A 102,879-nucleotide genomic window follows, 5' to 3' on the forward strand; every position below is an offset into this window, starting at 1 on the left:
GACTAGTGGGGCTGCATAGATATATATTATTATTATTATATATTATAATACATATTATTGTCATTATTATACTTATATATAAATACTTTAAAATGCAAGATAAGATATCTCGACTTTTTTGTGAATTGAGTCAAATTAGTTTCTTTAAGTTTCTAAAAACATAACGTTTATTGAAAAAATCTTTTAACTCAACCCAACCTTTAATTCATATAGTAAAGAAGTGTTTGATGTGATTTTACCACAAAACCAGACAACTCTAAGAAATCCAAAATTTGCACATTAATTAAATGTCAAATTGCCCTGAAATGATCAAGTAATCTGTGATCGTCCTGGCCGACTTTACATCATCTGCTCATCCTAATAACCGCACCTTGCGCACTTCAAACTTCTGCAGCGAGTCTTTTTTTTTTTCTTCCGCAATGTCAAAGAGTGTGCGTGCCTCGGCACCTCAAGGGAATGAGCAGAGCTGCTTTAATTGGCCAGGAAGTCACTGTTCACTCCCACAACAGCAGTAATGTCTTTTCTTACAGTGTTATAGAGTTATGTAGTTGTTTTAGTGATAGGGATGGACGGATCTTTGACTAATTTTCCCAGGTTTGGAACTCGTTTGGAACTCGTAAATCAAGAACCTGCTTTATTTTTTGGCCTTGAGGAGATATTACCATCATTATGTTGTTGACTGCCAAACTCCCTCAAGACATCATTATCAGCAACGTAGACTTACTGGCATGTCTTTCCTCATGCCAAGCCAGTCAAGCCTAGGGACTGTAAATAAAATAAAATCGGCTTGCTAAAACTTGACTGGTGCAAAACCTGACATCTTCAAAATTTCACATCTGAGTTCGATTTGACGACGTATTTATTCAAGTAAAAGCTTTTCCCTTTCTCACCTTAAGTTTCCTAGAAAATCTGCTGGACCCTTTTACTTGGAAAGCCAGACAATCCATGTGACCTGAGCGCTTTAAACTCTGGCCAGGATTGGACCTTTTGGCATACCAGAACTGCCCAGGTGGGCGCTCGGAGGTTATCGCAACAGGCCGGAGTTTCCACTGCGTCTGTTGTCACGTTATTAACTATTTGGGGAAGCGGCTCCTCACCTACATGGATGACTTCCATCAATATGTGCATCACTTTTGGCATCATGTGACCCAGGCGGGAGCTCGTGAGATACTCAAACGTGCCAATATCTGCCTAGCATGTGCAGCTGCTATAGTAACAGCTAATAGGCCTAAAGGAAGTCTATTGAAAGGATATTAAACATACATTACCCGACCGATATGCATCTTTTTGGCAGAAAAAAATACAGTTTACCGATGGATCTGCCGACTATTTAATGATATGTATTTAATGCATAAAATTCATGCCCCGAATTCTTTTACAATAAGTGTCACTTACGCACAAACTTTCGCTACTAAGATTTTTATATTGTGTTATTTTCACAAGTGTTGGGACTTGCTGGGCTAACCTGGGACCTCGGGATTGTATTTGGTGCCATGTGATGTGGAAATGTGTGTTAAGACAAAAAAAATCCTTGGATGTTTGCATCCTTGAATTTGGAGAGAAAAAAAGGTCTTTTAATCCTTGAAATATTAACTTAAAATATAAAATATATAAAATATAAATATACACACTTAAAGTAAGTACAGAAGAAAGTTACCATTGAATTCTATTAAAATAACTTGTTCTTCACACATTCGGAAGAATTTGTGCCTTTGCGTAGTGTTATCTTACCTGTGGGTACGTGTTCCCACGGCAGTTGTGTGTGAAGATTCGTTATTTGAAGGAAAAACACTCCAAAGTCGATGCTAACTTCCTGTTAGCATTTGAATGGGATCCTTCCTTTGCTTTTAGCATTAGCGCTAGGCTAGCAATGTTTTAAAAAAAAACGTTTTGTATTTAAACATACAGTGGATGTAATTCTTATCGTCGTGTGTTTAGTTTTACAGTTAACTCCAACTGGGGTGTCATTAAACAGCTTAAAAGACGCTTAGGGACAACATAATAATCAGAATAACATACGCTACACACTTGCTATTTGCTAATATTACGCAAGCAAAATAGTGCATTCAGGGTACTTTCACAGCGTTGGAAACTTTGGCTTTCTTCGATAAGGTTTTAAAGGGAAAGTAATAGGCCAATTGGCGGATAGTTTTGGTTGATGTTTGATTATAAATGTGCAAATCTTGTGTAAATCAGGCGTATGTGAATTTGTGAGTAAATTATTTCAGTAGAAATTCTTATAATATATTTTTTTAAATGTGTCTTCTGTGCTGTGAGATTTTTTTGAATATACAGTACGATATGTACTTTGGCTCAATTGGGAATAAAAGTTCAGTGAATGAGCTAAGCACTCTGTAGTTTAGCCTTGTCAGTCTGCACAATGACGTGCCCCTGCTATCTGTGTAAAGACATGTTTGGATACATCCTATCTTTTCCACTGCTTCTGAATAGATAGCTTAGCTGTACCTTACATTATATCCAGTAAGTGTTGTTCTGAAAACTACATTATCTCATTTCAACTATGCAAAAGAACTTCGGGATTTGTGATACTCGGTCCAAAATCACGCCGGATCATCTGCTGTTTTTTTTTTTCGCTTGAGGGGCTTTGTGGTAACAGTATGGATGCACCGCCTCTTCCCAGTTGAGTAGGAAAATTATCAAGAGAACTGTAACATGATATCAGGAATACTTTGTTCCTTTGTGTCAGAGTGTGTGTTGACAAAAAGGCAAAATTGGGGCATTCACAGTTCAGGAGCTGTGGGTGAGCCTTCATGTTCCGTTCTTGCGGTGACTGAACCTTTTGATATCAAGCTGACTGTGTACACTTCCACCCATGTCCAACCCGACATTCTCATGCAGTGTCACCAAATAAACCCACACTCAACTCAAATTGATTATGCAGTATTTGCTGTCTGCAGGGTTTAGACAAGAAACACACTCGTGCTTGAGGTCACTAGAGTTGTAGTAGAAAAGTAGGCCAAAGAGCTGCATGGCAATGAAGTTGGATATTATGGAAAATGGCATTTATTTCAGTAGTTCAATTCAAAAACGTAAATTTGTATATTTATTTCCAATCGTTGCTGTCCTGTGAAAAACAGTTATGTGCATTTATGTCTTTTTTTTATATTTATTATTATTTTTAATTTTTTGGGATGAAATGGAATGCAGAATCTGACATCAGACATCTCAAAATGTGTTTTTCACAGGACATCGACAATATGGTAATTTTGTACAATTTTGATGATTATACTTTAGAGCTAATAAGCCACCCACATTTACTGTATTGCTAAATAAATTACAATAACATATAATAAACAAGCAGCACGGTGGCTGACTGGTTAGCACGTCCGCCTCCCAGTGCAGAGGACGTGAGATCAAGTCCAGGCTTCGGCCTTCCTGGGTGGAGTTTGCATGTTCTCCCCGTGCTTGCGTGGGTTTTCACCGAGTACTCCGGTTTCCTCCCACATTCCAAAGACATGCATGGCAGGTTAATTGAACACTCCAAATTGTCCATCGGTGTGATTGTGAGTATGGTTGTTTGTCTCTGTGTGCCCTGCGATTGGCTGGCAACCAGTTCAGGGTGTACCCCGCCTACTGCCCGAAGCCAGCTGGGATAGGCTCCAGCACCCCCCGTGACCCTTGTGAGGAAAAGCGGTCAAGAAAATGGATGGATGGATGGATGGATATAATAAACAATTGAAAAGGGTCAGATATATTAAATGACCCTCTTTATTAAATATGAGTTTAACTACTGAAATAAATGCACTTTTTGACAATATTGAAATGGCTATTCAACTGATACAAAGACAAAAACTGTTTCGTTATTTTAGATTGTATTTAATGATGTCATTACGCGATATTTTTTGTCATATAAATGACAATATTAAACAGTGTTATCTTTCTAAAAAAAAATAAAAACATTTTTTTTACAAATGTCCTTCTTTTTGGGGGAAACTGGAACAAGATTATTTGAATTCCTGTTCATTTCAATGGGGAAAGAGGATTTGCATGATGTTTGCATGGAGATGCACGTTATTTAAGATACGAGCACAGAACGATTTGGACTCGTATCTCAAGGAATGAAGCGACTGAAGAAGTGAAGAGAGTTGGTCTGCTCCCAACACCACAACATAATGAAAATAAATAAATATATAAATAAATATGTTAATTAAATAATGTGTGTTGACCTAGCTTGACACAGTGAAACTGCTTCAGAAAACCACAACAATGCACACGCCACGTTGCAATGGACACATACTTTACATCCAAGTGGGTCAAACAGGCACTTGTGTGTATGTCTGTCCAAAAAAGCGTGACGCATTTGAAAGTTCCATTTAAAATGCAGTCAGTGACTAAAGAGTCTGTGCGGTGTGGCACATGCGAGAGGCAGATGGACCGTGAGATCACCAAAGCAACGAGGCACAACATCAAACCTTCTTGTCCTCGCTTACACGGTTTGAGGTTGCTCCAGCTTGTCCCGCTTGCTGAAAATGGGTCACATGCTGCAGTGAGTGGTGAGGATAAAGACAGCCTTAATAATAGCCATTGTGGTCTATGTACGGGGTGTCCCTTTAACTCTGGACACGAGGGAAGAGCAATGTGGAGTTAGTGCATTGAGTTTGTGTTCATCTCGCAAAGCTCATCAACCTTTGCATCACAAATGTTGGAAATCATATTGAAGTTATATTCCATTTGAATGAACTGTTTTTTTCCCCCTTGAAAATATAGTGGCAGTGAAACCCTACTATTCACAAAGGGATAACGACTGGCCCGGCTCGCAAATAGTGATTTTAATCTCAACGGGATCAACCTAGTTTTTTTTTTTGTTTTTTTTAGCTCTATCACTAAAAATGTTTAAGAAAAAAAACAAGGATAAACCTCTAATAAGTTTTTTATGAACAATGAAAAAAAGAAAACAAAAACATACAAAAAATATTTTAGAAAATTTTTGAAAAAAAAGGGTGCTGATTGCTGAACTGTAAATATAAATTAAAAAAATACAAAAAATAAATGTATGTATATGTAGCGATAATTGATGTCTTTTGGACAAATTAGTAATTTGATTGGCGCTTGTGGAAGTCGTAATTCCCTCAATCACCTATAGGGGCACCACGTTCTGTTTACTTTCTGTTTTGGAGAAACACAACAAATAACATCTAAATCCTCATTTATTTATTCATAATCTGAAGTCGCCACATTCAATGTTCGTGGTTCTTTGTATTAATAAAATAATTACTAATCTACTTGGACACAAGCACGATTGAGACTAAACTAGATTTTTTTAAAAACATGCATTTATTAATTTACTTTATTTAGAAAGGAAAGGTTTGACTTGCCAAATCTGTGAGATATTTGAAATGGAAGTTGTACCAGCGATATGTCAAATCGGCTATGAGACGTGCAACTTACTGGAGTGAGTTGAATCGAGCTAGCGGAGGGAAGGTCGATTGAAGAAAAAAATTGCTCCCAAAAAGGCAAGGCAAAAATAAAAAATGATGAATTTCTTATGTGAAATGTGTAAAATTGCTTTGTGGATTATAGGTGTTTCAAGTGAGGGCAGTTCCGATCGTAACCACTTGAAGGCGCTCTGGTCACGTGTAACCTCCAAGAAGGCTGGAATGTACTGACCATTTTTGCTTCAATTGATAGATGTTCAAGGAATCATAATGATCCACTCCAGTCTGTCTCGCTAATGCTAATTAGTGCGCTACTCGCGACACTTTTATCATTCAAAAGAACGTCTCCACGCTGCAAAAAAACAACTTTGAATAACTTGCTCGTGACTTTTTCCTTCTACTCTCTAATGTGGCTACAACTTAACAGTGTACCAGACCGCGTGGAACCACACTGCCCCTAAGTGGCCAAATCGGGGACAACATGAACAGCGCTCCCAATAAAGGCACACACAAACAAAGGGAAGACAGTATAAAACAATCAAAATGTATATATATTTTATAAAGTGTAATTACTGTACGGTCCTTCAATTAACATGACCGTGCTCATAGCTCAAAACACTCGGATCTCAAATCCTCTTTCCTTATTGAAATGAATGGAAATTTCATTAATCTGTTTCTGCCCCTGCAAATAAAACGAGAATTTTGTTTGTGTTTTTTTTAATAAGCAAAATGACACTCTATGATAATGTACTTCTTAAAAACAAGAATAATAACACAATACAATGTAGGGTTCAAATTCTTCATAACCATGACTTGCATGGGCCTATAATCAAAATAATAGAAGTTGTTATCATTATTGTACTAGTGCTGCTGTAATAGTTCCTCACACATTCAAATGAGTCCAGAACAGAGAAACTATCATGCAAAAAAAAAAAGAGGTCGTTTTGGTATATTCAATATTTGCACAAGACAAATAGAAGCAGAAATGGACACCTGTTGACACACATTGTGTTGCATAATGTAAAACATCACGTCATTCATCTTCTCGGTATTTCAGTACAATTTGACAGGTCAACTTGATCGAGTTCTTATGGTACCGGAAAAATGTGTTCCAACTTACAAGCACGCAGGAATGTTGTTAATTACTATGCAAAGACTGACAAGTCCATCACAACGCTCTCTATATGTATGTTTGTGTGTGCGTGTTGTGTGCTGAATTACGATCGTGGCTACTACACAAGAGCAGACTTGCAAGGCCACAAAAATCGCTTCAAAGTCAAGACGGTGGGAGTTGGTACAAAGGGATTTGTTGTAAAACTTGTAACTAGGGATGTTTGATACTACGCAACTCTTGCATGTTCTCCTGTGCTTGTCTGCAGGAACTCCAGCTTCATCCCACATTACAAAAATATGCATGTTGGATTTATTCAATGCTAAAATATCAGTAGGTGTGACGTGTCAATGGCGACCACTCAAGTGCCCCCCGGCCAACAGCCAGGATAGGCTCCAGTACATCTACAACCATGTCAGATGTTTGTCATCATTAGCACAGCAGCTGGCTAAATATTTCTGTACCTTGCTTGGCCAGTTTTTGAAAAAAAAATGTAAATCTAAAATCTGCCAGGAGGAAAAATATATCTCACAGTAAGATGTAAAGGAGTGGAAACTTTCTAGTAAATTAGAGGTTATGATGGGGAATTGTGGAACTATTTCAAATTATTTCCTTTAACTTGGCATTGAGGGTAATTTAATGGAAACATTTATTCAACGATAAATATAATCATAAGCAGACATCTATGCAAAACGTATATAGCTTTCCTTGCCTACATGCAAGCCTATTGATTGTTCCATTATTATTTTTTTCTTCACCTGAGCAGCTGCATTTCTGAAGCTTGCATTCATACATCTGATTTTGGCTCAACAGAAACAAAGAAAAAACTATATGTGCAGTGGATAGTGGCCAACCTGCCGAAATTTGCATAATTAGCGCTCATTCAAATACATGGGGGGGTGTAATAAAATAACATGTAAGACCCCCATAAATACTAACACCTATGTCCCTCACAAAAAAAAAAAAAACATATATATATATGGATTTGATCATTTCCATAGAAAAATCCAGGAATTTTCCCAACCATATTCACACAAAAAGAAGCTCAGAAGGAGGCAAACTAATAGAAATAACAGGCAAATTCATTTTATTTCCAAAAGGTTATTTACATATGTACATAAACACACAGTAACACTCTGCACAAAAACAGTCATGTGCAATGAGATCGGGATCTCTTCCAATGTACAGTGTATCAGTAATCTCATTCAGCAGCAGAAAGGCACACTTGTTGGTCACAAACACACCACACATACAAATTACTGCATCTAGGAAGCCACTCAACACTAACATGGGATGTGCTATGATAAATAACATTGGTCTTGCAGTGCTTCATTTTTGTTTTCCATAAATTAAAAAAAAACAAATGCATTTAAAATATACAGTACAGAGACTACAATAGCTGGTCTATTTCCACTGACAGATATTCTACCTCACTTAAAAAGAACATTCCGTAGTTTGAGTGATCTTTTAAAGACCGCCTTGACCTAAGCCCCTGCCCCCACCCCCCACCCCCCGGGCCTCTCAAAACAGGAGCAACCGCTCCAACTTTCCAGGAACCAACCATTCAGGTGCACTTTAAAATGTCCGACACCTCAAACCCCTCCCACTGTGCGCTGATCCTTCCTCCTCCTTTTTGAAAAAGTGCTCAGGTAAAGCGAAGGCTGTGCTTCTCGCTTTAGCCATGTTGGGTCCCCGTGGTCGTGGTGCATCAAATTGTCTGAAGTGTCAGGGCTTTACATGGGCACCCTGGGGATGAAGACAAAAAAACAATTGAGTGGAATAGGCCAATGCATTTCAGGGTTAGTCACTATGCTATTAAAAGGAGTAGCCAAATTACACTTCAATATTTTTTGCACAATATATGTTAAGATGTACAAGTTGGCAAGTGAAATTAGAAGCTATGATGGTATTAAAAAAAATAAAATAAAAAAATTTAAAAAAAGAGAAAAAAAACATTTATTTATTTTATTTTTTTTAAAGGAGAGCAATGATGAAGTCAAATCGAATGAACAATACTGAGCTCTCCTTAGAAAGAAGAAAAAAAAAAAGGAAGCTATGATGGTAAAATTAAAAGTTAAGCTAAAAAACGATGGAGGTAGAACCATCAATTTTTTGTGGGCTAGCAAAGGAGGAATAAGAAGCAATGCTATAGCAAAAAACAAAGCAAAATAATAATAATAAAAAAATAAAAAATAAAGGGTTCTCGAGCTGACAAAGAAATAGAAGCAATGCTGGCTAAAGAGGTCAAAGCCATGATGACAAAAAAAATAAATAAATAATAAAATAAGGTGAATATGCTGACAAAAAAAGAGAAAGAAGCAGAAGCTAAACTATAGAAGCGGGTTTTAAAAGTTCGGGAAGGCGCCTCATTGGTTTCTTACCTTTTTCTTGGTTTCACTTCCCAGCCGTCGCGACACTTGACAAACGTTAGCGAATCACCGGGAGAGATTTCTGTTTTTGACGGGTCTTGGGCACAGAAGGTAAACCTGGAAAACAACAACTCATTAGCAAACATAATTAAAAACAACAACAACAACAACAACAACAACAACAACAGTGTGTTCACCACTCACTTCTTCTGCGTTTCTCCAGCTTTCACGCGAATCCGTCTGATTGCCAGCACAGGTTTTGAAGGCTTGGCATTCCAGGCAAAGAATCTCTTCTTGATGTTGTTCCACACCGAGTGCAAAGACTCGCCGTCAGCTTCCCAGCTCAGGTGGATCTTCAGCAAGTCGCCGATGTCTTGCTCGGTGAACACCAAGAAGGTGTTGGTCATGTTCAGGCTAATGGCGTCGTCGTGCCTATATGTGCAAAACCAGTTAGACCAATTCGGCCCCCGGGCATCGTGGTTTTGAGGTACTTTCAACTTGCTACTCACACGTCAACAAAGATGTCTTCCGTGTCATCGTGTGCTCCGATCAACTTGACGTGGAAGGTTGGGTCTGCGTTGTCCGCCTGCTTTCTGTTGAACACGTGCATCTTCATCTGGTAGTGGTAACCTTTAGGATAACGCGTGGGTTAATGATTTAACAAGTCATTCATGTGCAATCACGAGACTTTAGGTTAATAATAACAAGACGCAATAAAGTGGGGGTGCGCCTTCTCTCTCAGGATGTTGATGGAAATGTGTTTAAAACATTTTTAGAAAGCTTCAACTCATTTTTAGCCAGCCGGTTCGGGTAAAATGGGAAGTTTCTCTTACCAGTAGCTTTACTGGTAAGAGAAAAATAAGTAATCTAAGTTAGGGAAATGGCGGCAAAACAAGCCGAAGCAAATCTGGTAATTGAATTAAAAGCAAAGCTGGCAAAAGAAGTCAAAGTCAAGTTGCCAAAAGAAAAAAGAAAATTGTAACAATGCTGACAAAGGAAGATGATGCTAAATTGGCGGCTAAGTTAGTTTGGCAAAATTAAGTCTAAAATAACCTGGCTATAGAAAGATTATGCAAAGAAGAAAAAAAAAGAAGAAGAAAAATCTGGCAATTATATGCTGGCAAAAGAAGACCAATATATGATGGCAGGAAAAAAAAATGAAGCAATGGTGGCAAAATACATGTATCCTGGGAAAAGTGCTAGCTAAAAGGCTAAATGCTAGCCAAAGAAGTCAAAGCTGAAAAAAAGAAAATTGAAGCAATGTTGGCAAAATTTGTCAAATCAATGCTTGCAAAATGAGAGTACTAAAATAAGGTGGAATTAGAAGCAATGCTGGTGAAAGAAGTAAAAGGTAACTTGCCAAAAGAAAAGTATCCTGGAAAAAGTGCTAGCCAAAATGCTAAATGCTAGCCAAAGAAAGTCAACGCTAAGCTGAAAAAAGCAAATTGAAGCAAAACTGGAAAAATTTGTCAAATCAATGACGTCAAAAGAAGTAGATGATGTGATGGCTAAAAATAAAAATAAAAGATAATTGAAGCTATGTTGGCAACAGTAATCAAAGCAAATTAGCCGAAAGAAAAGAAAGTTGAAACCTTGCTGGCAGAAGAAGTAGAATTACAAGCATGCTTCCAATTGTTGCTTCTCCTTATTTATAGCTTTAAGGGCAAGAGAAGTCAAAGCGATGTCATCTTCCCGTTTGAACAAGATGCAATAAAGTTACAAATACCCAAAGTTGGTGACTCACCTCCAAAGGGAGAGTCCGCACGCGTCTTCAGGTACATTTTGCTGTTGCGCCTCTTGCGCATTTTACGGGCCTCGTATCCAATGTTGTTGCAGCGGTTCTTGCGGCAGCTCAGGCAGATGCCCTTCTTGAAGCGGACCGGGTCGGTGCACTGGTACGCGAAGCTCACGTGGTCCCGGTTCATCAGCGAGTCGACAAAAAGGTGCACTGCTCGCTCGTGTTCGCATTTCAGCATCTCCATGAAGTCTGGAGAAGTTCGGCGTTATTGAAAGCGGATCGACTAGGGGTGGGGTCAAAATGGTCGAGTCGGACGACTTACTTCCAGCCAAGGACAGCACGTCGCCCAGCAAGCACCCGGGTTGGACTTCGCCTCCGTTGGGGTAGATGTCCAGGTCCCCGATCGGCTGTTGGATCCCGATGCTCACTCCTAAGGCTTCCCGGTTGTACGTGTGGAGGACGTCCACAAAGTCAGCATCGTCCGGAGAAAGCCGCTTCTCCTCCTCCACGCCCTCAAACATCGGCCCTGCTGGGTCTAAACCTAATCAAAATAACACATCGAACTGATTAGTTTGTCATTCACATTTGATAAATGTTTTGGGAACATCAATTGATAACATACCCGTGATTCTCCCGACGGATCCTCGCACATGCGTTCCCGCGTAGCCCGCTACGTGAGCCCCTAAGCTGTAGCCAATCAGGTGCACCTTCTCCAGAGGCAAATGCAGCTCATCCTGTTAAGAAAAAAAAAAATGACGACATTAGCAGCTGCTACAATGAACAAATGCTGGTTGTTAGCCAGCCACGCTCAGTTAACTTGGACAAGGCCTTCTTCCACGCTACGCCGCCTTTGCCATCTGTCTCGGCAGAAGACTCTTTGTCAGCATGGAAACAGCCCAAAATCTCTTTCTGGCTTGGCATTTTGGGGACTGATCCTATTTTAATATGGTACCAGAGCAGCATTTTACTCAACTCTAATTTCGTGGTAGTGATGTGATGGAACTTCAAAACAGGGTACAGTCATCTGTCTGTTTTCTATACATTTCTTTCGTTAGGGTCACAGGACACCTGGATGTTATCCCAGCTGATTTTGTGCGAGATACACGCTACACCCTAGACCAGGGGTCAGCAACCTTTACTGTCAAAAGATTCATTTGAGGTCAAATAACAGAAAAAAAAATCTGTCTGGAGCTGCAAAACATTTGAACATTGTGATGAATAAAAACAGTGTTTTTGTGAGCTAATTAGTTAATTAAAGAGAATAAAGAGCTAATGAGTGCTGCACCATAACACAAAAATATGCAGCATTCAATACTTGGAGATTCATTTTCTTCTACCTTTCATCTTCAATTTTTGGATTTTTTCTTCTAATTTTTGTCCAATTTTTTGAAATTTTTCGCAATTTAATGGACCTATGGTAATTTTCTGCCTCTCGTCATTACTTTTGTGACATTTTATGGCTATTTTTGGACCCCCCCCTTGCCTTGCCTTTCTGCTAGCAATTTTCTGACATTTTTGACTTTTTTCCGGTAGATTTTTGGACTTATTTTGTTTTTGGACATTTTATAGTTACTTTAACATTTTTTTCCTGATTAAAAAAAAAATCTATTTTCTCGCTTTTGGCAATATTTCATGGAACTTTTCAGGTTTTCTTTTGGACCTTTTATGATTAATTTTTGAATGTTTTCTTTTCTGCCTCTTTTGTTCAATTCTCTGCCATTTTTGAAAATTTTTGGGAAATTTAAGGTGAATTTATGCTTTTCTTAATTTGTGGACATTTTATGGTCACTTTTTTGGACATTTTCATGTTTTGTTTTGTTTTTTTACTTTTTTTGACAACTTAAAAATTTGGACTCTGACATTTAAATCGTAAATTGATTTGAAAAATATTTGATCTAAAAAATGGAATCCAATTTCAGTGCGTCAGGTGACTGTTTGCCAGCTTTCAGATCCACGTATTTAGCGTTTCATTAATTTACAAGCCTCACTTTTGTGCAGGTCTGTGTGAGGCCTTCAGGGGCATTCCACTTTCAGTTCATCGGGTGAGATATTGCGAGCTTTCAGTTCCACACATTTGGGAATTTCTCTTTGGACCAAGTACCTGAAGCCAGTCGAGCATGACGGCGATGTCCCTGCCAACGCTGAGCGTGTAGTTGACGGCGTCTGGATACAGCTGCTGGGCCATGGAGAACCAGTCCACCACGACCACATTGGCATCGCTCTCACGCTTCATGACAGCGGCCACCAGCTTGTGCATCCAGCTCTCGAACATACCACTCATCTAGACGAGAAATCGCGCTCCACCGTTAATTCACCGCTCTTAAAAATCAGCCAGACACATTCCGACAAAAAAGTGTTTTCAACGTACTGTCCAGCCGTGGATGATGAAGATTGTTTTGGCTGTGGCGTTGAAACCGCACTGCTGCAGACAGTCCTTGTTTCCGGCATTCAGGTAGCAGCCCTCCTGGTCCAGATCCAAACTCTTCCTCATGTTGTACTTGACGGTGACGTCCAAGGGGACATCCGCTGACTCATCTCCACCTAAGAGGAAGCGCAAAGTTAATGAGTGTACAGCTTCTCAAAATTCAGCCAGTAACACTCCTTGGAAAGTAACCTACACCCTGATGGGAAATACACTAAATCTACACAAAAATGTGGACAACTTTTACTTTTGGGGAAGTTGCAAGACAATCGTTTTACGGACTCTAAGAAAGTTAGGGGGGAAAAAGCCTTAAGCACCAGTTTCAACAATGGACATAAAAAAATGGTGGACATCTCTATCATGACAGGATGTATGAAACGTCTCACATGTTTTAAGTTAAAAAGTAATTCAACAATTTTGGGCAACATTTCAAAACTCCTACGAGGGAAATCGCCCAAATGAGCCCGAAGTGGAATTTGGTTTACTAGACAGAAATGGACAAAGATGGTGTCCAAAGTTGGACGATCATTTCAAGGATTCTCAGAAACAACAGTTTCACCAATTGACATGGAATACCATCCACATAATGTGTCTGTCATCACAGGACGCACAAAAAAAAGTTCCCTAGGACCCATGCCTACGTGCCCCTCAGCTCATTAAGTTGGCTGCTTCACCACATCTGAATCTACAAGCATCAGATGAGTTTGCAGTCAAACACAGTGAAAACTATGTTCAAAAACTGTGCCCCATTCTATGTGACATCAACTTGAAAGAAGTTCCTAATGCATATTAGGGGTTCCCAATCTCAATATACCAAAATTGAACATAAAGTCAAATCTTTAAAAAACTTATTTGGGTGGGGAAAAGGTGAGGGCCCATTTTTGTGGCATTCATTTGGCCGGCTGGATCAAATGCTCCATGAGCCGGTTGTGTATGTTTCTCACCCATTGCTCTAAAGCCACTTGGATGAAATAAAACCATATTTCTCGGAGTTGATGTCTAACACACAGCTGTGGTAGCCATATTTTTTTGCATAATTACACATCATTATGTCGCTCACAAATCTATGGGAATACAAACACTGTGACTCTCCGTGCAAATGCATTGACATAACGGTGGTGCTAATAGAACTATTAGAGCGTTATCTTGACTATAACATTTTATGTGTAGGCCCTACCTGTACTTGTTAGGTAAACTGCTTTGAATTGGACCAATGAACTCGACAGCCCCACCGTTGAAAACGAACCACAAAAAAAAAAAAAAAGCCGAAATGAGTTTGGCGTAAAACGTGGATTCAGCAGGACATCTCATTTCCTCCTCAGTGTGTCAAACGTGGCGTGTCCCCATTGCACTTGTCCCAAAAAAGGACACGTCGCTTTTTGAGCGTGAGAGAGAATCCATTCCCGTTTTTCTGCATCACTCAGCCCGCTACACTTGCTCCGTTTCTAATTAACTATTCTATTCGCTTGGAATAAAACAAAGGCGGAAACGAGCTGTTTGACACACTTACTGGTTATACTGGAAATATAAAATCCACGCACAATCATTGATAAATGAATGGAGGCGCGCGCAAACCATAAAAAATAAATAATAAAAATGAATGAATGATAGAAAAGGCGCATTGCTTACCATTTTGTCCGTGCGTAAAAGCAGCAGCGGACAGAAGAAGAATCCACAGCAAATGGGTTTTCATATTCATTTGAAAACCGATTGTTTTGGTTTGTTTTAAAAGCGTCTTTGTATGGTGGCGGCGTTCCTGCGTGACAAAAGAGCACGTAAAGCCGGCCGTGCTGCGTCTTGGTCGGTCAGTCGGTGGTGGCTCGGTGGTGGCTCGGTACGGTTCGGTGCGCCCTCGATTCCGTGACCAGCACAAAAATTGTATGAACTAGCATCTGGGCGATCATTAGAGTTTTAAATAGTTTCCTCCAGGCTTCAGTCATCTGATCATGGGCTGATATCCCGCGCGTCTGATTGGTCAAGCCCCCGTTCGGTTACGTCGGGGGCGTGGCCTACGTGAATGAAGACGTAGTAAGACGTGTTTCTAAGAGGTAGGTGTGTGCAACCATAAAACACACACGCACACACATACGCACACAAATAAACACAGAAGGGGGAAAACGTGCTATACTACAATGAAGGTCATCTATTTGTTACCTTATTTAAACAATGTGTAAAATGAGCACATGGCTGGAGGGGAAAAGTGGGTGTGGCAACATGCTTTTAACATGAAATCCCATTGCTAACTACTACAATAGCAGCCTGCACTTTCACTGGAATGTCTTAAAAGGCTCATACAGAGGGAAGGAGATTGGGTGGTGGTGGTAGTGCTGGGGTGTTGGGGGGCACCCTGGGGCACCATCCCCCATGAAAGACCCCCCCACACAACCCTCCACCCACCCCATCCACCATCCTTCTCCTTTCTTTGCTTGGCTGTCCTCCAAACCATCAGCTTAGTTCACTCTCAATTGATGAGGCCGAGAATGGGCGCTACAATAACAATAGAACTGTGTGTGTGTGTGTGTGTGTGTGTGTGTATGCAGGCATGATCGGTCACCAGCAAGGCAAGTGTCAACTGCCACCCTGGCGGTCCACTACTCTTAATACGGCCTAATTGTTAGTCCAATTGTAGAGGGCCAATTGAAAATGATCACTTTGGCTACGTGATTTGGCACAAAACCATTGAACAGTTATCTCTACATCGTTGGAGTGGCTCGTGGTTGACTTTGATAGTCAGGATGTTCAAGTTTTAATATCCATGCAATTCTACTGTAATTTGAATAAACAAAGGGGGGGGGGGGGTAAACAGCTGTGTGTGTTAATGTTTATATTAACATCCCATATGGTTGTTCCTGCACCTCACCTTTTTGCCAGACCTGGTTCCAAAAATGTGGTTGTGGTTGTGATTAAAAAAAAAATGTGTTTTTTTTATTTGGGATACATTTTGACCAACACCAGAGAGAAAATACTACCAATGTATGTAGGCAAAAGAAGAGGCTGTAAAAGTGCCGCTGGTAAAAGAAGAGGTCAAAGCTATGCTGCCAGTAAAATAAGAGGAAGAAGAAAATGAAGAACACATACTGTAGAGGTTATGCTGGTAAAAGAAGTGGTAGATGACATAATAAATAGAGGATATGATACTGGCAAATAAGGAGGGAATAGAAGCTAAACTAGCAACAACAAAAAGTGGTAGAAATTAAACTGGATGAAAAGCAAAGTAGTAGAAGCCAAGCTGGTAAAATAAGAAAGGACGCTGGCAAAAGAAAAAGTAGAAGCTGTGCTAGCAAAAGAAGCAATTGAGGGATGATGGCAAAAGAAGTAGAAGCGATACTGGCGAAAGAAGTACAATTTGACACTGTGCTGGCAAAAGAAGAGGACACGGAGAGGCTCTGCTGGCGAAAGACAGAAGCGATGCTGGCTGAGAAGAAGTACTGTAGAAGTGATGCTGGCAAAAGAAGTGGAAGAGGAAGTTGTGCTGGCAAAAGAAGTAGAAGATAACAATCCATCATTTTGTCGGTTGACATCATTCTGTTATCAACTTTGCTCATTTGTGACTTGATAGGATGCATTGTAATGAAATTAAACATCTCTTGTTTCCAGATATGAGACAGTGGATTCCAAAATAATATGCCCTAATTAGACAAGGGTCATGTGTGGATGTATTAATAGAATTTACAGCTTGTGAAATGATAGCAGAATGAGCCCGCTACTGTATCTCTGCAGAAAGTTGACATGGGGGATGAGGTTATGCAATATAATGTGGCGTGACATTAGACCCACTCAACACTCCTACAGTGAAAACAAATTTCTTTCGCTTCTACGTCATGTCACTTAATTGGAAACATCCCACAATGTTCAATAGAAAACTCCTATGGGGTCCGATGAGCTGATGTCAGACTTGCATTTGCGTCAAGTTGAAATGCTTTTGGGGGGTTTTCCGTCCGCCAACTGGCTATTCTGAGTCCTTACTGTGTTCAATGACGAGGTCCAGTGAGTCGTCGTTAAGACTCAGACTAGGGAAAAAGTGAACCAAAGCAAAAGTAAAGCACCTTTGTCGCCACTTGTGCATGCTACGAGAAATATGACAAAAAGCCATAGACATACAGTAAATGAAATACATTTATATATGGAAAGGATACTTCAACAGCATACAGTCAGAGCCTGGATTTGAACCACTGACCCTTCAGTCACTGGAAGATCTGTTTGTGCACAGTTAGCATTTTACTCTATAGCAGAGGCCTAGTGGCAAGGTCAGACCCACCACATCACCAAAGCAAAGCAAATTATGTGTGTCAATGTCAATGATTCTTACTAAAATCTGTACCAAAAATTTTAATTGTCATACAGTATGTAATAAATGTTTCATTTTCTTGTTACCAACCACCGTGATACAGTAACCTGAACAATAGCTGCCTTCTGATTCCAAAACTAGTTATCCATCAATTTGTTGTGTACTGTACATGCAACAATACGACAAGGTGATTAAACATTTCTATAGGTTCACAGACATAACATTCATAACAGCCGTCTGAGTGAAACCACAACAACAACGAGGCCTGTGGCAAAAAAAATTGACACCCCTGCTCTTCAGATAAGCGATTCTTGAATTGTGGGACACGGACTCCCTCTAGTGGTATAATAAAAAAATACTGCCTAAGTGTCATCCATCCATTTTCTGCGAATGAGCTGGAGCTTTTTTTCAGCTGACTTTAGGTGAAAGGCAGGGCTGATATTATATTATGTCATATGTTATATTTAAGTTATCATTCTTATTATTAAATTGCTATTTTTCTATTTGAACCTTTTTTAGTGTGTATTCTGTTTTTTTTATGAACCATACGTCTGCTAAATAAAGCTGATGATTATATTATTTATATTATATGATACATTATGTCATGTCATTATATTTAAGTAATTGTTATTTTTTAAATTACTATTCTTTATCTCTTTTCTATTTTAACCTTCTTTTTTTACAGTGTATTCTGTGTTTTTACTAACCATACGTCTGCTGAATAAAGATGATTATATTATATTATATTATATTATATTATATTATATTATATTATATTATATTATATTATATTCCGAATATGGATGTATTACATTACATTACAATAGGCTTTCACAATTTTGTCCATCCCATGTTGACGACAGCCGGCTGCTTGTGGCTCCATAGCAATGACAACACCGCCATCTTGTGTCCGGATGAGCGATGAGCCGAGCGGTGACACAGCAGGAGGCGGACAGAGGGAGTGCAGCAGCAGCACCAGCAGCACACCGGATCCTTCATGAGGGAAGAGGCCAGGGACAGCCAGGCAGCCCCGGCTTCTCCTTCTCTTCTCTAATATATTCCCTGTTTCACTTTTACGAGCCAGGCCCGAGCTAGGGGCCGCTTTGGGCTTCGTAGGATGTCCCGTCATGAAGGTAAGAAACACGGCGCCGATTTAGCGAGCAAGGTCGGCGTTTGTCAGAAACGTTGACGGGAGGCGGGGGGGGGGGGGACCGCCGCCACCGGCTAAGCGAAGCTAACCCAGAATGTCTTACTAGTAGTCGCTGGGGCTAATATTAGCATCGTGGACCCTTGATGACTAACTAGTAAACATGAATGTTGACAAGTTTGATGGTTAAATAATGGCTTACGTGCGTGTTTTAATCATTACTGCAGTCGGAGACGACGCTGTCAAATAGGCGGAAGAAGCCCAGAGAACGTCTGCTAAGTAGAGCTAACGCGCTATAGTTAGCATGGCGGCTAACAGAAGCCAGGCTGCGGGTTGGTTATGGTTACCAAACTGGGCTGAGGTGGGGCGGAGAGTGCCGAGAACAGGCAGCTGTGAGTGGGGGGCGAGGCTGCTCTCGCACGTCGGCGCTTTCGCTGTAGAGCCGAGCCGCCTTCTTGCTCTTAAAGTTGGCCCTTTAATACCTTCAGCTTGAAGAGCTAACGTGTGACAAATAATCAGCAGAAGCATGTCCTTGCGGCCAACCTTGTCCGGGCTTCAAAAAGTCCGCCGTTAATGTTTAGACCAGGCCGCCTGACACGATGAAGGGACTCGTTTTATATGATAAAAAGTTGAATTGCATTTGCATCACACGACTTGGCTAATAGCAGCCCGTTCGTTGAAAAGCTGCTTAATCAGGCCATAAAATGACGTGTAAACTGTTTTCATTCATCTAGAAGGACATTGACAGTTCAGGTAAACTTAAGTTACAATTACAGTACTGTGCATTATTATAACTACTGTGAAGTAGTATACTGCAACAAGGGTGCATTCAAGACTGAAAGTGAATGGTTGTTTGTCTATACAGTATGAAGCGACCAGTCCAGGGTGCACCTCACCTCTTGCCCAGTCAGATGGGATAGGCTCAAGTTTAAATGCTACTCTAATGATGACATCCTGTTGAAAATGGATGGATGGAACGAATGATGTTCATAACAGTGAGAATGTGTGGGCTAAACACAAGACTGTTACTCTGCTTTAATCATCATCTGCTTTAATCATCAAGTGTCGAGTTAGTTTTATTTATCTCATGAATCAACATGAAAAAGCACGTGAATAGAAAGCAGGTCCTTGTCTCGTAGTCTATGAATGATTTGCTGGGGGGGGAAAACTGACACTGTTTTCCTTTCACATTTGTGTCCTCAGGCGTGAGCTGCGACGCGTGTTTGAAAGGCAACTTCCGAGGCCGACGCTACAAATGTTTAATCTGCTACGACTACGACCTGTGCGCGTCGTGCTACGAGAGCGGCGCCACCACCACCCGACACACCACGGAGCACCCCATGCAGTGTATATTGACACGGGTCGACTTTGGTGAGCACTGCTGACACGCCACTCCAAAACGAATAGGTCATGAATTTAGTGATTATTTATTCACAAGCTTATGAAGCGAGTGCATCGCGATTGTTGTCTTCAAGCGTCCTTTCACGTCTACAGTTTTGGTCAAGTTTTTTTCTCCAGAAAATCAAAACTCTTGTTGAACACAAATAGGGTACTCGAGTACACTTCAAATGAGAAGGGGTGTTTTGTTTTGTTTTTAACTCTCACAGATTAACATAGTGTCTTAATAAACTTGACTCTGTGGTCTCAAAAGTACTCAAATGACAAATAATTATATCACACTTGACATTTACTTGTAAACCTTATGTTACTTAGTTTTGGCAGGGGTATTCTGTCTAATGCAAATAAGCCACTGCTCGCCACGCCTGTTGCACAGCTAGGCTGGGCTCTGGCGTAGGTTTTGTTACCATGACGACTGGGTTAATGCTTAGGAGTTGCGACAAAGTGAAAACAACAAATAGCCAATGAGCAGCCGTAAATATTCAATTGTGTTTTTCATGGGCAGAGGCAGCACTTCATTTCCTAGCTGCCATATTGTTAGCCTAATAGCTTAATTGGCTAAGTCATTTTTAGCTTACTGTCAAGATAGACCGATATGTTTTTTTCAGGGCCGGTGCCGATTATATCTAGTCAAGGAGGCCGATAATCGATATTTGGAGATGATATTCATTTTCAGTGAAAAGGGGTGTGGGGTATTGGCATTTTTTTCTTTTTAATACAAATGCCAATCTTGACTCTGTTGTAATGTCTTAAAGCATATTTATTAAAAAAAAATTCTGACTTTTCAAAATGTTGATTTTTTTAAAATTATATATTTTTTAAATCTTAGACAATAGACATCCTTTTAAATTTCTAACAAAATCTTCAGGGAGCCCCCAAGGTTATTAGTACGTCTTAAAAAGTGAAATGAAAACTTAAACGACTAAATACCATAGCTCTCTATAGTTTTGAACTCTTTCTCTGCCATGAATTCATTAAAAAAAAAATATATAAAAAAATGAAAATTAGGGGCGACAGGCTATTAACACTTTTAATTGTAATTAATCGTATGACTTCACTAGTTAACTCACAATTAATCACATATTTTGTAACTGTTCTATATGTACAATGAAAAAAAATTCTAGGATTTCATACTCTTGTTAACAACAGTGGGGAAAAAATGTTAAACTAATAGAAATAGTTCAAATGAATTTTCGACATTCATAGCCGTCAATGGCAGTGAATGAATTAAAAAAAGAAAAGAAAAGATTATTAAAAATTTGGGGCGTCAGGTGATTAAAATTGTAATCATGATTAATTGCATGACTTCACTAGTTAACTCCCGATTAATCACAAATTTTATATCTGTTCTAAATGTACAATAAAAAAATTATAGCTTTTCATACTCTTGTTAACAAAAGAGGGAAAAATGCTAATAGAATACTATATATATATATATATATATATATATATATATATATATATATATATATATATATATATATATATATAAAAATATATATGTATATACTAATAGAAATAGTTCAAATTAATTTTGGGCGTTTTTAGCCGCCAATGGCAGTGAATGAGTTAATATTTTTTTCCCAGAATACCTTTATTTTAATGTCAAACAAAAACAAATGGTTTAGAAGGTGTCCAGGGTCGGCAGCATCTTTTATAAAGTTAAATGAAAATTTAACTAAATAGTTCCCCAAGATTAAAATGGCTTTAAATTTACCTTATATCGGCTGTCAGATTAAAAAAAAAAAAAACAACAAATTGAGTCAATTCAATCACACATAAACAATGAAAATAATTAGGTACGTAGATTTGAAAAAAAAAAAAGAGAGAGAGAGAAAAAAGACCGAATTACACTACAGCAGTCAGACTTTCATGTCAACTTCAAAAGAATGTTCTCGAGGCATGAAGCAATTCCAAGCTGATACGTTACCTTTAGTTCTGCCACCATTCTGCTGTTCAGGGACAAATGCTGCATTTGCCATTTGATCTTTCTCAAGGTCAGATCCATTTTTATACCACAACAAGCCATGACAAAATCCATTTGGAACTGTAATAAGGCCACTTTGGTAGATTTAGTCTGCACTCAATTTTGATAACTTTGTTTGATTCCGAACAAACAAACAAACAATCCTTGTACTGCATTCAATGCAAACAGAGCAAAACCTGCTTGTGTGAAAGTTCCTTCGTTTGCATTTAGACAGGAAAGGCGCTGCAGGGAGGGATTTGTCCCACAGCTCAACAACGTACAATAAAAAGCTGGCAATTTTGCATTTTGTAAATGATTTCCCTTTTGCCGTGCAATTGGCTGGAGACCGACGAGACTCCAAATTGCCAATGAATGTATAATAGATCTTGAACTGGCTCCTTCTCAACTGTTTGATCATCAACGCTCGGCTTTGCAGTTCCGAACGGATGAACGTACCGTAACGCGTCGTCCTCTCCGCCCCCGCAGACTTGTATTACGGCGGGGAAGCGTTCTCGGTGGAGCAGCCCCAGGCCTTCACGTGTCCCTACTGCGGCAGGATGGGCTACACCGAGATGTCCCTGCAGGAGCACGTGGCCGCCGAGCACACGGAGACCTCCACGGAAGTGGTACGTCGCGCTCCGGATGTTTTTCACAGAGCGCAACGTCGTTTGAGAACATCGTCTTTTTTGTCGTCTCGCAGATCTGCCCCATATGCGCATCGCTGCCCGGCGGAGACCCCAATCATGTGACTGACGATTTTGCTGCTCATCTCACACTTGAACACAGAGCACCCAGAGACCTGATATCCTTTTTTTTTTTCACTTTTGGGGGGGTTGTTTTGTTCAAACAAAAGAAAAAAAAAAGGCAATTTGCTTGCTCGTTTTTTCCCTCCTAAATACATTTCTGAGGTATCGGATCGGGACTCTGCATCAGTAGATTTTCAAAAGTCAGGTGACTTGGTCTCGGACTCGGGTGCATAACAAAGTGATCGGGATTTAAAAAAAAATATATATATATATATATAAATAATATATATATAATTTTACTAAAAAACTACAAAAAAAATACTAGGTTTCTTTTTTTTTCTTCTTCTTTTTTTTCTGGTGGGATAAAATGTTCACCCCACATGTTTTTATTTTATTTTTTTTATTAATAAGCTTCTTTTTTTTACTCGTTTTTTTAGTTTCTGGTGGGAAAATGTGTTCTTCCTCCATTTTTTTCCTACTAAAAAACAGTTAAAAAAAAAAAATATATATATATTTTATTAGATTTTCTCAGAGGATAGAGCTGCATTTAACACACCACCTTGAAAAACTGATGTGTTTATCCTCCCCAAGGGATAAAAGCATAAATGTTTTATTTGGTTTAAAACACCAGCCATTTTAAAGGTGTCGTGTAGTTGGGGTAGTTCCAAAAAAAGTAATTTGCTTGCACCCCCCCCCCTCCTAAATACATTGCTGAGGTATCGGATCGGGACTGCTTCAGTAGATTTTCAAAAATCAGGTGACTTGGTCTTGGACTCGGGTGCAAGACAAAGTGATCGGGACATCGCTAAATATTATTGTTTTTTAAAGTCTAATGAAAACTAAACTAAAACGACACATTTTTGAAAAAATGCAAACCATCTCTAAAAGCTTTTTAAAACTAGGGCTGGGTGACTATATTGCCCAAATATAAAATCTCCCCAAAAATTTCCAGTCATTCAAGATGATTAAAATTTGAATTGTTTTAAATCTAATGAACACAATAAACGTTTATTTGAAGGTTTCATTTATTCAAAAATAACCCCTCTGCAAACATTTAAAGCATACTCGACTAATCGCTATTCACGCCTCCTCGTCTTCCAATCAGCCAAGTTACAAGAGGACTTTCGACTTCGGATAATATTGAATCAACATTTTACTTTCCAGCATCCACTTATAATAATTCAGAAAAAAAATGCTTCCTTAACTGCACTATTCACGACGAGTCGAGCGGCGTGCGGCACGTGAGGCGGATGTTCCATCCCGGGCGCGGACTTGGCGGCCCCCGCGCCCGCAGGTCCAACATGCACTTCACCAGCAACACCACCGGGGGGCTCTCCACCAGTCAGAACTCCTCTCAAAGCTCCAATTACAGTCGAGAGGCCATGGACCCCATCGCAGGTGCGTCACTAACCAAGCCACCATGGCGTTTATTGCTACGGTAGCCGGGGGGGGGGGCATTTTAGTCCGGGTGAGTGGCTGGAATTTGCCCCTGTTGGCTCCAGCTGCGCCGTAATGAGGCTGATGGCACTCCTCGCCACCCGCTGGGCCGTTAAGCAGACGGTATTGTGGAGCTGCCACTTCAAGTCATTCCAAATGCAGTTGCGAAGGGACACGGTGTTCGTTCGTCCTTCAACTCGTTCACTGGCAGCCATTTCAGAACGTTTTGACATTTGCAAGAGTCACAGAATATTTTGTTCAATAATTATATATACACCAAATCTACCATATCAAATAATATCCTTCTTTTCACCTGCCATTCTTTTTCTGTTCTTTTATAATCAGCAGTAGGAAGGAGGTAGGTTTCACAAAATGCAAATCTCAAATTGTGCTGATTTTGTATCTAAAATGGGGCATCGATGCCATCTACTGGTGGGTGTGCATCGATAAAATTGACAGTAGAGCAACATGAGACGCTCCCCCACCCATCCCCGTTGAAAAAAAACACACAACTACCAAGCAGTAATGGCAAATCCAGGTCCGGAAAGTAAAAACCCTGTCACAGTTTGGCTTTAGCCAGCTAGCTCCCATGGTGCTCGTTTACCTGTTGGTGAGCTAGCTCGCTAGCATCAATGGCTAAAGCCAAACTGCGGCAGGGTTTTTACTTTTCTGGACCTGAATTTGCCACCTCTACTGACAAGTATATATGTCCAATATTTGTTGTTGGCCCAAAATTCTTGTCCATTTCAACGAACTGTTTCCGGTTCCCCCGCAGAGCTTTTATCGCAGCTGTCGGGCGTGCGGCGCTCGGCGGGCGGCCAGCTCAGCTCGGGCCCGTCGGCCTCGCAGCTACAGCAGCTTCAGATGCAGCTTCAGCTCGAGCGGCAGCAGGCGCAGGCGGCGCGCCAGCAGCTGGAGACGGCGCGCAACGCCACGCGCGGCGGGCGCGCCAACGCCATCCTCAACGCCAACTCCGCCGCCAACAACCCTAACTTGAGCGCCAACCACAACGGCAACCCTGGAACCAACGCCGGCCCTTCGGAGAGCCCCGCCCATCACACGGCGCACAGCTCACACTTTCTACTCAGCAGGTCAGATTCTTCCACAACTGTGGAGTAGCTTGGAAAATCCACTGACGGAAATTGACTTTTTTAGTATTAAAAAAAAAGAATTTTTTAAAAAAAAAATAAAATTTACTGAAGAACTGTTTTTTTTAGTGTTTAGTTTGTTAGTTTTTGGTTAAGCTAGTGGTTTTTTTGCTTAAAGAACTTTCTGGCAGGAAAGTGTCCCCACCCATTTATTATTTTTTTGCTATTTTATTCTAAACTAAACTTTTTTTAACTTAAGTTTTTATTTAATTTTATTTTTTAAACTTTTTTTGTCAACTAGTTTTTATTTATTTATTTATTTTTACAAAAAAACTTCTCTTTTTTAACTGGCGACAAACACCCCAATTTTTTATTTTTTATTTTACTAAAGAACTTAAAAAAAAAATACTTTTTTGTAATTACCTCTCTTTTTTTTTACTGTTTTTTCTTACTGTTCTTGTACATTTTTTAATATTTAAAAAAAAAAATATATATATATATATATATATATATATATATATATATATTATTATTACTTTTTTTTAACTGATGGGGAAAAGTGTCCCCCCCATTTTTTTTTAAATTCTACTTAAAAAGTAATAATTAAGAACGTTTTCTTTTTTTTTTTTTACTTAAGAGCTTTTGTTGCTTTTTTCTGGTGGATTTTTTTTTTTTAAATAGTTTTTTTAACTGGTGGGAAAGTGTTCACCCCCATTTTTTTATTTTACTTTTTAAAAAAAACTAAAGAACTTTTGTTGTTTTTTCCGGTGGGAAAAAATTCCCCCCCTCCCCATTTTTTTTTTTTACTAGTTTTGTATTTATTTAAATAAACTATTTTTTTCTCCGTTTTTTTAAATTGTCGGGACAAATGTGTTCACTCCCCCATTTTTTTTAAAGGTACTGAATGTAGAATATTCCATTTCGAATCACTACTGCCACCTGCTGACGAAAAATGAAACTGCACATACCGTTCTTCACATACACACCACGCACATTACGCCACATCCGCAGACAGGGCGCGGGGAATTCGAACCCGAATCCAGTCTGAAAACTATTGGCCAGAGGCTTGCGGGAGTACCCATTGTGAACATTGTTTATTTCTTTTACTAATAAACTTTTTAAAATGTTCTCTCCGCCGGCAGGCTGAGCGAAGCGCGCGTATCCGAGGCGGATCGTCAGGCGTGCGAGGCGCAGTGGGCGGACAGGAGCTTGTTCGTGACGGAGCTGCTGCTGTCCACGCTTCTGGCCGACCACCTCCACGACGACGACATCGCCGACCGCCGCCGGCGCCGTCCCGGCTCGCTGCGCAACTTAACCGACTTCCAGTCCATGGGCTGCGTGGAGGTGATGACGCTGGACGTGGCGCTGGAGAACCTCAACCTCAAAGAGAGCAGCGCCGCCGCCGCCCCTGCCAAGAAAGAGCCCCCCGCCCCGTCCCTTTGATGGAGCAAAAAAGACTGTAATTCTTTTCTTTTTTTTGTTTCTTTTTACTCCTCACTGATTTTGTCATTTCAGCCTCCCTCCCTCCCATGTCCGTATGTACGTGAAATACGAGTTAGACGAGTGAATGTGAGAGAACTATATAAATCTATTATAAAAAAAAAAAAAAGGCAAAAAAATCTATATGAAAGCTGATAATCACTTAACTCACGCTGGCCTCGAGAAGCCCCCCCCCCAAAAAAAAATGCTGTTACAAAGCTAATACGCATGATCAAGCTTCATGTACACACACACTCTGATTGACAGTCGCACCCGTGTCCCCCGTCTTCATATGTCACCTGGCTTTCTAATGACTGGACACACTACGAGACTTTCTATCAAACACAACCATACACTCGGACTTTTTGTGTGTGCGTGAGGTCTCCACGCCTCGTAAATGCAAAGAGGACCTGGAAGGAAGTGAAGGGAAATAAAGAACCTCTTTAATTGCCCCCCACCCCACCTGCTAACTTCTCCTGGCTCCGACGGATGTGTCAGGCCTCATGAAGAAGACGTGCAATGTATGAACTTGCAGGCTCAGTCGACCTTTCAGTGTGGACCACAATAAACATGTTTTGGATGGAAATTAACTAACAAAATACTGCTGTTGCACTCTCACTCTCTGGATGTGTGTGTGTGAGTGTACATGGTTTTATATCTTACAATACAATCTGCAAGTTCCACTTGTGATGACTCCATTTCCCAGAAGCCTTTGCACTGTAAGGGCTCTTATGATGCAAATAGGTCTTACGTAAGCAAAATGGTGGTAGGCATAAAGGATATTAACTCCAAAAGTTAGGACAGTGTATTAAAAAAACATGAAGATGTGTGGGTAGATGCTATAAATCATCGCCTGCCTGCAAGTTTTATTTCCCACATGAAATATGACTCACAAAAACGCAACTTTAGATATAACAAATGCAAGGAAAAAGTAAATGTATGGTGTATATCTGTCATGGCAAACTTCCGGTGCAATTTGTCTTAAGTGACATTTAAATTCATTGTGGGCTTCCTTCCATGGAAACCCAATTTCAAAGTCAAATTCAGTTTTCAGGAGAAACTTTAGAGAATGTGGGAATTATTCATTACATCAGCTGGAAATCTAAAAAAACACACCAGCATTTAATAAAATTTTCATCTATTAATATTTGCTCATTTTACATAGAGAACTATAAGAGTTTTTCAGAAAATTCTGACTTTCCTCAGTTTTTAAAAAAATAGGTATTGCAACTGGTAAAATTACAACATACTGTATATATTTTTAATAACAATACAATTTTATACAAATAAAAGTTGCAGTTTTCGTATTCTATTGTTGCCAGATTTTCTTGCAATACTGTATTACGACTATTCCTGTAATATTCTGGCTTTATCTTAATATGATGAATTTATGCCCACATTATGATTCATTTGCAATTTTAGTCCCATAATGACTTTTTTTTCTCTTATTACGACTTTATTCCTATGCGACTTTTTATTCATATGACTAAATTCCAGCAATGTTACATTTTTCCTCTTAACATATTTTTTCTCTCACAATAAATAGCTACTGTAATACAACTTTATTTTTGGAATAATATAACTTTTTCTTATTACATCTTCTCAGAAAAGTACTGTGGGACTTTTCCCCACTGAAATATTACATTTCTATTAATGTTACTTTTTTTTTTGTAAGACTTACATGCAATTAAAATGCCACAAAAGGGTTTCTCATAAAAATCTTTTTTTGGGTGGGAGACAAACTTCCTTGACACAATTTTTTTAAGTTTTAACCGTCTCCAAGCAAGATGCCAGATACCTCATCAAAATACACAAAACTACTGAAAATGCTCAATCTAATGGACTCGAAATTGGTGAATGTGTAACGAAAAGTAAGAATTCACGAAAAAGAAAGACGCAACTCAGTAAAATGTAAGTTCTTTGTAATTTTAATTCCCATAATTTAGTTTAAAAGCAGACATTGTTTTTCCTCACTAAAATCTTAAATAAGGACATTACAGTACGACAGAAGCAAATCAGAGTAAGATTTTGTTGAAGCAGGCTACAGTTTTCATTTTTATTATTATTATTTTTTTGTTAAATCCATACATTAGATGCAGCGAGCGGACAGGAAGTAGCGCTAAACATTCAAAAAACGACAGAGCTGGAAAAGCACGCAGGCCGGCCGAAGGTTGGGACCACCACGTTCTACCACGAGAATGCACGGACGTCAATCACGCTCCAACTGGCAACTCCACGAGACGACGTTAGGGGGGAGGGGCTATCACGGCGGGGTGGGCGGAGCAACGAGCGACGTCTTCGAGCAGGCAGAAGACGAAAGAAATGGCACATTCCGTTCTGCTTGATGCTCGACTACGACAGCACGGTGTGAAGTCAACAGAAGGTTCCTGTAATCACACCGGGGAAATGTCGCCGTCTACTGGCGATGTGCAGACAGTACATGACGCGAGATGACCACTGTTTTGTACCGAGCAAAAGTTATCACTTTGATTCGTAAATTACTTACTTGGACAGTGAACACTTGGACGTTATAATTTGAGTTTTTTGAAAACGAAAAATACGTGAAAGACATTCTTGGAAAAAATCCACAGAGCGTCAATTTGTGTCATTTCACTAAAACATAACTCGAAATATTGGGGAAAATAAAAATGTGATGGCAAAAAAAATCCAGAACACAAAAAATGTGGCAGGATGAAACAAATCGGTTTGTTTGCTTTTTTGTCACTTCATACAAATTTGTTTTTCGTTTTTCAAAATCCACGCGGAAACAATTAATCACCTTCGCTACATCGTACAGTATTTTTTTTTCTGTTCAGCTGATTAAATAACAAAAAATTGCAATACAGTATTTGAATTCTAAAATTTCATGAAAAATATGCTCCAAAAAGGCTGAGAACAAAAACAAAACAAAAAAGATAAAGCAATTCGACATCAGCAGATTCCTTTCCGTATATCGTCTAGTTATTATTTTTTACGTTTTGTATTTTTCTTTGTCATATTTTGTCTGTATATCCTGGAACACATGTTTAACATTAGAACTGAAACTAAAATAATTTCTTGCTTAAAAAATTGCTAAAAATATTAGTTGCTCTGATTTAGCTATTATAAATAAATGTTTAAATCAAATTAACATTTTTGTTTGATTCCATAAACAACTGAAAACTTGATTAGAAAATTCCAATTCCAATTTCAAATTTTGTCATTTGGAGCATTTTATTTAAGAAAAAATGAAAAATAGCAAGAAATATCAAAAAAGGTTGAGTGTGTTTTTTTTTTGGGGGGGGGGGGGCTATTCAGTCTATGCCTTTATGACTTACAGCATCTTTTTTGCACTAAATATTTTATACTGATTTTCAACAATTTGTACAACATTTTAATGTTTACAAAGGCAAATGTAGAATTTTAAGGAAAAACATATGAACAACCTAAAAATCAACGTGAAGTGTGTTACATCCGAGTGTTCACTGCAGCAGGCTTGCTCGTAAATATTCATTACTCAGGTGTGTTCCATTAGTTAGTTCCATTCGTCATTTATTGGAACGCACAAACTGCCACTAGAGGCCGATGTTTACTGTCACTTCCTTTAGACTTTTGGAGGGCTGACATTGCTTGGACAAGGGAAAATGATGCTGGTGGGAGTTATCAAAAAAAGAAGAAGGGGGGGGGAGGGTGTTTCTAGCATGTTATTATCAGCCTACGCTAGCTGGTGGCTAACAATCGCCCTTTTACAGATGCTAACCAATTCCGACCACGCGTCTCTGACAATTTTGTTCCATTATTGCTGAATTTGAGACCCCCCCCCCACCCTCGCACACACGAGCAACCCCCAGTAAAATGTTGTCCTCATACACACTGTCCAGTTCAACTTTAACCCACGTTGTGTAATTTTGACCCTCGCCTCGCCATTTTCTTCCATTATTGCTGTATTTTTAAGCCCTCACCCAACAAATGAGTAACAACAATAAAATATCGTGTCCACTGTCCAGTTTATCTTTTTATCGTCATGTACGGTAACTTTGACAGGCATTTTTTTTACTCTCCAGTTTTGGCCCAGCGGCTGCAAGATGGCCGCGGGCCTGCGCTATTTCCCCAAGCAGGAGGGAAACAAAATTACAAAGTATGTCGTCGTCGTCGTCGTCCATAAAATCCAAACACAAACACGGGAGGTTCCGTTTGAAACTATCGGCAGCCGACGCACGCCTGCGGTTAAAATATTGTAGAAAAATATATTGTTTTGATGAAAGCTCTCTAGTTAAAACTCTTTTAGTTGTAGCGTTCAAGTGGCGCGGGGAAGGTTAGCGCTGGCTGCTGCAGCTACAAAAATAACACACAAACATTTCTTCTCTTTCTCGCTAGACACTTCTGGTTCGTGTGAAAACGCTCATTGGCATCGTGAGGCAAGTTGACGTTTTCTTTTTTTTCCAGTCATGATATGGATACTAACAAAGAGTGTTAGGGCCAAACGGACAAAATAAAATAAAACAAAACAAAAGCAATTCATTAAAAAAAAATTGGGATTAAAGTTGTCTGCTATGCTGTATTTTCAAGGTAAAATAGGAGTTACAATTACAATCTTTCATATTTTTGATATAAAAAAAGAGTATGTTTTCAAAAGGAAAGTAATAAAATCACAAGAATCAAGTTGTATATTTTTGAGCCAAAAGTTGTGTATTTTGAGACGGACGTAATGTTACAAAAATAAATGTGGATATTTGAGATAAAAAGTCACACGTTGCATTAAAGGCGAGTATTCTTGGATGAAGGGGTTTTCCCAAATGGTTCAATTAAAGTTGTATATTTTCAATATTAGTCAAGAAATATGAAAATAAAGTTGTATATTATTATTTTAGATTAGATGGAGTATTACAAGCGCCAAGTTGTGTATTTTTATATTTGAAAAATTGTAATATAACAACACTAAAATTGGATATTTAAGATAAAATATGTTCAAAATTATTAGCATAATATTATCCCAATAAAGCTGAATATTGAAAAGCAAAAAGTTATATACTTATATACTGTATGTTGTGTATACATATACACACACAGTACAGTATTTCCACTTTTAGATTAACCCATTTTCTTATATTTGAGAAAAAGTCCTGTATTTTGTTGTTGTTGTAGTTCTATAAAAGATGTATATTCCTTTTTAGACTATTGTCTCTGATTTATTACAAAAATATCCAACTCCATTCTTGTAAAACGATGACTTAATCTCGTAGCGTGATTATGTTTTTCGTTTTGGTGTGGGCCTAACACTCGTTGCTAGTTTACAATGTAAACACCACAGCACGTAATTCTTGAGCATGAAGGAAACACAGCGTGTTACAAAAGGCAAGTGGCTAACACATAAGCATTGATTTGTTCATATTCGGAAATAAAGTAGGAAAAGAGAAGAAGAAAATAAACACCACAAGAAACTTGATTTTGTTCAGATAAATTAAAACAAAATAAGATGAATGCTTTTGTTCATCTATCGGTCACATGACCCAGTTGAAAAGCTGGTGATGATCAGTACTGGTGACGTCATTCTACTTGCTAGGAGTCAAAACAGCAGATTTTGGAGGAGCCACACACGTGATAAAATACAGTAAGCTCTGTATATTAATATTCATATTAATAATAATACTGTACTAGTGTTTTGATATGACACGTTGAGGCATCTCGTTCGAGCACATTTGTCACGTGACAACAAACAAAGAAAACAAACAAAAAACGAGCGAAAAAGGCAGATATGAGCATTTTTTTGTAGCGTTTTGGCTTCTGGCTGCACCTTACACCTTTTGAAAAGTCGCCATGGTGATGAAAATAGTTGACTTTGGCACAATCTCAAAAGAATCACCTTTTTTCCTCCGCTATTCTTCAAAGACAGCCGCCTAGCAGCTAATAGGTCCTCTTCTTCCTTTGATTCGATTGGCAGTTGGCAAGCAGCTAAGCGGCGCACTACCGCCACCTATCAAGCCGCCCCGATATTACACCAAGGAGCCAATTTTCTCCTTGTTTCTAATAGATAGATTTCTCATAAAAATAGCGTGATGAAACATACTCTGAATATGACATCATGATGAAAAGGTGCAGAGAATAACCCATTTCCCGAACGTTTAAAAAAATACAACAGAACATGATTCACCCTCCCGCCCACATCTTTCCCCTTCAAACTCTTGAAGGTCAGTATTTACAATACAGATTTACGGTATAGTACATCAATTAAAAACCCATACAAACAGACACACACACAAAAAAAAATCAACTCTGTAGTGAATCATGTTTTTTTTTTTTTGTATGGTATCGTGATCAAAAATAAAGAAGCAGTCTGATCAGCCCTCCACCACCTTCATCATCATCATCATCATCAAAACCTCCACTTGTAGCTAACGTGAAATGGGTTGGTTGAGCACACAAAATCCCGTTTACTGATATGATTAATATGTACAGTTGCTTTGTTGGAGTAATAATTGCTTCAACCACGTTTTGTATTTTTTGGGAGGCGCAAACGTGAATTTGAGCTTTTTATGTACAGTACTGTAGATTGTGAACCAACCCTCCTCAAAGCCTCTTTCCCCCCCCCCGCTTCCTTTACCTCCACCAACCCAGCAAGCGTGCAACACTCTGGCCATTCTTCTCGGACCCTCGGGTCCTCCTCCGCGGCGGTGGCGGCGTCGCTCCGCTCACACGTAGGGCAGGATGCCGTACACGAAGATGGCCATGACGGCGGCGCTGAACAGGCCGGCCACCGGCACGGTGACGAACCACGCCAGGAAGATGTTCCTGAAGAGGCGCCAGTCCACCGCCTTCTTGGAGCGGATCCAGCCCACGGCCACCACCGAGCCCACCTGCGGGACGAGGAGGAGGGAAGGCGCGAGAGAAAACGCCGTCAGTCGCCACGGTGTGGAAAACGCAAAAATGTCACAGCAAAGACACTGCAGAGGAGTGCGGGCTGTTTTTTACTTCATAGTTTTTTAGTCAACATTAATTATACATGCATTTAATTCTACTTATACAATGTTCGATTGATTAAATTACATATACATAAGTATTAGCTACTTCCTTCTTAAATAGTTGAGTTTTAACAATATTTTTTAAACTGAGTAAAACTCAATTGTACTCTCAGATTTACTAAATACGGTATATGCCAAAATGGTATTCACATTTTTCTTTATATAAAAGTACAATGTATACTATTATTAGGTATTGAAATCTGATACTATCAATAAATTTTTAATTATTTGGATTATTTTAGTCCAGATTACTCTGGAAGCCTCCCCGAAGTTCCTGTGGTAGAAACGGGCCTATAGTATACCAAAAAATTAAATAAATAAAAAAAAGGTACTGTTCTTTTAAAATTAATAAATTATTCAATTAAAACAAAAGTACCAAAACAGCCTGCATCCAAACTTCAATTGAATCCATGCTTGTTAGTTTGAGCAAGCTGGTTAAATAATTTGTCATATGTTGTAAAAGTGTAACATGTGGAAGTCTGAAATCAGCACTTCTGTTGCATCAAATTCAATTATTTCCTTCTTCTTTTTATTATTATTTTTAGGAACACCAAGCAGCTCATGTCAGACTTCCATTGAGACAATCTCCACTCACCTTTTTTCCCCTCGCCGTCACACAAACCAAAAGTGTCAAATATACAATTGCAAGAGGTCACATGACCAGGATGTGCATTGACCGCGGGCGTGATCACAAGACATTAAGAGGGTGTGTTTTGTTTCCTGGCACGCCGGTTTTTGCGATTCAGATCAATGCGCCAGTGCGTGTTGATGCAATCACAGAGGCCAAAACAAGATTTATTTTCATTTGAAGCACGCGGCGACGAAGCGTCAACTTTCCGTGACCTCCTCGCCGCTGACAGCCTGCCGGCGGTCATTGCACATCATCACAGCGCGGAGCAGCTCGGGGGCCTCTCATCAATCTCGGGCCACCTGGGGAACGGCCACTCAAGCTGTCAACACTGCGCGGAACTATTCCTTAAATAACATTTAATTGCGTGACAAAGAAATGACTCGTTATATCCGTCCGTCTTTCAGTCCGACAACTTGAGCGGGTTCCCCCGCACACAATCATCGATTCAAATCACAGTAATACAAATTCTAAACATCAGAAGAGTGAAGCATTTTGCCGTAAGTGTGTATTAAGGAGTGAGACAGGAATGTTAATGTGAGGGAGGTGGTGATGTTGATGAATCGTGATATTAGTGCTTAATTAAATACCGGTTTTGACGTTTGTGCAGTTTCCCCCACTCATTTGAACTTTTGACATTGTAGCTAAAGAAGAATTTGAAAAATAATTGTGGTATTTGGGGCTTTTTTAAAAAAATATATGATTTATTTAATTTATGTGTTATATTAAAGAAAAAGTATTTTAAAAAACTTTAATAGATTGCCATAACATGTGGAGGTTCAAAATGGCACCATGCTGTCATTTCTAAATTATGGCAAATGGAAGAGGGAGATTTATACCATGTTTCTTTATAAAATGCCAAATTTTGACCCATTGTGCTCAAATGTAAATTAAAAAAAATCTATTAAATGCCTAAATTAAAATTTGTTCGACCTGTTATAAACAGCCTAACAATGTTTATGTACTACCACACATAGATGCTGCTTTTGTCTGCGTTCACATCACCTCCAAACAACAAAACGGACTATTCTTGCTACAGTTCGCATTTAATTGTGGATGTTTTAGCACAATCCGTCTTTATCTACATCACATGAGGAAAAAACTGCACAAAGGAGCAAAACGGCAACTGTGGAGCTAGCTGTGATTGGCGACTGTCATCTACGCGTGACGCCGAGCTCTGTTTAAGCGCGGCTTCACGACCAGAGGCTGGGATACCTTGCAGTGGGTGGAGCTTATTGGGATGCCCACATTTGATGCAACAAGCACTGTTAGCGCACTCATTACTTCAATGCAAAATCCGCTGTGAAGACAGATGAGGAGAGAGGGAGAGAGAGCGAGAGAGAGAGAGGGGGAGAGACAAAAATGGAGAGAGATGGGAGAGGTAAAAAAAGTGGAAAACAAGTTGTGACAGGTGGGCAGGGTGGGGTTTTGCGGAGGGAAGGGGGGGTTTGGTGGTGGGGGAGGGGGGTCTGCTTCGCAGCCAAGCACGGGAGGGTGGAGGGCCCACACGCCAAACCATGCGAGTGCTGACAAGGAGAAATGGAAAAGAGGAATGAGACAGGATGAGGCACCATGCTGTTTGGGAAGGGGGCGCGGGGGTCACCAAGGATGACCCCGGGTGTCCCGTGTGCTCCGGTCTGGATCCGACATTCCTGTAAAAAGGCGGAGGAGAGGGGCTGCACGCACTTCTTTAAGTGGGCTGCCAGAATCCAGCTGCACTCAATCCTGAATCGGAATCAATACTGAATCTGACAAGTTCAGCAAATGACTCTCAAAATGATTCAAGCCTAATTATTATTATTTTTTTTTTTTATCTCACAAAAGGATGACTTTTGTGTTTTGTTATATGGATCGTCATCAGATGTCACACAAGAATAGTTTGGAAGCTCATCCTAATGTATTTTTTCTTTATCTTTGAGTGACACGTATTCCTAAAACCCGTATCTCACTGGGTCGCAAAGGCTTACGGGAGGGGGCTGGGGGTGCACGGAGTGAATGTTGTTTTTTCGGGTTCGTTAAAGGTTGCAAAGACATTACCAAACAGTTTTAACGGTCGCATAGAAATATTTAACATGTTCAAAATTTGACAGTGACAAGGAAACTCTTTGTGAATGTTAAAACGTAAAACATTTTTTTTAATGACAACGGGTACTGTTTAGCCCCTTTGACAACATGAGTAGCGAACGTGTCTGTTATAAAAAATAGCTCCGAATCAAAACAAAAGAAGAATTAACATTTATCTAAATTTAACATGGTTAACGTTTCTACTGGACCAACTATTTTAGATTTTGTTTAAAAATAAAATCTTAAATGGAAAAAATGCTGTTTTTATTTGCCCAAGTATTCCCCCAAAAATCATTGAGAATGTTGAAATAACATTCGATGCGTATGACAGTTCTGGGATGTGAATCACATTTTGGTTTAACCTTGGGAGTTTCCACCTCCGCTGAGGTATTTCGGCCTGATCTTGTGTGCTTTTGAGCCTAATGACCGGTGGCCCAAGAGGAAGTGCGTGCGTGCGTACCCTCATCCCCCGGACAAAACCTGCAAAAGGACAAAGGGTTGAGTTGAGGGGCCGGCGAAGGGGGCCCGCCGGGTTGCCATACCTTGCAGTGTGTGGTACTGACAGGGATTCCGATATTGGAAGCCAACACGACTGTGAGTGCGGACGCCAGTTCAATAGTGAATCCACTGTGGAGGGGGGAGGGAAGAGGAGGAGCAAAGAAACATTTTTCATTGAATTGCCCGCAGCGCGTGGGGTAGCGCCGTTATTGAGGGGGGCTGCCGTTGGCACCATCTGACCACATTCCAAGCGAGCACGCTTAACACGGCGAGTCACGCAATTGCTATTTAAATTATGCTCAACACCTAACACAGGCAATAACAGAAAATACGATTAGCTTAGCTCTCTCTCTCTCATGCGCACGGCTATGTTTACATGTGGTGGGACTCATATTTCCACTATGTACTATGTGAAACATGAAAAAAAAAAAATGCACATCCAATTTCACTTAAATAGTCTGAAAATGATCATTTCCGACAAATAATGTTCATCTACGTCAGTGACATATAGTGACAGGCACAAAAGTTAAATGCTCTTCCGTTGGATGGTAGTAGGACCAATTTGCCTCCGTATCTACTAGTTTCTAGTTATAGAATGGAATAATAGCATTGTATTCAAATAAACAGGCCCGGGTTTTACTCTAAATAAATCGGAATAAATTAAGAAGAGAACATAATTTGTTAAGTAGATATACATTTCATGACATTTTTGAGATTTTTCTAATCGTCCTCTCGCTCAGTCAGCTGGTATAGACTCCAGTTTACCCCTAACGTAAGTGCTTCACAAAATGGACGGATGAACTTATGATTTCATTCCACACAAACTTGTAACTTTCTGGACTGCGCTAACTACTGTCTGAATTTAGTTCTGGGGTGATTTATCAAAGTCGAAAGACAACTGCTTTGGTAATATTTCTTTTGAGAGGTCCAGAAACCTTTGGGATGGGGTCTACAGCAATATGTTTTTATTATAACCCTTGACCTCTATGAACAGAAGTAGAACTAGAAGTTCACGGAACTTGAGGTGAAAATGTGGACTCCAAAACAGCGCCTCAGTCTGAAGACACTCGTGTCTCCGCGGTATTCACGCTCGGACATCAAAGAGGCTGTCCTCAATGGAAGAAGAGGACCGTGACAAAATCATGTGACGACTTCCTTAGTTATTTATCTTCTCACGTCTTCTTGATACTTACAGCAAACAGTCATCGAGCCAAACACAAACAGCCCCATATTGAGCCTGCTGTGAACCCGAGGCACCTATTTAGGATGTAGTTCAAGTTTCTCCAGATGTTCCACCACTGCTCGGCTTTGACACACTGACCTTCTGAAGTGAAAGACACAACTTGACGCACTACAAAGTCAATAAAGGCGGCCCTTTTTTTTTTTTTTTAAATGGCGCAGCAAAATCAATCCAACGCTTGTCGTCCATTCGTAGGAGTGTGTGTGCTGAGCGTTTGTTCCTCCCAGTGGCTGGTTGGCAAAGCCACGTGGGAGCGGCAACAGTTGCTGACAAGGAAGAAAATAAATGTTTTCGTCTATTAAACTCTTTATAAAGCTGCAATGTGCATCTCCAGTGTCCGCACAAACAAATGTGAAACCGCATAATAGAGGCGCAACCAGTCAAGCACATTAACACACTGGCCCGCGCTGGCGCCCACACAGCCAGGCATGGAAACAGACGGAGCTCCTTTAGAACAACCAACCAGAGCAAATTTGTCTTTGAGCACTGGCAACAGGCTGTGACGGTGATGGAAAGGGGGGGGGGGGGGGGAGATTAGTGGAAGAAAAGGAAGGAAGGAATAAAGGTGCCAAGGAAAGAGGAGATATGGAGGAAGAGGGGAAAACGATGAGATGGCGAGGCCGTGAGAATGACGGGGAAGGAACGAGATTTAGAGGTGAGACACGAGGGAAACAAAACAAGACAAACCGATGAGGACGGGAGGAGGAACGGGGGAGAAGAAAGGAAGAACATTAAGCACACATTTAAGGGGTTTAATGGACGGGGCATGATGGAATGAAGAAAAGTGGGAAGCACAAAAGGACGAGTCGGGTTGGCGTCCCTCGTCTGGTACGTGGACTGACGCCAGCGTTCCCACTGTGGTGACCCCCTCCTCCTCCACTTGTATACTTCACTTCACCCACAAGGCCAAACTACTTCCTGACGCCTCTCGTGATGCCGGATCCGCCACACGGCAAAGGAGAATCCTTGAACATTTGTGACTATTACCGTTCAAAGAAATGCCCTTGATGGATGAAAGGGGAAATCAACCGACTTATGAGATTTTAAAATCAACTTATCAAGGCAAAAAAAACATTTTCCATAGTAAAACCACTAGTTTAGTGTTAGATTAGTAAGCCTCTTATAGGTGACTTGAGCCAGGCCGTTGTGTCGCTGTGACCTGTCCTCGCTCGGCATCTTCCTATCTGAACTCTGTATCTTATCTATAGGTCACACACACACTGTCACATGGGCAATGGTTGGGCGGCCAAGACAGTATAAGAGTGGAAACCATTTTGGACAGATTAGACCTTCTTCCACATCCAGCAGATCTTTCTGGCATCCAGTAAATAGGCCAACTGAAAATAAGCCTTCTTCTGGTTGTTGTTATTAGTCTAGCAAGCAGAGAAGAAGAAGAGTAAGGCCACAAGAGAAGATTCCAAAGGTGTGTTTAAGTTTTCAGATAAAGTTGTGTGTTCGAAGAAATATTTGTCCGGATCCAAACTGTTCAGATAAGCTACAGTATTTATGCGGATCTGTATCTGTTCACGTAAGTGGTGTGCTCAGATTTGGATTCAAAACCGATAAAAACAAAAACAACAAAAGGGTGTGTGAGAGTTTTCAGATAAGTTTAAAGAAATATTTGGGTTGATCCAAACTATTTAGATGAACTGTGTACAAATAAATATTTGTGCAGTCCGTATCTGTATCTGTGTGCTTAAGTATGTATTTGTTCGGATCCATATCTGCTAACCCAAACCCCAAAGTAGGGAGCGTCAGTCTCTTAGTTGATGCAGTATTAGTTTTGAGAAACAGCACTGATTAGAAAAGTTGAAACAGACACACACAAAAATAGAGGAGGTAAAACATACTCCAATCTTATAAGTCCGAGTGTGTGTAGGAGGTTATATATCTTAAAAGCTGTCTAAAAAGTAGCAAAGTGAAGTATATACTTATGTAAAAGCTGATATGAGGAAGTGAAATTTGTGGCTGGGCCACAATTAGTGATAACAAAATGGTGGACCATCTTAAAATGGTGGGAGATAATGCCCAATGCCTAGAGGGGAAAAAAATAAGAGAGTAAAAAAGGAGGGTTCGGGGGTCAACAAAACAACGGGGACCTAACTTCGCTGCGTCCATTGCTGGTTGCTGTCAAGTAGTTGAAATCAAACCACTTATCCATCTTCCACAGTGTTTTTCCCCATTAGTGTCACAGGTGCACTGGAGTCAATTCCAACTGACTTTGGTGCGAGTAGCAAGGTTTGCCAGCCAATCATAGGGCACCCATAGACAAACAATTTAGTGTAGCGCCAACTACTGCCAAGGAAGACTTACTCCATTTCATTATTATTTTTTTGCTAGTACAGGTGGCTGGTATCGGCATCCTTCACGAGTACCAATGTCTTGCAATACCTGGTATCGCCCATGCCTAGAAACTAACATGCTTGATTTCACAATTCGGGAGGAAGCTGAAAAAAAAAACCCACACAAGCATGAGAAGGCCGAAGCATCGATCGGGAGGCCGCAGGAACACGCGGTCAAGACCGCTGTTTGGGTCTCAGGGTTGAGGACACAGTGAGCCCTTGGGCTTTATGTGTTGCAGCCTTCTGAGATATTCATGATTATTATGTAACAAGTGGGAGAACCGAAGAACAATTAGAGGCATGTCGCTCCCGCTTCCTTCTCTGTCTGAAGGCCAAACTAATATTACAGACATTAGAGTCCATTCACAAAATTAGTGCAGCTTCATTAGTAGACACTTGGAAATGCACTCAGTGGAAATTAGTCATCCCATTGAAAAAAAGGCTAAAGGTGTTTTTAAATTAAAATCTTGAAGGTAAAGAGTCATTTCCTTTCCAGCGGCAGCAATTAGTAGTCTATTTAGTGATTGCGCATACTGAATTCAACTTTCATCTTAAAATGAAGACTTTTACATGGTTCTCGTTCACCAGAATGACTCTTGATGTAATGATCTCAAAAGCCAAAGCCAAAGCCTGCAGTAGTTTCCATAAATAATTCAATGAAAGGGATCATCTGTTTTGAACATTTCAGTTCCTGCAGCGGCGACATCACCCAAATCTGTGCACCGTCGTCTATCACTAATCTACATCAATGCAGTCACAATGTTAGGAAATATACAAAGGCCATAATGAAATGAAAAACAGGAAGTATAGAGAGATTCTTACGCTGCACCATATGTATTCTACCATAAACACAGCAGTAAAGTCATGTAAATAATCTACATGACCAAAATTTATCTCCTAAGCCATAAATAAAGCAATCAAATGACAAACAGTAAGTGCAGACGTCCAACATGTTTCCCGTGCGTCCTCTCTCACCTTGAGGGCGTGATGGGAGTCAGGTCCTTCCCCATGGTTTGGATGACCCGGCGGCCCCACACCCACAGGCCAGCGCAGATGCCCACGCCGCCGTAAAACAGCAACCAGATTGGAGTGGCTGCGTCTTGCATCACACCACCCTGGTCGTAGATCATCCACAGCGCCACCAACGGTCCGATGGCATTACTGCACAGGGGGGAGGTTTAGAAAAGTGAGGATTTTGGAGGTATAACGCCCGCCAGCGAGATACAATATTGGTACCTGACGTCGTTGCCTCCATGGGCGAAGGAGCCGAAACAGGCGGTGAGAATCTGCAGGAAGTGGAAAAGCAGAAACACCTCCGACTTGTCCTTCTCCTCGTGATCCTCCTCGACCAGGTCGTCTAGAGGCATAGGTGCGGATCCCCCTTCTTCCTCCACCCCCTCCAGCTCGGTAGCCAGCTTCATCTCCACGCCGCCCTCTTCTGCCTCGATCTCCGCCTCGGCCACGGCGTTGCAGTACGACGAGTAGCTGTCGTACCGTATACGCTTCTTGGAGTAGGACACGCTGTTGCTGCGGCCGCCGCCGCCGCCGCCGCCCTCCCCGACCAGCTTCTCGCTGTCGTCCCGAGACTCCGTGCGCATGAGGGGCTGCACGGGCATTCCGCAGATGGCCGCCGTGTAGCAGGTGTAGCTGTTGTTGCGACGCAGCAGGCGGTAGTTGTTGTCGGGAGCGCCGGCGCCGGCGGCAGGGCGCTCGTTGTCGTCCATCCGGCCCAGGTGGATTTTGTGTAGCAGGTCTTTATACAGACCTGAGTCCGTGTGCACCGTGTGGTACACTTGGCCGTCACTGCGCATGTGGCCGTCGAAGCTAAAGCTGCCGTTAGAGACCGGCGACTTGAGGCAGCCGTTGGTCATTGAGTGGGTGCGGCCTGCATGATAAAACAGGAAGTGGTAGCAGATGATTTCTTTAATGTAGTTAGAAACGCTTAGCACATGGGTGTCCTAACTTTTCTGCCATGGGCAACATACAGAAAAAATGAAGGATGCAAGGGCCACTTGTGCCATAATGCAGGCAAACAGCACTGGCCGTGTCAATTACCAAAAATTCTGATTCAATTATCAAATTATCAACACATACTGTCGCATGACAAAAAGGTTCGGGTGACACAAGATAAAAAAGGTTTTGTTCTACCGGTAGATGTTGCGATTTATTTAAAGTGGAAGTCAACCTTAAACATTTCTTGACAATAATATGTTATATGTGACCTCACTAGTCTAAAAAGGACATTCTGATTAATATTACATTTGTGGAATATGAGTTATGCAGCAAAATCCAGCCATTTTTAGGCATTCCCGGGGGCGGCCATTTTGCCACTTGCTGGCGACTGAAGATGACATCACAGTTTTCTGTTTTGTAAAGCTGAGCTGTAATTAATTGGTTGTTACCTGAGACATGCGCAACATTGATGTCATTGCCACTCAACAGCAAGTGGCAAAAAGGCCGCCTTCTGTCAGATTGTGATGTCATTTTCACTCGACAGCAAGTGGCAAAATGTCTGCCTTCTGAAAATGACATCCCAGTTGCTCAGGTCTCAAGTAACAACCAATCACAGCTCAGCTTCTAAAACAGGCGAGCCGTGACTGGTCGTTGCCTGAGCCCTGAGCAACTGTGATATCATCTTCAGTCGACAGCAAGTGGCAAAATGGCCGCCTCCTGAGATGGATAAAAAAAACGGCTGGATTTTGCTGCATAACTCATATTCCACAAATGTAGTATTAATCAGAATGTCATATTTAGACTAGTGAGGTCACATATAACATATTATTGTCAAGAAATGATTAAGGTTGACCTCCCCTTTAAGGCGGGTTTAATAAAAAATGAAGGCCTACTTTTATAAAAATCTAACTTAAGACACTATTTACACAGAGCACAAACGATAAACATAAAGGCCGTACCGTAAACTCTGCCGTTTGGCATGACGCTGCCTCCGTTGGTCAAGTTGGTGAGTTCGCTGTTGGAGGTGCGAGCGTTCCTCTCGCTGCTGCCCCCAGTTAGCGGCAGCACAGCCTCATCTGCACCCTTGGCCCCGGGCAGCTCCTTAAAGACGGGACTCTCCTCCTCCTCCTCGGGGATCTTGTCCAGGCTCTCGTCGGAGATCCTGGACAAAGCCTGTTCCTTCTTTAGGCGACCTGGAGAAAGAGATGTGACGGACAGCTTCATGTGAAAGAGCACCCTGGACAGAACAATAGTTAAACCCCAATAGTGATCTTAGGCCAATCTACCGTCTGGTGTATGACATTGTCACAAATTATTTTTTTTCCAGGCTTCAAATTTAGGTAATAATTGAGACCTTATTCGTCACACAGCACAATCGCCTCAGTTTCTCAGGGAAGCCAAGCGAAAAAGCTCAACTACTTATATATGCTGACAGAGCTAACCAATGACACAATACATATCCTATAGTTTATAAGGTCTCAATTATAGCATAGAATTGTTGTGAGTCACACACGTGACAGGAGAATGACCCCATAATAACCAGAGAGGGAATTGACAAACATATGGAGCGCGCTTCCCGCTGAAAAAAACAGTACACGAGTTGAGCCATCAGCTGGTTCAAAGCCAACTAATTCCAGCAAACCACCCCGTGGAGTTAAAAAACAACACTCGATCCAAACACAACCCGGCTCCAGCCATTCACCGCTTCATTTTAGGCGTATGTAGTAATGACCCGATTAACGTCACCTATAATCCTTCCAGGCATCCAGGTCACAATGTGTTTGGATACTTGGCCTCGTTCGTGTTCGTTTTGGATAAATTTGAATGTTGTAGAAATGCCAATCCCAATAAGTGAAGCCTTAATCATTTTGATTGTGAAATACTGCTGTGTGTACTGTAGAGGCAAAAACACTTTTGGGAGGCTTTGGCAAGAAGCCGACGAGTCGACGGCGGGTTCTGTACACCTACTTGCTATTTTCCTCTTCATCCAGGGACAGACGAAGAACCAGACTACGCCTGCACATACCAGCGATCCTGCCAAGGCGATGAGAAAGATGGCCCACACTGGCAGCATCTCGATCCCCAGCACTGCAAGCAGTGAGCATGCGCCACAGTCACGAGGTAAGAACACGGTGTCAACATACGGCTACCTTCGTCTGCCAACGCTTTTGTCACACCCGCGGTCGGAATTTTGAGCGAGCGGATTACAGCGGCGGCATCGCCTCTTATGCCTGACGTGATAATTTGATCGTACGTTGGTGTCAGTCTACACGCAGATCTTACATGGCGCTCCAGTGTACATGATGGAGAAGGTGTTGATCCCAATGGTGGTGGCGTAAAAGAGCGGCAGCGCTCGCAGGCCATTGGGGACAGGATCTTCCTGAAAAGATAGACAGGCACATTTTCGGATAAGAAGATATGATTTGTGTCATAGATTATAGATTTAAGACAAAGTGGAAGGAATTTGAGGAAACATGACGTAGGGAGTCATATGCCGCATTTCTACAGTACACAACTGGCTCAACATGCGTGGTGTGTTTTTTTTTTTTTTTTACTTCAACATTGTAGTACCGTGGGAAAATGCTAACAAACAACAAGCAAGGAGAATGAGGGTCTCCTCTATATAGTGTACTTCTCAGCATGTACCTGTTGGCCACGGTAAGGAGACAACTTATTTAACAAGAAAAAGGGCAGATTATGGAGTCTAATAAGACTGCAGTGTTAAGAATTAAAGCACAGGAAAAACCCTTAGGTAACTTGATGTGTGGGTTTATTAATGTAATTTGTAGCCTTTTTACAGTAAACCGCCTGTAAATTAGCTTTTTGGCAAATTTTGGGGGTAACCTATATCTTCTGCTAGTCACAGAAAAAAAAACGTATTTGTTGTTGTTTTGTGCTGCCATAGATTAATGAACGGATAGCAACATAGGAAGGTACAATAAAACAATATTCACAGGCATGCATTCTTTATCCTCTGTAAAGAATGACAAATAAAACCTATAGCTTACGGAGTCCCTCAGTAACTTTTTGTTGTCTGTATGTCTGTATTTTCTTGCCACTTGGTGGCCATAACGCACACAACAGATTATTGGCATTTCCGGTAACTTTAATAACAAAAAAATATTTGAGATGATATGAGTTAAAAGCTTGGGAGTTAGACATTTAGACAAAAACCTTTGCTGCCATCATTAGGCGATTACAAGCTTTTTATGGGGTTCTCCAATTATTGCTAAATGTCACTATGGCATGGCAACAAATGTATGCCCCTAGCAGGTTCTATTGTTGTCCATGTAACTTTGCTATTACCAAATCAATTATACCAGGGGTCTGCAGCCCGCGGCTCTGGAGCCAGATGTGGCTCTTTAGTCCCTACTAAAAATGTCCTCAAAGTGACCAAAAATGTCAGAAAGTTAATGGCAAAAAAGCAACAAAAAAAAAGAATAAAAAACTAATAAGAAAATAGCCATAAAATGTACCAAAAAAAAAAAGGAAAAGTGAGTGAGTGAAAATTATCATATGCCCATAAAGTTGCTAAAAATGTCAGAATTTGACAATAAGTCAGGAAAGTCTATAAATGTATAAAAAATTATGTATGAAAAATTACGCACAAAAATAAACTAATAATAATAATCCAAAAACAGAAGCAGCTCTAATTATTTCATGGGCCCTTTCGTTCATCACAATGTTCAAATGTTTTGCGGCTCCAGACAGATTTTTGGTTATTTATTTTGCCTAAAATAGCTCTTTTAACAGGAAAGGTTGCTGACCCCTGAACTATACTATTGGGATTGACATCTCCCAACCCTCATGATATCAAAACCGAGCCGAGTGACTTAGCCCCGAATCCCTGTCAACTAAGCCGTTGGCACCGCCATAGCAACACCAGCGGAATCCCCCACCACCCCCCGCCTCTGCTGACTCAGATCAGCTGATGAGAAGCTTCTCCGATGTCAGACTTGTTTAGCAAATAGTTGTCTGATATCGCTGCCAGTCGGACCCTTTTAGCCTCCTGCTATTGTAATCACTGAGCCGCTGTTCTGCCGCCAGCCTGCGTGCCACACCACGTGAGTCGGGCGTCGCGTGTGCATTCAAGTTCTGACCTCTAATTCAAAGGAGATACAAGAGACTGTATCATAATGTCGATCCACGTTTCCGCCAAATGATAAACTCAAATCAGATAAATTAAAGTTAAGAACGTCATCACATCCTACTGGTGTTCGATTTACAACAGCATTCCATTACCACAACATCAAAGTGAGCCAGATTTGTATTAAGTGTCTCACTAATTTAGGCTAACACAGTGGTAAAATAATAGTCTATTTGTATGTATAAAAAAAAATTGCTGTACCTACATAAACAAAGTAAGTACAGTAGTACCTTGTTTACCTGAACCTGATTTATTCTTACACTACTAGTACTCAAACTAGTTCACTATGTGCAGTTTGTAACTTCAAAACGACGACATGTTGTGGCTGTCCGCTGTCGTAAAATGAGGAAGCGCTAAAACCATGGCGGCCAATCAGGACATCCTCTTAGAATGTGGTTGATTATAGTTCAGTGTCCCAAAAAAAAAAAAAGGTTCAGTTTGGCTCCCTTTGCAACAAACTGGTTTAGAAATTGTGATAACAGGCCATGACGTCAAACATGTACTGCCAACTTTTGCAAAACATGTTTGCTCTTATAATCAGTCTAAAAAGAGAGAGGATGGCTGTCAGCAAGTTAAATATCAGCATTTTATATTAACACTCAAATAATCCCCCTTTTCACCTTGCCGAAACACAGACGAGCTCATTTGACCCGCCGATGCAGTCAGGTCTGATCGAACCAATCGCCATGCGAGTCCTTCATCCTTGCGATCACGCAGTCATGACCTTATAACGAGCCGCCACACGTTTTCCTTCCTCGCCTGCCAGAGATTGACTGTTACATAATGCGAGATGCGCTGGTGTTGCCAAAGCAAATGGATTTTTATTAGCAAGTTTGTGTGTGCGGCTGTGCACGTGTCTACATTTTTTTTTTTAAATTCAGACACTAAGTCGGGGTGACAGTTAAAAAAAGATCTTTAAACCGCACACATTCCGATTTGATTGGCCACACTTTTTTTTTATAAGAATAATAGCTTCTCACCAAAGGCGATTTCACATAACTGTGAAAAACAATTTCTCAAATTGTTGGTGACAAACCCAATTTAAAAGTTAATATGTCGAAATTGGTTTTGCTAAAAGATGATTGCTTATGTTTCATGTCCTGCCTGTTTAATGAATACAATTTTGTTAATTTAAACTAGAAACCACAATGCTTTGTAACACTCTCTCTAGATACCATAAAAGTTGTGCAACACAACAACCAGACCTTACGAAGATAAAACAAAGGAATCCAGACCAACCCCATGATTGCAGCTTTAGGTGATTAAGAGGTGTGTATTAATTCCAACAACCCACCTTGTTGAGGATGGTAGTCCTGATCAGGAGGAAGAGGATTCCAGACATGAGTCCAGACAGTAGGGGGGAGATGAACCACGACGACACTGCACACAAAGAGAAGTGATCAGAATAGAAACGCATATCCAAAAGTAGCAATTGAAACATGCTTTTTACATCAAATCGACTCGTTTTTCTGTTCGGCCCACATGAACTCGGGTCAACTCATTATGCATGCTCCCCACGCCTAAAACCACGTGGGGGAGGTAACTCTAGCAACTTGCTTGGCTGATCGTCAATAGAAAGCGAAAAAAACAAAAAACTTTGCAGTGGAGCGTTGCACAACATCTTAAGCTAACAATTCTCAAAGGCTTTATATTACCAATCTTCACCAACTGAATCCACTGGACGCCCTTGGTGCCTATGGCGACCATGGAGAAGCCGATGGTAGCGCCCACAATGCAGTGGGTTCCGGAAATGGGCAGTTTGAGGAAGGAGGCGATGAGCTGCCACACTGCAGAGCCTGTAAAGCGTTAAATGAAATGTAATGCATAAAATACAAATGACATCTCACACAAAGATGAGAATTAGTGACTCAAATGGAAACATTCTCACACTCATACTCTATCTAAAGACTAAAGTCATCATTTGAAACAATTTACAGAACAAGTGGACGATCGACCAGCTCAGTGGTTCTTAACTTTTAAAACAACTGCTGTTTTCTCAAGCGGAGGTGAGCAGATTCAATGAAAACAGCAGAGGCCCCAGAATTGAACCCTGCGGCACACCATACGTGCCATTATCGTATATGTGAATTCATATTCACATATTCGTCCGAACACTTCTTTTTTTTTTGCTCAGCATTAAGTATGAAGGGATTACAATAGTAAAGAAATCACATGATGTACAGTACCATCACAACAGTCACAAGTCAACTATTGAAACGCACCAAATTTGATGTAGCGTCACGCTACACCTGCAGCCAATGATGGCCAAGCGTATCATCACGGATGTGTGCTTTGACCTCTGCCGAACCCCTGGGACTTACTCACTGAACCGGTGGGGTTTAATCGAACACCGATTAAGAACCACTACTCTAGCTGTTTCCTGATTGGTGACCACAAAAATGTTCCTGACCTGAACTCAGTCATCCTGTCGGCTATAGAGTACGGTTCAAAGTTTTGGCGGGAAAAAAAGTGCTTTCTTTCATAAAAAAAAGCACATTTCTTAAAGAAGTGACCCCAAATGTTTGAATGGTCAAGTCCGTTCAAATCATCTCTGATAGTGTCATCAAAAGTGAACTTACCGATCATGGCGCTGACCTCCCCCGCCATGAGCACAGGCACCGTGTCGTTGTACAGGTTGACGTCGATGATGCCTTTACGGATGGTCTCGCCCACTTTGGCCCCCAGCAACATGGAGCCCAGTGTCTCAAAAATGGAGGCGAGGATGCAGGCCTGCTTCAGCGTGACCACGCCGGAACCAACCGCCGTCCCGAACGAGTTGGCCACGTCGTTGGCGCCCACCGAAAAGGCCAAAATGAAGGCGATGATGAAGCCGAAAATGACCATCCACAGATACGAATCCAGATCCATTTTGATTTGCTTTCACCCGCACACAAGAAGAGAATCAAATCTTAAATACTCTAAAAAGTGAAAGTGCTCCGCACGTGTTATTGGGTGCTTGCGGAAGACTTGATAGGCCCGCTCCTTTTCTTCGTCCCCTGGTCGGAAAGAGGTGGAGGGGTGGAGCACAACTGTTAACTAAGCTTTTGGAGGTGAGTCCAAAGATTGGAGACTAGTGATGGTGGGTGCAGAGAGCATTCCATAGTTTAATGTGAGACAGCCTGTCCGCACGTTCCCTCACCTGCAAGAGAAAAGAGAGACGGATTAGACGAATGAATCAGGACTTTCTTTTTTAAACTAATTTGCTCCCAAAAACTTATAAATATGTTTAATTTTAAATGTTTGAAGTGTCCCCAAAACGTATTTATACGAATATTTTTATGCTAGAGCATACAGAACGCTTTGATGCAGCCTCTCAACTGCACAAAACTGTTGAAGCAATGGTAGTTATTACAAAAACGGCCAGCAGGTGGCAGCAGAGTAGAAGAGATCAACCAGGGCCATGTTGAAAACAAGCTGATTTACCCACAGTTCTATGCAGATTTGTGAAGAATGATGAAACTTAGCTACATTGTAATGCTAATTGCTGCAAAAGAGAAACAGATAGAAATATACTTTTTTTTCTTGATGAATGAAGATACTCTAATCTTTCTTTTGGTAGGTTCCATGTTTTTATAACAACACAACACAATATTGCAAAATCAGTCAAAATCCAGTAAAACAGCCTGGAGCGAAGGGGATTGCTTCAGTGAAAATGGCTGGGAGTGAATGAGTTAACAGTTTCAATTGCTTCTGACAACAACCCCTTTTGACTGATTTAGAAATGTCTGGATGGTACGAATAATGTATGGATGGACAAATGTAATATTAATCCGAATGTCATGTTTAGACTAGTGAGGTCACATATAACATATTACTGTCAAGAAAAGTTTAGCGTTGACTTCGACCTGTAAAATTCTCTATTCAACTCTTAGTGAATTAAAATGCCCATCCTGAATTTGTATCGAAATAACATAGACGCTGATAATGATTCTGAAGCTGATGCAAAATTAGAAGCAAAAACATAATGTTGCTTTAATGAGGAGGCAAATGCACCATTGCCTTCTACGGTTGTGTCAATTGTTCACAGGAATCATTCCATGTAAACAAGTCGATTAGCTCAGCATGAGCTGTGCTCATCACGAGTGGGGGGCAAGCAGTTACCCTCTTCCTCACAGGAGAGCTCCATCTGGAAAGACTGAGGTCACACACTATTCTCTAGCCCCCATTGGACCACTACACACACACACACACATAAAAGCTTAAGTGGCTTTGATTGGGTCCGGGCGAAACCACATTGGATCATTATGTGCCATCTTATTCTTGACGGCTATTTCATTCCTTAGTTAACTCAAAATCTGAAACGTTTAATTCCCCCCTTCTGCGCAGAGGATTGTATAAAGCGTGCTCAGGCTTGGCTGTCAAATGTCTAAAAAGGCTGTTAATTTAACTGACAATAGACGGTTATTATTATTACCTTTCCCACAGACATGAATCAGCAAAAAGGACCTGTCGACAGATCAGATGCTATAAACGACAATCTTGTCCGCCGAGATGATTACCACTAAACCACACCAGGTTAATAATTTACAGCCAGGTATTACAGCTCCCTTAAGAAGGTTACAACACTTCCTGTTAAATTATGGTGAAGGACGGAATGCTGTTGCTCCCACCGAGCAAGGAAATGCCAGACTTATGCAACATTGCAATCTTTATTGGATCATGCCGACCTGTGCATCCTGACTACACCTGACCACTTGAAAATCATTGCTTTTTACGTTTCCTGTCTCCATGTGCCTGAAGCTCCTGGGTCCCGTTTCTTTGCATCTATCTGTTTGACCTTGTTTTTCATGCTAGCAGCTGTCCCACAGCTACGTTGTAACTACATTTATAGTCATGTGATACTGACACTGTGAGTCGGATGGAAATTGCATTAGGGTGTCGTGAAGGCCTCTGAAGCCGATGTAATTGATTGGTGGGAATGGTCCCATTTACATTGATGAAGGTTTGGGCTTGGCAAATGTGCATTCATTGTGACCATTCTGAGGAACCGCTATACAAAAGCGTCAAAGAGTAAATATTGGGACACATAAATCAGAGGAAATGGAATTCTAGTAGCAACATGACAAGTGATTGCCATCTAAGTGAAATTTTATCAAAAGCATGTAATGAGCACCTCAAAGGCCTCTTCATAAAAATAATCCATTCATGAAAAAAAAAAACTATTGATGACAGATGTAAACAACCTATTCTTCTGCTCTACGAACCAATAACATTCGATTGGTGCCATTTAGGGCAACTGAGGCCGTTTGAAACGTCAGTTATTTTGATACGTGGATTAGGAGAACCCCTCAGAATTTCAATCCATACACGCTAAAAAAAAAAGTTGGGTCGAAAATAGCCCAACTCTGGGTCAAAAATAGACTGATCCTCTGCTTGGGTCAATTTGACCCAACTTATAGTCAAGAAATGGGTCTTATAGTGTAACTCATAAATATTGGTCCTTTACTTGGGTCCAAAAATTGGGTCATTTTGTATAAAACAACCCATAAAGTGGATGGGTCCATTTTTGATCCATAATTGGGTTACTTTTGACCCAACTGTTTTTAGTGTGTATGATATTATTGGCTAATAATTTCAACGAAACTTGTCAGCCAATCAGAGAAGGGCTTCCCCAAGTAGCAGATGTAACCACGGAGTCGAGGCGATACTGTATGTTGAGAAAAAAAAAATCAAGTTATACTCTTTCACACCAGATTTTCTAAAAGCAATATCCCACAAAAACGTTCCACAAAAAAAAGCCCCTCACAAAATACTACTGTACTCAGGTTGAAGGAGCCATTCCAAATGGATCATGTGCTTTGTGTTTTCAGATCATGTTGTGTATCAAAGAACTATTTGGGTAGATCCAAACTGTTCAGATTAGCTACCTTATTTCCGCAGATCTGTATCTGTTCAGGTAAGATGTGTGCTCAGAAATGTACAGTATTTGTTCGGATCTGATAAGACTACTAACTATTTTGGACTTGACCTTCTTCCACGATCTTGCAGAAAAAGGTTCCACAGCTGTGCAACGGGTGCTTTAGACTTGCAAAGTAGAATCAAAGAGTTGTATAAAAAGTATTTTACGATGTGTCGACAAACTCTCATCTGTGCATTTTAAATGGTTGTTGATTAATATTCCCCTCTTATTAATAAACCCGATTCGGCGGAGATTCAACATTTCCTCACTTCTGCATAATCGGAGGAAAGAAGTATGAGGCCCGTCTTCTAGCCTGTGTCAGGGTTACGGGATAAAGTCAATATATTCAGCATATTCCAAAATGACTCGCCTTGAGCGCAGTAAGCGGCACATTTGCCAACTTAATTTGTGGAGTGCGTGGTTAAAAACGTGTTTATGCTTCTAAACACATGAAATATTGAACTTGAGCACAATTTGGTGAAGTAAAATCGTCCTAGAAGGGAAAACTAATCTTCCTACATGCCAATGTAACTTTGAAGTTGTGAGCACTTTGGGAAATGTGTGTAAAAATCCACGTTTAGCTAAGTCAACACATGGCAAGGTTTAAGTTGGGCAAGGCTGGGATTCAAAATCCCCATTTTTTTACATCATCAGTTGCTTTCTGATGATATACAACTTTCATGCATAACCTACATTGCTTGAATACTTGTAAAGTTCGCCACCTCCTCAAAAAATATCAACTGGACATTAACCAGGCAACCTTACATAAACAATGAAACACGCCCTAGCTAAATTCAGAAACATGACTGGTGGAGATGCATCATGCTCAGCGCAACAACACTTTAAAACCAAACCACGGTCAGCCACGTCAATGTCGTTTTTTTTCGCTGGGTTCTGTGAAATCAGTCACTTTGTAGCATTTCTGTATAAAAGAGGATAAAGATCTGAAGTGGGTATAAAAATGCTAACCACTCCACTTCAAATGGCATGTATTTTTGTAATTTAAAAAGATGTCATCAATATAAATCATTTCAACTCAACTGAAAAAGAAAAAGAAAAAAGGATATATTAAAATAAACTGAGATGTGGTTGCACAAATATGCACACCCTCCAACTGGGGATATGGCTGTGTTCAGAATTAACCAATCTCAATTTTGATTTCTAAAGTGAGCCTGAAGGTTTTGTACAAACACTGACTGCTAATGAGAACTTTACATAATTCCATCTACCATGTCTAGGATCACAGTTCCGGCTGAAGAAAAAATGCCCACAATCATGCTGCCACCACCCATGCTTCACTGTGGGTAGCAATGTTATCTTTGTAGCATACTTTTTAGAACAATAGTCAACAAAAATTCAACCCTAGTTTTATCAGATATCAGATAACACATTTTCTGTGGATTTCAAGGTTTTTTTTGTTTTATTTGTAAAGATAGGTTGAACGTTTTGGTCATAATAGCAAGAAGATTGGCGCAATACTGTACCTAATTTCCATACTGAATATCCGTCCATCCATTATTCAAACTGCTTTTTTTTTTCCTTGCACAATATTTGAATATCTTGAGCTGAATTTGTGTTTTTTGGCAGCTGTAAATTTAACAATAACAAATATACTAATTTTAATTAAATCATAAAACATTTGACTCTATGTGTAGTGATTCCATGTGCAGTAATAAATGAAATAAAGTTTCTCAATCTTGAAGACTTTCAAGGTACTTCAACGTATTGAGCTGCACTTGTAAATACACATTTATCCTTATTCAAAGAAACTTCAGCAAACTCAAGGTCAAGTTGCGTGTCTACTTAGTGAGTCATTGGAAACTCAAAGCTGGCTGAATACAATTTATTTAAAAAAATACAATACAATCTTACGCAACCAGCATCAAGGCCATTCTTTTATTTAGCGGGACCTTAATCGAGTCTATTCATAAAAAGCTTGAAAAGCATCACCAGCCCTCGGCAAAATAACAGTAGCAGGAATTCAAAGTCACCAGCATGGATTACTGTGACTTGTTCAAGAATGAACTGAAATATGAAATAAGAACTTTGGCAGGTAAATGATAATAATATGCACTCACTGGCAAAAACATAGAGCACAGATTTATAATAATACATTTGCATGGTGGTCTTTAAACACATCTCAGTATGATGCAGTACAGCACTGCATACTACAACCACAATAAAAACGATCCTGTTAAATGAATCCCTCCCCGTCAACACTGAACATCATTTCCTGCACAACCACTGTCCGAGGTGCTGATGCTGACAAAATTCATGTTTACCCAACACAAACTTCCCTATTTGGGTGCGGCAGCTGTTCAAAAAAGGCAAAGCTGATTATCCTACCATCATTGGCCACCGCCGTCAAATATTCGCCGGGCATTACTTAATCATGTGCGCAGTTCATAGTCAGTTGCCGAAAATCCACTTTTGTTTATATATTGCCCGACATAAGGAACAACGAGCCAACGGTGCACTTTGTTGACGAGACGTCCTGTCCTGAAAACCTGAATAAAAACCCACTTGAAAGTGACAACGAGCTCTTGAGAATTATTTTTGGCACAGACAATTTCTTCTTGGAGGTCAAATGAGACACAGACAGATAAATACGCCCGTCAAAAGATGATTTGAGCTTGCTGTTCATCCACTTTATACAGAAGCAGAGATGGGGAAAAAGCTCAAAGTTCGAAAAAATCCAAGTTGCAACTCAGCTTGCGGATGACAGCTGGTTAGGAGCTGCAAAGACTTCAAAAAGGCTCAAAACTAGCTTTATTCGCACAATGCGTTTAGCATTACCGAAAATAACGTCCTGATCCCAGACTTGCATGTCAAGCCACGACGTCAGCCTCTGGAATGGCGCGCCGTGCGAACGATCCCATCCGTCCTCTCACTGTTTGCAGCACAATGCTCATTAATCTGCCTGAGATGCCACTGCAGCACCGCCGCCACAACTGGCGCGAAACACCCGTGTCACGAGCTCGGGTCCGCATTAGCACGCGGCGGCAGTCAACTCCCCCCTCCCTCGACCGTGGCCGGACGGACGCTGAAAGGACCAGAAGGGCACGGGATGATGACTAACGGCATCGCTGTGATACACCTGACATCCAAGGGCACTGCAACAGATGGCTAACCGAGTTACGACAGGGATGTGGCGAGAAGAGAGAGAGAGAGCAATCCTGAAAGTCAACTCCACTCACCTTCATGTGCACCCATATTTCTGAAAAAGTGGGTGAAGACAATTCAGCGACAGTTGATGGAGGCGGTGGTTGGCAGAGCATGTGACTGACAGCAAAGGAGATGTGGCGCGAGAGCAGCTGATGACAGCAATGAACGGAGGCAGGAAGAGAGCGGAAGAGGCAGAGTGAGACTTGAGCAGGTTTGTGGCGTTGTTGCAGGAGAGAGCGAGTGAGAGAGAATCAGAACCGAGGCGAGTCTAGACAGCCTTTCCAGAGGATCATCTCCACGTTGAGAGCACACGCCGGCCAATGAGTGGCTGTCGGTGTGCAGAGAGGGTGGACGTGAGGGGAGGAGGCAGCCAATGAGGGAGGAATAGTGTAAACATGCCAGGTGATTGTCTGTGTGGATAGCGAGAAGCGCTTTCTTCATCAAGGACATTGATAGCCACTACTTCGTTCTAAAAATAAAAAGTGGATCACTATGATGATAGCAACATTGCGGATCTTCTAAATTCTGCAATTGGACTGGGTATAATAATCGTCAATTTGTTTGTGCAGAACTGAGTATTTATGATGTCATTCACTGCCAGCCCAGGAAAAATCGATCTTTGACGTCTATAGTCGTCAATGGCAGTGAATGAGTTTTAATATTCATGCATTATTCAGCTTGAATTGAAGAAAAATGTTTAAAAAAAAAAGTTGCTAATTCCAAATGTATACAAAATGGTGAATCTGCATCTATAACCAAAATGCAATAGTCTTCTTTGAAACATGCATCGTCTGTCCACAGGCTTTTATAGATTTCAGTTTAGTTAGTGCTGAAACAATTAAGCAGCCCTATGGGTTCGTTTTTTGTTTTCACAGCAATTCTGACAAACATTAAAACATAAGCTCCTCGAAAGAGGTGTTGATGTTGAAGTTGCGCCATGTGGTGACATTGTCTTGGTTACACAGCCTCATTGCACACCACCACACACGCCATCTCAGCCACAATTGTTCCTTTCAATCACACATTGGGAACAGTGTGCCTCTATGTCGCTCCGTCTTGTCGACCCGGCGGGGCCTGAGTCACAGCAGGGTCGTCATTCTCCAGACAAAAAAGCAGAGTCCGGTTCGCTAATGCTTAACAATAATGTGAGAGGAATACTTCACTGCCTCTGCAAGAGCCCGAGCATGATTAACTAAACAGTCAGAGGTGGATAGGGGGGGGGGGGGGTGTCGGGGGGGTTCTGGGTGTTTTCCCTATCAGACCGCAACTCGGTAATATTTTATAATTCATGACAGATTTAACTCAAATGATTGCTGATCCTCCCGCAAACTTCCACACAAACGTCACCCCCAATTCATCCATAAAATCAAACCCAAATGTTACTTACATACATGACTGAAGCAAAGGTATTTGTATGACGTCCGGTCTCCTCCTGCTCCTCTCATTGATTTTTTTTTCTTCGTCTGAGAGTTGCGAGCCGAGGTTCCCGTGGCTCCTCTCCCTCTCGGTGCCCCAACTGGCCCTGCCTGCTCGAAAGCCTTTCTGCGTCAGATGCACCTGCTGACTCTGACTCTGTGCTCCGCAGCGGGGGGGCGCTGTCGCCTACAAGCCAAGTGCACGCACGCACACACGCATTCTGTGCTGTGTTATGATCAGTCGGGCTCCGTGTGCGGGAGGAGGAGGAGGAGGGAGGGGTGGGTGGTGTTCAAGAATGACAACAACAGCATGCATGACTGCAATGAGCATGTCTGTTTCAACACCAACTCCGAAGCCGCCACACACAAAAATGCACAGTGACTCTCATTTGGTCTCACCGCAGCCACTTGACTTTGCCCAAACATTTTATTGACAACTCCTGTTTTTTCCTGCAATAAAGGCATTTTGTACCTGGTAGAGTCCCAACATAAGCTTACTGTTGCAACTGGCAAACAAACACAGGGATGTAATTGACCAACTGAAAGTTTCACATACAGACTTTAAAGAATGTTGCAATATGCATACCTTGATATAAATGCCGCTCACTGTTGCATATGTGTGACATTTGAATTCGATTTTGGCAAGTAATGCGGCTGAAGAATAGCATAGCAGTGTGGTAAATGTAAATTTGTTTTGACTGCGACGTACTCATACGTGCTCGTACTTAACATTTTGCACGCTAAGATCAGAAAGAAACGATAACACCAAATATTTTTTTTAATCTTCAAACTCTAAGAAATACCTCTGTCAGGAACAAATGGTCAAAACAACATTGAGTTTAGCTACGAGCTAGTCAGGATCTTTATGGAGGTGAAATGTTCTACAGTCTTAGTATCAAGTCCATTACCAAACGCATGAGAAAGTCATCCCGTCTATTAGATTAAACCGGAGTTTGGTTCATGGCGGACTATTTATCTCGCTGCTACCTTGTCATGCAGCACAACCCTTCATTTTATTTCACAATTACACTTCTAACTAGGGATGTAACGACAATGGCAATATCCTGATATCACAATATTAAAACGGCTACAATATCGTCGTCAGCATTACAATATTAAAAACAGCATGTCTGTTAATAAAAATGCAAGGTTGTAATCCATTTGTGCAGTTTTAGTACCCGCTGGTGGTTAGTTTATTAGTGTTGTTCGATTTTAATTAGGAATGTTTTGGCCACTGCAGCGGTTATCACTCAAATAAATCAGTCATACCAGCAAATATTTTTCAACATCGCTGTCAAAAGTACTTTTGGTCCGCTTCAGTCGAACACAACATTGTGAATTACAAAGACTATGATACTTTGCGCCTATTTCTCTGTCACTGCAGTTATTTTTTGCAATATCGTGAATTTTTACACAGTATCGTGAGCTTTTTTTTATTCATTTTTTTTAATCGCTATCCCCTCCATAATGCTGTGATAATTATCATATCGTGAGGTTCATATTGTGATATTTTTAGTATCATGAGGTTTGGATATCATTACATCCCTACATCAAACTCTTAAATACATACATTTAATAGCCTTTTTAGAATTTATGAGGACTGATAGCATTTTGTAAATGTCTATTATAAGAAAGGGTCTCTATGTGTTGTATCAGTTACAAACACAAATGGAAGACAAACATGAAAAATTTAGATTTCTGTGGCCCACATTAAGTGTCACATTCCAAATAATGTAACAGTGCCGGCAGCCTTAGCAACAAACAGGGACGCCAACCACGTTACAACAGCAAACAATCAACTCGGATCCACAGTGCTGAGTAAGTTATGTTAAAATAGTGTTTTAAGGTCAGCTCTCTTTGGTTTCACTCGCCTGTTCCAAAATGGCAAAGTGACTTTTCACTTTGGACTCTTTTCAGTAACACCACTGTGTGTTTGTTTTTTTTGTTTGCGTGGAAGCTTCAAAGCGCATCCAAAATAAGATGCTGCATGAGGTGCAGTGTAACCTCTAAAGTGGACACAATTTTGAGCCTTGTGTCCCAAATACCGGGCAGATTTTGTCCCATGTTTATGCATGTTCCGTCCCGAATTTTTCCAACGTTAAAGTTTATTTAAGGCACCAATATCAGAACAGCCGCATTCAACTGAAGTTGCAGGGGCTGGGATACACTTTTTTGGGGGTACGTTCCTCAACACCTGGATGGAGCAAAAAAGGTTGTTTATTGGCTTGTCGAGTGCTGTTAAACTGTCAACCAAAATAGCGACAGTACTCGTAATAACACAACCACCGGCCACCAGATTGACTAGCGATTAATTTTGTTCCACGTAGTTCCTGGTGAAAATGAGTGTCCCTGTTTTTAATTTCGAAACTCTGGTAACTCTCATTTAGAATCCCTACTAAAAATAATGAGAGAAAAAAAAAGAAACTGTGGGTCAAACTGTTGCCATCATAAAACCTGTTTGAATACACACTGTTAGTAGTTCTAGTTTTGATAACAAATGAACAAAGTGGCATCCAGAAGGAAGATTACTGTTTGGATGTGAAGCTGTTTTCACACAACACAGATGAACACAAAGTAAAAGTAATAAACGTGCAGTTAAGTTCTTTGACATGAGGTCACACAAAACACGGCAAAGTCTTGCGACAATTGCTTGCGAGATATGTGAAGGCCATGCAACATGTTCATTTTCAAACTCTGGATTTTTGAACAGCTTTAGAGAGATATTTTTCCTGAATATTTAGTGCATGTCCTACCGGCGGGAGGCCCCGGGGACGACCCAGGACACGCTGGAGAGACTACGTCTCTCGGCTGGCCTGGGAACGCCTTGGGATCCCGTCGGAGGAGCTGGGTGAAGTGGCTCGGGAGAGGGAAAGTCTGGGCTTCCCTGCTAAAGCTGCTGCCCCCGCGACCCGACCCCGGATAAGCGGAATTGAAGACGGAACGGAACGATTCGGGTCTGAATTGTGAAACCAGTGCGGCCTTTGGTTTAGTTTGACTTTACAATCATTTTGTTATAGCATCACACATTCATGAAAACAGCTCTGTAGACTATTCTTATCCTCTGGCTAACTTCAGGTATTGAGCAACACTGCAGGCCGTTCTTTTCATAAGACAACTGGCACAATTCATACCTTTCCTACCAATAATTCAGCCTTCTTAAATTTTTTTTAATCATGTTCTCTCTCCTGCTTCCATGTTCCTGCATGTCGGAGTCATCTTACCCTGCAAGCTCCTATCTGCTTTCCTGGCCTCTGTCGCCACAGTCCAGTAGCGCTTCTCTTCCAAGAATCGGCAGCGGTACCGACTGGAAAGCTTCACGCCTTCACCCCTATCCTCCTTGCTGCCGCCTCATGAGTAGGTTTGTGTGTGCATGCAACAGAGAAATGTTAATCTGGCTCTGGGCTCACAAGTACAGCAGCGCCAGGAAGTTCAACATACCAACGTGGTTCTGCAGAGCCCGAGACTGGTAATCTAGGATCGACAAGGCTGGGCATGAGCATGTGTTAGTGGGGCAAAGTGGCCTGTATAACGAGTGGGGCATCGAAGACGAGGTGCAACATTGAATAATGACATTTCATAGCAAAGCTCTGAGGAAGGAGTGAATCCCTTCCAGCTGGTTCCTCCTAACACACATAACTGCCAAATGACTTCTTCAAGAGACGTGACTCCTAAATGTCTTTAACAAATGTTAACGTATGGCTGTCATGTTACATAACCCAGGCAACTGAAACGCGATCTGCGTGAGCAAAGAGTCTTGCTTTAAAAAGACCACCAGGTTCGACACCGGTGACTTTGAAATCAACATGAGAAAGTTCGAGCTATTCTTCCAAGAATAAGATCAACATACAGCATTAGTAGGTGTTTTGGTTCTAATTTCCCTCAGAATGCTGACCATATTTTAGGTATCTTGTGTTACCTTATCCCTGGATAGCATCTGTGTTGTCACATGTGAGCTACAAACAGTTCCATAAAAATTGTCTTGTTATTGTTCCTTTCAGAAAAGTAAACTGAAGCAAAATTTAAAAGACAATTCAGTTGAGCAGCACCTGAGGATTTGCATATTTGTGGGATTTATTTCTCCTTTTCTCCCAATATATTTGAAGAAAAAAAATTAGTATGTTCCATTTTTGTCCCTTTAATTCCCCCCCATTTTTTGTTAAAAGCATATACATTGAATGTTTATCACCATTTTTTGAGGATTGTTATGGGGTTGGGAAAAAAAATGGTTTCAATGCATTTCGATGACCATCAATTATACACTGATCTTTCCAATTTAAATACATACAGTACATACATAAATAACAAAAAACAATTACAAATCAAAACAATTCCTCGGTATCTAAATAAAACAAATCCCAAGTATCAATTAACAACACTCTAAAAAAAAAACAGTTTTCAACTCTTACTGCTTGATGGGGCAATTTGAGACAATGACTAGAATATTACTTCGGATGAAAAAAAAAAGTAATTACAAAGCACCCTAAAGCACCCATAAAGACGGCATTTTCTCTTGTGGAGGCATCATAGAATTACGCTTGTCAATTGTGGTACATATGCATGCACCACATGGAAAGAGTCCACAATACCCCCCCCCCCCCCACCCGAATCAGAACGATTTACAGAGAAACTTACTTGGTCTGCATGCACTTCATAGACCCAATATTTGTATACAAGTAGTCAAAACCAGTTGAGGTGGCTCGGGCATCTGGTTCGGATGCCGCCTGGACGCCTCCCGGGCATGTCCTACCGGCGGGAGGCCCCGGGGACGCCTTAGGATCCCGTCGGAGGAGCCGGGTGAAGTGGCTGGGGAGAGGGAAAGTCTGGGCTTCCCTGCTAAAATTGCTGCCCCCGCGGGCTGCCCCCTGGATAAGCGGAATTGAAGATGGACGGACGGACGGACGGAAGTAGTCAAAAAAAGATTTGTATTTACTATGTTATAATGGCTAGTGGTAAAGTGTATATGCCTTGCTAGAGTTGAGAGGAAATGCATACAGTTACATATACTGTCACATGTAGCATATTCTTGTGCCTTGGAGAGGCATTCGTGGCATCATGTCTGCATCTACATAAACAGACAGACATAAGAGTAAGTGAGAGAGAGAGAGAGAGAGAGAGAGAAGGTTCCCTGCTAAGCTGGCTCTATTGGCCTGTGCCCTCCTGGCTCCTAATCCTGGCTTTCAGCACATGACCCAGCTAACGGTATTAGAGGGGGGGGGGGGGGGGCTTTGATTAGGCCTGCTGCCGTGAGCACAGAGTGGCAGAAAAGGCATGGAGGGGGGCACACGGGGTCCCGCACAATGCAGCAATGGCTTTCTTCCGCTCAGACGTAGACGCACGGCCCGTATTAACTATGCGTTTAAACTTTGCCGCGCGAGGGCTTCCCACGTTTAGGCACGAGGCCGGCCGGATTAGGTCCCCCTCAGTCAGTGAGTCAGCGGATTAGCGGCAGATTGTTAGTTTAAGGTAAAAAACGAAGTGTAATGCTCAGGAACGTGCAGCAAAGCATTAGCCAAATTGAACTAGTGGTGGTGACAATGAGGAAGGGAATTTCACAACTGCAGCTGGGGACTTTCATCATGTGAAGGGAGCAATTTAGGATGTGTTCACAAAACACTTTGAATGCATTTCTTATTGAAGAGCATTTTTTTTTGTTCCATATAAGCAGCAGCAGTTACACATAAAAAGTTTTTGTGATTTCAAACATTTTCCCACCATTAAAGTGACTAACAGTATAAATTGCACGACTTCATTGAAACAGACTTTTTTTTTTGTCCTTTCTAGCATAAGCCCTTAAGCTTTTGTGCTAGCACTGACTGCTATTTTGAAACTGTTCATAATTGCCTCCACCTTGCCAAAGGCCCAACCGAGTTCGGACTGAAGAACAGCAGCCCCAAAACATGATGCCGTTTGGTGATGGGCAGTGTTGTGTTTGTTCCAAACACACCTTTTGCAATTAAAACCAAATTGTGCAACATTGGATTCTTCCGACCATAACACATTTTCCCAAGTGTTTGGGAAACTTGATTACTGTCTGATGAAACCAAGAATTCCATTTTGGAACACTGTCATATCCTAGTTTTAAGAGGGTGTTTCCCACTTTTTGATACTGGTATGTAAAAAAAAAAATCTTTGAATGGGATCAGTGGTGTGAAGACATTTTATATCAACTATACATTGAGCTGAAATGAAATAAACCACACCAAAGTCCATTTGCTCTTCAACATAGTTTGGTGCATGGTTTGTACTAATACAGAAGGGTGCGAATGACAAAATAAGACGATATGATAACTTGACATATTAAAACCGGAATATGTTCAGAGTTCAGACCTGTGGTAAATTTGTTGTTGAATCCGGATGAAATTTGGTGTAACCCTGGAGAACCCACGGGGTCAAATTTGGCCCCTATAAATTCTGCTACTCAAATAACAAAGACCTTTTCTTTTTTTTCCAGCAGTGATTTTGTCCCTGTGTTCTTGTTTCCATTGGCCAAAGTGTGTTTGTACATTTAAAATCCAGTTCTAAAATGAAACAAATAAAACGAAAAAATTATATTGTTCAATGTAGCTGTGTATTTGATTGATTATTTTCTTAAATTCTAAATAGTTTACTGACAGTTTTTGTCATTGTGATTTTTCGAAATGATACCCCTAAATCTAAAAAGGGTCAAATTTCGCCCTAATCCTAAATTAGGGAATAAAGGGTTAAAATTGAAAAAACATATATTTTGGTGTTCAGTGAACTTATAACAGTCATTTAATGTACAATTCATAATTTTCCAAAGAAGAAAAGGGTTCTTGGGTTCTCCGGGGTTAATGGTGCAACCACTGACCAAGGTAGAAAAACTATACTCTTCAAATTGACTACCTTTGATTTCAAATTAGAGACTTTCTCCCGCCCTAATGTGTATTAAAAATTGCGGCCAGGAAGTTGCCCATGAAACTCAACAATTGTAGTCCTTCATACTGACACTATCAGTGCGGCGCAATCGCGCAAGAATCCTCCAAGGAATGCACTCATAATCCTCACAGGAAACGAAACAAACAGCAAGCAACCAAATCCTCAGTGGTTGCCATCTCGACACATCCGCACATTGACAGAAAAATAACAGCATTTGATTTCATTCAGTGCTAATGTGCAAACATTATGTCGACAGGCTTGAAGCCTCCTCAGCATTAGCAGTTGCGGTTGTTTCCCGTAGAGCAGTAGCACCATAATAACAACATGTGAAACATTATGAAGATGTCATCAGCTGTTCAGCACAGAGGGAATCGTGGAGAACTTTGCACGACATTCGATCCTGCTCCCTCACTTCGCCCGAGAATAGCGCCGTCGCATTTGAAGAAAACCAGTTTGCTCTTGCATTGCTCTGAGTTACATCTTGGCTTCTTACTGAAAAACAAATAACTTGGTTTTTAAGTGTATTTTCTGGGCTGCGTTCAAAATTGATTCTGATATCTATAATTGGAGTATCATCAATAACAGCATTTTTTTTTTTTTTTTTTTGCTAAGTGAGTACTGTATGAGGAAACAGTTAGTCTACTAATCATACCGTTACTTCAGTATGAAAATCCTTATTAATTCTTTAGTAATAGAGAATTGGCCAATAATAGACTCAGCTACAGTATTTAGAGCTTAATCACATGATTCAGCACTGGCATATGATCAGAAGCGTTCTCAGCGTGGTACCAGTAAGCGGACGAAAACAAAGTTTACTTGCAGGCTGGGTGCTTTTCTCACTGTATTTTCTAACAATGTGAACCCAAAGAAGAATCACTAAATGGACTAACAAGACAGACAGACGGCGTGAGACCAACAGATGTGTTTTATTGTCCCTTGTGTTTCGTAAAAAAACTGCTTCTTGCTTGAGTTTGATCATATTTTTACGGCACTATTACAGGTTGCGGATATGCGTAACAAAACAGAAGTTAACAGTTTAACGATTGCTCTTCGGTGTTTCAGTCGCTTCATGCGTACTTTTATGGGGTTTTGGAGAAAATGCTAGTTGTACTACTGTCGAAATGGATATGATTAAGTACAGATCATGTAGGAACATAATATGGCAGTGGCGCTATCTGTCACAGATATTCTGTAACATGCATGTTTTGCGATTATGAGCATGTGCGGACAGTTGAACTGTTTAAATCAGGGGATGACTTAAGTGATCTCTGCTGTCAGTTAGCATGACAAATTCTGATTTGTTTGCTGGGCTTATGTTAAAATTCAAATACTCTTCAGTGCATACTGCATATCTTCATTCCTCCCTTATCTTAAGTCACGTGCAATAAATTGGCTAGCGTGCCATCGGTCTACCATGCTAATCCCCATCATCCAAGGTTGCCTCTTGCTGAATTTTAGCAGACGAACTGCCCCACCTTCCAACCCCGCCACTGCCTGAGGTGTCGCATGTCTGTCGCTTGCGTTCGTTGCTAAAGACGTCGGCGGCAGGAATGATTTGGCTGGAAATAGCAGCGTGACATGAGCACTGGCCGGCCAGCCAGCTGCTCATCCTTACATGGAGCCCTGTCCTGGCCCTACAGTCAAATTCGGGTTGGACCAGTACCGACGTGACAGTATGATCGAAAGGAGGCAGGCAACACAACGGCACATTTGTGTTGCGCAAGAGCAGCAAGTTAAAAATGGAAGTGACAAACCTAAGTTATCGACTCAAGGCTGATCACGCAGGATCAGTTAAGAGACAATGAAAAGAAAATACAATTTTAGGACGGAATGGAAAACTGGTCTAAATTAAGACTAGCGTACTCCCAGATTCTGAGTTTTGATCGGAAACCATTTTCGGAGATGTCTGCATTCAGGTTCATCCCAAAAACATAACAATTTTAATAAAATTTTGAAAAATTAAAAAATGCATGCAAAAAATGAACACAAGCGTTTTTCACATAGCAGCGACAATATGCTATTTATCGTGTATAGATAACCTGATTATTATGCAATTCAAACAATATACTTTATGCATTTTAAATAAACACTCTCATTATTATTACTTTAGAGTAATTATACTTTATTAATACTATATACAGAAACCTGAGGATTATGAATTTCAAATAAATAGGCTTTAATAGACTAATGAATATGTATCATATAAGGTTTATTTGGTAGGTTTGTGTTAAAATTATCAACTAAAAAAAAATTAATAAATGGGAATTTGTCATGAAAAAAAATACATAAAGAAGACTTTCCAAAAAAGACGGCCAACTCATAAAGTGGAACATGGTAGTACGTTACTTATCTGACTACACCAAGAATAAAGGGCTCCCATCTTCCGCTTGCTACTTTTTTCCCCCCAAACACCCAAAATGACCCGAGGCCCGAGTGGTGAAATCATGACTCATTTGTGTCAACCAAGCCTTTGGCGTTCCCGAACAAATCTACTTTAGAGGAAAGAGTTGGGGGGGGGGGGGGGTCCTCACTGAGTTCCATACATGTAACTGGCTCACGGTTTAGCAGCACATCGGCAGTCAAACAAGAGACGCTCTATGTGAGCGCGTTTTGATGCGGACCGTGCTACTCCCAGAAGGCCAACACTAAACACTGTAACACAACAGCTCTCCAGGACCCAGTCAAGAGGGTGAAACTGAGTCAAAGACACAACAGGAAAAGATATAACAAGAGAAAAAACATCATTCTTTCCTGTCATGTTGCGTTACCTTTTAGTAGAAGACCTTTGCTATCTTAATGAACACAATAACAAGAAAGGAACACAAACAGGAAGCCAACCATCGCCAGCATGACAGCACACCTATGTAAGTGATTACCGTAATTTATTATTGTATTATTTGTCCAGAGAGAGAGAGAGAGAGAGAGAGACTCACATACATTTGAATCAACAAGCAAGAACAATGAGAGCGGTAGTAGAAACACAAATAGTGTTAATGATTGTAAACTGGCCATTTAAATGATTTCCTGGAAGCAACAGCATGCGCAAACCACAAATATTTAAAAGCCTTAGAAGCCCGTTGGAGCCAATTTAAGGTCAAGGGAAGGCTAAACGGGGACTTCTAAACAACTGATTTGCGGAAATGGTTTTGATGAATTTGACTCTGACCCTGAAGTCACCGAAATGAAAATCACCAGAGCTGCGAGTTCTCACTATTTGTTTTCAGCCTCTTTCTGTCACCGCTCGCAGCTTGCGCCTTTTTTGACGCGCCAGCATCTCAAGATGGTCTACCATATGAAAATGTGACTTTTCCAAAAGTCTGCGAAGAGGAGTTTGTCTAAAAAAAATTCTCACCGCATATGTTTGTTGTAAGGGCAAGAAGGGCTTATGATAAAATGCTTAAAAAAAAAACACAACTTACAGTAAACATTTCTCGCTGTTATCTGTTTGTTTGACCCGTGGGAGCAACAATGCGAAACATTATCATCTCTAAATGAGCAATGACAGCCAGAACAAAGGAATGCTGTAGTACACATGCACAGGCATACATTATATCAACATACACACGGCGTGACGATTTCCTCTCCGCCGACGTTGTCACGTGATGTTGTCATCGCGATGACAGTCAGCGACATAACAGCGTGATTGTGCTCCGAGGACGAGGTGGGACGACCAGAGAGACAGACACTGTTCCGTGACACTGCCAGACAAGAGCAACAAGAAGCCCGCCGGCATCCCGCAGTATTGTCATGGAAACCAAAAGAGAAATCCACTGCCTTTTCTATACATCTTCTTTTCTTTCCTGTTCTAAATGTGTCAGTCTGCAAGACGAAAGTCATCCATGTTTGTCTCGCGGTAAGATAGCAAAAGCTCGACATATAGCAAACGGTCCAAAAAAGCACCGATACACAAGGTCATATTATAACCTTTTCTATCTGGAAGACGTTGTTTGAAAATGAATGCAAATGTCTTTCCAAATATTAAATACAGTGGTACCTCGGCTCACGAACGCTTCAGCTCACGAACTTTTCGCCTCACGAACATTAAATTCGCGAGCATTTTGTCTCGGCCGACGAACTAGTTTTCGGCGGACGAACCAAATCTCGCGACACGAGGAATCACGAGAAGCTGACGCACGCTCACGGCGTCCCAGTTCGTCGCCCCCTTTGTTTGAGTGCGGACGTGGTTTGTGTTCGGTAGACATTTTGGATCATTTTGGAGTACTTTTGGAGTGTACTTTTGCTACCATGGGACCGAAAAAGACCCCACAAAAGGCTAGTGTTAAGCCTAAGAAGACATTGAAGAAAATTACGGTCGAGCAGAAGAAGGAGATCATCGACAAACACGAACGAGGTGCGCGTTTGTGTGGCTTAGCGTCCCAGTACCAGTGCGCTAAGTCTACCAACAGGTGTCAATTAAGAGGTTTTTAGTCAGCAACAAGGATAAAGAGTCTCCTAAGAAGCAAAGAAGAGAAGCCACACCGGAGGACTCTCCTTCCAAACAGTAACTCCCTCCCTCCCTCCTCCTCCCACTCCATTCCATCAAGCCTTCAACTACTGTACCATCACAAAGGCAAGCTGCAAGTTTTGCAAATAAAAACACTTTATTATACAGTACAGTGTATTTCTTTAATTACAATACAATAGCACATTTATTATACATAAAATAAGGTATATTTTGTGTAGTTTTAAGGCTTTTTTTAGTAGAAAATTGTGTTTTATGGGGACCTGGGAACGGATTATTCTCATTTCAATGGTTTCCTATGGGAAATACTTGTTTGGAAGACGAACTTTTCGGCTCACATACTCTCTGTGGGAACCAATTAAGTTCGTGAGCCAAGGTACCACTGTACAATGCTTTTCCACAATAAGGAAGTTTTGGGTCAGTAACACAATAAAATGCTCTTGGTGTCCCCATCAGTCAGTCATCATGAAAATGTGGTTAGTTATTTTTGATCATGTATATTCTATTGTCATAATCGTATTGAACGTTTTGCATGTCTGCCTAAAACTGCTGTTTGCACTGTCATCACCCATCACAAGGAAATTGCGCCTTTAAGAAACTCTCTGATGTTTTCAGTGACATTACAACCAGCATTTTGTCTTTTTTTCAAAGAAGGCTAAAACAGTGGCTAGAATAAATATTTACACTTATGTTTCATAACTGTCTACTCGGCCATGATCAAATATAAATTGCTATAAAACGATTCAGCAACTGAAAAAACAGTTTCATGTGTTAAACAGTACGCACTCAGCTCGCTAACTGAATCGCCTACTTTATACAACAATGAATATGAATTTTTATGGAAAATCTAAACTTTTTGGGGGTTGTAATGCGGACGTAAAGGCATCGTATTTTGATATTGACTCTACTGGAAAATTTTCACTGCAGAGAAGTCAGAAAGCAACAAAACACAGTCCAAGGCGGAAATATCCGTTCCACTATCAGAGGAAAAGAGCTACAGGTCTGACCGGACAAACAAGACTTGTCAGAGCAAGAAATAAATAGAAGACAACCATTTTCAAGCACAGAAGTTGAAATGTCTGACACTTGCAAGGGTTGGTTCAGTTGCTCATGCATCAAACAAGAAGTGGATTTTGGTCCACTTGCAGGTGAAGCTGAAGTATAAACACTGCACATACTAAAGACATAACAAAACTGTGTTTAAAAAAAAAAAGCAGAAATAAAACAGTAAATCATCAGCACGAGTTTTACCGTTTTCTCTAAAAAACAAACAAAACGTTTTAAAGCAGTTTAGAGGCATTTTGTGACATCTCAGTTGGACTGCAGTTATCAAATATTTTCAGACCAAAGTACCCATTATCCCATTGATTAATCTCATCATCATCATCATCATCATCATCATCATCAGCCACGCAGTGTGGCGTTTTGTCTCCTTTTTTGCTGGTGTTAATATAGATCGCAATTGCTTTGCTTTGCTTGGCAGAGAGCAAACAGCTGTTAGGCTATACATCACTACGCACAATGTTTTGCGATGTAAACAACAATGGCGGTGTATGTACAAATAAAGTTTCTACATAATGTATTAAACTGGAAATGATTTTTTAAAACTGACTCTTGGTTTTGCTAGTAACAACCAAAATAAATCATACGGAGCAAACTTGACATGACAGTGTCAACGTATGAAAGTGTCGTTGGCTTTTGTTAGCTCACGTTAGCGGCAGGCTATTGACCGGCTAACCACATTAGCCAAAATGAGATGTTGCTATCCATGTGCGAGCACATACATTTCACTGGTGGACTTGACGGTGAATGGTGGACGGTAGGTTTGAGGAAATGAAATTTACGGGCCGCATCATCAGTAGTGTTCCTCTGGGTCACAGGTTTTTTTTGGCCTTTTACACTATACACCCTCGCCAGAGACGGCCAGCCGCAGGATGATCAGCCCTGAGCTTGCGTCCCAAACCCTAATTGGCCATGAGAGTCACCTTGCTGTCAAGTGGCGGACATCTCAGGGGACTATGCATGGCAGGGGCATCCTGTTCCCTGAGTCATGCCTAGGCTGACCGCATACCTCCTATCATGCTACCTGGGGTCCCAACCAGGTCGTGGCTGCTTCTTTTTTCTGCCTCTGACACAGCTTTGATGGCTGTGCGCTGGTTTTGGCCCCTAACTCCCATGTCCCTCGGTAGTCTTGTGGTAGATGTTCTCACAAGCCCTCTGCCCTTCAACTTCCACTGGGCGGACTTCCGCGTTCCAGCCACGATTTCGAGCTTCAGCGGCTAGCTCAGAATATCGCAGGGGTTTCCGCTCATATGCCTCCTCCATGGAGTCCTCCCAGGGTACAGTAAGTTCGACTTGACAGGCCTCAATGTGGTGGTGGTGGTGGTGGCGATCTCTGAGGGGGACACCAGCTGTTTGCCAATATCTGCCAGTATCTTCCAATCACGTTGCTAGGCACAGTTGGCTTTTCTCTGATTGTGTTGAGAGTTGCTCCTGGCATCTGTGGCCTCTTCATGGACAAAGGCAGTTGCCCATGAGGCGTTAGATGTTGGCAGTGGTAGGGCGTTGATGCTGGATCGTTTTCCCTCGTGTGTGGAAGCAAGGCTCTTCAAGACTTGGATTGTGGCGCCAAGTATACCGTCCCTTGGTGAGACTGGTTTTACATCCGGCGAGTATGTGCCTAAGGGAGGCTTGCTTGGCGCACAGGACGCACCCAAGATCTTCACCAAACCACTGGTGGAGATTAGTTGGCGTTGGAAGGACATCATAGGTGGCATTTCTCCAGGCTGGACGGCTAATAACCAAGGTTGGTGCATTTTCCCTAATCACTTTGAACGAGCCATAGAAAATAATTCCTGAATGTTTTTGTCATGTGTTTATTTCTGTTCAATAAAGTGATTGAAAGTGCATTGGTGGCTTTTGGGGGCGCTACAAGACACTAACTAGTGGTGGTTAGCTATATCAAATGACAATGTTTACGATACCTTGTCTCTGCTATAATTTCTGTGGTATCATGTAAGCCAACACATTTCAACTTTATCTTCATTTTTGAGTGCAAAATAATCCCAAACTTTGGACATTATCTGTCTTTTACAGAAGGTTCCCATCTGGCGCTCTGGTTCTGAGCAACCTCAGGAATCAAGTCTTACGTTCGGTACTTTCTTAGGTGAACAGACAATGAGCCGCCATGGCGGAAAGTTCCTCCAAAGTGTGAGTATGCAAAGGTACTTGAGAAAGCTCACCTCCATGAAAACTGGTTTGCATTCTCAGTGTTGCGATCAACATGAAAACATTACACAATGCACCCTCATCACCCGACCGCACCTAATGCTAATTAATTTTTGTCAACACTCCGTTAACAGCCCAAACACATAACCAAAAATGACAAAACTGCTAATAGCTGTTATGTTGGGTCTATTGGTGAAACTCTGCCTTTGACGTGTTCTCAGCTCATGTTTGAACCTTTTTTTTTTTGTCTTCACAAGAAGATAGTCACTTATAAATCAAATCAGTCAAATGGCTCTATGTGAACCGACTTTAAACCCACTAGATTGCTATTTTGAATAAGGTTCATCAAAAAGGAGGGCAACATGCACTTCTATTTAGTCAAAGGGTCCGCAGAGAGAGCGTCATCATACATGACACTTGCTCAAATTGAGATAAAGACCTTTTCTGTACGTACTAAAAAGGCATTGCTTCAGCATTACTACATATCTCTTCATGTATAAAATGCCGCAAGGACCACATGTGAAGTCATCTACATGTACTGCAAAGTCAATTATACTCACACTGCGTGTAAAACTAGTTCTGAGCACTCGAATAATAAATTCAGGATTCCAATATAGACGAGGGTGCTGCATTTAAGTACTGATGCAGAGCTGATACTTAGTTCATACATACTAACTAATACATTTAGCTTTAACATATGCAGGATTTCTATACTTGAGCACGTTGTACATACATTTTATATGCGCAATAAATGACTAATTGCTGTTGCGTAGTTGGTAGATGAGTGGTCGGGTCCACTCAAATGAAAACAACATTAATGATTAACGGTAATTGCCTTGTCCAGCAGTGGGGCACAAGTTTGAAAAAAAAAAAAATCACAAACGTTAAACTTTTATTCAAAGGGATGTTGTTTAAATCCGTCACATTTGCTAGCCTGCTGCTATGTGACCTCTTTGACGATGCTATTCAGCCACACTATACTGTATATCACACCAGACCTTACAGACTTTTTTTTTTTTTTGGCTTGACCTGACTGTAAGCAAAATGTGTCCTCATCTCCCTCTATGCCTCTTTCATCTTAATGAGCTGCGAAGGAGTGTGAAAGCGTGTGTCCAGTTTTTCTCCTCCCCAGTCTGAACGCACGCTCTGGGGAGTCATGCTTTTTGGGAGGCGCCGCCCACTACACAGTAGGGACTACATGGCTCAGACTGTTGCCTAAAGCCGGCCCTGTTACTGTCACTCTTAAAATACCGCTAGTAAAAAAATATATATATATTTATATATATGTATATATAAACTGTTACTGTTCCATTTGGAAAGTTCTTTGCACCCTGTTCACTTTGTGATCGTCATTAAAGCTACTCAATGCAGAAAATTGAATTTCGAATTGCTAGAATCGCTACTGCCACCTGTGGCCGAAAAATGAAACTGCATTTTCCCTTCACATACACAATGCGCACATGACGTCACATCTGCAGACAGAGGGCGGGAAATTTCAACCCGAATCCTGTCTGAAAACTATTGGCTAGAGGCTAGAAGGAGTTCCCATTATGAGCAACAGAGGTGTTAATCTACTAATTAAAAAGTCATAAATGATCAAATAAAAAGGGTGTTGTAAAGATTGTTTGGGGCAAATTGTTACAAAGTGCAACAACAATAGCCCGTTTTTCTCAGCTGATACCGACCAATTGAAAATGGTGTGACTAGCCCCGATTTCTGATTACTAAAGTATCACTTAACGAGTGTAAATCGTCAAATCAAGGTGCTTTACAATGCCTTAAGTTGAATGTGCCTGAACTCACACAATTAATAATTTGAGCCCCAAAAAAACAAAAAAGAGACTGTATCGGCGAAATCACCATCACTTGTTACCAAAGAATACAGATTTTTACATTTGACAGCAAATAGCTAATTTTTACATTTATAATGTTTTGATTTATAATTCATAGCTGGATTCAGTTCTGTGTTTACATATAAAGAGTTTAACTCCATAAACTTTTACATGTCAAGCACATACTTCACTAAATGGCCTCTGCATTTACGATGGCCGTAACATATTGTGTTGTAGCTGAAGAGTAACAGAAAAATCCATGCATGAGCACACACAGGCTCAGAAAGCGTCTCGGCAGCGACAAACTTTTCACCTGTGCGCACAAAGAGAGGATCTGCTCAACAAACATGGCTGAAAGGGTGCGGGGAGATGCCAATAATATTATGACTTAACTGCTGTTGAAGAGATGGATGTTTTGCAGGAAATAAAATGGAAGGGGCAGCGGCATGTTCCTCATCTTCATCAGATCAAACTCACTCGCACTGCTCTTTGCGTACATAAAGCAGGTGTGTTTGTGTGCGTGCGTGTGCCCGCATAAGTGTCTATAAAGACGGAAGCCATTCATCTACCTATCTTATCAGAACATGATTCCATGTCTGCTATAAAACATTTATGGCTAGACAATAAACAACAATCTGTGTCTTGCAGTTCTGCAAAAGTTTTTGAGTAGTCTAAAACAGTTCTTTCTTTTTAGACACAGCTTTTTCGATGGGTGCAAACAACACGAAAACTCATCGGTGCCCTTTCTTGCTCTCTTATCATTAGATGATGATTAATTATTAACTCACAAAATCCATACTGACCACCACTTCCACCTGCTGTTGCAAAACTGTTGTTTGTGTGCGTATCGCACATAATATGATTTTACTCCATTTCATTCAATCAAAACATCACTATGCACGGCAGCGTGCACTTGTGTTTAAAATTATGCAAACAAATAAAAAGAAAACAAGTTTGCCATCTGACCGGCGACCAATATATGTACTTGGAAACGTTCAATTTAGTTTCAGCCAGTAGCCAGCTAAATACAGTAGTTGTCTACTTTGATTGTTCATCACAATAAGATCCAAGGCCGTACAATAATCCTGCTATAAATAGACTGTAATATTTCTGCATCTTGCGATTTTCATGCTGCTGTTAGACGGATCGTGATGCAGGGTGTTCCTGCTATTCTTTCCACCTCCTGAATACTCCTTTTGTGTGGTGGAAAATCTATCATGTTGACAATGGGATTGGCTCCCTCTTTGGTAGGAGGAACATAATAAGTGTCTGGCTCCTTACAGCAACAGGGACTCCATTAAAAAAAAAAAGGGAATATGCTAGCAGATGTTTGTGATGGATACAAATATTTTTAATGAGTGGAATTTAGTTGTAACAAGTTTTGCTTTGACCAATCAAATGAAGGATATCTAGAGGCAGCATCAGAAACTGTGCACTCAATCTCAAGCAAATATGTTGCGCGACAACTTTAACATGTGCTATGTATCAGTCACGATCTCACCCTTTAGAGTAAATCTTTGTATACTACCCACCTGTGTTGCTTTTAGAAAACTAACAGGGTTTTTTTTAATGACGGGGAAATGTTGACGATAATGTGGGCTGGCCCTGTAAAGCAAATTTGAAAACCGTATGCGAAATACTATTACAAATTTGTCTGGTACAATTTAACAGACAAAAGTTGTTGTAGTGAATGCTTAAAAGAATGCAAGTCAGTGTTAACGACTCATTTAAGTAGATAAGTACACTGGCTTTCTTATTAATATGTGATTAATTTGCCTTTATTTTAGCATAAGCCTAACCTATAAAACCAAAACATTCATGTAATGTGTGATGATATTGTTTGCAATATATATACAAAATATTGCTTTATATGTTTAAAAATCGTTCAGCCCTAGTTATGTGAAAAAGGCGAATATGATTTCGCGAGTATGAGGGTTGATTATTGGTCTGCCATAGTGCACACTGCGCATGCGTGACGTCGACTCGCCTCAGCGTCGTCGCCGATCACTCTTGCGGCTCCAACAGAGTGAAATGAACTCGCGTGATAAACAGTAAAACCAACAGGCGATCCCTGAAAAAAAAAACAATCAAATCAGCCGAGCGTTCGCCCTCGCTTGGAGCGTCCACTTTCCCACATTAGTTCCAACCAGCAGCCGGTCCACGTCCCCGCAGCCGGCATTTTTGTCCAAAATGTGAGCTATTGTGGGCGCACACTCGGGGTTGGGAAGTCCCGCACGTGCAGCTGGGGCGTGCTTGACTTGCCAAGGGACGAGCGGACATATACTAGATAGAACATCTCGAAATACAACGCGAACGTGTCAATGCGCGGAGAAAAAGCTGCGTGACTTTCAGCCACGGCTACTATTTGTACTACACGCGTACACACACGGCCCAGGGACCCGTTCCTCCTTGAACGCAACGCGGACACACACAACAAGCTAGCTCCTAATAAAAGAAACAGCCCTCCGAGCAACAATGGCGGGTCAAAGGTAAACTCGGACAAGGTACTTACCGACAAAACAGCACAAAACCTCGAAGCTTGAGGAATTCGACGCCGCGTCTGGCCTCTCTCGCCGTCCTTATGTTCCCCCTATGGAGGTTCCGGTGGAAAAAAATGTCACAGATTCCAGCGGTCGGCCTGTCGGGTCGGTCGCCCAACACCCCCGCCCCGCTCCTGTCTCGGGTGAGTGATGTCTGTTTGCTCCTTTCACTCGGAGCCTCTCTCACGCCACCATGTTGCCAACGCTGCGTATGTCTCCTGGCTGTGCTTCGACTCTCATCCGGGCGTTCAGGGGATTTGAGCCGAGCACACTCGGGATGACAGCTTTGGGATGGATGGAGGAGGGGGGGTGTCGAGCGTCAGAGGTGGAGAGCGAGTGAGTGAGTGGTCGTTCTGCTCTAGTGCACAGGGGGCTGATAATTACGGGGTGGGGGGTGACTGTTATACCTTTTAAATGCACATTTAAATCACAGTGGGGAGTTGAATTAGATTCGCTGGAGAGAGAGAGAGGGAGAGAGAGAGAGAGAGAGAGAGAGAGAAAGAGAGGGAGAGAAAAAAAATCTGTTTTTAATTTCGAGCACTACGGAGGCTGCGGCACATTGTCACCCAGTTGGTCAATAATGATAATAATGATGATTTTTAATCCTGCTAAATGTGCCGTGCAGCTATTGTAGTAGCAGACATGTGCGCTGGGGCTTCTTGTGTTATGTAACAAGTCCAAGCGGCCAACAACCGTGCGTGTGTGTGTGTGTGGGGGGGGGGGGGGGGGTGCTTATGGTTAGCAGGCAATTAAAGCTAACATGATGACAAGACAGATTCAACATGTGCTTATGAAAATTTTAAATGTATGAGAGAACAATTTAGAGTTCCACTATAAGTAATTGACATATTTGAATTTCTGAGGGTAAAAGGGCATAAAATAATTTGAAAATCTAATGTATTTTATTTATTCAATTGATTTTTCAGCCAGTCACTGTACATTAATGACATTACTGAGGGGCGGAGCTACGGCAGGCTTATAAAACACTGGGGGAAACACTGTCTTTGAAAAATGGACCACTGTGATTGGATGTTAGCTAACAAATCAGTTCATGAGTTAGTAGTAGACTATGAGATTAAACTACATTAAAGTCTGCAAAATTATGTTTTTTATATAGACTTGATCAATATGATTTTGTTGAGCAAGGTTCATTTTATTTCATGAAACCCTGACTGGATGTCATGATAAATGTGTGTGCATGTGCACGCAACTTCAGGGAAAGTTAATGGTTTATTAAACGCAGCAGCGCATGTAGCTCACACTACAGACATTTGAGCACATCATTCAAATACGTATTTATTTACACTATTTTCTGATCTTGCCCAATGTCAGTCCAGGTCAAGGGCAACTAAATGGGACAAGGACAAGCACTTCAGATAATGAACGCAAGACACAAAGTGATTTTAAAAATACATATTAATGTGTTAAATTCCTAATCAATTCAATTGAAGAATTAACCCCGCCCTTCAACTGTATAAAGGCAGTATCTTGTTGAGACATGACTTTGTTCCATTCAGAAGTTGGGTGGAACAAATTACTGAGTATTCACCCACGCCTGTTGGGCCGGCGTGTTCCACACTGGCTTTAGAGAGACGTCTAATTTGCCGGGGCCATGGCCAAAACATGTGGCCCAAAACAGATCCTAATGTTGAATTGCATTGGATGTAAAAGACAAAAACATGATTAGTTAAAAGACTAGGAATGGAGTTAATCCATTACAGTAAGTAACATTTGGATTTTAACAGGCATTGTGAAAATAAACTTTGATCTGTTCATATTCAAACAATGTATACCATAAGCAATACATGCATAAACTATTCCCAATATAACACAAAATAGTGAATGTTCATCATCTGATTAAAAAAAAAAACAACACACACACAAAAAAACTACTGATATTTCTTACCAGTAGCTCAGTATTTTTTTACCAAATACTTTCTCTCACATAAGTAATTATTTTAAAAAGAATTTACGGCCATTTTCTGTCTGTCCTCTATTAACACAAAACAGCACAAAGAAGCAGAAAGCTGGAATTGTGTATCCATTTGAATCATAACACTACATTATTTTGACATATTCTTTGTTGTTGTTCTTTCTTCTCAGCACTACAAGTTACTTTCAGATGAGTGTCACCGCAAGTGACTTCATTGATGGATTCGGTCTGGTGGTAAGAAAAAACAGTGACAAGTTGAGTTCATACGGCCTACTGTACTTATAATAGTATCAACATGTGGTGCCGAAATGAAGAAGCAGTGCGATGTGTCATGATGTCACGTTCTTCCCACCCAGCTCCAGAAAACAAGCTCGCACTGGTCTGTACCGTCTTTTCAAAAGGCAAAAGTGAGTCATGTTTTGAGTGAATAAAGCGCTTGCCAAATGTAAACAGTATTTTTTTTTTCTATTCAGGCAAACCTCAACTTTGCCTGTTCACTTGATTTGTTGAAAGAGAATGGATTTCCCTTTCTAAAGTGGCCCTGAAGAACACTATGCTCACGTCACTGTAATGTTTAAATGAAAGTATACACAGTGGAGCATACTAATTCAAAGACTTTTTATTTATGTGACTCTAAAAGGAGCAGCCTCAACTTGGGGCGTTGGAGAAAGAGAGGAACAGATAACAAGCTAATATTAGCGCCTACTGTTAGCCAATTCTTGGCTGCTCTTAATGTCATCACCGATTAGCTTTTTTAATAAAGTAAATATAATGATTGCTTTTATATTGCATCCAAGAATTCTTAAACATTTTAAAATTGAAACCTTACTTACACATCAGAGATGAGGTGTATTTGCTATGTTTTTTTTGTTTTAATTTTTTTAATCTTTAATTATTAACTCATTAACTGCCATTGACGCCTATAGACGTCAAAAAATTATTTTAACAATTTCTACTAGTTTAACCTTTTTTTTCCACTTTTGTCAACAAAGGTCTGAAAGCCTAGAAAAAAAATTATTGCACATTTAGAACAGATATAAAATGTGTTATTAACCGTGAGTTAACTAGTGAAGTCATGCAATTAATTACAATTTAAAAAATTAATCACCTGACGCCCCTAATTTTTTAATAATCTTTTCTTTAAAAAAAAAGATTTAAAAAAGAAAAAAAATATAAAAAATTACGGGCAATTAAAATTTGTCATCGTAATTAATCGCATGACTTCACTAGTTAACTCACGATTTTATATCAGTTCTGAATATACAATACATTTTTTTATAGTTTTCATACTCTTGTTAACAAAAGTGGAAAAAATGTTAAACTAATAGAAATAGTTCAAATTAATTTTTGACGTCTATAGCCGTCAATGGCAGTGAATGAGTTAAAAGAGAATAACTTAGTATTTGCAATTGCACGACTGTTAAGAATCTTGAAAGCATTGCCTGTAGAGTTAATAAATGTTTCATGGTGACAACAGTTTTACCCTGGAAGTAATTCTTTCTATTTCCATAATTTCCCATGGGAAAAATACCCCAAGCTACAGGAAATTGCCTTGCTTTTTGTTAAGTCTTTTTCACAGTTTTTCAAGGAATATTGAGTTATTTCTGGCAACTCTCTCACTTGTTATAATGAATATCCTCACTGGCGTGTATCAGAAGCAGCAGCATTGCAACACGGCCTTTGAAAGAGAAATATGAATGCTTTTGAAATCATGACTGCGTTGGTGTACTTGAGCACACAAGGACGAATGATGCCAGCATCTTTTATTATCTCTTGTCAAGGCAAGCCTTTGGGGTGTGGTGTTTACCACGTTTTATCAAAACAACCTCAAGCCTCAAACAAACCTCACAATGGACCAAAGTCTTCAAAACGTGCTTTCGCTCTCAAGTCCAAATGCAGTATATGCGAGCAATTTAAGCTTTGAGATTTTAAGGCACTTCCGCTTAAACATAAAACAGACTGTTACCTTTGTGCCATTTGGCAAAGTTTACGCTGAACAGGTTTGCTTGTTGTTGTAATCAATAAGTCTTCCTGGATTGTTTCACCCACATAATTGAATTGTCACTTTGTTGTTCTCCTGGGGAATGAAAGGCAACATATAAATGTCCTCTGGGCCATTTAAACTGATGGGGTTGGCAAAATTGTGTTCAGAGGGGACACATGATGCTCCAGGGAGAAGGACTTGGAAAGCACTCCTTGGAAGCAACATATTTGTTGCCATCTAGTGGGGGAAATATAACTTGTCTAGTAAGTACGGCAAAATGTACTGAACAGTATAAGTTTGATCATCAAAATACAATAACTTATCTGAAGAAAAAAAGCACAAAGTACTATGACGTAAGGCACATTTGAAAATTAAAAAAGTAGTATCCCAACATTGCTTAATAATGACATTGGACTATTGTGGCAAATTAGTGATTGAGATGAATTAGTATGGGAAAACAAACATTCAGCTCTGGGGTGACTTTAAAATACAGTAAACACTGAATATTCTTTTTTTTTATTTTGACAGTCTTATTTTATGCAAATAAATTATTGTTTTATTTGAATTTGGAACTTGGGAGTTGACACTTGTTAAGTCATTTATAAAAAATCTGATAAAAAGATGATTTTGCAGTGGTGTGGCAAATGAAAAGCAAGCTAATTAACATCACACAATAATTCTCTCAATATAGCTCACATTTGTGACTTGCTAAAGGCTAAAGCAAAGAGGCGATACAGTTTTTTAATTCAATAAACTAAAAGCTTTGTTATAATTTGACATGTACGCGTTATTGACTTGTGTATAATAAGTATGTTACCTGTAATTATATTTAATTGCTGAATAAAACGAATGTGAGTTAACGGTTGTAGAACTTAAAAGACAGCATGGTTGTAAGCTAGCATGCGTTAGCTTCCCGATAGTATATCACTATGACAACGGCTCACGCGCACACTCGCGTGCGCGCAAACATGGCCGCCTCTGTATCGCCGCTACGCTCCTACTGGGCGCTTTGTAGCAGGTTGGCAGACCCCCACCGCTCCTGTCGGGCCAAGCTACGGATACACAGAAAATGGGAGAGTCAACGGAGACACCTGCACCAGTCGGCGACGAGGTAAAACGACTCAAAATGTCAGCCGTACACAAGCCTTTTTTTTCATCGCATGCGGGCACGGAGGTTGTAATGATGGGAGTGTGGTTGGGGGATGGACCTGTGAATGACATGCGGCTTCACCGCGGACACTGCAGGTGCTGTGTGTGTGTTTGCTGGCGAGTCGTAACAATAATCACATTTGACAACAAAACAATACAGAAGAGCAGCAAGTCTGACCGCTTGACGCGTGAGAGAAAACACTGACCGCATTCACTAAGCCGCAAGAACGCAACTACTGTCAGAAATGAATGATTTATGCTGCAGGGGGTTGGATCAAAGAAGAAACCATTCGCCGCTGCAGGCTAACCTAGGCTAAGTCGAGTCTTCACGCTAATGTCACCCTGCCTTGCTAAAACGTTATATTATTGTTTTGTTTTGACCGCCTCATTATGAACATTTATTTGCTTAATTTAACATCTTAAAGCATGTACAGAACAAAAAAAAAAGAAGATGCGACTATGACAACGATGACTAATGTTTTCATAATTAGCTTTGTAACTAATATAGGGGTACATTTACTAATGAGGGACGTAAGTTACGCGTTTTGCGAGTTACCCTTATGTCACGTGGTCCAATTTTTGTGCAAGTTGCAAGCAAAAATTTGATTTGCGAGTGAGCTCGAGGCACTCAGCCACTAGATGGCAGCAGCAAACTTCACACCATCTGGCCACCATCACTTTACATCGTTAACTCTCAGTGAAAATACAAGTACAGTTGTGTTTCATGTCAGCATTTTGTATTTTTTCGTGCAGGTATTTTTTTGTCCACTGAGACCAGCAATCATTTTTATGTAGCGTAGTTCTGCTTTGCAAAGTCAACTGCACGCACTCCTCACTTAAGTTTTTCCATGATTTCAAACTTACATTCAGTGGACATTTTTCCTCATTACTCATAAGTTTGGAAGTTTTTATTAGGGTGTGGTGTGGTGTGGTAAAACCAAAGTTTCAATTTTGGTCCAAACACAACGCTGCAAATTACCCAAAAAACTACACAATGAAGCATGGTGGGGGCAGTAATATGCTTTAGGGGTGAAACTAGAGGGAATTGTGAACAGTTCCAAATGCCAGTCAGTCAAGCAAAAAAAACTTCAAGCTTTGGCTAGAACGCACAGCATTGTCAAGAAAAGCCGACTAGAACATCTGAACTTTATTTTGGATTAATAAGAGGCACTTAAAATGATAGCAGGTGCTGGCTCTCATTTAACAAGAGTATGAATGTGATTGGGGAATTCTAAATACAGCCACTTCCTAGTTATAAGAGGGTGTGTACACTTGTGCAACCACATCATTTTAATTTCATTTTTACTGCCACTCTCTTTTATCATGATCTCATTTAATATAAAAAAATATATATTAAAATGGGTGTGTAGACTTTTTATATTTACTGTATAAGAAGAAGAAGAAGAAGAGATCGATTAATTCTATAACATCTGTCAAGGGTGGGAAATAATTTCTAAGCTGCAGCTTTCTCTGGAAAAGATGGACGAGCTTCTGAAAGTGAGGGAAGCGTACAAAAAAAGCAGTGAAGAATTTTAGGTTTGGTGAGAGTGAAGTTAAAGAAAAATTAAGGAAAAATAATAATTTACGTGCTATTTTTAATATAGTATATATAATGCTGTGCGGTGCAATTTTTCTTATTAAAAACACGTCGTGAGCAAATCGTGGTACTATGACATTCATAAATAATAGTGCTAACAAATGACAATTAATTTCCATCCAGGCATGCCGCCGTGGTGATTTCTGGGACGGCGTTGGCCCGTCAGCTCCACAGAGAGATCCAACGTGACGTGGAAGAGCTCGTCGCTCAGGGTAACATGAGACCCCATCTAGGAGTGGTCTTCGTGGGGGATGACCCGGCCAGCAGGACTTACGTTCGGAACAAAACACGCGCTGCCAGCACTTTGGGTCAGATTTTTCTAAACACTGCATGACTAACGTACAACACTGAGGTGAAAAGTAACAACTGTTAGCACGATTAGGCATGACAGATCCTCGTAGATAAGCATGACTTTTAGCAGCAAAGCTAATCAACAACAACAAAAAAAAAGTTAACACAATTTTTGCAATGCAGGTATTTCCAGTGACACAGTGTTGCGGCCGAGCTCGGTTTCTCAGGAGGAGTTGCTGGATCTAATAGACAAGATGAACCGTGACTGGCGGGTCAGCGGACTGTTGGTGCAACTGCCACTTCCTGGTAAACACGGACGCAAACGTGTGCTCACCCTGAGCTCATCACTTGTGTGTCGTTTCTTTATAGCAGTGATTTCTCACTGGGGTTGCAAAGTTAGAATATTTCTGCAAAGTTTCAGATAAACGTCCACGGGGAGTTAAGTTGGGGAATTTTGGAAATAATAAGCAAAAATATATTATGTCATAAGAAGACATCCATGGAAAAATAATACTATTAACTCACTGCTTTAAATTCATAAAATAAAATAAAAAGATTATTAAAAATTAGAGGCAAGAGGCGATTACATTGTCTTGACTTCACTAGTTAACTCACGATTAATCACAAATTTTATATCTGTTCTAAATGTACAATAAAAAAATTCTAGGTTTTCATACTCTTGTTAACAAAAGTGGGAAAAAAATGTTAAACTAATAGAAATAGTTCAAATGAATTTTTGATGTTTATAGCAGTCAACGGCAGTGAATGAATTTAAAAAAAATAAAAATAAAGAAAATATAAAAAAATCGGGGCGTCAGGCCATTAAAGTTTTTAATCGTAATTAATCGCATGACTTCACTAGTTAAAATGAATTTTTGACGTTTATAGCCGTCAATGGCAGTGAATGAGTTAAAAAGCATTACATTTCAACAGATCTATTTGTATTTGTATAACTCAATCCAGTTTTAAATATTTATGAGATAAATAAAATATACTATAATTATATATATATATATATATTAAACAATCAAATAATAAATGAAGAACAAAAACATAAATGTTGAGTTGAATATTACAATTTTTTTTTGACCAAATCCATTAAAAAATTATAAAATACCAACAAAGTCCCATTCAAAATGTTAATATATGTAAAAAATGTTCTTGGCTCAATAAGGTTATGTAAACACTGTCTGAAATAAAACCTTGAGACAAATAATAATTACAGAGATGCCTCTCTCTTCTTAGAGCACATCAATGAAAGAGCGGTATGTAACGCCATCGCACCAGAGAAGGACGTGGACGGCTTCCATATCGTGAATATCGGCAAGCTGTGTCTTGACCAGAGATCCATGGTGCCCGCCACACCTGCAGCTGTCTGGGAGATCATCAAAAGATCAGGTAAACGCGTATCTTATTGAACTCTTATTTTCCAGTCTTTCATAACCTTATCCCATAATTGCACAAGGTACTGAATATGGGTTGAATATTACACAATAGCCCTACAATAAGTAGAGTAATTGAATGGCGACAAGTCCAGGGTGTATCCCGTCTATTGTCCAATGTTATTCACCCAGGCCCTTATACATACAATTGCTATACAGTATAAATATACAGTAGTAGAGGAGACTCATATGACATTAAGTCCACTAGATGGCGCCAAATTTTAAATGTTCATCCAGACGCTCGATCATCGATTTCTTTCTTTTCTATTTTCTGGATTCTTGTAGAATAAATGTATCACATCCTACAACTTTTTTAGGCACATTTAATTTTTCAAAACCTTTCTAGTAAATGTGGAGTTGCATGTTATGAAAGACGATTTCAGATAAATGCATTTTACTAAAAAAAAAACTAGCTGCGGTATGTGCTCCTGGTCGTGATCGCAACATCAAATGGGATGTAATCCACCTAAATCTGCACTTTCAAACCAAAATGTCTCTTTTAGAGGGACAGACATCTCTAAAATACCAAAAGATCCGCATGATACACGTTTTCAAGATTTGGCAAGTTTTGGGAGATAAAAAAAAAAGCCAGCTAGTTGCCAAAGTAATAATCAGAATTAAAGCTTCAAACAGTATAGAATGGACAAAAGCACCCCCTTTTTCTTAATTATCAAATAAAAAATCTTTATAATCAGTCTGGGATATCTGCTTTCTGATTGGCGCTCATTTGTCTTAGTAATTTCCCAGTAGATGTTTGCCAAAATACGAGGCCTAGCATTTTATGTTTTGGCAAAAAATAGTGTTTTTTTTTCATGACCCTGAACTAGATAAACAATAGAAAATGAATGAATAATGGTGCACACCAACAAACCCAATGAGAACTTAAATATGAAGTACTGTATTTGATAGTTCTCTAACAGCCTTTTGTAACAATCTGTGTATGTAAAATATGAAATATAACTCAGAATTGGATGCTTATCATACCCCTCTTATTTCATCCTTGACAGGAAGGACAAATGTAGTAAAATTTAAAAAAAAGGGAGAGAAAATGTGTGACATTATCCACATACAAGTTTAGAGTTATTTTCTCCCTGAGGTGCCAAGCATAATTCATTCCCAACTATTTGCCCTTGAAAATGTGCCCCGCAGGTATTGAGACGGCGGGGAAGAATGTGCTGGTCGCCGGACGCTCCAAAAATGTCGGGATGCCCATCGCCATGTTGCTGCATACCGATCGTAACCATGAGCGCCCCGGCGGTGAGTGTGTGCGATTGTGCAAATGAGCCAGCATATTACCAGAAAACCTGATCCAAAGTGCGTCTATTTGATAAATATTACCAATCCTAGCAAATAGGCTTGGAACAGACTGTTTTACACTTTTAGGCCACCAATGGAAAATGGTATGCGAGCATAAAAATCATCCACTTTAAAATTTTCCACAAGATTAGCATATCTTTAGTTATTCAGCCGATGAATCACAAATATTTGCATATTGGTCCACTTTCGAGTCAGTAAGAGTGTTAAATACGTGTGTGCTTCACCACAATTAATCATGCACATTAAGTTGAATATTTCAACATTGGGCATATTTCATAATTGTATGCTTCAACTTGTGCTGCCGGATGTTTGCCAGGGAGAAACAGCAGGGAGTGTTTGTGTGTGAGGAGGGGGGATTCAAACAGGATCAGGCGACCTTATAAGGTTGCAGGAAGTTGAAAGGGGATTTGGAGAGGCATTTACAGCTTTTGAGGATGAAGCAACACCAAGATGTGATTTGAAGGTATTGCACTTGTTGCGGCTTACTGGGAGCAGGTTTAGCAACGAAAACTGTGAGCATGGTTATACGGCATCGGAATTTGAGTTTGATTTCGATCCAGCTCATCAAAACAGCGTAGAACCTCCACGCCAAACACTCCTTGAACACTTCAAAATGCAACCTGTGTGTAAAATAGAATAAATGACAGTAGCCAGGTGTTGTAGAGCTCGGGTAACTACAGACCGTGATGGTAAAGTTTTCCTCCTGCGGTTCGTTTATTTTACATCAAGCACATTTTACGTCAGGTGACGTAACATAAACAACGTAGAGCGGAAAATAGTGGTGACAAAATGTAATTTAGCAGGATGGAAATAACGTTGACGGATTGGCGACTAACGGACTGCGCCCATGAAGTTTACCGTGGCTGTAATTTAGCAACGATGGAAGCCCGGTTAAAAATAACCTCCATCACAGTTTGGTTCGGTTTGAAATATTGCCGATTGCTGAATGACAAGACGCCCAAAAATCATTGATGTGTTAAAAACAGCTTGACGCTGGGAACAGTTTGTCTCCATTATTTCCGAAAAGGGAACAAATTCTTAAATCCAATCACAGGCTTGGGATGCATTGCGTTCACCAGTTAAGGTTCCACCATATTTACACTACCATTTAAACGTCTTTGTCCACCATTTTATTTGCTGTCAATGCTGTAATGACTTTTTATAACTAGATTGTGACTCGGTAAAGCTCATACTTTACGTCTGCCAAGGCTAAAAGTGAAAACTATTATTTGTGGTTGTTTGTCTCATACTGTAGTTTAAATAAATTAGTAGGCTCCTTTATGTGTTATTGAGGATTATAAACAGACGGGAGCTATTATTACTCTGCAAGGTGCACGGTTTGCATTGATTACATAAATCAAAAGCTAAAAAATTCGAATCTATACAATATTTTTGTATTAGTTCGTTTTTCCAGATCAACAATAACTGTCCACCAGGTTTTGTTGAAATCAATCATTTTATCGCAAAATATGTATGCGACTTATTATTGGTTTAAATGTCAAGCAAATGCTATGAGAAAGGTATGCATGTTTACCTCTCATTCACGCACACACGCAAACACGTGCAGGTATGTGATGTGTTGGTGGAGATGTGCTCTGACTTGCCTTTGCACTTTGTGTGATGGTGTTTGTCTATCTATGGCTGCAGGCTTAAACTCCCGGTTATTGCTCGGCTATGACTGAAAGACACGCATAGCATTGAAGAAGAAAAAAAAAAAAAACACACATCACTTTCATCGCAATCATTGTGTAATTGTGTAAACGTTTCTTGAGCCGCGTGTACTTAAGGATGGATCAGTGCTTTGAAAATAATGAAAACAGTGAGACAAGAATGTGTGTGTTTAAATATAGGTAAGAGTTTTCCCTCACTTTCCCTGCTGTGTCTTTTGACTCAATGGCTCGAGTTGTGCGGGTTGACTCAGGAGCGCCAATCAGGGATATGCACGGCAGTAACTCAAAAATACATGAGAATGTGTGTCAGTCAGGCATATCCTTCCACATGTCATTCAAAAATGTCATTATAAAAGCAAAGCACTTAAAAAGAGAATATTACCGGTACATGAGGAAGTATTAAAGTATCTGGCGTTAGCTGTACTTGAGTGTCAAAAGTAGTTTTGTGGTCTAATGCGTACTGTACAGTATATGTTATCTAAAGTTAAAGTTATTTAAAAAAAAAAAAAAGTAGATTGTTCGATATTTTTATGGATTGTAGTCTTTTTTAATTATTTAAATTCATGTTATTGATTGATTTTTTGATTTAAAAGAAATTTGTATTTATTTAGTTTACCTCAGTGGTGTGAACAATGATTTTTTTATGTATGCTAATAAGTGAAGCTAGCTGGTCTTGCGAGAGGTGTGGAGTGTTGGGGGTGAAGAACAGGAAGCGGAGGAGGAAACGGGGAGTCTACCGTTGCGCCCATATAAAGACTTCCTGTTGGATTTATTACGACCTCCTCTTACCGGTATCACTTCCAAATCAGTACAGTCTGCATTGTTCTGCATTTCAGGCGTTACGTCAATGAATGATCGCTTTTGATTTGATTTTACAGGATGATAATGAGTAACAAAATGGTTAGGGGAAATGTATCTGAGTAAAAGTTTTCATTTTATTTTGAAAATGTAGTAGCGTAAACGTGAAAGAAATATAAATTAGCAAAGTACAGATACCTAAAACTTCTACTATTTGTACTCCATCAGGTTTTCATTGTCAGTTATTTATTTAAAAATATCTATATTTATTATTGTTAACTTTATTCAGCTATACAAGACATTTATGAGAGTTGCAACATATTTGAGCCACAGCAAACTACAACCACAATAATATACTGTATATTGTTAAATTCCTTCTTTGACGGTCTACTTGATCCCATTAGATCCTTAATTTCGCCTCACAATGTTAATAAAATCTAACCACCTTTTCCTAGATTAATGTTGTTATAAGTGACTCTTAACTCATTCACTGCCATTGACAGCTATAAACGTCAAAAATTCATTTTAACTATTTCTATTAGTTTAGCATTTTTTTCCACTTTTGTTAACAAGAGTATTGAAAACCTAGAAAAAAAATTATTGTACATTTAGAACAGATATAAAAATTTGTCATGCGATTAATTACAATTAAAAATTGTAATCGCCTGTCGCCCCTAATTTTTAAATAATCTTTTCTTTTCTTTTTTAATATTTTCTTTAAAAAATAAATAACTAGTGAAGTCATACGATTAATTACAATTAAAAAAATATATATCGCCTCTTGCCCCTAATTTTTAATAATCTTTTTTTTTTGTTTAATGAATTTATGTCAGTGAATGAGATTTATCAATAAGGCAATATGTAATTTTGTTTCATTGATTTCATTTCAGGTGACGCCACAGTGACCATCGCTCACAGATGTACACCGAGGGAGCGGCTCAAGGAGCTAACCAGCCTGGCAGACATCATTGTTACTGCCGCAGGTAATTAATTAGATGACCATTTAGTTAGTTCATTTAGAAATATGCTCAGGTTAGGTAGTGGATATTCCACCTCAGTGGCTTAAGTGATGGGCTGAAGAGATGATGACGGAAAGGAAAACAATCGGATCTTTCATCACTTCATGCTATTGTGCCGTTGTGTGCGTGTTTAGGTGTTCCCGGTCTGATCACAGCAGACATGGTGAAAGAAAGCGCCGCAGTCATTGACGTGGGCATCAACCGCATTGTGGACCCCAAAACGGGGAAACTGAGGCTCATCGGGGATGTGGACTTTGAGGGTAATTACTTGGTTTGAGTTTTGACTCATCAACACACTCACATACTTGAAAAAGTTAGAAACAAAGAGTGAATCACAAATTGGAAATGAGAATTAATGAGGTATCAGATTACTTTAATGAGTCATTATGTAAATGTTCCTTCTTAATGTTAATTTGAAGTCTATTTAGTTTTGGAGTCCCTTTTTAACAAAAAAAAAGTTGAATGACTCTTCCTTTTTCTTTTGAACTCTGAACTTTTTTCACTATACAAATGTTATGACAGAAGTTAACAGTGGCTGAATAGACACTTTAAGAATCCCATAGAGACGTCAACTTGGGATCCTTTCAATACACTTTGCTGCCATTATCAATCAACATTTACACACATGCTACTACAGTCGAGATTGCTTAGCGTCTATGAATTCACACACGTACCAGTTTTTATCCGGCAACCAATTTTAAAATGTGAGAGATCCCACAAAAATGTGAGATGAGCAATACAGCACACCACACACAACAATATTTCCACCCAAAAAACTGAACCTCATCTCCCAAATCAGATGTATGTTGTAGTACCAATAATGACCTGTGGAGGCAGCATGGTGCCACAGGTCATCCAGACTGAAAAAGAAATACTAGTAGAAGAAATAGATGAAACTTCTGGTTACCACATAGCGGTTTTATTTCCTTGTCATATTCATTCTGGTGAATGACGTTAAACGTTTATAATCGTCAACTGCTGGGCAGAAACCTCCGACGTACAATTTTGGTCAATTTCATAGTTTTTCACAAATCAACGCTATTTGTCAGTTATTTGTAGAAATGAATTACCAATATAAAGTGTTGAAAATGTATTTCTCTCTTTGACGATGAAATCGCCTTAAGTAGCACTGAGGAACTTTTCAACCTTAATAAAATATTTTCATAACTCTTCATCAACTTAAAGCTAGTTGAATGGTCTGTATCATTTTTACTGGCACTAAGCAACTTTGAGGAGGATGGTAGGAACACTGCCACATAAAAAAAACTACAAATGTGCTGAATGCTTTATGGCATACGTCACTTCCCACTTTACCCATTCGTTACAAAGATGGAAGTCAATTTGAATGTCGACGTACGATTACTGCTTTCCTGGCAGAAGCTGCAAAACAACTGAAAAGTTTTGTCTCAGGAAACCAAAAAGAAAAAGGGAAGCTACCCGGATTAAAGGATAGTCAAGGATAAACACTGGTCAGCTTTCACTCGCTGGCGTGAGCTAAAAAAAATGACGCAATGCGCTTGTCCTCATGGGAAATGTGGTCTTCCTTCAGGCATCACATAACCATTTTTTCCCGTTTCTTTTGTTTTTGTTTTTTTACCTGAAAAGTGATGGTTTTGGAGACGTGAGGTTTCTGCCCGATGCCAGTAATATCTAAAACTTGGGTTTTTGAGGCCTCCACATTATCAATGGGATTATTTAATTATTTATTCAAAAAGCTAGATGCATTTGAACCCCCCACCCCGAGCCATGACGAAAAATAGCGAAAATCCTACCTCAGTTGTTGAAAGATTCCTCGAGATGAAAGGACTACTTTTTTAATCTTAATAAAGTGCCCAGTTCAGCAGTTCCTTGGCAACAAGATGCCACCAAATTGGCCTGAGAACAAGAACAGCCGTAGAGGACGATGGAGGATACAAAAGAAAAGTTAAATTTGGGGATTGATTTTTTTTTAATATTTTTTTTTTTTTGTCAAAATGACCAATAAAGGCTCCAGTTTGAAAGAAATTTGAATTTTCTGTCAATTATTTGATTGTAGGATTTCCGATAATTATTGAACAGGTTTCAACATTTATGGTTGTTTACAAATGATAATCCCTTGATCATCTTAAATTCTGAACTGCTTTTTTTTCCCTCACATGTTGCAGGCGTAAAAGAGAAGGCCAGCTTCATCACTCCCGTTCCTGGAGGCGTGGGTCCTATGACGGTGGCCATGTTGATGAAGAACACTGTGACTGCCGCCAGAAACGCGCTGATGCATTAGCACCATACGGCCGTGACACACACAAGCATTTTTCGGGGACCTTTTCACCATGACGTCACATGTACTTCCGGGTGGCAAAAGCTCAAACGATCTCTGATTGCGCCTCTAATGAACAAACCTTGACAGTTTTTTTTTTTTTTTTTTTACTAAGGCAGAGGAAATGGCTGCAATGTAGTTTGAACGGGTGAATATGAACATTTTGGCTATATCAGCAAATGTTTATTGTTTTCAGTTCAAGTCAGTGGCAGCCAATGACTTTCTGCCACCCAGAAGTACCCTGGTGCCTATTGTTTACAAACATTCTGAAAAAAGCTATACAAGCATCCAGACTCCATACCTGCTTACTTGAGACATTTATACCATGTTCCGTTTAGTTCCTTATTTGTATTTACTAATTTATTTCTTCTTATAAGAGTTCATATTTTTTCTACCGAGGACATTTGGCTTCCTTGTGGAACCTCGCACATTTGACGGGAAAGTGAAAATGAAATAAACCGTGCTTGAGATGCTCTCAAGAAGGTGTGTTATGTTTGAAAGTAAGCGAACGTCGCGTTGAAACAAGCCTCCGGGCCATTACGCCCCCGCCACCTCGCGCATCATTCTCATCTGCCCGGATGGACCTGTCTGTGCATGCAAAGTACGTGGGAATAAAGGAAGTATGATGCAAGTTTTATTTTTTTAAGGGAAGTGGTCTCAGTTTCTGCGGAAGCTTTTTTAATTACTAGGTTATAAAAAAAAAATCCTTTTGGTTTGGAGTGTGCTCTATATAAAGTTCAGAGGATGTTCTGTAGCACAACATTGAAGTGACCATTTTATAAGCAAGACAAATGTTATTGCAGAGGCTCAAAGAGGGTGAGTTTTAAGTCATGGATTTGTTAAAATGTTTCAGCTTTATTGTGATGTTTTCAAGATGGAATTCTAACATGTTTTTTTTTTTTTCTTCAGGCATTCCCTCAGCCATTCTTCTTCTCATGGCGGCGTCAAGACTGTCAGCCCAAACCACAACAAATCCCACTCTGATTCAAAACAGTAACTATCAATTCCTCTACTTTTGATTTTGATACCACATTAGCATTGTTGAAGTTAACATCTGCATCATTCTGAAGTTCTAATATTGTGACTCATAAGCCATGTTAAATTAATTCATTAAATTCATGTTACTTTGAAATGTTTCAATACCTGTAAATATAAATTAGAACTTACATAACAGAAGGAAAAATAGGAAAAAATGCTTCCCCAGTAGGTACTGATGTATTTATTTATTTATTTGCCTTTGCTACTGATAAAAGAAAAAGATCTCTCATTTATTTTATTGTTGTGATTACATTTTTAAGTCAAAGCCAACTTTTTAGACATTTATTTTGCAAAGATGTCATTCTTAGTTTAATTGTATCATTTTAACAATGTTTATCACGTTTGTACATGCAATGCTCTCATACTTATTTATGATTATTTACTGCATATCATTTATGACGGCTAACAATATTTGCTCTTTGTAGGCAGCGACGAGAATCCTCTACTTTTGAGCTCCCAGCGGCCATGCGGAATTCAAGACCAGCACTTCTGTCTAAACGGCGGCACGTGCATCTACCCCCAAGATACCACCAAACCCTTTTGCATGTGAGATAACCAAACACGCACTTGAACGGACACGTCCGACTCTCCTTCGCGTGGGTTCGTGTTCTCCCTTTTCTCTCCTCGGAACGCGCTTACCTGTTTTCTCCTGTGTAGCTGCACATCTGGCTTCAGCGGGAATCGCTGCCACTACGACCGCGAGGTGGACACCATGTTCTCTCAAAGTCACATCGCTGTGGAGGACCTCATCGCCCTCAGCTGCGGGGCGGCCATCTTCATCTTCATTGTGGTCTTCATCACTTACTGCGTCGTCCGCAGGAGGTGAAGTGGTTTTGTGACCTGTATAAATCAAAGCATTGATTCAATCATTTGGCATGTTGTCGATTCTGTGAAGTTCTGAGGTCGGCGGTTTGAACTCTTCCAAGTATTCATATTCACACCTGAGGGCAATTTAGCCTGCGATAACCTTCCATCTCATCCGATTTGCTGGGCTTTTTATCACAATTCCTCTGTGGTTTTATGCTGTGATTTGTTCACTACTTCTGAAACGTAATCCTTGTTTTTTTTGTTTTCAGGTGTATAAAGTCAGATGTAAAAGCGAAACATGTGGAATATGCACCTTGTGAAGTGACAGTGTGACATCCTCCTGTCATCTCCTCCAGATTTTAACGTACACAACAGACCGAAACTGTTTAATTTTATTTGCGCAAAGCTGACCACCTGTAATGTTTTCTACCAATCAAAAAACAACCATAAGCAACAAATGCTGTGCAATTATCATTTAAACTACATGAAAAATGTGAGTATTTATTGTTCTAATTTATTTTATGTTAAATGTATTTAAGTTTTTCTAATAAATTAATGACATTTTCAATGTGTGTATCATTTTTTTCCCAACCTCCCATCATTATTAGTACAATATTACATTGCTCAGGATAAATGAGACGACCACCTGTGTTGTAACCTTATTGAAATAACATTTTGCATTATGCAATTGCAATAAATGGGCCTCATTTGTAGCAGTATTAGAAAACACTGATTAGAAATTAGTTTTCTAACAAATGTGTGCGGTGTGCTCATTTATGTTGACCATTGTATAATTAACAAATCACCCCTTAAATCATTAACAAAAATATTACCAATGTTACAATGAACATGCATATTTTGTCACATTTGAAGGGGGAAATGTGATGCCTTGTGACAAAGATCATAATTGAGGACCTGAAGTTTCAGTAACTTAAACTCCAAAAGCATTTTGTTTTATTATGAAAGTGTGTTAAGTCATTTATGAGCCATGACAAACCCAGTCATCATCTGCAAGGATTTTACATATTGATATTTAACTAAATAAATAAATAAAAGTGAATTTGAGCAAATTAGAAATCCAGAGTGAGGTCATATATAAAAATATTACAAAAATACAGTTAATTTCCCTTAAAAATGTATTAAAGATGAGTCCAGTAGTTCATAATTTGATATAGTATATTCTTGGGCTGGGTCAAAATTTACGCTAAACATTCTATGTGTGTAGGGTTATGTTTATTATTGTATTTTACATGGTCGATCCAGTAGTGCTATAATACCTTAATACTGTAATATAGAAAATGAAAATGACTTCTCTGACAATGACAATCAAAGTGAGCATTGTTAACTTTTGTAACAATTTTTTTTTAAAATAGAGTATCTGTGGGATGTGTGGCTGATGGGTGGACTTGTTTAAAGCCGCCAATTACGTTACAGTATAGCAAAAAAAAAAAAGAGAAAGAAAAAAAAGGAATGAATGGTGATGACGATAATGATACCTTCAGGGGCCGTCTCCAACTGGGATCTTTGAAGATTAATGTCAAATGACTGTCTGCCTTTCGACCGCACCCACTCAACCACATGAGCTCACCTCATCTCACCGTTAGTTAGTTAGTTAGTTGGTTAGCGACACCACAACAACATAACACTGAAAACTCGTCGACGGCATTTTGCACATTTTAGCACAGCCGAACTCTTGCACATCATCGTCCCAAATGGCCAAAGTGTCAGCTCTCCTCTCAATTTTCGGTAAGTCTGACTTTCTTTAACGTTTTTTTTTTTTTTTTTGGGGGGGGGGGGGGGTAAGTTTTGCTGGATGCTAAATCGTGATGTGAGTACAAAGAGTAACTTTAAAACTAACCGTATAAACCTTCAAAGTATGTGTAGGTTATTTACGGTTTGAATGTAGAATTGGTAAATTGCTCAAAGCTATAATTTTTCCACCTCATTTCAATTTTGCGTTTCTTCACTGTGATCCCTAAAATTCACTTAAAATGTTAAAGGAAGGAAATAATTGAAATATGGATGGTCATTTCTTACATTTTATGTATTTAAATGCGTCTTAGTTTACACATAACCTAACCAACACATTTTATTTCTATTAAACTCAACCAAATGTTGACAAATCAGTTGTGAGTATTTATTTCAATTCAATTACAAAAGGGAAACCACCTAGATAGTCATTCATTCAACACAAAGGAGCATACTTTTAGAGGGCAATTTCCAACACATTATATGTATTCAAATGTATTTTTCTTCTCTTTTTTTTGTATGTTATATTCACATTTCTTGAAATGGTGATTTTTTTCAGTTTTCATTAGCTTCCACTCTGTACACATGAAAGTAAAATATGACAAACTTTTTTTTTAATTGAATGACCAAAATTAAATCACATTTTTCACCACATACCTGTATCATTTTAAAAGGGGCAATTCCGCTTTGTAATGAACATTAACTAAAGCACCATATTGTAGCTAAACTGATAAAATGTGCCAATAATGGGTCCTTCACAGTGTTTCTAATTATTGTTTTATTCTGTACTCTACAGTAATAGGCAAGTGAAGAGATAAAACAATGAGAAATCTCTCCAATTACACTTCCAAGTTCCTTATCCTTTATTTGAATGTTCTTATCATTATTACAGCATTAAAAATGCCAATATTTTTAAAGTGTCACATTTGACCTGCATCAGTCTTACGCACCACTAAAGGGTCACTCAGTCCAAATTGTGTGGGGTCATGACACACTTAAAGGGCAAGAATGGAACTTAGGTGTCACTCAAACGAATGACCCACCCACTCCTTTTCATTTTGTGATAGTGGTCTTCTAAACAGGTTTATTTTGCAATTTTGGACAAGCCCGCAATTATTATGATTCTCCCTCGCTGGTTGGCAAATTTGAAAAAGACAAAATGCACTGAAGCTCTAAACAAGTGGTGTTCAACGTTGAAAGACCCTGTAATGTGAATTCAAAGATTTGTTTCTAAATAAATTTGACATTATTGAAAATAATTGCTGAAAACGTGTGAACACTCAGAATGATGTAGGATGTATTATCACTAGGTCTAAGCCTGATAGCTTGCGCGCTAGCTAGCTAGATAGCTAGTGGCTAGCATCTGTCACTGCAATCTAGAATGCAACGCGCACCGTGTTTGGGAGCAGACGCAACAGGGTTTTGATTTTTCAAGATTCGGGAGACAATCACCAAAGAGATGGAAAAAACATATTTCCATACTTTCAATTAGTCTGCTTGTCACCAGGTGTAGGAGAAGACTCCAGGTGTTCTTAATAGATCCTGAATTGGTTAAAACATCTTCGGAATCATATTTGGGGGTTGCAAAATGGCTACGTCATATGAGTACAGTATCTACAATAGGCAAGTAAAACCAGAATCATCTGGATTTTTTTTTTTTGCCGTTGGCTAGTCTTCAGGTTGGACAAATGAGTATCCAGCATTGTCGTCCAACAAGTAAAAACATGAAAACGAGGAAATAGGATACTGTATGTAGAGCCAAAAAAAGAGCGGAAAGTGTAGTCCTCAATAAGTCTTTTTTTTTTTTACTCAAATGTGCCCGTATTTTTTAATGACTTAAAAAAAAAAAATACTGTTTGCCTTGCCTGTAAGCCATTTATTGATTTGCTATCATATGAAATCAGTTGCAGTTTACTCATTTCATCACTAAAGGGCGCTACAACACATGCATTGTTACTGGATTTACAAGCAATTGAAAGAACTACAAGTACTACAGTAGCATTACAGGTAGATGTACTTGTTGCAGCAAAGTAATATTTGGGTTTGGATTTATAGTGATAGTATATGTGCTAGGAGAAAAAGTTGTGGTGGTAGTAGTTGTAGCAGCAAGCAATAGAAGTTGTTGTATGTGGTAGTGGTATTAATAGTCGTAGCATTAATTGTAGTATTGTCAGTGGTAGCAGTAATAGATATTTGAATTAGCACTGGCAGTTGTAGTAATAGTAATTACATTACAAAAACACAATGAACTATTTGTGTCGTTCCAGACCGCAGTTTCTTTTGTAGCTACGGTGTTTTGTCCACATTTGTCCATTGTTGATTTCATGTGTGTGTCATTTCCTGTCAACTTGTCATTCCTTTTGTTTGATAGCACCTTAATGGACTTACAGAATGTGCCCTTGTTAATGTGACTCATTTAATAATCACATCAGAACAATTTTATGATTTAGTCATTTAAAAAAAAAAAAAACTAGCGCATTCTTTGTCACCGCTTCCAGCTCATTTACTAAAGTGAGGAACACCCAACAAATACTGTCTTGGCACGTAATTTTGAAAATTATATTTTATCATTCAGGAATGTGGCCAGTGGAGACATGTGCAAATCTGGGGGTGTTTTTTTGCTCAATTTTTTTATGCTGTACATATTTTATGTTCAACAGGTGTCATGCTGTTGTGGCCTTTTGTCCTGACAAAGAGCATCTCATCCATACTTCACACTACACATGCTGACTCCTCCCTGTCTGCAGGTACACTGGCTAGATGGATAGATACATATAATAAATTAAAAAAAAAAAGTCTACACACCCATGTTTAAATGCCAGGTTTTTGAGTTATAAATAAGAGACAAATATAATTTCAAAACCTTTTCCACCGTTAAGAGCAGTGCATTTAAGTACCTCTGATTAACCCCTAATAAATATCAGATGTTCTAGTTCTTCGATAGATATTTGGAGTAAAAAGTACTCTGTATGTTGCTGCTTCCCCTTCAGGCAATGGACAAGAGCGCCCTCATGTGGTGAAACGCTCCACCCAAAATTGCGATCCCACTTTTGCCAACTACTGCATGAACGGAGGTCAGTGCAGGCTGCTGGTGGAAGTCAACGAGCATCATTGCACGTAAGTGTGCACATATTTTTCTGTATGTCTATATACACTATATGTGTTATTGAGTTGTGATAAATGAAGTGTGACGTGAATGCACTCGGCAGGTGTCACGGTGGTTTCTACGGCCCTCGCTGTAGCAACCTTGAGCTGGTCTTCAAGCCAATAGGAGAGGAGCAGATCATCTTCATCATTTTCTGTGTGATTCTGCTCACCGTGGGCCTGGCTGGATCCCTTTACTGCTGCTGCAAGTGGTTAGTGTACTCTCTATTGGAGAATAATGCAATCGCGTTTGTGGGTCTAGTCTCAGGTCTTCTTTGTTAAAATTGTCTCTTATTAAATATTAGATATGAGACATTTTTAAATTATATATATTTTTTAAATATATTAGAAAAGGTAGAATATTATTTGTTCCGTTTTATACCATACATAACATAATTAAATCATTTGTTACTTAGTTATTTTATTTGTTTGTTTGTTTTATACAAATGTTATGCATTTTATTTTGTTTACACTTTTCAAAATATGTAATTTGGAAACACAATTTGAAAATATAATTTGCCCAACAGCATAGTTGCCAATGTCAGAGCATTTTCAGAAAATATAATTTTTTTTTTAGCAAACGTGCTTTTTTAAAATTATTTTCATTTTATTTATGTATTTATTTTAATTGGTTTGGAAACAGTAAGTTAAAAATGACCTGGGGGATTATGCTGTTAAGCTAACAATATGCAGGCGCATTTCATTAATCCTTACTGGGAAACCAAATTTCAAATTATTGTTTTTTATTTTTATCCTTACTGGGAAACAAAAATATTTGAGTTTTTGAGAAATGGGGGGAGGGGGGGGGGTCACGTTTTAAAAAATTATTTAGTTACAATGTGTTAAAATGGCTTGGGCAGTTAGGCTAACAAAATGCTATATATTTATTTACCAAATGTTCCAATTTAAAATCATCATAGAGATATTACAATTTATTTATTCGTTTATTATTCGAGTTGTCATCTTTGTGGTGAGAATTACATCTGTCATGTTGTGCTTTCTTCTCTTTTTGTTCATTGCATCTAGGCAGAACTTTTTTTTATTATTATTATCATGGCCTGTCTGGCTGAGAGAAATCACATGCTTCTACTGCCTTGTGGTGACGCATCTATTTCGTCTTAAGTTTCCAAATTTCCAAATTTGTTGTGTTTTAAATATTCCGGAGCAAAACACGTTAGTTTCAGTAATTGTTGTGCATTTGTGTTCCAGGTACAAGAAGAATAAATGCAATCCCCAAAAGAAGCGACAAGGCTACAAAGGAGTACAGATAGCGTAACGTGGTCAAATGAACCCTTTTGTAATTTTTTTTTTTTTAATTGTATGTTTTTAATTTAAATCCTGCACTTTAGCTTTCAGCATGGTGTAGCTTGTATTTATTTATAACTTTCTGCATTTTCTAACCCTGAAAATCACATCATGCTGGGTCAGAAAGGACGTTGATAATTTATTGTTATAAAGATTTTATGTGTACGCTGGAAGTTCTGCCACAAACCAATAAAACACTACATTTAACACTGGCTGATTTTTTTTAAATGTCATGATTTTACCTTTTGCCACACACAGTTCTTTTCGGCGTCCACATTGTGCTTTTCAAATGTATTCCCAGTTTTGGTCAAAATACAAAATCAAAAATTTAATCTGAATTTGGTTTTTGACCAAATATTTATGTTACCCAGAACACATGTATCTCAAATCACCTTTCACCATTGAAATTAATGGAACTGCCATGAATCCATTATAGTCATGCTGTAACTTTAAAAAATAACAATCTAGAATATTGTAATATAATCATATATAATATAATAAGTAAAAACAATTAAATCGAATGTAAAGAATTACATAAGTTTTTTGTGTCTTGATTTCACGCATTTATTATGAGGATCCTGCTGGTGTGTGCACCTTGGCCACCAGGGGGCATTGTAGTTCACGTCCTCTGTGTCTGTCTGCATGGTGGCCAAGGTGCGCATATCAGAAGGAGCAGCACAATGCCCACTGAATTATCTTGATGTACAACTGCTTAATTCTAAACATTACATTTAATTATGTTGTCTGTTTTTATAAAGTACACTACCAAAAAGTGCTATTTTTCTCAAACTTAAAAACGGGTCTTTTCTTTTGGTGGTGGTTGGGGGGCATAAAAGGCATTGGCATTCATTTTAATCAGGGTTATAATAGTAATGAAATTTTCATTACATTTTTTTTTTTTTTACATTTTCTGGTAGTTTTAATTCATTATTAGAGCAAGGTTGTTAGTTTTGATTAGTTTACTGTTTTTCAAAAATATTTATTTAGTTGTATTAATATTAGTTTGTTTACATATATATACATTTATATATAATGTTGGATAGTTTTAGTTTTTCCATTGTTTTTTGTTTTAGTCAAGTCACACTATAATAAACTTGGAAAATTGGAAATGATGATTTGCGATACGAATGTTTTCTACCGAGCGTGGTCACCGAACGCAACGCACCAAGGTAAAATGCAAAACGATACATCAGGACGCTCGTGTGTCAGGTTAATGTGTAAGCACCATGATGCGCCACACACCCTTATTAGTTTGTAAAACAGACCCAGTGAGCTGTTTCTAACTACAGAATCAGTCATGTGGGAGTGCTCTCTATGCTAATTAGACCGACAATTAGGGGTAAACATTAACCCGACATTTGCAGCATCGTTCCCGGATTCGAGGGAATTGCGCTATTTTCGTCCTTGCATGTGCTCTGGCATAATTTAAAAAAAAACAGTGTACACGTAGCTCACGCACGTTTTGGATTAAGTTTATGGCGAATGATGTTGACAGTTTGTTCCAGAAGTATCGGGACAATGTTGGTGATTTTATACACCAGTGCAATGGCTGTGGAATAAAAGTATTGTGATTGAAGTCCATTTTCACAGGGGTTTTCAAATATTTTGGATGAGGGGGAAAAACTAAATCGTAAATGCCATAGGAATAAAAAAGTTGCCTATTTTTTGAAAAAAAAAATGTCATAACATTACATGTTATGGTATGTCAATGTTGCATTTTAATTTTTGGGGAGGAATGTTGTATTTTTTCAAGAAAAAAAATGCAATCTTTATAAGAACAACGCCGTATTTTGTCAGGATCAAAAAGTTTGCAATCTACGAGAATAAAGTCGGATTTCCCAAGGTTATGTCGTAATATTATGGTATTAAAGTCAAAGTTTAAAGAGGAAAGAAAGTCATATTTTACAAGTACATTTTAAAAACAAAACTTTAGTCGTCGTACTACACCTATTATCTTGGTGGGGAAACAATACAGCACTTTATTGTCTTAAAAAATTGACTATATTCAAAATATATATATATATATATATATATATATATATATATATATATAAATGAAGGGATTTCAGTTTTAATTTTTTTGTGGACCCTGCCACTAGCATCTGGTGAACAATTGTCTTTATCCTCTGTGAAAAACAATGCATCTTAGTTATGACTTCTTCTAGCTAGTCTTCTTCTGTTTCATTATCAAATCTATTTGTAATATGTCTGTATGTATTATACTGTCCCCTGGTGGCCAAGGCGCGCACAACAAAAAGAGCAGCAGAAGGAAAGCACAAAAACTGTTCAACTTTAAAAACATTATCCCTCTATGTTATTAAAAACTTTTTTAAGTATAAAAGCATTATTATTTCTGTTTAACAAAAAAAATGTTACAAAATGTGTTGTTTTTTTGTGTGGCTGGAATGAATGAATGGCATTTAAATTCATTTCACTCGGGAAAGATCATTTGTAATGTGTTTGTGAGCGTAGTCACACAACAAATTAAAGTCAAGGTGCCATTTTACATTTATGGCTTGTACAATACAAACTACTTCAGACATGTTCGACATGATGTGGTCTGCTTTGGATCATGAATGAGGTACAGCTGTGGGCTATTCCTGTATACAGACACCTGAGTGCTTGTAATGGTTGTGTTTGTGCTACTCCTAATTACAAATAAACTGCAATTTTATTGGTACACTTTGTCATGAGAAATGAAGCTATTTTTAGATTTTTTTCCGTGAGATGCGGTGTGCTTCCCTCTAGGCTTTGTTCCACCTACGTTGATATCAACCAGCCCATCCAACACGAAGGCACATAACCCAGCAAACAAAAGATGCCAAGAACTCCCAGCATTCCACGCAGGAGGATTCCAAGGAGACACCGAGGATGTGCAGACACAACAACAGCAGCAACAGTCACACCCTCCCCACCCCGCCCAAAATGTTCTGAAATAGTAACACGAAGTATTGGTTCATCAAATACAAAAACAACACGCACACACACAGCCAACTAGGGCACATATAGACAAAATCCAATGAATAGTTTAAAATATCAGTAAGTATGTCTGACAAAAAATAAATGGTTGTTAAATACGCTACAATGGAACTAAACATTAAATTGGCTATAGGTTTTTGTTTTTACCAATTTTAGCACAAACAATCCACCATTTTACAATACAACAAATGATAGTGACCCACAAATTCTGCCTAGCAACAAGTGCAGGCTAAGATGTCCAACCCAGCAGAGAAAGGACAAGGGGAGGTGGCAGGCAATAGTTTGGTTTCCATCCAAACTGAATGAAAACGCTAGAAATTCGAAAAAAGAGCCCACAATTCTTCCCAAAAAGTTTTTACGCTTAGAGGGGGTGGATTTTAAAGCGTATTGAAAAAAGGAAAATGTTAATTTTGGCTATGGAAACAGGTTTTACGAATAAACGCGTACAAGACCGGATACACGTCGCACG

General features: G+C 39.8%; 5 protein-coding genes and 1 long non-coding RNA gene across 10 annotated transcripts; 4 read left to right on the top strand and 2 right to left on the bottom strand.

The window, feature by feature from the left end:
- Positions 1-7,568: 7,568 nt before the first annotated feature.
- On the bottom strand, positions 7,569-14,929 carry lipg (lipase, endothelial). The gene is made up of 10 exons (XM_077561122.1): positions 14,666-14,929; positions 12,983-13,155; positions 12,716-12,895; positions 11,237-11,348; positions 10,937-11,155; positions 10,621-10,863; positions 9,386-9,506; positions 9,081-9,308; positions 8,889-8,993; positions 7,569-8,253 (listed from the first exon to the last, which is right to left on the bottom strand). Exons 1-10 carry the CDS (start codon positions 14,733-14,735, stop codon positions 8,241-8,243), a joined length of 1,464 nt encoding a protein of 487 aa, XP_077417248.1. The 5' UTR covers positions 14,736-14,929; the 3' UTR covers positions 7,569-8,240.
- A 3,314-nt stretch (positions 14,930-18,243) lies between these two features.
- On the top strand, positions 18,244-27,184 carry LOC144049423 (E3 ubiquitin-protein ligase KCMF1-like). Its single transcript, XM_077562335.1, has 7 exons — positions 18,244-18,457; positions 19,675-19,842; positions 22,322-22,461; positions 22,536-22,637; positions 23,799-23,979; positions 24,794-25,109; positions 26,249-27,184. Exons 1-7 carry the CDS (start codon positions 18,442-18,444, stop codon positions 26,547-26,549), a joined length of 1,224 nt encoding a protein of 407 aa, XP_077418461.1. The 5' UTR covers positions 18,244-18,441; the 3' UTR covers positions 26,550-27,184.
- A 1,313-nt stretch (positions 27,185-28,497) lies between these two features.
- slc20a2 (solute carrier family 20 member 2) lies at positions 28,498-76,199 on the bottom strand. 5 transcript variants are annotated; one of them, XM_077562613.1, is made up of 11 exons: positions 75,865-76,199; positions 49,035-49,594; positions 48,111-48,251; positions 47,750-47,835; positions 44,592-44,688; positions 44,277-44,396; positions 43,268-43,501; positions 41,592-42,240; positions 41,331-41,516; positions 35,427-35,511; positions 28,498-33,418 (listed from the first exon to the last, which is right to left on the bottom strand). In XM_077562613.1, the coding sequence occupies exons 2-11, from the start codon at positions 49,321-49,323 to the stop codon at positions 33,254-33,256; spliced, it is 2,052 nt and encodes a 683-aa protein (XP_077418739.1). In that variant the 5' UTR covers positions 49,324-49,594; positions 75,865-76,199; the 3' UTR covers positions 28,498-33,253. The 5 variants fall into 5 exon arrangements, with proteins under 5 accessions (XP_077418739.1, XP_077418734.1, XP_077418736.1 ...); XM_077562608.1 differs by lacking the exon at positions 35,427-35,511 and adding an exon at positions 36,818-36,902 and having other exon boundaries at positions 75,865-76,196; XM_077562610.1 differs by lacking the exons at positions 35,427-35,511; positions 75,865-76,199 and adding exons at positions 36,818-36,902; positions 56,907-57,052.
- Positions 32,068-33,816, top strand: LOC144049582 (uncharacterized). Its single transcript, XR_013293594.1, has 2 exons — positions 32,068-32,175; positions 33,180-33,816. It is a non-coding gene; the product is annotated as an uncharacterized LOC144049582 (long non-coding RNA).
- Positions 76,200-79,188: 2,989 nt separating the features above from the next.
- Positions 79,189-92,925, top strand: LOC144049581 (bifunctional methylenetetrahydrofolate dehydrogenase/cyclohydrolase 2, mitochondrial-like). Its single transcript, XM_077562614.1, has 9 exons — positions 79,189-80,920; positions 82,679-82,863; positions 83,030-83,152; positions 84,092-84,244; positions 85,438-85,545; positions 88,964-89,056; positions 89,227-89,352; positions 91,237-92,381; positions 92,852-92,925. Exons 1-8 carry the CDS (start codon positions 80,739-80,741, stop codon positions 91,350-91,352), a joined length of 1,086 nt encoding a protein of 361 aa, XP_077418740.1. The 5' UTR covers positions 79,189-80,738; the 3' UTR covers positions 91,353-92,381; positions 92,852-92,925.
- A 1,853-nt stretch (positions 92,926-94,778) lies between these two features.
- Positions 94,779-99,643, top strand: LOC144049183 (proepiregulin-like). The gene is made up of 5 exons (XM_077561881.1): positions 94,779-94,979; positions 97,643-97,729; positions 97,973-98,099; positions 98,192-98,338; positions 99,336-99,643. The coding sequence occupies exons 1-5, from the start codon at positions 94,946-94,948 to the stop codon at positions 99,400-99,402; spliced, it is 462 nt and encodes a 153-aa protein (XP_077418007.1). The 5' UTR covers positions 94,779-94,945; the 3' UTR covers positions 99,403-99,643.
- Positions 99,644-102,879: the final 3,236 nt, after the last annotated feature.

Source organism: Vanacampus margaritifer, chromosome 3 (genome assembly GCF_051991255.1).
Source record: "Vanacampus margaritifer isolate UIUO_Vmar chromosome 3, RoL_Vmar_1.0, whole genome shotgun sequence".
NCBI lineage: Eukaryota > Metazoa > Chordata > Actinopteri > Syngnathiformes > Syngnathidae > Vanacampus > Vanacampus margaritifer.

Excerpts from the sequence above, each read along its gene's own strand:
- lipg (XM_077561122.1), bottom strand. The coding sequence starts at position 14,735 with ATGAATATGAAAACCCATTTGCTGTGGATTCTTCTTCTGTCCGCTGCT. Across the intron at positions 13,156-14,665 it reads TTTTACGCACGGACAAAATG|GTGGAGATGAGTCAGCGGAT; the intron begins GTAAGCAATGCG and ends GCTTCCTCTTAG. Across the intron at positions 11,156-11,236 it reads ATCCGTCGGGAGAATCACGG|GTTTAGACCCAGCAGGGCCG; the intron begins GTATGTTATCAA and ends TATTTTGATTAG.
- LOC144049183 (XM_077561881.1), top strand. The coding sequence starts at position 94,946 with ATGGCCAAAGTGTCAGCTCTCCTCTCAATTTTCG. Across the intron at positions 97,730-97,972 it reads TGACTCCTCCCTGTCTGCAG|GCAATGGACAAGAGCGCCCT; the intron begins GTACACTGGCTA and ends CTTCCCCTTCAG. Across the intron at positions 98,339-99,335 it reads CTTTACTGCTGCTGCAAGTG|GTACAAGAAGAATAAATGCA; the intron begins GTTAGTGTACTC and ends TTTGTGTTCCAG.
- LOC144049423 (XM_077562335.1), top strand. Across the intron at positions 19,843-22,321 it reads ATTGACACGGGTCGACTTTG|ACTTGTATTACGGCGGGGAA; the intron begins GTGAGCACTGCT and ends CCGCCCCCGCAG. Across the intron at positions 22,638-23,798 it reads ACAGAGCACCCAGAGACCTG|GACGAGTCGAGCGGCGTGCG; the intron begins ATATCCTTTTTT and ends TGCACTATTCAC.
- slc20a2 (XM_077562613.1), bottom strand. The coding sequence starts at position 49,323 with ATGGATCTGGATTCGTATCTGTGGATGGTCATTTTCGGCTTCATCATC. Across the intron at positions 35,512-41,330 it reads ACTCCCATCACGCCCTCAAG|CGGATTTTGCATTGAAGTAA; the intron begins GTGAGAGAGGAC and ends CTGTCTTCACAG. Across the intron at positions 33,419-35,426 it reads TAAGCTCCACCCACTGCAAG|GTGGGCTCGGTGGTGGCCGT; the intron begins GTATCCCAGCCT and ends CTCGTCCCGCAG.
- LOC144049581 (XM_077562614.1), top strand. The coding sequence starts at position 80,739 with ATGACAACGGCTCACGCGCACACTCGCGTGCGCGCAAACATGGCCGCC. Across the intron at positions 80,921-82,678 it reads CTGCACCAGTCGGCGACGAG|GCATGCCGCCGTGGTGATTT; the intron begins GTAAAACGACTC and ends ATTTCCATCCAG. Across the intron at positions 89,057-89,226 it reads CATCATTGTTACTGCCGCAG|GTGTTCCCGGTCTGATCACA; the intron begins GTAATTAATTAG and ends GTGCGTGTTTAG.